A 144,179-nucleotide genomic window follows, 5' to 3' on the forward strand; every position below is an offset into this window, starting at 1 on the left:
ATCCAGTACCATGAAACTAGCTATTAGATTTAACTATGAAAACAAATTATACTTCAATCCTTTCATATCAAATATGGATGAAATTTGTAAGTAATACATTTTATAGGAACTTGTACATATTTAGTAAAGGATAAATTTGTGTGGTGCATGGATGTCTATAGATGAAATTGTAGGTACAATTTAGTTTCAAGTAGTTTCCTATTCACAAAGAAAAAGCATTAAAATCTAACGAGTAAAAAGATAATTCTAGGCTTCCATATACAATTACCAAGCACAATACATGGGTGTTTTTTAACATTATGACTCTAATATAGAAAATATCTGAACAATCTTCTAACACCCTTGTCATTTATCTTTCACAAATTAATATTAATTCAAGGTTTTCTTATCAATTTATCATTGTATTATATCATTAAATTATCTATAGTGTGTTCTATCTCCCTTGTATATTTGGGTGAATCCAAACATTTCAAATCCTTCTATTTATCATATTGGTGTTTGACCCTTTTTTTTGTCTAATGCTTGGATTTGGAACTTATTAATTCCATATAACGGTTTTTTAAGTAATTATTCTCGAGTTGAATTTTATGAAAATTACATTTATGAAAAGAAGAACCATGCTCAATTTTATTATAACTCTCATATATCTTCTAGGTTTTAGGAGCTTGTTTATTCTAATGTATATTTCATGTAGATCTTCCTATTCAAAATTTTCATATTCTATCATTTATTAATAATTATTGTATCATTTATTAATAATTATTCTAAGACAGGGTATATTATTTTCATAAGTAAATTTAAGGTCTTTAGTTAGTATAGGAGTTTAGATCCTTTTAGAAAACTAGTCTAGTAGAAACTAATGATTATGAGTCCTATAAATTGGTCATGGATTAAAAAATGATTAGAGTAAGAATGGTACATGGGACTTGGTTCAGTTTTCTAAAAGACAAGAACTCATTAGCTATAAATGGGTGTTCAAAAAGAAGTTAGGTTCTTATGATAATATTGAGAAGTATAAAGTAGAATTATTACTAGAGGTTATTCTCAAGTTGACAAAATATATTTTAGTGATATTTTTTTTCCTTGTTGTAAATATATATATCAAAATACTAATTTATTTGCTACTACTTAGAAGTCTTAAGGTTGATAAAATGTATATTGAGATAGATTTCTTGCATAGCGATTTAAATGAGATCTATAAATTGATAAACTTAAAGAAAAAAAAATTGATTGAAGGAATCCCTTTATGGTTTAAACTAGTCTCCTAGAATGTGGTATAAAAATTTATTCGCATGTTTTAGAGTTAGGGTTTATTAGTTATAAATAAATTCATTATTTTTACTATAAGCATAATTGTGGTTATTTTACCATTATCAATTTTCATATTGACGCTATTTTGTCATTTGTTAGTGATAAGGAAATAATTATGAACTCGAAATATAAACTTTTATACATTTTAAAATTGACTTAAGGTCTTTTAAGTGCATCCTTGGGATGGGAAGTAGACTTGATAGGGACAACAAAGACTTTGGATTTAGTTAAGGAACTACGTTGAGTCTATTTTTTAGCATTTAAATATGACCAATAGTACCAACAACAATTCTTATTTTTATAGTAACTAAAATTTTATTTGAGTAGTGTCCTAAGATAACTACAAGGATGGAGCAGATGATTTTAGTACCATTTGGTGTATACTTGGGAGTGTCATGTATGATATGGTATGAAATGAACTAGATGTTGTCCAAGTAGTGGGAGTCTTGAGTGATTACACAACTAATCCTATATGGGAACATTAAGTTACAATAAGGGTATTTAAGTATTCATGGATATTCTCAAGTATTCTATTTTTTATCACAAAGGTTTTTAGAGGACCAACATCTAGTGGATATACAAGGTTATGTGGGTTCAGATTAGGTGGGGGATGTCAACAACAAAAGGCTACTAGTTGCTACATGTTTAGCTTATGCAATGGTGCAATGAGTTGTATAAGTGAGTGATAAGTTGTGGTTGCTTTACCTGTGATAGAAACAAAGTACATGATAGATACTCATGCATACTGAGAATCTATTTGGCTTTTGATTATGTTTAGTATTGGTCTATATTAGGGAGTAGTCAAAGTTTCATCACTTGGAAAAGATTCAACCTTACACGTAGATGAATCACATTGGTGTACTATATCATTTTGTTATGACATTATGGAATATAGGAATGTATATATAGAAAAATATGATACTTAAGAAAATGATGTGTATGATTTAACAAAGTCAATTAGCATTGAGAAGTTCACATGATACAATATGGGACTTGTGACACCTACTAGATAGATTATAGGGTTGGTATTCCTTTTTCTCTTGTGATGTGTTCATCAAGTGAAATAATCTAAGGAAAAGGTGTCTCAACCATGCATTATAATCTTTACATGTGTTTTCTAGACTATGGAGGTAATTTTGGTCCAAATTTTACTAAAATAGGCTTTACATAGAATAATTCATAATGATGTGGAGAGCTTTGAGCTTCAATTTGAAAAAAATGAGGCTCAATCAAGTTCCTAGATCAAAAAATGGGCCTTTGACACTAGGGATGTATGAGTATACATAACACTTAAGATATTTTTGAAAGAGAGTTACACATGCTGACCAAGAGCAAAAAATACACTAAAAATCTAGTGGACTATACCTGTCAAGTGATTTATGCTATCTTAAAGACATGCTCACACATTTATCATTGGAGATTCTACTACATCTACATTTTGGTCTTCTTTAAAATTTGTTCTAGATGTGCTTACGTCCTCTCCATACACTCTATCATGTTCAGTTATTTATTAATTAGGATCTACACACCTTATTTCTCTAATTTATGTTCAAAATGCACCCTATCTCTCCTTTATATTTGGTTGTTCTTCTCTACATAAACCGAGTTCTCTACATCTAACATCCATTAAATAGAGAATATTTAACATTACTAGACTCTAAAACTTGTAGACTTTCATAGTCTCACCATACTTAATGAAAATGCACCTTTTAGCCTTCAATTGTAACTTAGACTATTCATTAAAGCACGCGAACAAATGCCTCACAACCAAATATTCACAACTATTATGAAATGCTTCTTATTCATCCATGTCTCTATAGTGTCTTTTCTTCAAGAATGTGAATGGGAGCCCTATTTTCCAAGTAACAAGAAATATTAATTGTCTAATCCCAAAACTCATGTCTTAGATTAGCACTACTTAACAATGTTTTGGCTCAATACAACAATATTATATTTAACCTTTCAACCTATCCATTTTGTTATGGTGTGTGTGATGCCCTTTTCGTAAAATTACCAATGTATAAAATTTCCCACCATTTATTGACCTTAACACTTTGATCTTCTTACTAGCATGATTTTCTACAAGTACCTTAAACTCCTTAAACTTGTGAAACCCTTCAGACTTCTTCCTAAGAATATATCCTAGCATATCTATAATAATCAAAAGTTAAGAGACAAGTACCATTAGTTACTGATTAAGTATACACTCATAAGACCAAAGACATCACTATGAATCACTTCTAGTATCTCCATTGTTCTAGTACCCTCTAAAGAAAACCTTACTCTATTTTCTACCATATTTTTACTTACCAAGATTTTATGCATTTTTCTCTTATGTGAGTTGACTAATAGTGCTAAAACAAACTTGATTTAGGGGTAATAATATTGATTAAATTGCACAATGTTGATAGAACTAGCCTACATAGTCTTGTTCCTCACACCTTTATCCAACACCAAATTGACTCCAGCTGACCTATACCCAATTTGGTCAAAGGTAACATGCACTCCAAATTCAATCATATTAGAGAAAAAAAAAAGGTTTCTAACTAAAATTGGTATTAACTATTCAAAGAAAGGCACTTTTACCTTTCCTTGACTAACTATTCAAAGAGAGTTATTAACAAGAAGGAAAATATGTCACGTATCACATCCTTGTAATCAAAATATAACTCTTTATGAAAACTCATTACGTATGATGCACCTAACTCAATCAACCAAGAATTATCAACAATAATATTTAAAAATACAATAGAACCACAAGCTTAATTATTAGTTTCAAAGAATATATTAAAAAGAATAACACTCATTTATGTCACCTCTCTTACCATTATTCTAGCACTTTGATTTATTTTTACCAGAACACATAGACATGTCCTTGGACTTATTACCTTCACCACCCTTCTTCTTACCACTTATATCCTTTGACCTACCCCTTATAATGCGACATCACTAGAGGAATCATCCATGTGCTTTCTCTTGAGGTTTCACTAAAGAAGACACAACTATCCATTAATCTCTTTCCACCTAGAGGTCTTCTACCTTCAACTTCTATAGCGTAAACACCTAACCATTAAACACTCATTATTAAGCCTAGATGTTCTTCCCATGAATATAACAACCCATGTACTCTATATATTCATAATATCTTTCAAGGTCCCTCATTGAAACCAATTATTACACATATTATAACACAACTTCACACCATGGAGCAGGAACCTGACATGGAGAGCGTGGAAGGTGTGCAAGGACCAAGAAAGAGGACCAGAGGCAAGAAGAGGGATAAAAAAGCCAAACAAGGAAATCGAAGAACTCAAAGTTGCTTCAGCAAATTATGACCTGTTGGTCATCAAGGCTACTGAACTTCTTAAGTCTCTGTAGGTGTTGCTAGCTGTCTAGGTCTTTATTTCTGGTTTTTTCTGCTTTGTTGTTCCTAGTCTTTTGATGTCTGTTCGGGTTGCTGGCTTTCTTGCCAGTCTTTTGTATGTTGTCTTTATGCTGGTCTAGTTGATCTTTGCTGAACTATCTTTTGATCTTTTTGTAAAAGGTTTCGGGTCCTTAAAACCTGTTTTTCTAATTAATCAGAACACAACTTCACACCATTTTTCAAAACTTCAATATCTTAATGGTTTCACCACTCACATGTATAATTATTGTTATCAACGAAGTATGCATCCTAGCTAAGCTATCAACTCATCTACTTGTTGGAACATTGGATCACTTTCAAGTTGTGGGTTACCTATAATGAAAGCGAACCTCTAGAGAAGTTTGGTTCCTTTAGAGCTATCGCCTAAAGCTAAATTCTAAATAGGTGATGGACCGGATGTTATATAAGACTAGACAAACGATCTACTCCAATCTTAATTACTTTTCTCAAGTCATTAGAATTTTTAGAAGAATGGTTGGAAACGAGTCCTCTTGAATAAAAGAAAAGGAAAATTCTTAGGAAAATGAATATAACTACCATGGCAAAAGCCTAATATGATAACAAAATCCCCTTCCCAAGGACCTATTATTTTAGATAAATACACCAAGGATTTTCATAATAAAGATCATTTTAAAGCTTTTGAGAGCATTAGGAAATTATTCAAAAAGAGATGTAGAATAGAAGAACTAAAAGAAGTATGTCCTAAGTAACAACAAAAAATATTGTGAAGAACAACTCTTGTAATGAACCATACATAGAAGAAATAACCTAAGAAGATGATTTCCCACTAGTAGAAGAATTCTACACACCATGCCACCACCAACAATATACCCAAAACTAGAATAGATTGAAACATTGATAAATGTGAGGTACATAAAATTTAATTGATAAATGAGGTACATACAATTTATCTCTGTAAAACTAAATAAAAATATTATAAAGCATAGATTGATATACAAGCACCTTTGTTTTATGTAAGGGGTTTTTTTTATAAGATTGGGAAATTATGACAATAGAAATGTATGTAAGAGTGTAGATGTGCATTGCAATTTATTTGTATCTAATAAAAACAAGCACCAAGAAGCTATGACAATAGAAGGGAACGGGTTTAAATATAGGGAAAAGGTTTAAATATGACATTTTTTAGATGAATAAAGCAATTGTAGATAAGCTATAAGGCAATTTCATTTAGTCTAAATGTTGGCTCTCTTAAGAATGTGTTGTCTACCATAGAAAGAGAAAAAGTAAAAGGTCCACTAACTGATCATTTTCTCTGAGACCCAACAACCTATGAGTAGTATATAGTAAAAAATTGTTTACTTGATCAAAAAAAAGAAATATGTTACGATGACCTACAAAAATTATGATGCAAAAGTATGGTAGAAATGGAGATAAAAGTGAAAAAGGTAAAACTATGAAAATTACGAAGGATTTTCCCCTCACGTCTAAAGAATACATTTCATATTTCCTTCATTTAGCTCTTGTATGTTGACAACTATTATATAATTTTAATCATTGCTTTATGAATTAAGGCCACTTGGATTAAAGGCATAATAGTGAACCATTTCAAATTTTGGAATTATTAATTAGCATATAAACCATTTTATAAGATAATTTGATGTCTAGGATTTTGGATTGAAATGCAAAGGTTGTGAACTTATACTAGATAAAGAGTGAACCATTGAGAGAAACTTAGAAATGGCATCAAACAAATAGTGGAAGGTACAAGCTTTTACTTTATGATAGTTAATTTGTCTGGCATGAACAAGGAAGGATTAACTAATTAGGAGATTATTAATTATGGGTGTATTAACTTGAAGACATGAGTCCTAATTATATACACAATGATAGGAATGGGCCACTTAAGTGCAAGCCTTTGAGGTTGACTAGATAAAATAGAAAATATGAACAATTGATTATTAACAAGAAAAGTGAATGTTGAGTTCCATACTGTACATACCTTTGGGAATTGCTTAAGATATTTCTTTTACATGTCTCAAATGCATGGTCATGCCTACCAAAATACAATCAACTCTTTCTATTGCAATTTTCCAAGATACAATCAACACTTTCATCAATATTTTGTGTGTTGAAAAACACTATAATTTTCAACACAAAATTATGTAAACCATTGAGATTCGAACCATTGACCTATATTTCATTAGCACGCACATAAACCATGTTGTGTGGTCAATGATGCTTCCAATTGTAGTGACTCACATTTATGAGACTCGCCATTCTATAATTAATGGGACCCATCGTTGTTAATTCATGATGGTTGGCATGTTTAATATGAAACAATTATTTTAATGGTATATTAGAAGCATGCACACATGTGTGTCTAATAGAGAGTTTGGCTTTCACCAATAAGAAAGAATCCACTAGCAACATTGTTATGGACACTAAGTGATGGCTATATAAAATTTAGACATAAGACCAAATAAATGTGAAAGGAACCACTTGTCAAATTATGGGCCAAAGTTAATAGAGTCAAATATCTTTAATATGTTTTTAGTTGTATTACAAAGACACTTGTCTTGATGACATAACTTAGTAGGTTAACCTTCATCAAAATTCAAGAGGTAAATGCAAAGGCTAGAGGAAATATAGGCAAAAATATTTGATTCTATATATGATAAGTTTTTCATTGAGATTAAATGTTTAAGCATATAACTCCTAAAGATTGCAACAACACCAATAGGTCATAAGTGCTTAGGATATGGAGGTTGGGTCATAGGTGCTAAGGATATGGAGGTTAGAATTGTATCAAATGACTCATTTTCAATTGCACGTTTTTAGAATCTTAAAATGTCACCAAAAAAAGTTAGGTAGGTCACTTCATCAATAGTTTTAATTGCAACATGCATGATATCAGTCAAACATTGAAAAATTCATCTAGAGTGGCATAGACTCCAAACACATGTCAATTTTTTTTAGCTTAGTTTTTGAATAAGGGAAAACAGGTTTTAAGTGGACCAGAAACCCCATTCAACGGGTTTTGAAGGGACCCGAAACCCAATAGATTTTACCGGGATCTAGCACCCAACAAAGCAAGTTGTGCAAAGATATTAACAATGAAAACCACAGCCAAAAAGCCAGCACACCTAACTCTACAGCTTCCAACAAAAGCAAAACGAAGTTGCAAAAAAGAATAGACAAAGAAAACCAACAAGCCTACCAGATAACGAAAGGGTAGAAACCCCAAAGAGACAAGTTGCCTGAGAAACTACAGGCAACCCAAAACAAATAGAGCACAACTGCCCACAAGGGTTAAGACAACCCCCACACTTAGGATTTCCCTTTGGGACCCTTCATGTGGGATCGAAGGGTCATGTCAAAAGAAGGCAAGGACCTCTTAGACCGTTTACCTTTAACCGTTATCCAGCCATCTTCAACTTTAGCAGCCTCATCTTGCCACTCCAACGAATTTAACGCAAGAAAATCAGCAATTGAAGGATAGCCAACAAACAACGAAGCTCCAGCAGGCATAGCAGGACTTGGGTCAAAAACACCCCTAGAAACAACAGCAGGCATAGGGACCGCCCCAGCAACCTCCCTAGACACATGAACAACACCCTCAGACCTGTCAAAACCAGCAACAGGGGCAGATCCAGCAGCATTTGACAACTCTGAACCGTCGTTTGGCTCCGAACGAACCATCTCACCACTCGCATTAGTGGCAGGAGGAGCAACTTCAACAACATTTTCAGGAGAAATATCAGGCCCCGTACCCATCTGAGAAGAGCCCTTTAACACCATGTAATGGTGGGAGGAAGCCCCAATCCACCAAGACGGAAGCTTCTTTGCTTTAACTTTGTGTAATTCACATTTAGCCGCTACATGACCTATCTTGAAGCACCTTCTGCATCTGAAGGAAATGCCTTCATGATCCAAAGGTTGTATCCAGAAACCCTTAGTTATTAACAAATATTTAGATATTAAATGTTAGTTATCAAATATTTTTTTTGAGCTTAGTTATTAAATGTTAGATAATTAATTAAAACCATTTTTTTTTAATTAGGAAGTGTAAATGTTAATAACAAATATTTACAAGTTATGCTAGTAACAATTATTATAAATAACATTCTCATAGAGAAACCTTCTTTATGCAACAATACATGATGTATGCTCTTTCATCTGTCCTTTCCACCCAACGGAATTTGAACAATATTTTTGTTATGCCCCCCTCCTCCATTGCATCGATGGGTTGTGTTGTCCCCCTACAACTCATCTTCTTGTTGTGGGGGTCGAAGATGGTGCCCATCCTCTGCATTGCCCTCAACCTATGCATGTCAGTGTTGTGGTTGCTTTTCCCGATGACACTACTGCTACTCCTACTGATGATGGTGACCTTGTTAGGTTTAATGTGGGTGCTAAGGTTCCTCCCATACCTTCTTCTACTGATAGTGGGTGAAGTTTTGCTCGTGGGGCTAGATCTGTTGCTCATCCTACCAAGGGGAAATATTGTCCTCTTCCTTGTGCCAAGACCTCCCTTATGGTGGTTTGCGGCCAAGATGTGGTAGAAAAAGTTGGTTTCTACGAACACTATGGGTTGGTGTGCAAATTTGTTAGGTTCTACCCTTCTCTCCCTTACCTTCATCATTGGGTGAATGATTCTTGGAAGCCTTTGGTTGCTGGTAACATTGAATTTTATCCTTGTGCTAAAGGTTTTTTCATTGCTTCCTTTGCTTCTTCTGATGATCGTGACTTGGTGCTAGGCAAGTTGTGGATCTAGGGAGTTAACTCTCTCTCAATCAAACCCTAGACAGCTTCTTTTAACCCTCTTACCGAACCACTCAATGTGCATCCGATATGGATTCGCATTCCCAATCTTCCCCTTCATTTTTGGGAGCATTCTTGTTATGAGGTCACTGGTAACTCTATTGGCTTATTCTTGAAGGTTGATGATTTTGCGTCCTCCATGGGTCATTCTACCTTTGCTCACTTTTAATTGATTTTGACATCTCTATGCCTCTCCCTAGGGATGTGGTTCTTATGGTTGGGGATAGGTCATGGACTCAATTGTTGGATTATGAGGGTCACCCCTTTTGTTGTCGAAGATGCTTCTCAACAGGTCATTTAGCTTCGGATTGTTCTATTTCACACCATAAAGGTGCTACTAATTGGTGGAAAGACACTACTACTAATCATTTGACAGTCAAGGCTTCTGATTTTGATGATTATGATGACTCTTCACAGGTGGATGATGACTCCTCCCGAGATGAGATTGTGCCTCTTACTGTTGTTGAAGCCCCTGCTAGCCCTCTGGTTGCTACTGGAGTGACCCCTTTTGGCCTTGAAGCTTCTACCCCTATTGCTCATTTTTTGCAGCAATGCTCTGCTCCTGGTGAGTCTATTCCTGATGTTGTTTTGTGACAACAGTCTACTCCAATTGCAGACGAAAACCCTATGGGGAACTCCCTGCTTGATCCTTCCTATGATGTTCCTAATAATAGTATTGCCTGGACTGTTGTTTGTTGCAAGCAGAAAGGTAAGTCTTGTTAGCTTTGCGGTCACACCAATTCTTGTTAGCTTCCATTAGCTTACTCATGGAAGCATCTCATGGGTTCTATATCTCAATTTATTGCAACTACAACATTTTGGTGAAAGATAACAAACCACCAATTCCGTTATATGTTTTCAACATAATGCACATTACAAAAGCATTTCGGAACTGAAAGGGCCATCTTTTTATATATTGAAAAGAACGCCAACCCTTCATTATTGGCACTATCTAAATAAAATAATGTTATCTGACTCTTCAAAAAGAGACCTGCATTTATGACCTAGTTTAACTATATCATTAAAAGAGCATGCTTTATGTTTCAAGTCTAACCAAAAGCCAAAATAGAAAGATGATCCTACTAAGCATCAGCTTAATTGTTTAAAGGCAGCATTAAAAATACATTAACTAAAAAGACCATTTGCTGTAAAGTATTAAAACCTATTTTACTTTTACAAAATGTCGGATCTTTTACAAGTCAGATTCATTGAAAAAAACCATGAAGTCCTAATACAGCTTCACAGTCCAAATCCATTTATTGCTTTCTGAAGGGTATCAAAATTAAAATGGGCCTTATTATTTCCACCTGAAAGCCAATTTACTTTGACTTTCTTTTTTCATTTGGTGGTTCATGGTTGTAAGCTTTCGCAATGAACTGTGGATGACCAAAACTGAAGAAACAAAAACAAATTTCAGATATTAAATATGTTTGCAACAAAAAAATCAATGACAACTACAATGGAAATACCAATATGGTATCAATTAACATCTGCAAGTCACTAAAACAAAATAGTCAAGCTTTACCTGTCAAACTGAAGATACCTGCCCAACAAAGGGCTAATGCTATGTTACAATAAATCATTATGGCCGTTGTGGCTGCATGCACAAATTTGGTTCCCAAAGGTTATTACACTTTGACATCATTAAAAACTCAATATACCTATCACATGGTGAGGTAAAAACTCTAGTTTGTATATTTCCATTCTCATTTTCGTCACATCTATTACATAAAATTAAATACTATTTTAAATGCACAGTAGAATAATATTAGGTACAACCTAAGGAATATGTAAATGCTTTGTTTTACCTGAATTACAGTTAAAAAATTTAAACATCAATTAGAAAGTGCAAATATATTTGAAGATTGTCCGTGTTCAATTTATTATGTATATTCTTAACTAATAGCCAACATAAATGAACCTCTTTCTTTGAAAGGTGCGGAATAATGGATTCATGAATTTTCATCAATAGTCAACACTGGGATATATATGGCAGAATTACAAGTTCTGTGATATAACACCACTGAGCAAAAATAGAGAACACACAGTAATGCAAAAGAAAATAAGGAAATGGAGATCGTCATCATAATTGATGTCTAGTCTTAATATTTTTGGGGGGCTAAAATGAGGGATCTATTTTGGGCCCTCACCTATAAACAAGAAAAAAAAAAAAAAAAAAACTAGTATGGTCCTGATACAAGCAACAATGCAAGTTATGCACAACAAATCCCTCAAGGACAGAAAAGCTCATAAACTACCTACACAAAGGAAACAGACCAACATAAGGCCATACCAGAGAGCTAAGAAGGATATGTACAAAGCATCCAAAATGGCCAAATATTGCAGAGAGCACCAGCTGACCACCCATCAAAAGAGAGCTAAACAAACAACTGACCTTTCCTAGCACTGCCACTTGCAGACACAGCAGCAAACACACCCACTCTGTACAGTACAGTCCCCACTACCAAGTTGCTTTTTAGTCTATGCTGAACTCGATCCTGCCACATTACCATGTTGGTCAACAACTTTGACTCGAGGAACAAAATGCATTTCTATCCCTGGCTCTACCATGAGCCTTTTCAGACCTCCTCGAAATGCTTACTTCAACAGTATTGGAAGAGTGACTGGTCTTGTAACCCCTTTTAACACCCCTCCAATGGACAACCCTCAAACCTTCCACATACTCTGGAAAATATCTACAAAACTGCTCCAAGTCCACCACCTTGTTTTGCAGTCGAAGCCTCTCCTTATCAGGACCTGCAGGATATATGCTTTTTCTTCCCTCAAATCATCCTTCTACAAGGCACCAATTCTGCAACTCCATTTCCTCATTATCGTCCTCAGAAGAGGAAACTGCCTCTTCCCTCAGATAGGTCTTAAGAAGTGATTCATACATCATCCCATCTCACATAAAAGCCTCCAGCTTCACTTGGAAATCCCTAGCAACAGAGGCTCCTGTCCTTCATTTGCCAGTATTTCACACACCTGCTCCCAGCACTTTCCACAGCATTTTGAGGGTAGGAGAATCAATGATAAATATATTCTTCAGCCTCTGATCAAAGATAATGCCACTATAAGGGTTCTTAACTTCTTACAAGTCAAAAAAATTCCTCTTCCATGTCATCTCATCTGCTCTAGAAATCCGCAATCAGCCAGCTATGACAACAACAAAGAACAAGGAATGTGGCTATCTGCTCACTTCAAAGACACCTTGCTATGAGACCTCCTAAAGCATGGTTAGCACTTTCCATAGTCTGTAGAATTTACAAGATTACTTCTGGAATCAACTGTGTATGGTTTTTTATCATTGATGACATTTAGATCACACTCAGCAATATATCATCACGAAGAGGAGTGTGAAGAATGGGATTGCAGACATAGTCTTAAAAAGGGGCAAGGGAGAAGACATGAGGACTGAAGAAAGAGGGACAAAGGAGAGGAAGAAGGGGTAAAGAAAGATAAGCAAATTAAGGAAAAGAAATGATATAAAACAACAAGAATAAAAGAGAGTAATTAAGAACTTAATAAAATAAAACCAATGAATAAATATGTGAGAATAATTGAGTGAGGAAATATAAGCCATAAACAGTTGATTCCAGAACAATCTTTCAAACTCCTGAAGCATGCCAACTCATTAACGCTAGTTAAACTCAACAAAAGACAATTAAAAGTTCTCCATGATTATTCCACCTGCAGACCTTCTCTACCACACACTCGAGCAAGAAAAAATATTATTTTCTAATAATTAAAGTTTCAGGAAATCACCGAAACTTCAAAGGCAATCCCTCGAAGTGTGGAGCTCCTTCAGCCTTAGCCACAAGGACAAATCTATGTTGATCCCCACTAAAAAGGGGAACTGCTCAATGCCCACATTGGCCAGACAAATTGCTGTAGGATTGGCTTCCCTACAGCAATGATTAAAATTTGTTTTCTGGAAAGACTCCTTCAGCACAATGGCTTCTTTGATTAAGCAATAGTCTCGAGTTTTCTAGGGATCTATCCACATACCTCAAATAACCATCATGTAATCTCCTTCCACCACCAAGTGTTGGATCTGCACTTTCTTGGCTGACCTAAGGTCCTTGAGCAAAACCAAGCTTCAGCTTCGTTATTGGACCCCTTGGGTAAAAGAAAAGATTCCCCCAACACCAGGGGTCCCTGAACATCTCTTATCACACATCCATCACCAGCACAGCCCAAATTCCATCTAGAGGCCCCATCAAAATTACAATTAGAGTTTTTTCTTGCCTCATTAACAGAGGTGGTATATATAATCTTTATTAGGTAGGTAAATAGATTTACAAGCACTAGCTGGATAAGGCCAAACACATGTAAACTGCTCCAAAGCTGGGCATGCAAATATACCTCAGTTAGTCTAGCTTGCAGTTGAGAATATCATGGTGCAATAGGCCATGTGTATAATGAGGTACCTATTGCTTCCTTCCGTTGGAAAAAAAAGTCATCCAATAGTATTAGTGGTATTTGGAATCCCATGATGAACCTAATTGGGAAACCTTTGTCAAAATTTTGCTAGTTCAATTTAGCCCTAGGCCCTATGAGGATTTTACTAGCGCACTCACCAAACTCTGTCAAACAAGAACAATTTAAAAATACCACATAAAACTTGAAAAACTAACTAATCATACTCAAGGCTTATCTAACACCTTTTTCATGAGTTATTTCATTAATGGCCTTAAGCATCCAATCTGTCTTGGGTTAAAATGTTCAAACATACTGACATGATGGAAGCTTTGGGATGGGCCAAACCAGTGAAAGATAAGCTCACTAAACATCAATTTTTAAATTTTGTTCCATTCAAGAATACCACCCACAACGCAATCTTCTAACCCCACCTCCAAAAACAACCCCCAATAAATGCCTTACAAAGGTCAAAATGCAAGCTTGACAAAAAAGGGGCTCTGTCATAACTATGACAAAAAATTAACACGAGGACATAAATGTGTGGAAAAAAAAGTTGTATCTACTAGACATTGAGTCACCTCATAATGAAGAGGATTGGGATGATGCTCAAGAAACCCAATAGGAGTCAAAGTCAACCCCAAGAAAATTCATGCCATGTAAAATTGGCCAAAGCCCAAGACACTCTAAGCCTCCATGGATTCTTCGGTCTTACTAGCTATTATTGGGAATTTGTCATGGACTATGCACAAATTGCTGCCCCATTGACTACCATGCTTACAAAAGATAATTTCTCATGGTTAGATGCATCAAATGCCTTTGGTATCTTAAAACAAGCTATGTGTATTAAACCTGTTTTATCCATGCTGGATTTATACAAGCCATTTGTCATTGAAAGTGATGTTTGAGGCAATGGAATCAATGTTATTCCCATGCAAAGTCACCCCATTGTTTTCACCAGCAAGGCCCTCTTTGAGCGCAATTTGGTATGCTCCACCTACAAAAAAGAAATGATGGCATGCAAACAAGTGGCAACCATACTTGGTGGGTGAAATTTTAATATCGACACAAATCACCGCAATCTCAAATACTTGCTAGAACAAAGGTATCCTCTACAACTCAGCAAACTCGTCGGATATGACTATGAGATCACTTATAAGAAGCAAAAAAATATGTGATCATTAATGCTCTCTCCTCCCAATCACATGACCATGTTTTCCTATGTGCAATATACATGCCACTACCCAAATGGATGCATTAATTGCAACAAGAATGACAACATGACCAAACCATGCAACATCTTGTTCACCCACTCTCTCCAAGTCTTGCCTCATCACTTGAGCACTCTAGGGAAGAACTTAGAAGGAAGACAACGTGTTTCCTATGCAGGGAACCATGGACTCCAGGACAAAGAGCCTTTGAAAAGGGAAGATACATTATATTGAGGTGGTTTTTGATGAGGAGGAAGAGACTATAATACCTGTACATTTGGGAAAGAATTGTAATGTCCCATTTTGGGAGGACACTAAATCTTGCCCAATATACTTGTAGAATTATTGCAGGCCATGTATTTTCAATCTGCTGTGGTAATTTAAATAGATTCAATTCAATGTTGTTTCCCTATTTAGAAGCATAGGTCTGCTGTTTATATCAATCTGATCTGCTGCCTATACTCAGATATCTATATATATATATATATATATATATCTGTGTGTGTGTGTGTGTGTCTGAGAATCCTTTCTATTCATCAGGTCTGATTCTGTGGTTATTGATTTAATGTTTCCTCTTCTTTTCCTTCGATGCCTGCTTTTTATTGTTTGCAGATTTGCATTTGTGTTCTGATCTCTTTGATAAATGTTCATATCATTCTTCTCGATTTTCTTATGATTCTGATTTAGGTCTAATCCTAGATCTGCTTCTAATGCTTCAGATATTTTTGTTATATTCCATGGATCCTTCCTTCTCAAATGAAAACTTCTCCACTTTAAATCCTCCTATGTGAGGGAGAGTCGCACCCTTTAACCATGTCTGCCCCTTTGCAAGTGTCACAACCTTTCATAATTAACATTCTTTGAAAGAGTCACAACCCTTTATCATTTCTTCTTATTGAAGGAACCAATTTCTTATTTTCTTCTCATTCCTCTTACATATCTTCTATTCTTTCTTTTTTACTCCATCCTTCTCTCCCTTTCAAATGAAGTTGTCTTCTCCCATTTATATCTCATGTTTGAGGGAGTCACAACTTTTCATCTCATGCCTTTTGACCATTCATTAAACTTAACTAAACTTTAGTTATGGATATGTTTAATTTGATTCTTTTATATATATAATTTAAATTTCATATTTTTTTATTCTTTTCCATTTTAATTTTATCATTATTGTTTATTATTAAATCCAATTTCAAAAAGGGGACATTATAGTCCACCCTTCCCAAAATTGCTTGTCCTCAAGCAATGATCATGGAGTTTTCAAAATGATTCTCATTATGAAATGGCTTTGGAAATACACATGGAATAAACATGCTGAAAATACATCAGACATGAAACAAACATAGAGAATACACATAAAACATGGAGCAAACATATGCAAACACGGAGCATACACGCGGAAACACATATTGTTAGGTCCTTGACACTCACTAATAGTATCCTCTACATTCACTTAAGAATGTCCTTAGCACTCACTAAGAATGCTCACGGCACTTGCTAAGAATGCTCCAGACATTCACTAAGAATGTTTCTAGCACTCACTAAGAATACTCCTAGCACTTGCTAAGAGTGCCCCCAAACATTCACTAAGAATGTTCCTAACACTCACTAAGGGTGCGGTCTCATGAGGGGCTTAAGCTTCTATTTTCATGGAGCGGGAGGTCCCATGAAACAAAAAAAATTATGCTACAGGTTTATTTAAAATCTTTTCCTAAAAAAATGCAGCCCCTACTTTTTAGGACTGCATATTTCAGCGGGTGAACTTGGGGTGGGGCTAGAAATTGCCCCACTAGCTTAGGGATAATATTTGCCACTTGTCACATATTTAAGTTTAGATTGCTGTTAAAAAATAACTTTGGAGGGAAAATAAGTTTTTTAGCTTGTTTTTCTCATTAAAGAAAGAATAGAAGACAAAGCTATGTATCCATGAGACCACCAACTTCCTTAAATTTCGGAGCTTAAATTTTTAAGCAGAACTGTGCTACAAATTTCACGGAACCGCCCGCTTTAAAAAAATTCCTAAAAGTCCTCTGCAGAACCTGCTCCCTTTTTTAGGAAGCCCCCCTCCATGGGACCCCAGCCTAAGAATGCTCCTGGCATTCACTAAGAATGCTCCTGGCACTTGCTAAGAGTGCCCCCAAACATTCACTGAGAATGTTCCCAGCACTCACTAAGAATGCCCCTAGCACTCACTAAGAATGCCCCTAGCACTCACTAAGAATGCTCCTGGCACTTGCTAAGAGTGCCCCCAAATGTTCACTGAGAATGTTCCTAGCACTCACTAAGAATGCTCCTAGCATTCACTAAGAATGCCTTGATTTCTTACTGGATGTTTCTCCATCACAGCCTTCTTCTATCATATGTATTTGTCCTCTTTTGCATTGATGGTTATAGCTCCATGGTTCTTTACATTTGAAACATAGACTCTTCTTCTTTAATCCAAGCTGGCAGCCTTTTTCCCCAGGAGGGCAGGAACATGCTCTGATACCACTTGTAATGTCCCATTTTGGGAGGACACTAAATCTTGCCCAATATACTTGTAGAATTATTGCAGGCTATGTATTTTCAGTCTGCTGTGGTAATTTGGATAGATTCAATTCAATGTTGTTTCCCTCTTTAAATGCACAGGTCTGCTGTTTATATCAATCTGATCTGCTGCCTATACTCAGATATATATATGTGTATGAGAATCCTTTCTATTCATCAGGTCTGATTCTGTGGTTATTGATTTAATGTTTCCTCTTTTTTTCCATCGATGCCTGCTTTTTATTGTTTGCAGATTTGTATTTGTGTTCTGATCTCTTTGATAAATGTTCATATCATTCTTCCAGATTTTCTTATGATTCTGATTTAGGTCTGCTCCTAGATCTGCTTCTAATGCTTCAGATATTTTTGTTCTATTACATGGATACTTCCTTCTCAAATAAAAACTTCTCCACTTTATATCCTCCTATGTGAGGGAGAGTCACACCCTTTCACCATGTCTGCCCCTTTGCAAGGGTCACAACCTTTCATAATTAACACTCTTTGAAAGAGTCACAACCCTTTATCATTTCTGCTTATTGAAGGAACCAATTTCTTATTTTCTTCTCATTCCTCTTACACATCTTCCATTCTTTCTTTTTTACTCCATCCTTCTCTCCCTTTCAAATGAAGTTGTCTTCTCCCATTTATATCTCATGTTTGAGGGAGACAACTTTTCATCTCATGCCTTTTGACCATTCATTAAACTTAGCTAAATTTTAGTTATGGATATGTTTAATTTGATTCTTTTATATTTATAATTTAAATTTCATATTTTTTTATTCTTTTACATTTTAATTTTATCATTATTGTTTATTATTAAATCCAATTTCAAAAAGGGGACATTACAAGAATCTCAAGGATAAGAGTACCAAGGGAGGTACACTTGCTTCTCTCTAATACACTAAGGTATAATCCCTTTAGGTTCCAAGGAGTTTTGTGTGGACATCATAGTACTTCTTGTTGGTGGTGCCACTCATAATTACATTGATGAGGGTTTAGTAGTGAAAAGGGGTCTACATGCAAACGAAATTGAAGGCTTTAATGTGGTAGTAGCTGATGGGTATACTATCCCTTGTAAGAAGACCAATAATCTCAACATCCTCATTGGTGAGCACACAATTTGTGATGACTTCTATGTTATCAGTTTAGGTGGGACTGACATAATACTTGAGAGTTCAATGGTTATATTCACTTGGTGAAATTTCTCAAAATTATCAGATCATGGAGTTCAGCTTTCAGCATGAGGGGAGGAGGTGACATTGAAGGGCATTCCTCACACTACCTCATCAAATGATAGCTAGAAGAATCGAAGCTATCAGCAACAATGTTCCCATCTTAACTTTGGGCAAGCAAGTAAATTTCACAAGAGGTGAATTTGCTAAGTGTGTTAGTAGATTATCTTCAAAACAAATATTGGACAACAGACTTCCACACGATGATTGCCACTAGTCAGAGACTCTAAAGAGGAAATCAGAAATTATTTATGTGAGCTTGTCAAATTTTATCAAAGTGGCGCAGCGGAAACAAGGAAGAGCAAAGCCTATTTTTAGGGATTTCGTTGCTTACTTGCAGAAGATTGCTGCAATTTGAGTGAGAGGTTCGAAGGAGGTTCCAATTACAAGTGTGATGGAGCATTGAATATTCCATAAGAAGATTCACGAACCTCCTAGGCTTATTTGGGATTATAGAATCTCGGGGAGTCACTTCAGGATTAGATAGTGACGGAGTGGAGCTTGCTTGATGACAAACAATCTTTGGAAAGCGAGGACTGTAATGTCTCCCTTTTCAGCCTCGGAGAGTAGGAAGGAGATAATTAATTAAATAATTTGTCCTGAGTTGACATTTTTTAGGCAACTTGCATTTAATTAATTAATTATAAAATCACTTGGGTGGTAGAATAAGAATTATAAAGTGATTTCAAAATATAATTTTGTGAATGACTTTATTATTTAAGGTTTACAAAAAAGAAAACATCTGGAAAAAATAGCGATTATACCCGATTAATCGGGAGTCGGGGAGCTTGCCGATTTTTTCCCCAAAAAATCGGATTTAATCGGTCAACCCTGGGTAAACGGTTTTTCCTAAAAAATCAACAAAAAAAAATGAAAATTATGCGATTTAAATGTGAACAAAACACAAAAAAAATGCGGAAAAAAACACGTTACCCTAAATGGTGCGAATACAGAGCAGACATGAGTCGAGGGCAAAGAGAATTTTTTTGTGCAAGTCGAGGGCATAGGCAGGGTCATAGGGTTTGCCGAATGGAGCAGGACGAAACAAATTTAACTCAATCGAAAAATTTCACCGTTAAGAGTTTCTTTCATTTCTATAAATAATATTTTTTTGCAATTAATGATTGTGTATTTTATGAAAAAACATCATTGGAAATTCATCTTAGAAAAAGTGTGAAGACTCTTTTGCCAATAAAGAAATAAAATAAACCATTATATTTGCATCAAATGTAGGTCCATACAATGCATGTAAGAGAGACAAAATTTTCTTTTACAAGGATTTAATAATAATATATTATTGGGGTTGATATCGAGGTCGTAGGTTTTTCGTATGTCAAATTAAAAGATTAAAAAATATTCTTAAAACAAACATACGAAAAGTTAGGTGGTGGGACTTTTCAAAGTTGTTAATCTAGAAGAGGGGCCATAGCTTTCTACTTTATTTAAAAAAAAAATTAATACCTTTAGATATATGTTTTTTAAAACAATGTCAATTCATTTTTTAATTTTATTTTTTAAAAATATTTAAATTAAATATTTTAAAATATTAAATTAGTTCTTTAATTATAATATATTTAGTATTTGATATATGAACTTTAATTTCATGTATTTATTATTTATTATTAATAATACTTAAATTAAATTTTTAAATATACTTATAAATAATGTATTCAATTGTTATATTTTTATGGATTTTTTATGTATTAAATTTAGTAGTTTAAAATATTTAAATTAGAATTTTACGTATAAAACATTTATTAGTTAACATATTAAATTTAATATATTTATTATATATCAAAGTTCCTAGACTCGGACTCGGCTCGGACTCGGCAAGGCCGACTCGACTCGTGACTCGGCTATGACTCGGCAACGACTCGACAATGACTCCGCAAAATTAAAAAAACCCTTGAAATTAAGAGATTTTTAACAATTTAAAACTTGTTTCATGCACCCATTATTGAATAAAGCCCAATTATAATGTGTGCTAGCTTGTTATGCCATGAAAGGCATGCTGGTAGAGTATCTACTTGTTTGGGGCTTCTGTTTAGTATTTTCTTTGGCCAAATTGAAATTTTGGGAGCACCAACATGAGACATCATGAACATCTTCACTTGGAAACTGTAAGGAATGCTTGTGTATGGTAGCATTAAATAGTGTGCTTTTTGAACTTAGGTTTTACCTTGGGACTATAGTTGACCTTGGTCTTTCTTGGACCTCTTAGTTTTTAGGCTATATATATGTTGGATGGAAGGGGGAATTGTGAGGCCAGAAGGGTTTGAAAATATGCTCCTCAAAGACATGTCCCTTGCCAAAAATAACCTTGTGCCCCATGGGGGGATTTTTTGGGATGTGGGGACAAGTAGGAAATGTCCCCAACTCACCCCCTTTTTTCAAAATTTTAAGAAACATCCCCGTTGTGAGGTACTCACACATCGCCCCATTGCAAATGAAGACCCCCACTTTTTGCTTTCTAGGGTTAGCTCTTTTAGTTTTGTTGTTGGTCGTTTTAGTGTCTTAGCCTTTGCATTGAAGGGATTGAGTTTCTCAAAGGTCATCAAATCAGGTGGATCTTCTCAAGGTGAAGTGAAGGAGGTTAGGTCATTTGAGTGATTAGGGGTTATTTAGATCATTCCTAGGGTTTTTTGTGTACTATCTGGTCACGCTTCAAGTTGCTAAATCAAACCTTGGTTGAATGCAGTGTTCTCCTAGGTCCTATCCCTTACATCAAGGTCAGAGTGAACTCACCGTAAAAGTTTGGAATGTCATCCTGATCCTGAAATGGCCTGAAATTTGACTGTCTGGAAATTTGAAGGATCCTCCAAATACTAGATTTTGCATTATAACTCATGGAGGTCCGAAACCACTCTCAAACATCCTGACAATATATATGGAATATAACTTAAAGTATAAGACACATGAATCCTGACGGAGAGACTAACTTGTCAAACAAGTCAAAACATTGACCTGTCGTGGCCGAGTCTTGGAGCTTGGACTCAGCGAGTTTTGCCATAACAAGTCAGGCGAGTTATGGTCAAAACTCACCGAGCTTGGCTCGACTCGCCAACTCGGCGAACTCGCCTGACTCGCGGTGAGTTTGAGTAAGGCAAGTTATGGCAAAACTCGCCGAGCTTGGCTCGACTCGCCAACTCGGCGAACTCGCCTGACTCGCGGTGAGTTTGGGAACTCTGTTATATATATTAATAATATTTATATTAGTTTTTTAAATATATTTATATTAAAAAAAAGTTAATTTATCATAATATATTCAAATTTTATAAAAAAAAATTTATTACTTATATTTAAATAAAAATTTAATTTATATAGGTGAATTTTTTTTCCGAATTTTTTGCCTTGCCAAATTTTATCCGAATCTTGTTGTTGTTGAACACGAATTCTAATTCAAACCTTGTGACGGGGGCTGTTGGCATTCGGCTGGTTGCAAGTTGAGGGCACCTACTTATCTTTTCACCAAATAACACAGAAGCATTATTCAGGTTTTTATATTTTTCACCAGTTGCTACATGCTTCTAATCTGAACTATATTGTAATCGACATTTTGACATCTATCACCATTTATATATTATTTATGTTGTGGTATGTTTTGTGCAATGCAATCAATGATATGAATATAAACAACGAAAATCTATTTTCTACAATTCATGTGTTGAAGTGTCCATTTTATTTGCCTACAATATCTCTACACTATGGAAATGCTCTTAAATATTAAAAATGTTGCGTTTTGATCAGATTATAATAGGCAGGTAATTTTAAAATTTATCCATGTTTTGACCACAATCTGATACTGATAGAATATATATAATCTTCAATCTGACTTATATATATGTTTGATCTGCTGTATATGATCTGCCACAACCGAATTCAACTCCCACAAGGAATTTGCTTTGTCACGAATGAAGATTAATCTACAGATAATTATCTACACCTGATGCACTATCCCTCTGCAATACTGATTTACAATAAGGTATATTCGATCTGATTCAGTAATACGATCTGATCTTATGATATTCGAATAGATAGAATATCAAAGAACCACGAACTATAGTTTACACCCGATCTGATTCGCCTTGAATACAATGATTGATCTGCACTAGAATAAATCCAATCTGCTATACTTGGTTTACTGTTGTCTATCACCAATCTGATAACCACGGTCTACAATTTTTCTTTCTGAACTGTTTGATTCGGTCTGACACAGATTTGTTTTTCCCGATATATTGTATGCTTGTCGATACTATCTGTTAACCATTCGTATGATCCCCATGTATATTATCTGAGTGTGATATCGATCTGCCTTTTGGTCTGCACGTAGATCTATGTAATCTGAAAAATTTTATTATATCTATATATGACCCTCCAAGAGGAAGACGCATCATACATATATACCAAACCCGTTGGAAGTCGTGACTCTTCATAAGTCAGCTTCCAATAACACAATCGGTTATGAACCGATTCATAATAATTTAAACACAATTGGTTATATCTGAACCGATAATAATATGATTTGTTTATTAGCAAATCGGTTAACACATACCAACTCAATATAGTTGATTGCACACTAACTAATTCGTAGATTGAATAAGAAATTAATCAGAGCATTAATTAAGTCGAATTTAACAAATGTCTAAGGCCGATAGGCCAATTAGACATTTGGGTTTGCTATGTCGACCAAAAGGAATCCGACCATAGCTATATTATCATCAACACTCCCTCTTAGCTAGGGAGGAATCCTTGTTATTCTCTACAAGTCACATCATCTCATCGTGATGACTAACACAATGACCACACTCATGTGTATGAAGAAGCTTATCACCTCATTGTGATAGCATATCACCTCATCCATAGATATCACTTCACGTGATATCAACCATTATGGCATATCCATAGATATCACCTCACATGATATCCACCATTATGGTTTATTCATAGATATCACCTCATGTGATATCAACCATTATTGTGAGATCATCAACTCACAATGATGGTAAGATGCACAAGTGTTCATCATTGTGAGATTGTCACCTCACAATGATATTCACCATGGCTCATCCAGAGGGTAAACACACAAGTACAAGAAAATCATCATGGACTCTCCCACGTAATGTTGTCATAGCGTCACACACATGACTTCCACCATGAATCATATCAAAGGGTGGAGATAAGGGCTTTCACCTTAAGTCTCTCTCAAAGAGAAATGCATTAACAAGACTTTACACCTTAAACATCTTATAAAGAGAAGAATACATTAGTATAAAAATATAAACAGATCAATGATGTTGAGACTCAATCTCAGCTAGGGCTTAATTCTCCACCATACCAAGCTTACCTCGAAAGTACACAACTTTATTTTGGAGAGAGGTTTGGTGAGAGTGTCTACCGTTTTCTCATCAATGCTAATGTATCTTAACTGAATAGCATTCCTTTCCATCATGTCTCTAACATAGTGATACTTGATCTCCACATGCTTTGACCTATCATGAAATACAAGGTTGGAGTCTGCATCACTCTTGGTGTATTCCAAGCTTACCAAGTATCCATCTATCCAGGAATATCATGACCTAGGAGTCAGCATAAAGGCCTTCCAGCCTACATACATGGGACTCCATCCCATGAATCATAGTCCTTTGACTAATCACTAGAGAAACCATCTAGACATGGTCCACTCCCTCTGAACCAATATGACCAAGATTCTCGGATATCAATCGAAGTACATCTTCTTAGTCGCTCCCTCTGTCATGGAAGCATACCCTGCTCACATGGTCCCAATCATGGATAGCAAATAGTTTGTCATCTTGATGTGGTTAAGTTGTTGTTTCAGTGCGAGAGCTCGACTCGTGTTGTTGATCTCATACATCTCCTCTAATGTATGTCACATGCCTTCGTCAACTTGGAGATAATTGGCACAATGTGATCTTTCACAGAATCAACCAACATTTTCATTGCTTTGTTGTTCTTTCTCTTCCATTGAAGCTTCTCATCCTCTTCTTTTGGTTACGGTACCACTTCCTTCACAGATTCGTCTAATTTGTTTTCCCCCAAGGCAAGCATAACTCTAAACTTCCAAGAGACGAAGTTTGATGCACCATCAAGTCTGTCTTCAACTCTAAGTCCGTTCACCATCTTGATGTTGATAGATGTAATCAAACTTGAAGGCAATAATGGAGGATAACCCTGCTTCTATGAATCTGATCTGATCTTTCCTTAATTCTGCTCTGATACCATGTTGAGTTTTGATCAGATTATAATAGGCAGGTAATTTTAAATTTTATTTATGTTTTGACCACAATCTGATACTGATAGAATATATATAATCTTCAATCTGACTTATATATATGTTTGATCTGCTGTATATGATCTGCCACAACCGAATTCAACTCCCACAAGGAATTTGCTTTGTCACGAATGAAGATTAATCTGCAGTTAATGATCTACACCTGATGCACTATCGCTCTGCAATATTGATTTACAATAAGGTATATTCGATCTGATTCAGTAATACGATCTGATCTTATGATATTCGAATAGATAGAATATCAAAGAACCACGAACTATAGTTTACACCCGATCTGATTCGCCTTGAATACAATGATCGATCTGCACTAGAATAAATCCGATCTGCTATACTTGGTTTACTGTTGTCTATCACCAATCTGATATCCACAGTCTACAATTTTTCTTTCTGAACTGTTTGATTCGGTCTGACACAGATTTGTTTTTCCCAATATATTGTATGCTTGTCTATACTATCTGTTAACCATTCGTATGATCCCCGTGTATATTATCTGAATGTGATATCGATCTGCCTTTTGGTCTGCAGGTAGATCTATGTAATCTGAAATCTTTTAGTATATCTATATATGACCCTCCAAGAGGAAGACGCAGCATACATATATGCCAAACCCGATGGAAGTCGTGACTCTTCATAAGTCGGCTTCCAATAACACAATCGGTTATGAACCGATTCATAATAATTTAAACACAATCGGTTATATCTGAACCGATAATAATATGATTTGTTTATTAGCAAATCGGTTAACACATACCGATTCAATATAGTTGATTGCACACTAACTAATTTGAAGATTGAATACAAAATTAATAAGAGCATTAATTAAGTCGAATTTACAATGGGTTCGACTCTCTCTCCCAGAGTTATTCTGCCACGAACGCTTGGGGGCGGTGCTGATGGCACCGTGGCCGCAGGGATTAGTCTCGCCCCCAGCTCGCCCCTTGCCTGAACCAAGGTAAGGTTGGGGCGCTGGGCTGGGGCCGCGGGGATACCCTGACGACAAAAAAAAAAATTAAGTTGAATTTACAAATGTCTAAGGCCGATAGGCCAATTAGACATTTGGGTTTGCTATGTCGGCCAGAAGGAATCCGACCATAGCTATATTATCATCAACAAAAAAAAGTATTTTTTGATTGTTTTTCTGCAATTTTTTACATTTTCTTGTAAATCTGATTTTTTCCCGATTTTTTGCCGATTTTTTCTCGATTTTTTCAAAAAATCTTATACTTTTGTTTTGCCAATTAATTCCCCAAACGATTAATGCTTCTTTAGAACTTTATATTATAAAGTCACTTTATAATCTGTGCTTTATTAATTTAATTTTAAGGTGGGAATTTAAAAAGTACTTTTCGGAAGCTTATGTAATGTCTCCTATTAGGACTTAGCTTAATTTTCCCTAGAATTCCTAAGTGAAGTATGGGTTAACACCTTGATTTAGAGCCACAATATTCGAGATATAATTATAGATATAGATAGATATATATATGTGTATATATGTATATGTATATATGTATATATATGTATATATATATATATATATATATATATATATATAGATAGATCGAATGCTTATCCTTGTCTTTGATGCTGTTCGCTTGATTGGATTTATTGATCCTTCTTGGATATCCCTCAAGTCTGCATATTCTACTTTCCAAATATGTTCAGCAGTGTATTCATGTCTGTGGCTGTCATAATACTTTAGTCTGATTGTAATTGACCTGCTATAATTCATATGGTGTTCCTTGTTTGCAGATTTAAATTCTCATTTTTATTCTGTTTTCCTCCTTCTAAGGTGGTGTCTCTTTCTTTTGGTGACTGCTGCCTTAAACTGTTGATTATTATTAACTTCATTAAATCCTTCCCTTCACATATGTTTCTACTTTAAACCTGCTCCTTATCTACTTTCAGACTGCCCTTTTTGTCTGCTCTGAATATACTTATATTCCAATCTGTTCTGAACTTGATCTGATTTCCTTCGATTTACTTCTGATCTGCTCTTCTTTCTCCTTTCTCAATCGAACTTCCCCTTTATATACCCTTCACGGCTGGGGGTGATGCCTCTTCATTTGGAGGGTGCATCCTTTTACTAAGTCGGCCCAATTATGATAATTATCTATGTAATTAATTCGTGTTTTAATTCCTAGGTCAGCCCTCAATTTATGGTCCTTTATTTGAATCAGCCCTATATAAATTCCATTGAATAAAGCTGTGATTTGCCTTGGGTTGGCCCTATTATGTGGCAACATTCTTATTGGGGTGTATATATATTCTATTTATATTTGTTTTATTCATTCCATATTCATTTATTCGCCCTTACCTGACGACATAAAGCAGCGACTAGGATTTTGATGCTGCATCTAGGGTTTGTGACTTGGGATTTTGAATGCTGCGACTAGGGTTTTAATCCAGGGCATGACAGCTTATTATTAGAAGTGAATTCAAATTATATCTTTCTAGAAAGTTCGTGTGAAGATTATAAAAGGAGGATGAAAGGAGTCATTTGGCATTCTAGATATTTGATAGTCTCTAAAAACCACAGTTGTGGAGATTGAACGGGTTTGTTCAAGTACAGCCCTACGGCAAAGATAGGGTTTGCTGGTGAAAGATCCTCCCTAGCCGATACTATGAAATCCATTAAAGGTTTCAATTTGCACAAAAAAGATTTGCAGGTGGAATCATACAAGTTTCAAACAGGTGCATAATTGGAAGGATATTAAATAAATTGTGAAGTCTTGTAGGCAAGACAAATTATTGATAATTTGAAATATTTGGAAAGATTATTGTTTTGAATACATTTCATGGTGAATGTAAGGAAAGAAAGTTTGGATGCCATGAATTGAAGGTTTATTGCTGGTCTGAATAATATACTTGGATGGGCATTGATAATTCATAATACCTCTGGTTGAGCATGGAAATTGCCAGAAGTAAGGCACAATACTTGATTGAGGATGGGTGTGAGGAATACTTACAGCTGGGTGTCCAAAATCAGCATCTAGGAGTGAGGTTTTATCTTGATTACTGCAAATTAATGACAAAAATTGTTCGGCGATCAGATGCATGGTGTTAGGCATCACATTTGGGAGCAGATTTAATTGATTTCAATGAAATATGCTGGTTGCTGGGTGCAAGAACTCAGAAATTGAGAGCAGCAAGTGAATAATAGTCATTGGAGAATTGTAAGAACCTTGGACAATTTCCTTTGCTAGTGCAGGCCTGAACCAAGTTCCAGACAAGCTGAAGGAGGACATTAAGAATTGAAAGCTCATATTGATGGTGTGGAATTGGGAGATTCAGACCAGCAATCATTGAAAGTTAAAGATTGCTATGATTGAGATCAGAACTGTGTTATTTCTGTATTTTACAAATTGTAATCAGTCATTGTTGAACCTTCATTGGTATTTATTAGACCACAGAGTGTATGGCAAGTATTTATTGAAATGCTATCAAGTTTAATGAATGATGATTATAATGTACTATTTGCAAAGTACATATGCATATGTTATTACATCTACATAAGCACATTCAAAACAAACACTTTCAGAAATTGTAATTTGTGAGCCCCATGACAAGGGTTTGACAGAATGCCAGTGATCAGAAATTTTAAGCAAAACCAGACTCAGGTTCTTACACCTTTTTTGTAGCAGTTTCTCACCTAAATCCTTCTCTACATTATGTATGCCCACTGACAAGAGTTCTGAGTACAAGAAGCTTGATCTTGAAACTCACAAAACTTCATCTTATCTTAACAATCTCAACAAATTGTAGACATGTCGACTTCAAAAATGTTTCAAAGATCATAGAGAACACTTTGCAGCAACAGAGGGATGATATGGAGCAACACTATGCACAAGAAAGTGTCAAGACCATTGATCACTTCATGCAACTTTGCAGCATGTTCAATCCTCTTCAAACACGTTGACTTCATCAACAAACAAACAATTTGGAGGCCAAATACCATACCATGTACAAGTCAATTGGGTATCCCTATTTTTTAAGGTAAAATAAATGTTGATGCTTTAAATAACTGGATTAATCTCATTTGTTCCTATTAAGCAATCAATCAATTTCTAATGAAGAAATGATCACTTTGTTACTTCTAAGTATTTCCTTGTTTGTTAAAGAAGGGTAGAATATTTCTTACAATACTCATGAGAATGACATTACATCTATAGACACCTCAACTGGTTTTGATGAAGCTTTGAAAGAAACATTTTACCCTATGGTGACTAGTATATCAATTATTCATAACTTCATCAAGGTTAAGAACAATCTGTTAAAAAGTATTAACAGTATACCTTAACTTGTAAGCTGAACATAAAAGATTCCAAACAAAATTTAATTTTGAAGAATTGTTCGGGCTTGAGACCAATATGGACTTCATAATTATTCCTTATGAGAGATACAAGTATGCTAGTAATTTGACAGCATATCTGCCACAAAGTAGTGCTTCCCTGGACTCAAATAATTTAAAAGTTAACTCTTGTTGTAAAAGCAACCACCTACTTAATCTTCTTTGAATTAGTATCTTATTCACTAGTTAAGTCAAGGTTTAGTAATCCGAATATAAGACTTGCTCTAAGTAGCAACTACTTCTAGAGGACAAGCTCGGCAGACTTCCACCAAAGAATCAATTTCCTTTGGAGGATAGAATTTATACGGAATAATGACTTCCTCTAGATGAATAACTTCATTCTTAGCACATTTGTCCTCAAAGCATGGCATGGCCCATTAGTCATTTGTCAAGTTTATCATTTCACATTCCTAACTAGGTTTATATTTGAAGCTTTGATGGCATTTCTATTAGGAAATGAAGGAACCTACTGCACATATGCTCATATTATCCCCACAACCATATACAAAATTTGATGGCATATCCACTGTTTAGTCCTAAATGTATGGTTGGTGAAGAAACAAATAACACAGTCTTTCCCACACGTACCATATATTCATATAACAGAACAATCGCACATCACAGCATAAATGACAATGATACTAATTAGACCAGAAGAATTATATCTTTATTCCAGTGTCCAAAAATGTCCATACATAATTCCCCCTACCGAGGTTCCAACCAAACAATATAAAGACCCGACGGTTGGTCAAGTTGCCAACCGTCACCAACTCCCAACTACCCAGGAACCTCTCGGCGACAACATAAACATAAACATAACATAACACACTTACCAATATTATTCTTACTAACATACGTTATCTACCCCTAACATTAGCCCCCCCAAAAACGTAGTCGTCTTCCAGACGACTCAGACAAGAAAAACTAAATTATATAAGACATAGCTAAGACCGAGAAGAGGGAGGAGGCGTCCCTGTAGTGGCCGCAGGAGGAGGTTGCTGTCCGGCGTGAAATTTCAGGTTCTTTTCTGCCAGCAGCTGTCATTCCCATGCTTTCTTTACCATGTGAGCAGCTTCCAGTAGCTTTTTATCTTTTTGTTCTAGCTGTAAGGTAAGCTCTGCCACCTGGGCTGCTAATGCCTGTGCCTCCTCCTCCTGTATGCTGCAACGGGCCTCATAGGTGGTCATCTTCATTTCCATCTCCTTCCTCAAGTTCCTCTCCACTGTAGCTAACTGTGCCTGCTTCTCGCCTTCCTTCTCTAGTGTTGTTATGTACATCTGCTGAGCCTCTTGCTCCACCTGGTGCTGCCGCATCTATAAGGACACCTCCCGGAAGGCCTTCTCCATGTTGCGGAAGGTGGTGCCCAGGGTGCCTGTGCCTCCTACCAGGTGCCTGTGGGTCCAGTTCTGAATCATCTCAGGCGTACTATGGTCCGGCCACCCTTGCTGCTCAAAGTGGCGCGTGAACTCATTCGTACACCCCACAGTAATGAAGTGACACAGCTGTGTAGCGTCGGCTGAATTGTCGGCCTCCATCTGTCCAGTAAGCTGAGCCATGTTGCGTGCAACATCGGAGAGCCCCTGTAGCTCCCCCAGCAATCGTCCGAGTGAGCCTGCTGGATCACTCGGATCAGGTGGTGTAATGTGGAGCCCTGCAAGTGCTCCCTCCAGTCCACTGCTCTGCTTGTCACTTCCTAGGTTCTGATGCTCTTGATCAACGGATCTCTCTCTGTCCAAGTCTGGGATAGTATTATCTCTATCTGGAGTCATGCCCGCCCCAATGGCCATGTTATGCGGTGCAGGGGAGGGGGGAAGGTGCAGGGCAAGTGCGCACTGCCCTAGTCATCCATCCAGTGAGGCGTCTATATCTTCATCTGTAAGAGTGTCCAATGCTACTGCTGCCTCCAAGTCACCCTCAGTCCCCTGTATATTCCCTGGCTCCTTCCCTGTTGGGGCCGTACTAGTACCTGCTGGAGTCGTACCAATATCTACTGGAACCGTACCAGTATCTGATGCACCCGTACCGGTTTATGTTGGTACTTGTACCGGTTTCTGTTGGTACCGTACCGGTTCCTGTCGTACCCACGTCTGTCATACCAATTACTGTCGTACCCTCTGTAGGTTCTGCCGTAAGTACGGCCAAGCTGATCTGTGGTAGGGATACCCGTCACTATGCTGGTGGTTCCCCTTCGCTGATTTTTTGGAACAGCACCCCTACTGGTCGTACATCTCCCACGGGGCTAGCTACTGCAAGCGCTTCCTAAGGTACCAAGTGTGCCGAGGACAGTGTCGAGGGTGTGAATTTTACCCTCGTACTTTTCCATTGGGCTCGTAACCCTCCCTGTTGTTCCTCCTCTTCCTGCTGCCACGACTTTGTTTCCTCTTCCTGCTGCCACGACTCTGTTTCCTCTTCCTGCTGCCACGGCTCTGTTTCCTCTTCCTCCTCCACACTTGTGTGTCCTGTCAGATGGAACCCCTCATCACCACTTTCCTACTCTTCAGTCTATTCCACCTCCTCCCCCGAATCTTCTGCGTTGCTAACATCTTCAATCTCCATGGATGTGTCCAGTTTCCTCCTCTTTCTGGTCGACTGCGCGGTGTCGCCTAGGGTGTCCAGATGGATATAGTAGTACATGGTGGGTTTATTCGGTTCTACCCATCCGCGTGGTTCAAATGTTCCCCATACTTCTGGTGGTACCTGCAGGCGTACGACATCAAGGAACAAGTTGATAGCATGATGGCACATGTAGAACGTCTTGTGTTCTAGTCTCAGGAAATCATGGATTTGTTCTGCTAGGAGTTGCCCCCAATTGTACACCTTCCCGCATCTGATCCCATTCATTAATCCTATCATCCATATAGCTATGTCGGATGCCCGGCTAGCTCCCGTAAGGCAGCTTTTGACCAGGTCCATTAACATCCTCCATTCTCCTGGTGCGATAAACGCACGCTTCATTCCTCTGTTGTTGGCCCAAACACTTTTCCATTGCTCCTCCGTGAGATCATCTCTGCACACCAGATCCATCAACCATTTCTTCTTTTCCCTGGTGAGTTTTTTGGTTGGTTTGGCCGCAGATGCCCCTTTCTTGGGTATACCAAATACCCACCAGAAATCCTCTAATTTGAATGAAACTCGCACTGTGCACCCTTGGAACTGAATGACTGAAGCTCGTTAATGTGGATTATAGCCCAATACCATGGTTCACAAAACTGGCTCGAACTCCTTAATGTTGAATGTGGGCATTTGGATGGCGTGGTTGACCTGTGCCCTCCTGAGAGATTCCTTCGTCACATGGTCTGGAGGGGTTTCTTCCCACCAGGTATGACATTCATTGCCAGTCACTCTCAAATGCTACAATCACCGCCGTGAGTCCCTCTGAGTCCTTTGGTGCCTTTGGTCTGCTCCTGGTTTTCTTGCTATTGGCGGACTCTGTGGCAATCATGGTTGTACTGCAACTGCCTTTTTCTATTCTTCTTCCCTTGCCCCGTCCTTGGTCGTCATTATAACTGTCGGAAAGATTGTCTCTCCAGTTTGTACGGCCCATTGTACCACTCACAGTTCCCTTGTCGTACAGCTTCCTTAACGTGTTCTGCCAGACGACCCCCTTGCTTCTTATATCTGCCTGCTGCCTGCTTGAATGGACTGCTGCGTACTGGTTTTGGTACCATACTTATTTTCCTGCTTCTTCCTCCTTAGCTGGTCATACGATATGTGCAAGGCTCCGTACAGAATAGGGTGCCAAGGTAGCCTGTCATACGTAGCACTCTATCGATCTTGGTACCTACTGTACGGACAAGGAGTTGTCGTCGTACATCGTACACTTCTCCTCTGGCTGCTTTCCTTATACCGTACGTCGTACAGTCTCTTCCACAGGCGAATTCTCCTTACTGTGTCCGTACATGTAGACCATACACCGCACGGCAAAAGCCTGTCTCCACTCCTCGTGCGTCGTACGTCATACGTGGTAGGCCGACTTCCGTCCTCTGGCGCGTCCGTACGCGAAGACCGTACACGTATGGTGAAACCTGTTGGCACCCTTGCGTCCTTGTCTGTGCAATCTGTACGCTGTACGTGTTAGTCCACCTTTCGTCCTCTAGTGCGTCTGTACGCGAAGCCCGTACGTCGTACAATAAAACCTTTTGGCGCCCATGCTTCCCTGTCTGTGCAATTCGTACGCCGTATGGGCTTGTCAATTCTTCCATGTTTGCCTTTGCGTTCGTACGGTTGGTCCGTACGGTGTATTGGTGGTTGTCCCTTCCTCTTCTTTGTTGAACAGTTGCTTGCTTCCCTCGGGTTCACCTTGTTGTCTTCCCTGCGCTGTGCCTAATGGGACCTTGTGGAGGCTTTTATAATCACTTCTCCTTGCCAGGGTTAGGGTTAGGTGTAAATGTTTTATTAGCTTGACATAAAATAAATGCCTTTTTAGCAGTCTTAATTTTCCCCTAGTGCTTTTGCTGATACTTGCCTGACATTTCAATTTTTTAATACTCGCCAACTTGGACTTAGTTGCTTTTTCCCTGTATTTCTCCTCCTTACCCTTTAAGACCCCTTTCTTTAACAGTCACTTTACTTCCTTTATCTGACAAGGCTTTTTCGATTTTAGCCTCCTTTCCTTTAATTTACCCAGGTATCCCTTGGTCTAATTGTGCCTTCTAGTTGGTCTTTTGGAAGCCATTGGCCAGTTTATTGTGTCCGTCCTTATTGCTGAAGGATTTTCCTGCCTCCTTTGTTTCCTCCTTGCTGGCCCCATACCTTGCTTCTTTTTCAACTTCTTCACTATTCCTTTGTTCCTCATCCTGTCTTCCTTCCATTTCTTGTTTGGTTCCTGTTCGGAGTCTTCATCCCCATTGTTGTTCCTCCACCCCTGAGGCATTGTTTGGCGTCTTCATTCTTATTTCCGAGTCGTGTAACCACATACATAAGTGTGGTAATCTTCTGTAGCATTCTTGGGCACAACACGTCCTTACGTACTCCAGATCCCATATCTTGTCCACCAATGGGGCGGGTCCCACACCCTTGTAGCGGCCATCAATGTAGCGATCCCCGTACTATTGGTACAATTTTACTATCTCCGTCAACCTCCGGTGGCCCAGCTGGGTTAGGAATCACCCAGTACAATGAATTAGGTTCGGCTTCTACCTCGCCTGCCTCGGAAGCGATGACAAATAGGTCTTTTGTTTTCAGCACCATTTTTAAACAGGGACCTAGGGTTGCCCCATATACCTCCAAGTCAAGCTCTTCCTCCAAGTCCACCAGCTCCTCTTTATTTATGTTCTCATCTCTCCTCTCGGCTTCCGCTTCTTCATCAATGTCATATGCTACGTATCCCTCCCGAGGTCCTTCGTACGGGGCCCGCTTCCTCCAATGTCCTGAAACTCACACCCACAGAGCTGGGTCCCCGAAATACGCATTCATGAGGTGCTTGTGGATCCTGGGAACCGCCACACTGTTGTGCAAATCGCACACCCATCCCCGTCTTGGACAGGGACCCCCCAGTTCGTGCCTTTCTGTCCTGCCCTGAAATTTGGCTGAGTCTGGAATTTCCTGATCCTGAAATTTGGCTAACTCTGAAAAACTGAAGAAACCTCCAAAAACTAGAATTTGCAATATAACTCCTGGAGGTCTGAAACCACTCTCAAACATCCTGAAAGTATATATAGAATATAACTTAAAGTATAAGTGATATTTCCTTTATATCCTTTTGCCCAAGTGCCCAAGCTCGCACTTATTGAGAAAACGTTTAAAATCGCCCAAAGTGCCCAATTTCGGACCCTGGGGCTAAAAAGTGAAAAAGTTGATAAAACTGGCAGGAGGTCCGAAAAAGTGAAATGTTGCAAAAGTGCCTTCAGGACCGAATTTCACTTAAAGCACCAATTTCGGACCCTAGGGCCGAAATTCGAAGTTTCTTCAAAATTTATAGAAACGTTGAAAGGTCCGAAATTCGTAGAGTTTGCAAGAAACGGTAAAGGGTCCGAAGTTTTGTTGCAAAAGTGTTGGATGGTCCTAAAAGCGCCTTAGTAAACAAAAACGTTAAACCTCCGAATTTACAAAAAAGTTAAAACCTCCGAATTTGCAAAAGACCCCTGTGGTCCGAAAACACTTAAACACCCAATTTCGGACCCTACCTCCGAATTTGGCATTAAAATCGCAAATTTTCCAAACGCGTTTTTAGGTCCGAAATTCTTCTAAAATTGCGAAATATGCCTTATGGTCCGAAATCTGGGTAAATTCGCCAAAAGGCGTTGAGCGTCCGAAGTTTGCCTTAGACACCCATTTTCGGACCCCGGCCCCGAAATTTTAAAACCCATCAAAATTGCAAAAGGTGGTTTAGCTCCGAAAATGATAGAGTTCGCCAAGAAAACGCGTTTAGCTCCGAAAAACACTTTGGATGCTCATTTTCGGACCTTGGGGAGAAAACTGTAAAACGTGAAGAGTTGCAAAGTGGCGTTTAGGTCCGAAGTTGCCTTTAAAATTTGCGAAATATGTGTAAGCTCCGAAATTTGCCAAACATGTCATAAGGTCCGAAATTTGCCTTAAGTCCTCATTTTCGGACCCTGGGGCGAAATGTGAAATATGTGAAAAGCGTCGAAAGTTGCAAAACTCCCCATGTTCCGAAAATATCTCCAGTTCAAAATGTCTAAGTTCTCCGAAATTTACCAGAAAAGCATGAGAGTTAGAGTTTTAAAATCTGCAGAAGTTCTTCAAACCTCCAAAATCGCGCTATAAGAATCATTCAAACGCCATAAGAAGATTTCAAAACGTCCAAGACTCGAAAGGTAAAATCACGCAGAAGTAAAAAGACCAAGGATCAGATTTCACAATCAAAGAGAAAGAAGCATTTTCAAGATACATCTCACAAAGAGCTTCTCAAGCCAGACGTCGTAATTAAATTTAATGTTTGTTAAATTAAATTATTTAATTTTTCAAATTGATTTAATGAAATAAAGTGAAATTGGTTGATCGCAGGACGTCATCGAAGAGCCAGGAGAAAGACCTAAAACGCAAATCGAAGAAGGATCACAATTCAGGGCCAGGCGCTGAAGACTGAAAAAAGAAAAGATGCAGGAGCGCAAGAGCAACCAAACATTGGGAACCATGCCACTGAACAAAGATGAAGTCCACCACCGGGACTAAAGACCAAAGAACACTCTGAATGCTGCAAGTTTATGCATTATCAAGAAAGTGCACAGATGGATTTAATTCCAAGAATTCAATTCCTAAAAGCTGAAATTGCTTTATTGTAAACTGCCTATGAGTCCCGTGCAAGATATTTTTGTGGATAACTATTCCCAACCACCAAGAAGATTGGATAGACCTGAATTTAAGCCAAATAGTGGCAGGTAGTTGAGATAGTTGCTGGTTGGATAACTGAGAATTAATTCGGCATGGGTCAAGGCTGTCAGCTTCTGGATGACAGATCAGGACCCTTGGATGCAGTCCATCCTGGCCTTCAGTTCAAAATTGTAATATTTATAAAAGGCAGAGGCCTTTCTTTTGTAAAGGTTAGAAAAGGGTTAGAGATTGTTAGATGATTAGATAGTTAGATTCTAGAGTTAGAATAGGTTAGATCTTAGCAATAGCATAGAGATGCTACAGAAATTGTTGTAATAGGCAGATGAGATCAATATATAAACATTGATTTGGTGTTTATTGTCTTGTTTTCGTCCTGTTTGCATGGTTTCTTTCAGCATTTTAGATAGATCTTTATGTTTTGGGTGTGCAGGTATTTGATAGATTCGGGCTCATACCACTGAGGATATGCTGATTGTGTATCCTTTTGTGTGGTTAACCTGAGCCTTCGATTGTGCTTAGTTCAATTGCAGGTGTCCGTCTGAGCTGGGCCAGAATTGGGTGCTTAGTCGTGCGTCTCCAGTCTGAAAATCTTCCAAGTCCCTTTGAAGATTGCATCGTTCCTGCAAGGTTGTGAGCTATCCTGGCCAAGCAGGAATTGGTTATGTGGAATCCGTCTACCCGCATACCCGTGTTGTTAGTTTTAGATCTCCTAAACCTTTCCTTTTGCTCTTTATTGCGTAATTCGAGAATCGCAGCAGACTAGCTTGTTGCCAATTACACGTAAGTCCCCTTGTGTTTCCAGCAAAAACACATCGAGCCACTGAGAGATCCCGCAGTCAAGACCTGACAAAAGAAACCTTGAGGTTGTCTCCTTTGATCGAACTTAGAAAACAGCATTAGAGACTTCCTTATCTCAAGAGAGAGTAGGATAATCAGTCGGCTATTCTATTCTGCGTTGGCCGTATGGAGTTTGCAGCAATGCGATTTCATCCACGTCAACACACACCTTCCACCCTTTTCGGTACAAGTCGTTCTTCCATGGCTGCCAAAGGCTTCGCCCAGTCATCATCCCTCCGATAGGGTTCTCCTTTCACCACCGGGTCTTCTTCGACCTCCTCGCTTCGACCAATGGTCCAATGTCCTCTTGTGGCGTATCCTAGCATGTTAATCTCAATCACAGGTTTATTTCGTTCCTTGTAGAGTTTCAATTTGGAATCGTTCACCGAGTCTCTGATCGGATTGTTGTCCAGAGTCGAGAGCTTTACTGCCCCGTTCCTACCGACCTCTCTGATCTTATAGGGTCCGAGCCAACGGACCTTGAACTTCCCTGGTCGAAGTTCGTTCCAGCCGTTATATTGCAAAACTAACTGCCCCAGCCGAAAGTTGGCCTTTCGTAGATGTTGGTCGTGCCAATGCTTCTGTCCCTCCGTTGCCCATTGTGCCATCAGTCTTTGTTCATCCAGTTTTATCAAACCACCAAGCCTTGCATTCAAGCTTTCTTGGTCCCCGAGTCTGTTCTCCACCGCCACCCAAAGGCTCGGTACAGTGTACTCAGCTGGCACCACTGCCTCCTGCCCATACATGAGCTGAAACGGGGTATGCCCTGTAGTGACTTTGTATGTTGTACGGTACGCCCATAGCACGGCTGGTAGTCTTTCCTCCCAGTCTTCCTGTTCCACCCCACATGATTTGTAGATTATTGATACCAACACCTTGTTGGTGGCTTACGCCTGTCCATTAGCGCGAGGATAGTACGGACTGGATAGGTTATGGAATATTTTAAATTCTACGGTCATGGTACGAATTACTTGATTGACAAAGTGCACTCCTCTATCACTGGTGATTTGAAGTGGTATCCCGTACCTTGTGACAATCTGTTCGTACAAGAACCGTGTCTTACTCAGAGCCGTGTTATTTGGCAAGGCCCTAGCTTCTCCCCACTTGGTGAGGTATTCCATGGCAACTACAATATATTTGCATCGGTGCATGTTACTTGGCTTCAAAGGTCCCACAAAGTCTAAACCCCACCGTTTGAATAACTCCTGTGGCTGCGAAGGAAAGAGAGGCATGAAGTCCCTCTTGAGTGGTTTTCCGGCTCGTTGGCAAGTGTCACACCCGATCACCCACTCTTGAGCATCGGTGTGTAGAGTTGGCCACCATAGACCAGCCAGGAGCACTTTCCTGGCGGTTGCATCTGGTCCCATATGTCCGCCTGCTAACCCATCGTGTGCCTCCTTTAATACACTGTGAATTTCCTCCTCCATGACACACCTCCTCAAGATTTGGTCGAGACCCATTTTATATAAAAGCCCATTAATTAGTTGGAAGGTCTTGCTCTTCAGTGCCAGCTTCCTCTGTTCCCCTGAAGACATCTCGCTTGGAAATGTGGAGGTAGATAGGTACTGGCCTATCTTTTCATACCAGGTTGGTAGTATTGCAATTTGGAACAAGTGTGCATCTGGAAAGTCTTCATTCACTCCCTCGACTGGTTCCCCTGATCTGATCCTTGATAGTTGGTCGGCTATTACATGGGACTTCCTTGGCTGTACGACAATGGTGAAGGTGAATTCCTGTAAGAGTAGTAGCCACTTACTTACCCTCCCCTGGATGATTGGTTTATTCACCAAGTACATCAGTGCTTGATGGTCCACATAAAATGTGAACGGTTTAGCCAACAAGTAGTGCCGGAAATTCTGTACTGCGTACACCATCCCTAGTGCCTCTCTCTCCGTTGTGTTGTAGTTCCGTTCGGCCTTTGACAGGAGTCGGCTTGCAAAAAAGACGGAATGGTCTAGTCCTTGCGCCCCTACTTGGGCGAGGGTAGCACCAATTGCAAAGTTGGAGGCATCGACGTGTACGTGAAATTCTTTGTTCCAGTCCAGGTATACCAATATCGGTGCACTCACCAGCCGGTCTTTCAATTCTTTGAAGGCTTCTTCCTGCTCCGTACCCCACACGAACAGCTCTCCCTTCCTTGTCAACTTATCTAAGGGCCAGGACACTTGCGCAAAGCCTTTGATGAATCTCCGATAGTAGCCGACATGGCCGAAGAATGATTTCAGCCCTGTCACGTTTGTTGGGCTCTCCATGTTGACAATTACTCCTATCTTGTCCGGGTCTGTCTTCAAACCTTCCTTACAAACTATGTGGCCCAGGAGTTTCCCTTGTGGTACCATAAACCTGCACTCCTTGGGTTCAAGGCTAACCTAGCCTTCCGACATCTTTCCATACACTCCCCCAGAGCCTTCAAATGGGTCTCCCAATTGCTAAAAATCGGCCAATCATCCAGAAATGCCCTTAAGTTTTCTACGGACAGCTTGTCAAAAATGTGCAAAATTATTCTCTAGAAGGTTGCAGGCGCATTGCACAGTCCGAAGGGCATGCAATTATAGGCATACACCCCTTCCTCCACCACGAATGTGGTCTTCAGCTTGTCTTCTTCCGCAATACTTATCTGATTGTACCCGAAGAATCCATCCAGGAATGTGCATATCTCGTGCCCGGCGACCTCTTCGAGGATGCTGTCAGTGAATGGAATCGGGAATGGGTCCTTGATGGTTACTGCATTCAGGTACCTGAAATCTACGCATATCCTTATCTAATTAGCTTCCTTTTAAAGAGAGATGACTATTGGGGAAACCCAATCACTAGTTTCCACTTTGAATATGATTCCTGCTTCTAACATTTTATTGATCTCCTCATTTACTTTGGCTGCGTAGTTTTTGTTCATCCTGTACGGCCTCCTTCGTACCGGTTGGGCTCCTGGTACGAGGGTTATGCGATGTACGCATAGCTCCGGCGGTACCCCCTTCAAGTCCTTGTAAGTCCAGGCAAAGATGTCTTTATATTCCAGGAATATCTTGAAGGCATTGCCTTCAGCACGAGGTTCCAGTCATCCCCTACAAGTATCACCTGTGGTTCTTCCTCATTGCCAAGATTAACCTTCTCCACACCTCATTCCTCGTACTTGATGGGTTTATCCCGTTCAAACTGGTGGGCTGGCGTGTCGTCCATTCGTGCCATTCCCTCTTGGTATCTACCATACTCTGGGGGAAAGGATTGTTCTTCCATCCCGCCGCTTGATTCTCCTATCTCACATATTTGAAGCATGTGACACTCCAGGTGGAAGACCTCGTAGTCCTCCATTTGCCAATGAAAAAGTTCGGCCAGTGAACTAGTTCCATCCTCGGAACATCCTTCCAGTTCCAACACTCCTTCCTCGTCGGGCTCTTTCCCTCCTCTATCTCCTTCAGAACCCCAATCCCATCTATTTGAATCTTCTAAGTCGGAGTCCGATGACGCGAGCTCTTCATTAATGGACTGGTTCCTTAGATCGATTACATACTTATGACCGTCACTCTCGATTGAGAGCGTATTCTTTTTCCTGTTATGATTAGCTCTGGCCATGATTAGCCACCCCCTTCCCAGAAGGGTGTCATACGCTTTTCTTTCCAGTGGGATGACTACAAAATCCAGAAGGAATTGTTGCGTCTCGATTACCACCTTTTGTGCCATGAGGGTACCGAGGGGTTTGATACCATGTTGATCCGCACCGACCAAGTGGAAGGTTGGTGGCCAGAGTGTAGGCTTGCCGAGGCTTTGCCAAGTTTCCTCCGGTAGTACGTTGACTCCGGACCCACCATCAACAATGGTGTTTGTGAGCTTTTGTCCCATTATATCCATCTCCACTACTGTTTGTTTTCGTCCAACGCCTACCGCGAGTAGCATAGGGTTCATGGCATCCGTACCAGGTCCCTTCACCGGGTTCGTACTATATGGTTCCGTCATCGTTTGGTGTTCCTGACCGAGGGCAGTGTCCCCGGTTACATTTGTCAGAGCCATCCTCAACTATGGCATGGTCTGCAGAAGGTCGGACACCCGTACAGGTATTGTAGTTTGTAACATCTGCTTAATGATAGTTTTCTCTGGTCCTGACCATAGTGGTGTACCAGCAGCCAGGTGCGAGGCCCTCTGCTCTTCTGCCATCGCCCGCTCGATATCCGCCCTTGCCTCCTGAAGCCTTTCTTTTTCTGTTCGAGGGTCAAGATACATGGCTTTCTTGTTTTGCAACGTTGTGATTGCCAATACGTCTTCTCCTGATCCTTCCACGTCCAGCATATTCACCCCTTTTTGCTTTGGGCAATCTATGTCCTCGTTATTTCCAGGACCGCACCATCTGCACAGCAAACTTCCTGCATCACCCCCGTTTTGGCATTCCCGGGCAAAGTGACCCCATTCGTTGCACTTCCTGCATTGAATCTTGGGTCGCCCCTTCGCGTCGTATTGAATTCTACTCCTTGGTGTGTTATTATTGGATCTATTGTTACCCCGCCAATTGTTTCTGTACCCTCCAGGGGAGGCGTCAGAGTTTGTTGTTGGCTTCGGAGGTGTCGCCGACGGTGTGGCTTGGTCGGGTTGGGCGTAGAGCACTTGTGTGCTCTGTGCTTTCAAGTTGTACAGGCATTCCTTAGTGGAATGTCCCATTACTTGGCAGATGTCACAGAAAAGTTTGCGGGGACAACTTCCTTTAGTGTGTCCTTCAGTCTTGCAGTCAGTGCACCATAGTTCTTTTCCTTCCCTGCCACTTTCCTTGTCACCTTTTAATTCCTTCATCATCCTCATCATATCCTTCCAGAGTGCTTGCACGGTTTTGGACCCCCCATCGCTATTTTCATCCGTGTTGTCACCGTCGCTCACCCGTCGCTTCCCTCGGGATGTCCTGTTTTCACTTTCAATATCCATCGCGCAGTTGTATGCTTCATCATACGATGGCGGAGGGACCACTTTCATTGTCTTTCTCAGAAAGTACCAATCCCTCTACAAACCACCGCTTCTTGAGGCCATCCGTCGGCTGGTTCTTCATTTTGCTAAGTAGTTCCCTGAGCCTTCTGTTATGTGCGCGCACACTTTCATTTTTTCCTTGTTTGGTGTTGTAAATCTCTAACACAATTTCGTTGTCATCCCGTAGGAGTTTGAATTCTTCCTCGAAGGCCTTCTTCAGATTGTTCCAGGACGTTTTATGCTAGGCATCGAGGTCCGTATACCAGTCAATAGCTATTCCTCGCAGAGTGGTCGGGAATGCCTTCAACCAGTAGTCCCGGTCCTCCTAGCCATTTGCTTCCCAGATGGTGACGCATGTCTTGCAATGCCGTACGGGGTCCTCTGACCCATCGCCCATGAATTTTGGGAGTTTCTGCTTCTCCGAGGTGTGTGCCATCGTTCTTTTCTGTATGGTTTTATGCAGTGCCTGGAAATGGCTATATGTCGGGAAGGTATTATGTGTCCGGGAGGTATCGCACGCTCCTGGTCTGGTTGGGCCCCTGCCAGCCGGGCTTTGGTCACCTTCGCTTCTATAGTCCCTCCTTGCCGAGGTTTCCGGATCTGACCCTCCTTTTTTGATGCCCTCTGACAAGGACAAATTTTTAATGCCAGATAACATTGCTTCAAAAGTAGTGGCGATTTCCTCGTGCAGGTCTCGTACCGCCTCCTCTCCTTGTTCAGAATATTCCGACCGGGTGCTTTGCGACTTGGCTCCGGAGTCCTCTTCACTTGACGTCGAGTGTGGGGCTTGGTCCGCAAGATCTTCCTTCGCTACGTCTGGAAGTGGCAGGTTCCTAGCGACCTCAGCCAACTCCTTCCACGTACACGATTTTTGCCTCTCCCAACTACAACTCCGACTCACACTCTGATTTCTGCTGTGTTTCTCCGAACTCTTTGAGTCAGCAACCTCCCTTAGTCGCCGTCTCCTTTCGGCCTGTTCTTTTATGCGGAGAGATCTCCGTACAGTTCCCTTGTTTACTCCTTCGGTGGTAGTGATACGTTTGTCTTTGTTTGGCCGTAGGGGCATCAAGTGCCAAAGGTACGGCGTCGACTAGCCTCCCTCTCCTCTTCCTCCCTACGACTCCGCTCCTCGTACTGTCGGAGGACTTGCTGCCGCCAAAGTTCCTTTGCCGTCTCCTCCCTTCGGTCTTGGAGTGCAATCAGATTTCTGGCGAGTAACCTTGGAATACTTCCAAGCAGGTCAAAGATGGGGGTGCTGACCGTGAGTTCACCACGTACCGTGCCTTCCGAGACGGCTCTCTCCTGAGTCTCTCACTGCACATACTGCGTGACCGACACGTCCCACAACTCCACCAAGTCTGCCGTCAACTGATCCTCTCGGTCTTCTTCCGCGGTACTCTCTTCGTGCATGTCGCTGTCCACAATAGTTAATTGTTGGTTAAATGGCCGGCCCATTAATTGCTTCCGCCTGCCGCCATAGTTATCTCCAGGTTCGTTCAGGCAACGGCGCTAAAATGTTTAGTCCTAAATGTATGGTTGGTGAAGAAATAGATAACACAGTATTTCCCACACGTACCAAATATTCATATAACAGAACAATCGCACATCACAGCATAAATGACAATGATACTAATTAGACCAGAAGAATTATATCCTTATTCCAGTGTCCAGAAATGTCCATACATAATTCCCCCTTCCGAGGTTCCAACCAAACAATATAAAGACCCGACGGTTGGTCAAGTTGCCAACCGTCACCAACTCCCAACTACCCAGGAACCTCTCGGCGACAACATAAACATAAACATAACATAACACACTTACCAATATTATTCTTACTAACATACGTTATCTACCCCTAACATCCACTAACATTTTATCAAAATGTATGGCTTGATCATCCCTAACTTCACAACTAAACCCTGAGCAACATGCACAACCTTTGACCTTCCTATTGATGGACTTCACATCTCATCAATATTTGGGCTAACTTTTATGTATTGCAACATTTGGCAATTGGATGTTAAAAACAACATAATATTATAACAGCATCATAAATGTGAATTTACAGCACACGAAATGCATATTTGACTTACCAAAATAATAAAATTAAGAGTTCATTAAAGGTATTGAGGGAAAAACACAGAGAAAACAAGATTAAAGAAGAATTAGAAGGCTATAAAAGAATTGCCTTTGAGATGATAAGTTCACTAGGCAAGAAGTAAGAGCACATTCTGCTCATTGACAAACAAGCAACCAAGAAGAATATGTTTCTTAATTTATAGTATCCATTTTGCAAAACAAACTTAAATGCTATTCCAGTTTTGAAATAGATCCAACAAACACAGGAAACCAGAGAAAAACCCATGTTCTTGGATTAAGGTTGTGTAGATTGTTCAACAAACTTGTAGATTATATCAACAAATAAACCATACTGGTAGATTTTGCACTTCTGTTATATAAAAAGATGGTGATGATAAAACTACCATTCACTCATAGTCAAATGAAGAAGGGAAGGTAGTACGAAAAAGTGATGGAGCAAACTTACCTAATTTTGCAATGAGAACAAGCATCTGGTGAAAGAAAGGATATTTCTGAAGACCCCACTTATTGCTGCATATCCTCAGCATGTCCCAAAGTGCAAACACTGAAATCAAACCCAGCAACGCCACTGGCATCTTGTACCTGATTAAAAATAGAAACAAGTTTCTGTTGGATTTTCAAAGTGCAAAGAGCATTCAAATGTCTAATACACTTTGAAAGTAGAACCATATATAGGCAAGGAAAGACTTTAGTGGAAAGGAAGCACATATTCAGCATTTTTTAATTTTACAGTGGAACTTGGAGTTCAAGTGCCATTTACACTTTGATGAGAGTGTAAAGCATTTCCCCCTTCATTTGAAAGATTAAAAATGTAATTTTAACTTGCACTTTGAAAATTTTACTAACCACAAGGAATAAGAAAAGAAATACAAATATAACTTTCTAAAGACTCAAGAAATTATTCCATGTGTCATCTCTCTTGGTATAAAGATATGCCACAAAAGAAAAGTTTGATTCCTTCAACAATATATCAATAGAACTCTAGTATCACACCTTAACAAATTCTATTTATGTCTAATCCTCAATGATGGGACTGTTAACAAAATTTAATGTAATGAAAAATGGTTCCCTCCATATCATAGTGGAATTTGAATATTGATGGATCCCCTAGAAGCAATCCAGGACCTACTGAAGCAGGAAGAATCTGTAAGGATCACAATGATAATGTTTCATTTTTGTTTGAGAAAGGCATGGGAACACAGTCAAACAACTTGATCGAGATGACTAGCATGATAGCTCTTTGTCTAGCCATCACAAAGGAATTGACTCAATCCTCAATGAGACAAACTCCTAAAACCTGGCTTTTAAACTCAAACAGACCTTTCAAAACCTTCTCATGAACTGAAGGCTTTAACATGTAGTTGTAGAGAGGTGGGATATTCTGAAATAATACATAAACTCAAGAGTCTTGCATAGTCCTACAAAATTTGTGAAACTTGGTACATGATGTTGGCATAGTAGCATTACACTCGAGAAACCCGAGATTAATCTCAAATAATCACAACCATACTTGAACTACTCGCCAAAAGCAAAAACTTGCCAAGGCCCAAAAAAAACTCTGTGAAAACTTGGCAAAAACTCGGCAACTTGAAAAATTGCTTAAATTTAATAGAAATGCATTTTTTTTGCAAAATTCAATGAGGAGATGCATCCAATGAATCAATAAATGAGTACACAAAAGAAACAAGCTGATTCTAGATATGTTTGATTGATTTAAATGCAAATTGGGTACAAAATGGCATCCTCTTGTGGAATGCTGATGGCTGATAGACTGAAACAAAATGAAATAGCAAATTGTTCTTGTAAAACTAAAAGTAAATACTACATCAAAACATTTTACATCTTCCTCTTCCTAGCTCTATTAGAAACCGGAGGAGAGATAGAACTAGAGGGTCTAGTCCTAGTAGTCCAATGTGGCTTATCCACCTCACCAAAATTAGGTTGAGGGTAGCACCCCTCGCGGGGATTTGAGGGTGAGAGAGGGGTAGATAAATAGGTCTAGGTCTTGGGGAAGAGAGGAGAGAGTGGTAGAGAGAGGCAATAGAGGAAGAGTGATAGGGAGATAGATAAGTCTAAAATTTGGGTCAGATAAAGTGAGTGAGATAGAGAGAGCGAGAGAACGCTCATAGTTGCCTACTGATTACTGAAATTTGACTGTCTGAAAATTTAAAAGATCTTCTAAAACCTAAAATTTGCATTATAGCTCCTAGAGATCTGAAAGCACTCTCAAACATCCTGCAAATATATACATGAAATATAACTTAAAGTATACTTATACTTAAATGTTATATTTCATGTATATATTCTAATGAAGAGAATGAGACTGGCTTGAAAAAAAAATAATTAGATAATTTTTTTAAGTGTTTGGGCCTCATTTTTTATGCAGCCGAATTTTTGCCAAAAACTCTATGAGTTATCTCGGCGAGTCAATGGAATAATTACTCGCCGAGTTTTCTGCAAGTAGTGCATCTATGATCACAACCCAAAACATTTGTCATGCCATTTCCCAAATTTTTCAAAATAGGTGGTTTTGATTTTTTTAAGTATATCATTTTTGGCTCATGTTTACAAATAGACAAAAAAATACAAAGAAAATGCAGACCAAACATTTTTGGTGTCTACTTCTCGAAATTTTCCCAAGTTCTTCAAAAACTAGACTTGATTTTTCATGTATCCTTTTTGGCTCCTCATTACATTTAGAGACAGAAATATTTAGAACAAAGGTAGACTGAACATTTTTTTTAGGGTTAGCATTTAAATTATTTTAAATTTTCTTAAGTTTTACTTTGAATAAATTTCTTTTAAAATTTCAATTTTAAACCAAAAAGAGGGTTTTTCTTTTAATCTCTAGAGTAATGAGGGTTTAGGTAAAAACCATATGGTTGTTCCCAAAATATTAGGCCATGCTTCATGAAGGAACAACCTACTATTTAAGGGCCATCCATTTGTCTTTTATATAAATCCTTATTAGGTAAAAATTAAAAAAATTAAAATTTAAGTTCTATGCAAGAAAAATTGTTAGTAAGTTTATAATGCTTAAAATCTATTTTTATCTATATAAACCATAGTTGACATGAAATGACCAAATTTGTTTAATCCCTATGTTCCACAAGGACGCATCCCCATCCCACATCAAGGTTCTGAAATGGCAGGACAGCAGGGGGACATCCACTAGCTATCTCAATTTTTTCCAAAAATCTAAAACATCCTATAAATGACTCAAAATGGAAGGGAACGTCTACAATACAGTATGGGACATCTAAACATCTAGGCATCTTGGAGGAAAAAGGACAAATTTGCATGTTTCAAAGAAAATACTTCAATTTATGAAGCAATAAAAGTTTTAAAAGAAAATGGGGGTCCCAGAATCTCCCACATGCCCCATATCAAACCCTAAAATGCTTGAAAAGCAAAAAATAAACATTTGTATTCTTTTGTGTCAGCCACCAGTGAGGTTTCAACTTTCTGTTGTCTCACTCTCAGCAGATTGAACTTGAGAACATTCACACATTCATATTTTCTGATTTCAGCAGCAATCTCATGGTGTTTTCAAAGAGTATTGAAGGGACTAGAAATTGCAAAACATTTCCAGCCATTGAGGTAGGCTCTAAACTACCGCATTCAGTTTTGTTTTTTTTTAACACTAGGGAGTTTGTTTATGTTTTCTTTTTTCAGTTTCCTCTCGTACAAAACCACAGTTCTACAGCACTAGCAGCCTATGAAACATTTATATGATTTTTCATCTTTGAGAGTAAGGATATGCAATGGTGATGTCAATGAAATGGATACTTAAGAAGTAAACCCAAGGGATGTTGAAGGGAGTTTTGAGGATTCCCATGTTGCAAGGTGTGTGCCCTTGGTCTCCTTGTGTTGTACAGCACAGCGCTTGGGTTTGTGACATGGCTTACCCACCTCCTGTGGATTCTATAAGTCTAGTGGTTGTATCGGGCATTAACAGGTCGATCTTTTGGTGCAACGGCAACCGCACTTGTAACAAGTGGTATCAGAGCTTGGTCACAGGTTCAAACCCCTCGCTTGCGCTTGGGGGGGATTGTTGCAAGGTGTGTGCCCTTGGTCTCCTTGTGCTGTGCAGCGCAGCGCTTAGGTTTGTGACATGGCTTAGCCACCTCCTGTGGATTCTATAAGTCTAGTGGTTGTATCGGGCATTAACAGGTCGATCTTTTGGTGCAACGGCAACCGCACTTGTAACATCCCATTCTTCTAAAAATCCAAGCAAATGTTGCTGAAACACCAACAAACCATTTTGCGTGTCCTTCACCCTTTCTTTAGAAATTTCAAATTTGTATAAGACCCTGTCAACTCCAAAAAGCCCTTGCTGCAATTTTCCACCACTTTGAGCAGTAATAAGGTTAAAAATATAGGGAGAAACAAGCATTGGTTGTGCCAAATTTGTAAAACTAATTTTCATGGGAGCTATAGCAGGGTTGGACACCATTTATTAGGTGAGAGTGGACATGGAGTTGAGTTTGTGAGGATATCGCATTGGAACAAAGGATTGAAAAGGCAAAGTTGGTTGGGGAGAGTGAGGAATAAACTACTAGTACTAGTAAGAAACATGCATCTGCACCGTTGCCATCTATTGACCAGTATTTAAATATATCAGCCATAGAGAATTATGATAGACAAGAGAAGAAGGTCATTTCTATTGCAAGTGGGAAAAATACAATGGTAGAATTGTTAAATTTGCAATGTTGGGCAAGCAATGATTCAATGGCCAAAAAATTTTATGTCCATGCCATCCACTTTCATGTGGCAAGGTCTCCTTAATTCAAAGAGATGTTGAGAATTTAAACTTACAATTGGAGCCTTTTTTGTAGCCCTTGGAGAAAAAAAAATGCATTCCTCCCTCCTTAACAAACAATATTCAATGGTGAACATATTGATGGAGAAAATAAGACAAACGGGGGTTAGAGGTAGTTGTTCCATTGTCATGGATTAGTGGACTAAAATTCGATATTGGCCACTCATTGATGTTAATGTTATATGTTTGGTTGATTCATACTTTCTTAGAGTTGTTGATTTCTCTAAGAAACACAAGGACGTTGATTACCAATTTGGCCTTTCAAAGGAAGCCATAGAGGAGGTTGGGCCTTCTAATATTCTACAAGTTGAGATAGATTCAATCCATTTGTAATTCAGCTAATTTGATGGTTGAAAGCACTTACAAACACATTCTTTGAACTCCAAGTTGTGTAAATGCTTTGAACAATGTTTTGAAAGACATATAAAAAACAGATTGCGTGAAGACAATAATGGTCGATGCTAGAGACATACAAATGTTTGTATATAAACGATATACATCATTTGCATTATTTTGATTTTTTTCGATAAAATAATTCTTCAAACTAGTTGAGACTAGATATCCTAGCTATTTTCTTTTGCTAGAGAGGATGTTAAATGTGTGTGATGCTCTACAATCCATGGTGGTTTGTGAAGAGTGAAAGATGTGATGTGAATCAAAGATAGAAGAAAGGACGAAAGTGAGACAACATGTGATTGATGACACTTGATGGTCTACTATCAAGTAAGAAAAATTTATTTAATATGTTTGTACTTTGCTTTTAATTATATTTTTATTTTTATTTTAAAATTGATACTGTGAATATTTTTTAATTTTCTAAATGTTGCTTGTAGATATATTTGCTCTATCATAGCCCCTATTGTGGGGGTAATAAGGTATGTCAAATACAACCTCTCCTAACCTTGAAGAGAAGCATAAGACTTTTGATAGAATGCTTGATCAAATGAGGAAAACATTTCATAGCAAGGATCTTGGATTATAATTCTATGAGAAGCATACCAAGGCTCTTTTCATAGAAAGGTGGAACACGACAATTATGTCTAGTCCTATGGCTGCATATGCTCTCAATCCCAAGTGGTATACAGCTGGACCTAGCCAAGTTCCTCCTCCTAAAGATATGAGGTAATGGAGAGGCTTAATAAGGTGCTTCATAAGATGTATAGCATTGAGGATACAACCATTTGGGAGTAGTGACTTCAGTTTTTCAATCATCAAAGTCCAACATTCAGCAAACCAATGGCTAGGATTGATAGAGTTGCTATTGCACCAAAAAGCCCTACTGGATGTTAAAGCAACTTGCCAATCATCAATTCTCAGCCAAGAAGTCACCTCTAGTCTTAATATTATTCCATGTATATAATCCATTCCTTGTATATAAATAAGATTTAAATCTGTGAAAATCAGATTCACTGGTAAAATATCTTGTTCATATTAACTGGTAAAGATTACAATTTATAGAAATACAAAACACTGTAGAAATTAATGATATTACCTACCTCTATCTACCAAATACTGTAGATACATTAATGAAATCTAACAACCTAAGTTGACCATTAACAATATAAGAAATTATTATTCTAACACCCTCCCTTAATGGTCAATCTATCAAAAACACCAAATTGCCCCCTGAATTTTACAAATTTATCCGGACTCGGAGATTTGGTGAGAATATCTGCAGTCTGATCCGTTGTCGGAACACACTACAACTGAACTGATCTGTCTTCTACCAATTTGCGGATGTAGTGACAATGAAGTTCGACATGCTTGGTACGTTCATGGAAGACTGGCTTTTTGGCCGGTTTGAGCACCCCTTGATTATCGGTATACAAGGGAGAAGGACCTGTCTGTGGCATCTGCATGTCAGAGAGCATCCTTTGAAGCCAAACTGCCTCACATGCAGCCTTGATTGTTCCCCGGTATTCAGCTTTGGTCGAGGAAAGAGCCGCAGCCTATTGCTTCTTGCTACTCCAAGTGACGGCACCAGTACCCAAACCGAATACGTACCCAAAAGTGGATTTTTTGTGATCCACCAATCCTGCCCAATTTGAGTCAGTATAACCAATCAGCTTTGGATCGTTGCACCTGGTATACAGAATGCCATAGTCTGAAGTGCATTTCACATATCGTAACACTCGCTTCGCTGCAATCCAATGATCAACTTTTGGAGCTGTCATGAAGCGAGAGATGTAGCTGACAACGAAACTGATGTCAGGTCTAGTGGCAGTGAGATACATGAGGCTGCCTACTAGCTGTCTGAATTTTGTTTCATCTACTGCAAGTGAATCAGACTTGACTAATAACTTCAACCCTTTCTCCATAGGTGTGGAAGCAGGTTTACAATCCTGCATTCGAAACTTATCCAGCAAACTGTGGGCATACTTGGACTGTGAAATAAAGATACTATCATCAGTCTGCCACACTTCAACACCTAAGCAATAATGGAGAAGCCCCAAATATGCCATGTCAAAAGCTTGGCACAAGTCCTGTTTGATTGCGGCAATCAAATGTGCTGAATTTCCAGTAATGATCAAGTCATCCACGTAGACAACAAGAAAAAGGATATCATCACCAGAGAGTTTGACATACAAATTAGTGTCAAAGGGACTGCGTTGAAAACCATGTTCAACCAAATACTGATCAATCTTGAAGTACCAAGCCCGAGGGGCTTGCTTCAAGCCATAGAGGGCTTTTACCAGTCTACAAACCTGATGTTCCTTACCAGGAACCTTGAAGCCAGGAGGTTGAGTCATATAAACTTCTTCTTGCAAGTCACCATTGAGGAATGCACTCTTAACATCCATCTGATGAAGTTTCCATCCAAATTGAGCTGCAATGGCGAGAAGAAGACAAATTGTACTCATCTTGGCAGTAGGAGCAAAAGTCTCCTCGTAGTCAATGCCCTCCCGCTGTGTAAAGCCCCGAGCAACCAATCTGGCCTTGTACTTATCTACAGTACCATCTGCATGATACTTGACTTTGTAAACCTATTTACAGCTGATAGGTTTCTTCCCAGGAGGCAAATCAGAAAGAACCCAAGTGTTATTCTTCAGAAGACTATGGTATTCTGTCTCCATAGCCTTTTCCCACTCAAGAATGCCTTTAGCCTCGGAATATGTTTGGGGCTCATAGATGTTGTGGATGTTGGCCATAAGTACAAAGTTGAATGTATTCTGCTGCTTTCTCTTTCTGTGAGCGGATCTTCCCTCAATAAGCTCATCATCATGAAGATCTCCGATAGTCTTGGTCACCATTTAGGCCTGAGGGTAGAAGTACCAACATCTGGCATTGGAGGAAGAACATCCCTTGGAGTTGTTGGAACAAAGTCATCTGGTGCTGGATCGGTAGATTCCTCATCTTCAGAGTCAAAATGCTCTGAAGCCCTCCCATCATGGGATTAAAGAGGAAGACGAACACCAACATCAGAAGTCTTCAAAGATTGAGCCGCAGGACTAGAAGTAGTAGAAGGCATAAATGGACCAATAGTCTCATCAACCACAACATCACGATTGAAAATGAGATGATCTGTATCTACATCAATCAACCTGTAGGCCTTGTGGTTGTCGTTGTAACCAGTAAACATAAGTGTTTGGCTCTTTGAATCCATCTTAGCACGCTTAGCGTTTGGAATCCATACATGAGCCGTAGAACTGAAGACTTTCAAATGGCCCACTTTAGGCTTGCATCCTGACCAAGCTTCTTCACGAGTCATCTTCTTGACGGCATGTGTAGGTGACCGATTCAGAAGGTAGACTGCAATGTAAACTGCTTCAGCCTAGTATTTCTTAGGAACGTTTCGATGCTCTATCATAGAACTAGCCATTTCAGGTAATGGTGCAATTCCTATGTTCAACGACACCATTCTGCTGAGGGGTGTATGGTGTGGTGAGTTGGTGTTTAATGCCATGTGTAACACAAAATGTAGAGAAGTCATTGGAACAAAACTCCCCCCCATTATCTGACCTTAGAGTGACAATCTGAGAACCAGATTCTTTCTCTACTAAGGCCTTAAACTGCTGAAATGTACTGAACACATCTGATTTATTTTTCAGAAAATACACCCACATTTTACGACTAAAATCATCAACAAATAACAAGAAGTACCTGCAACCAGTAACAGATGGAGTATTCACTGGCCCACATACATCAGCGTGAACCAACTGAAGGACCTTGGAGGCTCGCCAAGAATCACCATCTGAGAATGGTGTCCAAGGCTGCTTCCCAACTTGACAGGCTGCACAAACTCCATGATTTTGAGGTTGGATCTCAGGTAGACCAGCAACCAAACCCTCCCGATATAACTAAGAGAGATAGTGCACATTTAAGTGCCCATAACGCTGATGCCAAAGTGTTCTAATGGATGTACTCCTAGCAACCAAAGCATGCTCTTGAGAATCATCGGAATCAGCAAGTCTATACAAACCATGATCTTCAAGTCCCATAGTGATTGTAGTACAAGTCTCCCTATCAATGATGTTGCAGATGGACGAACTGAAGACAACATCTAATTGACAAGAATGCCTCATGATCTGACTGACGGAGAGGAGATTATGTTCCATGCCTGGAACATAGTAGACATCAAGAAAAATTAAATTTCTACCTCCTGAGTGAATCTGGACAGTGCCCTTACCAGTAACTGTGTACTCTTCTCCTCCTCCGAAGATTACTGAATCCAAAAATGGTTCAAATTTTGTGAACCAATCACGACAATGAGTAAAATGTCGCGAAGCTCCTGAATCAATATACCAAGCAGAAGAGTGTACTGGATTTGTTGTTCTCTTGGCCATAAAAGCATAGAAAGCAGATTCTTTCTACTCAGAGTGTTCGGCGACATTTGCTTTCTGTTGAGACCCTCCCTGCTTCTTTTGTTCAGAAGCCAATCGAATTCGACACTCGGCCTTCATGTGACCAAACATATGACAATAATTGCACTGAACGTTCTTCTTCTTGCTGTCCTGAGAAGAACCAGAGCCTTTTGGTTGAGAAGATTGAGTCTTCCCTTTGTTCTTAAAAGAAGATTCGGCAAAGAACACTTGCTCGGTGGAGGTGGAAATGGTATTGCTTCCAAATTGTTGGCGCCACTGATCTTGCTGTAAAAGCTTGTTACAAAGATCGGAAAACTTCAAATCGACATCAATGGAAGTGATAGTCAATGTTTCGATGAAATGCTCATAAGATTTGGGCAAACTCTTCAGTGTGATGACGACCATGTCCTCTTCCTCCATTGTGCAACTAATCGCCTCAAGTTGGTCATGGATGTCCTTGATCTTGGTCAAGTGATCCTACAGAAGTGTCCTTTCGTCCATCATAATCGAAAAGAGCATGTTCTTCAGAAAGAATGCTCTGCTCTTGTCAGAGGTTTCATGGAGACTCTTCAAATGATCCCATATCTCCTTCGCAGTTTTGTCGGACAGTACCGGAGGTCGCTGCTCATCAATGACAGAGAGTTTGATGAGCATGAGTACTTCGCGGTTGCGCTCATCCCATTTGTGCTGATCTTTCCCGGCAGTGGTTGGACGTTGAGACGTGCCCAAAACAACTGCATCAAGACATCGGTACTCAAAAATTGTTAACATACGTTGTTTCTAGGTGTTGTAGTTGCGCTCGTTGAACTTATGGTTGCTTTTGAGCATTATATTCGTCAGAGATGCCATCACGTACGTCGAGGTCAAACTAGTGAAGGCACGAATGCACGAAAACCAGAAGATGAAAACAGAGGGTTTTTAGAAATTCTACAAGTCAAATTCTCAGACAAGAACTGAAACCCTCGCACAATTTTTGAGGGGGCCAGAAAAATCTGATGACAACCCAATTCAGTTCTCGAAAAACCCACAAAAATTTTGTAGATAAATTTTTTTCCTGACTTGAAATGAAGGAGATAATCTCAAAACCCTAGCATAGTTTTCAAGGTAAAATTTTTTACTGACCCAAAAAAATCCGATGAAGACCCAAAATTCCTTGTGAAAAAACCTAGAAAGAATCTGCAATCGGAATAATTTTTCTGAAAATGCAAGGTAAAATCCGCGGGCTCAAAAAACGAGGCACGAAAAAACAATGCACCTAGAAAAATCCGATGGCAACCCAATTGAGCTCACGAAAAACCCACAACGATTCTGCAACTGGAAAAAAAAATTGCTTTGAAACAGAGGGTCAAAACCCTAGGCGAAGTTGCAGAAACCCTAGGCGAAAAAAATCTGCAGACCCAGAAAAATCTAATGGTGACCCAGTTGAGGTTTCAAAAAACCCACCAAGAATCTGCGATCGAAAAAAAAATTTGCCTTGAAACAAAGGGTCAAAACCCTAGGCGAAGTTGCAGAAACCCTAGGTCGTTAAAAAACGTGCAGATTTTCTAAGAAAAACAGGGTCCATGCCCTAGCTCTGATACCATGTGCAAATCAGATTCACTGGTCAAATATCTTGTTCATATTAACTAGTAAAGATTACAATTTATAGAAATACAAAACACTGTAGAAATTAATGATATTACCTACCTCTATCTACCTAATACTATAGATACATTAATGAAATCTAACAACCTAAGTTGACCATTAACGATATAAGAAACTATTATTCTAACAAAATTCTATACTAATTAGGAGTTGGAATTACCGCCCCTTGATATTACCTGAAATCTAATTATCAGATTGAAAACACCACCCAAAGAACCATTTTTCTTCCACAAATGTAATCCTAAAATCCTTTGTGGTTCCCAATAATATGTTCTGCCAAATAAAGAGGTTCAATCAGATACATTTATCAGCACAAAATTGTCCTCATCCATTGAAGCAATGAAGACTCTAAATTTATAGGGTACAAATCAGGCTGTGATTGTAGAGTCTTGACAAATACCTGAAACTGTTTGGGGATTACAAAATCTGAACAAACCTACTGAGGCTCCAATTGAGTTTGTTACTACAAAATTGCTATTTTTCATATCTTATCTTGAAAACCATATCCTCTTTTGATACCTGTAGTATCAACATGTCTGGTCCATTGCCCAAATCAACTACCACTTAAACAGACACTCATTACTGGGGATATAGAGACCTCTAATAATCCATGTTAAGATTTTCATGATGATAAGAGAGTTTGCCTCTTCCAAAAGGTTTATCTCTCCCTACCGCTCCTTGTTGTCTTTAGTCTTTTCCCTTGGAATTTTACTTGTTCACAGGGCCATTTCTTTGTTATCTTTGCTAGAACTTGTGTTTGGACTTCTCTCCCTTCTTACATTTCTCCCAACAGAATTCAGTATGTATCAATTTGTTTCTGAATTTCCATTCCTATGTTCTCCCATGCTTCCTGATTCCTGGTTTCTTCTTTAGGGAACCTCCCCTGGCCTTCTCTTTTTTGTGTTTGGTGGTTTAAATTTCAAACTCTTACTTGCTTATCTTCTCTAGGTCTGCCTCTTTTATCACTCCTATCCCATTTATGCTTCTCATTCCATCTCATATTCCTCTTTCTCCTCATCTCCTTTGTCCCATTTTTCTCCTCCTTTCTGTGTCTGTTTCAGTGACCCTTGTTTAACTGATATGGGTCTTCATATGATTCATTTTCCATATTCATCTTACCAGTCTCAGGTATTAAATTAATCTCTACATCATCCAAGCCTCAGCCTTGAGGATCAGGAGATCCATCATTCTCCTCGTTATGCATAACAATCTCTGGGGTGAATTCCTCTCTTAATTCTTCTTCCAAAACTTATTTTCATCATTCCCTCCTGATTCAGGAATCCATACATGGACTAAGAAATGGACAAATTTTGCAGGGGTTATCCCACAATTTAAGGAAGGTAAAATCGGGGACAACATTCCAAAAAGACTTATTCATTTTTATTAAAGAAATTGTTTTTAATTATATTAAAAGGGATGACAAGGGTTGGGTCCCTACCTTTAAAAAAGCCCAAAGGTAGAGACAAAACAGATTCCAGAGAAGGAATCAACACACAAAGCCTAATCAAAAAACTAGACTAAAGAAGACAAACAGCAAAAAGACAGCACTATAAGAAGCAAAGCAGAGAGTTCAAACATAGAAGCAGCTACCAAATAGGAAAGCATGCCAATCGTTTAAGACTTGACACAGCATCCCACTCTTCCAAGATCAAGTGAAACTTTGCATTCACTGAATCAGTTTCTCCACTGAAATCTTCCACTACAGATTGCCCTTTTTTGGGTCTAATTCTGCTTTTATCTTTCTGAAGGATCTTCAAACTTGTAGCAGTGCAATTTAGGCTTTCTCTATTCAAACTGATCATATTGCTAACTGAGTTATCCATCTCTCTGAATTTTCATTTCATTGATAGCATACTTTGTTGAAGGACAGACATCTTCTTTTCATTTATATAACATGAAGTGCAGGAAGTTCCATACTTCTTATTCACTTCCTTCACCTCCTCCTTTTCAGCTTGGTCATTTTTCACAGGGATCTTAACATATTAAAGAAATTGTTGTTCTATGGGAAGAGAGTTTTAATTCCGAGTATAAATCTGATTGGTAAAGGACCTGCTCATGAGAATTGGTGAATGGCCTATGTTTTCTTAATTATGTGTCTCTTGTTTATCATTTCAAATATGATTTGAATGGTTAATTATGATTTGTTGGGACTGTTGCAGTTTGTTTACTGTCATAATAATTAATTTTGTTGTTATTATCATTCTGATTTAATTTCTGAGAGTGTTATAGTTTGGTGTGTTAAGTTTAAAGTGATTTTTTCCTTGTTGATTTGAAAGTAGAATTAGTCCTTCCTCTGATTTTATTGTTTTCTATCAAGATTATCTAAGATCTTCAAATTAGATCAGATTTGCATTTCATATAGGACAGCCAGATTGAATTAGGACTTGCAGTCTTGCATAAACTTTGCAGACATCTAGTCAAAAACTAACATCTTGGATCAGAACAATATTGAGTGTGCTCAAAAATTACAAGAGGATTGCCCTTCATTATCAACCACTGTGATCAGGGATCAAATGTGTCCTCAATTGTGACCCCATTATGGCACACAATCTAGAAATAACCTTGATTGTTATTTCTTGAATTGTTGGAAGACCAAGCATCAAACATGTGTTATCCTGATTTAACACCCAGAGGGCCAGAGCAACTTATACCTCATGGCATCTATGGAGATATTAAGTCTCCCCAATTTAAGAGAATTTCAATTGAAATGCCTTTCTCAATGGGAATATATCCCCTTAACTATGAAGTTCTTTTGATTTTTCACTTTTACATTTTATTTTAAGTATCTTATAAGTTGAAAATAATTTTTTGGATGGGCTTGGAATAAATTTGAAACTTAAACACAGTAGCTTTATCAATTAGGCGATGGAATCTCACTGAATTTTTATCCAAGGACATAATAAATAAGAGTGGGAAACAAAAGATTAAGATAAATTGCAAAGAGCACTAAACATTAATTCCATATAATGAAATTCGCAGCAAGGATGGAAAACAAATTGATAAAACATTTGCAAACTTTGAGACAATATAAGACTTCATTAATATCAAAGCCCTATGAAAAGGGAATTTTGATTACAACAAAACTGTCAATAGACACCAAGTTTATGATTCAGGCATCTTTAGCCAAATTTATTCAGAAAATACAAGCTTGAATGGAAAAGCTCTGTAATCCTAAAGAATACATATAAAAAAGGTGAAGAAGGGAGTGGTAAATAAGGAGGATTATGAAAAGCATTCAGATTGAGAAAGGATTTAAATAAAAATGGGCAAAACAATAAGGGGACAGAAAACTGGGATAACAACAAGAAAAGGAACCAAGAGAAATAAGTGCCAAATTGAAACTGAGAGATGGAGCTCTAAGTCAGAGGTCTGGGAGACATGTCTACGTTAGCTTTGTGGGTAGCTAAGTTTGGCACCTGCATGATGCTAGTGTGCTGCATGTCCTTGATTTTCTTAAGTTTTCTATAAAGAAACAAGTGTTTAATACATAGCTTTAATTAGTTCTTCTGAAACTTAAGTTCTTATTAAAAAAAGATTGTATAAAATAAGCTTTTATGTTGAAAATAATTTGAGCCACTCAATCTGATTTTCAAATATAGGTGGGAAAAATTTCTCAGAATAATAAAGGGGAAAAGTATCAATGATGGCTATTGGTTGCCCTTGCAGTCCGATGGTAGATAATTTTTGGCAGGTTGTAGTTGGCATAAAACGCATATTGTTATGTTTGATAATATTTGTTATCTACCTAAGTATTAATTATTTTTGTTAAGTGAGTTGTCACTCTCGGGTAGTTAGGTGTCAGTTGGTTGATGGTTGTGTACCTCTTGGCAACCGTCAGGTTCTTTAAATATATTGTGTACCGCCAAAGAAGGTAGTACGGTATAGTCGGATCTATTGTAATCCTTGGCCGACAATCTCTGGTCTTCTCCTCTGTAATAATTGCATGTGCGAATAAAGATATATTTTACTGCCGTGTCTGGTATGCATTCTCATGTACATTATTATTTTCTATATTTAATTTACCAATTGTAGTGGTAAACATTTTGGCGTCATTGCCTTAAAAGAAGTTGGGTCAGCCTTGAGTGATTCATGTCCGTAGATCTCATTAAAGGTGAGAAGAGGCCACAGGGTGGTCAAGACCAAGCGATTAGGTAATCTGCCGACCCTCGGCCGGAGGAAGCACAGAGACGAGTCGGAGCCTGGATGTAATCGGAGTGTTGGGAGGAGGTGGACGTGTACAGGACACACGCATGTCTGAGAGTGCAAGGAAAGCACCGGAACGTAGCGGTCGGAACAGTCCACCCAGGTTTGACACACCTGGAAGTACTCGGAGTGTTGGGGACGCTAAAGGTGGACGTGTAGAGGACGCCTGCGTGGCCGAGAGTGCAAGCAAAGCACCAAAACATAGCGGTTGAAACAGTCCACCCAGGTCCGACACATAAGGCGAATACACACGTACCTTTCAAGTGAAAACAATGTTGAACACACAGAAGAAGCAGAAACTACCGAAGTTTACCGGGGATGGATCAGAGGACTCCATACGGCATTGTAAGACATGTATAACAATATGGGAGGCGAATGGCCAAGATGACAAGGACTATTGGCTAAAGGCATTTCCTGCCACCCTTCAGGGGATCGCCATTGATTGGTACACAGACCTCGACGCCCAACACAAGACAAGATGGAGTGATGTGAAGAAAGCGTTCCAAGAGGAATTCAAAATCCTGAAGGATGATAATGAGATCATGGCCGAAATCTATAATACTAAGCAAGGGAAAAATGAGAGTGTACGCGCTTACAACCGTAGGCTAAAAGAATTGTTGAACAAGATGGAGAACCAGCCAGCCAACGAGTTGAAGAGGAGGTGGTTCACAGAGGGATTGATACCCTCACTGCGCAAGAAGATGAAAATAGTGCCTTCGTCCTCGTATGCCGATGCTTACAATCGGGCAATGGACATCGAGAATGAAAACAAAACCTCCTCCCGAGAGAAGAGGAAGACCGACGATGATGAGAGTACCAAAGGTAGCAGTGACGAAGAATCCAAAACCGTACGAGCCCTTCAACGGGATATGTTGAGAATGATGAAAGAATTGAAGGCTGAGAAAGGAACCAGCAAAGAAGGTAATGAACTATGGTGTACTGAGTGCAAAAGGGAGGGGCACACGAAAGGTAATTGTCCTAGGAATATGTTTTGTGAAATTTGCCAAGTGCTGGGGCATTCAATCAAGGAGTGTCTGTACAATTTGAAGATGAGAAGTACACAAGTACTCTTCACATAGGGAGAGTCCAGCCCATCGAAATCATACAATGTATCGCCAAGTGGTTATGGAAATCAACGAGGGCGAAACCAAATACAGTACGACTCCAGAGGATGTCCTATCATGCAATGCCGACAATGTAGTGAATGGCGACACTTTGCAAGAGATTGCTAGAACAAGATAGACAACGTACTATTATTGTGCAAATGGGTGTGGACCAGGTGACCATGAGGACATTGATTGCCCAAAACAGAAAGGGGTGAATATGTTGGACATCAAGGAGCTAGACGAGGAGGTACTGCCAATTACAAGATTGTAGAGCAAAAAGGTTGTGTACCCTGATCCCTGTACAGAGAAAGAAAGGCTCCAGGAGGCAAAGGCTGATGTTGAACAGGCGATGGCAGAGGAACAACAGGCATCACACAGTACTCCACTTCAATTAGGGTCCGAAAAAACCATAATCAAACAGATGTTGCAAGCCACCGTACCTGTACGAGTATCTGATCTTCTGCAAACAATGCCACAATTGAGGATGGCTCTTACAAATGTGGTTGGTGACAACACCGTCGACCAAGAACAGCGTCAGATGGCAACAAAACCATCTGGCACAGACCTCATGACAAAACCACTTGGCATGTCTACCACAAACCCCATGTTGCTCACAGTGAGTATCGGTCGGAAGCCGACCGTGGTGGAATTGGAGATAATGGGACAGAAGTTGATGAACACAATCGTGGACGGCAGCTCCGGGGTGAACGTACTACCAAAGGAGACATGGAGGGGCCTGGGCAAACCAACCCTCTGGTCACCAACATTCCACCTTGTGGGTGCGGACCAGCATGGCATCAAGCCCCTTGGAACGCTCATGGCAAAAAAGGTTGTGGTAGGCACACAACATTTCCTTCTTGACTTCGTGGTCATCCCATTGGAGAGAAAAGCTTACGACACTCTCCTCGGAAGGGGTTGGTTGATTATGGCCAAGGCAAATCACAACTGGAAAAGAAATACACTCTCCATCGAGAACGAAGGCCGCAAATATGTGATTGACTTCAGGAACCAGGCGATGAATGAAGAACTGGCATCCTCCGACTCAGAGTCTGAGGGTAGAGAGTTTGGTCTGGACGAAGGGAGGAAAGGCATGGAACCCAACAATGAAGGGGTGCTCGAATTGGAAGATTGCTTTGAAGCTGAGACAAGTTCTTTGAATGGATTATTTCACTAGCAAATGGAGGATTACGAAGTCTTCCACCTCAACTGTAACATGCTACAGATTGGCGAAACTGAGGAAGTGCAAAGTTCATACACAAGCCAAGTCCGAACATTATGTACAGGAACAGGCTTGAGGGAATTGTATGGGTTTAGGTCGTATGAGAAGGAGAAGAGAAGTTGGAGGCCAAAAACTGTAGAAGGTGTTTGCAAGAATGAGGAAGGGACCGAAGGAATCCGTACCACAAATTTGTACAGAGGCAACGTTGAGGAAAGCCACATAGTGGAACCATACGATGACAGAATCGAAGTAAGCCTTACAAAGAGAATAATGCTCAAATTGTATGAAGGAATCCGTATGGAAAGAGACACGAGGACAGGAGGAGACCAAAATCCGTACATGGGGAATATTTTGTACACCAGCAACCAAGATAGCAACCACGCTATCATTGTACGAACAAAAGATGTTTCGTACACTAGCAGCCCAGACGTCAACACACCAAACTACCAAGGGGATATTTCGTACGGAAATAGCAGCCACCAAGGAGCCATTATATGGACACCAAACTGCTAGGGGGGAATTTCTTATGGAAACATCAGTTGACAAGACACCCCCATAGAATTTATGTACAATCATCACTCAAGCAAGTTAGTTGAAGGAAAAATCCCGTACGGACAAGTTCAAAGGGATTCACTAGCCGAAGGAAAAATTTCGTACAAAGAAAATCGAAGGGATTGCTTGGTGGATTGCTCGATGGAAATCAATCCGCACTATTGAAGGGATTGCCTAGTAGAAAGAGAAAATCCGTACCATTGAAGGGAGTGCCTGGCAGAAAGGGGAATATCATACGAATCCGTACAGAAAGAGCATGACATTGGCAGAGGGTCGTTGTCGTATGAATCCGTACGGAAAGAGCATGACATTGGCAAAGGGACGTTGTCATACAAATCCGTACAGTGGAAGCCCAACGCAAGCAAGGCAAAGTTGGCATACGAGTCCGTACGGGAGGTGAGAGACACTGGTCGGGAGTCACCGTACGGAAGCAGAACATAGGGAGGGCACAGTCGTCGTATGAATTCGTACGGAGGAGGCAGATAGTAGACAAGGAGTTGTCATATGGATCCGTACTAAATCGTCAGACAGAAATTCGTACTAAAGAAGAGGTAGTTCGTACGAAAGCAACAAAAATCCATACGGTGGCAGGAGAAATCCATACGAACAGTGAAGACATCTGTACGAAGTTTGGAGCTAACCGTACAATGTTGACAGAGAAGTTTGAAGAGATCCGTACGGAATTGCCAGGAATCTGTACGGAGTTGGAGGGTAAATTTGGAGGAATCCATACAGAATTGGCAGTTGAGGAGATCTCATACGGTGACAGTTGGAGGCATTTGTACGGGCAAGCAAACGGTTGCTCCAACCTTTTGGCGGAGGGAAGTGTACATCTGGCAGGAGAGTTGTTGCAAGTGGTCGATGAGACATGGGTAGCGAAAAGAGTAGGTGAAAACGGAGTTTCTCAAGCAGTTCCTGAGATGATACCCGACATTGCTCCACCTGTCGACGGAAGTAAGGAAACTCCCGGTAGTCACGAGAGCTATGTTGATCAGATGGAGGAGATGCCACTATCAAGGGAAGAGGGGATGTAGGATGTTCTAGAATGAGTCATTGTGGATGTAGTTGACGTAGAGGAATCGTTGCCATCCAGACAGCACCCAGGACACAAGTCACCTTGACGCGGTTCAGCCCCACAAGAGGTATGGATGGGCAGGAAGAAACAATTGATTCATGGCTACTGAAGACATTGGGTGTTCGGATGGAGAACATTCCAAAGCTACCAGCACCTGGCGGACATGGCGGAGTTGGTAGTCTTGGCAGACATGGCGGAGTTGGCAGTCTTGGCGGACATGGCGATCCTGGCAGACATGGCAGAGTTGGCAGTCCCGGCGGACATGGTGGAGTTGGTGGTCTTGTGTTGGGATCCAAGAACACTAAGAGGGGGGGTGAATCAATGTTCTGCCGGTAACAAAAGATTTTATCCTTTTATACCATACACATAAACCGGTAAACAAATAAACATATAACATGAAGCAAATAAACCATCCACATAAATGAACACCATAACACACAGGATTTGTACGTGAAAAACCTCAAAGAGGAAAAACCATAGTGGGATTTGTGACCCACAATATCAGTTCACTGGCCATATGAAAGGATATTACATATAATGGCGGTCTGCACATGCAGGAAGGCACACTGCCTAGAGCATACTGCTCATCACTAAAGAGTCTCACTGACTACAAGCTTCTACTGAATTAAAACAATAAAATTGAACTCAAAAATGCATCTGCTATGCCAAATAGAGTTCCGGTTTTAGCTCTGCTCTGTACCGGTTCATAAACCCTGAACACTACTACCGGTATCTCTTCTCCTCAAAAAATGCTTTCCAAACTATCTACAGATCATTGCATGATATAACATTCGCATACAAATGATCTACATACATATACTTCGCATTATACAGTTCTGCTATATTCTCCTATGTCGCATCCTATATTTTATTTCATATTCAAAATGAGCTAGCAAACTGACCTATATACCCATTACAAACAATATGCCTTATATCGGCTTACAATGTATTACAAAAGTTATTCAAAGTCGGCCTCGACAATAATTACAAGATGATTTACTAAATAAATCTTCCTTGATGTCGGCTTCCTTCAAGTACTAATGTCAGTGTCGATGCCGGTGTAATCCTGGATACTCCAATGCCGATGTCTGTCGGTATATGACTTCCATCTAATCTTGTTGCCATCAATGACAACAAAATGAATCCGATGAGTGTCAATTGCCAACAATCTCCCCCTTTGGCATTGATGGCAACACTCATGTGAAAAATGGATTCCCTGCCGATTCAACTGAAATATGCTCCCCCTGAGCAATACACTCCTTCTGATATCCTGATATCCTTCCCATGTGATCCTGTCTGATTTTTCTAATATTTTTCACATATATACATACTCCCCCTTTGGCATCAATGCCAAAGAGCGGTGAAAAGAATTGAAAGAATTCAGAACAAAAGAATAAATGAATACTGTTAATTTCAATGGAGCTTGACCAACTTCAAAATTTCGAGGTAAGCCTTATTCAACAACTGAAGATATGTATCCCAGCCGGTTTTGAAAGTTTCAGAAATGGATGCTAGTCCACTTAGTAAGTGGGCAAGTGTTTCCTTCTCTTTGACATCTGTCGGTGTAGGTTTGGCAATCATGTCCATGCACTCTCTCTTATGAACACCCAATGAATCTAATCTAGGACTCACCAGTCCTCTAAGACTTCTTGCTCTCCTAATGACTTTATCTCTCTCCTTCTCAAAAGCAAAAATTTGGTTCTCCAAGGACAAAATTTGTCCATCAACAAATGTGGTCAGTGCGGTTAATCCATCAAAAGAGTTTGCAATGCTAGCTACTTTATCATGTAACTCCTTTAATCTGCTATCTACGTTTGTTGTAAGAATTCCTATGTTACAACAGACCCTGTAGATATTTGTACCTTGTTTCAAACAATTCTCAATAAGAATGAGTTTGGCCTCAATTTTCTTTTTCTCTGTTTCTATGATCTGGTCAAAGGCTACTCTTTTAGTTGTAGTGAATCTTTCTAAAGCCTGTCGGTCTGCAATCTGCCTCAGAGATTGAAAATTGTTAGAAATATGCTCTGTTAGAGTCTTGCGCTTGCCGAAAGGGCTTGCTCCATCTTCAATCTAACAATCAAGCAACAATCTGTGCAATACTATAACTGATTGATCAATTATTCCCTTGTCTACAGTACCCTCCTTCAATAATTTCTGAGCCGCCATCATCATCAACTCAGTTGGACTCATCTCAATGATGGATTTCTTCTCAACTTGAGAAGTGTCAATTGCCAAAACCTTTGCCGGGGAATCAGTTTTAACTGCCGGTATAGACTCAGTTTCCTTTACCTTATCCTCTACAACCTCTTTTGCACCGGTGGCTTCGCCACTTGGTGCAATGTCAATTACTGCTGGTGGAGTATTATCCACAGTATTTACAGTATCTTGTATATTTCCTTGCTCAAAAATAGTTTCAGTCGGTATGGACTGTACACTCTCCTTTACTGCCAGTTGTGTCTGTATGTCTATAGTTACTGTCGGTTTAGTCAAAATTGGAGTTGAACTACCCAAAATACCTTTCCCTTTTGATTTATTTGGAATGGTGGAAGATGTAGCCTTTGCAAATTCTTCTTGAGATGTAAGAAAATCTGGATTCTTCTGGAAGAATTTGGTCCAACCCTTACTGGTCTCATTTATTACCTCATTTAATCTGCCCATCATAAAACTTATCTGTTGGGGTTTACTACTGAAAACTGTCCTATTTGCAACATCTATGCATCTTTTCATTTCCTCATTGTTTACAGAACCACACATTTCCAAAAGTGCTACTTCCTTAATCTCCCTATCCCTCTTGACAGTGTCAAGTCTTCTAGCATCAAGTTTATTATACAAAGATAGAGGTATTTCCTTCAAAATTTCTACTAAGGCTTTCTTACATATATCCATGTACAACAAAATTGCCTCTTCAATCTCATTTTGCTCATCATCCTCTAAATCTTCATAATACTTAGATACATTTTTCAACATTCCATCCTTTGTAATTTCATCAATTAATTCAGCACAGGTCTTTTTAGTCTTACCGGTTTCAGTATCATCACTCTTCTTCTTTTTGCTTGTGGTTGTCGGTGTAGATGTGACTAGTTTCCTCTTTTGTATAGGCTTCCTTGCTGGAGGTGGCAGTGCAGTAGGTTTAGTTGCCTTTCTGACAAGTCTCCTCCTAGGCTCTGCCTTCTTCTGCTCTACCGGTGGTTGATCCACTTTCTTCCTTTGTACCCTTCTGAAAGCTAGAGGTTCATTGTCCTCAGGGTCAAAATCAGAAGTGATGGTATAAATGTAAGCTTCAGGCTTCTTCACCTCTGCAGTACTAGCCACTGCCAGTTCTGCTGCCGATTTGGATCCAGAACCCAGTTGAGTGTCTATCTTATGAATTACATCCTGTACATATGCAGACATCTTTTCTATTTTCTCTCTCTTCTCTTCCTGTTGAAGCCAGTTTTGACTTCAAGGGCCTTCTCTTCTGCTGTACCAAAATGCTCTGTTTTGTCATCCAATGGAGCTTCTAGCAGCATTTTTGCATAGAGTTCAAGAATGCTATCATCCACTTCATATCCAAGCTCAGTAACCCAAATTGTCCTAGGTTCAACTGCCTCCATAAGGGTTTCATCGATTTTCACCATAAAACAGATATCAGTGGAGTACTTCTCCACAATTTTCTTTGATATTCTCTCCCTCTGCCTCATGTTTTCTTGGAATGTTTTGAAATACCCCCAAAGTTTCTCATCTCGATCGGTACCAAGACAAAGTTTCTCATCTCTGTCAATACCAAGACCGGTGATTGCTTCCTTGATCCGCATACCTACCGGTATGTCATGAGCCCAACGCTTCTTGCCAAGACCAGGTAGCTCATTCAGGAAGTAAAGCATTAAACAAACAATCAAATTTTTGTATCTGAAAGTTCCTTTCTTAACTCCCTTGATCTTCCCAAGGTTCAAAATCAATTCACTCTTCATCCATTCACATAAATCATATTTTGCATTATTCCTTAGCATCTGATATGCAGCATGAATGCATGAACTAGCAACAGAATTTAATCGGTTGGATTGAGTTACCTTATAACCTATTATCATGCCTACAAATTTCACGTCAGTGTCGGTGATTGTGCTGATCCTCATTGATCTGTTATCAGGAGTTGCATTGGTGAGTTTCTCGACCTCAGTGTTGGAAATTTTCTTGTCGGGTTCTTGTCCGACTTTGGGTAAGCCGGTGACTGCTTGAATAGCCTCCTTCGTGATCATGTAAGGCTGATCCAGCCAAATAAACTCATTGTGAACCCTGCTCAGAACGTATCTGATAACTTCATCCCTGAATTCCGATATGTACAGAATATCGATTAACCCTAAATCCTCAATTGCTTTGTATTCCGGTTTGATGGTTCCGGAGTCTCCTAGTATCATGGATTGATACATGCTTTTGATGTCCTTTGTGCCTAGATCCTCCAGGGTGCAGTGAATGTATGCCCTCACGTCTTCAACATACATCACGCTGTTAGGAACCCTAGAAAATGCTCCTGCAGAGTCTTCCTTCTTAGCAATTTCGAGAACCTCCTTGAATACGGGCCTTAACCTATCCTTGACTTCGAAAATGGTGGGATTTGCAATGAAAGTAGGAGCTGAAGATCCAGATGCCATTTTCGAAGAATACTTGAAAGTGAACGCCGGTGGAAGATTTAATTTTGCTCGAAATCCTTTCACAATGCCTCTGCTTGCTCTTAATTCGCCTGAAAATTCGCCTTTTCTTTGCTCTGAATGCTTGAATGCTCAGTGAGTGAAAATGAATTCACTTACCCCTTTTATCAACGAATAAAACCCTAATCTTTCTCTGTAATAAATGCTTCGCGAACAACCCTGCCGAGTGTCGATTTCACAGTCTTGTGTCGGGTGAACCTTTATTTATGATGAACACAACTCTCCAAATCTCTTCCAAATCTCCTTAGATCTCCTTTGGGGTAATATGCAGGGTTTTGCAATGACTTTGCCAACACCTAAGGCTTATGCCTCAGTTACCATTGGAATTTCCTGTCGATGGAGGAATACCATGTTCTACCGATGGAGTTACCGGTGTAGATCCATCTCCACTTGGTTCTTTAGATTTTCTAACCCATCTCTTGGTGTGATCTTGTTGTATTTAATCTACCTTTTGCTTTCCTTTCTCATTATCTTTATCAGTCTTGCTTCTGCAGTATTTAGCAATATGACCTATTTTGTTGCATGCATAACATGTAACATTGTTCTTCTGAATTGCTTTGACAAATCCAATGTCATTCCTTGACCTACAGTGATTAGCAAAATGTCCAAAATTTCCACATGCATGACATTTAACATTCATTCTGCAATCTTCTGATCTATTACCATATTTCTTGCAATTTGTGCATTGACCGAGAACAGAATTGTAGTTTTGATTTGCTTTATTTCTACATTGTTTAGCCATATGCCCAAATTTATTGCAAACAAAACATCTACCATTGAATTTATAAGCATTAGATTGCCTTACCGGTTTCCTCTATTCTGATGAGTTCTGCATATCGGTTGTCTGATCTTCATTTGCAATACAAGAGCTTTCACCTTGTACAAATCCAAGTCCTCTATTATCATCAATCTGCCTTTGTCTTTTCAATAAGTCATCCAACTGTGCAGCACTAATCCTAAATTTTTCTTTATACTCACTTGCAGTAGTTAGATCATCTCTCAGAGTAGTTATTTGTCTTTCAAGTTCTTGTTCATTGTTCTGGGAGTGTGCCAAATCAGTTCTCAACAGATTATTCTCATGAGTCAATCTGCCACATTCATCAAATTTATTCTTCAGAGATATAACAAGATTATCTTCCTTCTTCTTTCTATCCTCAATATCTTTCGATAACCTCATAGTCAGATCTTGCATTTCATTCTTCATGAGCATGTTTGTTTGACTTAGTTTCTGACATTGTTCCTTAAGTACATTTTTCTCCTCATCATCCGGGTTTTGCAAAAGTTCTTTTCTCTTGGCTTGAGCTGATGATAACCTTTCTTGCAGGATAAGAATGAACTCATTAGCAGAATTCAATTCATCTTGCAATTTCAAGTTTTTTATCCTTTCAGCATCATAATCCTCAAGAGCCATCTAAAGTTGCTTCTCCATAGGCATGTTCAAAGATTCTGGTTTCAGGATCTTCCTCAAGCTGTTAAACTTCTTCCGAGGTACCAGGCTCTGATACCAATTGTGGGGATCCAAGAACACTGAGAGGGGGGGTGAACCAATGTTCTACCGGTAACACAAGATTTTATCCTTTTATACCATACACATATAAACCAGTAAACAAATAAACATATAACATGAAGCAAATAAACCATCCACATAAATGAACACCATAACACACAGGATTTGTACATGGAAAACCTCAAAGAGGAAAAACCACGGTGGGATTTGTGACCCACAATATCAGTTCACTGGCCATATGAAAGGATATTACATATAATGGGGGCCTGCACATGCAGGAAGGCACATTGCCTAGAGCATACTACTCATCACTAAAGAGTCTCACTGACTACAAGCTTCTGCTGAATTAAAACAATAAAATTGAACTCAAAAATGCATCTACTGTGCCAAATAGAGTTCTGGTTCTAGCTCTGCTCTGTACCGGTTCATAAACCCTGAACTTCTACCGATATCTCTTCTCCTCCAAAAATGCTTTCCAAACTATCTACAAATCATTGCATGATATAACATTCACATGCAAATGATCTACATACATATACTTCACATTATACAGTTCTGCTATATTCTCCTATGTCGCATCTTATATCTTATTTCATATTCAAAATGACCTAGCAAATTGACCTAGATACCCATTACAAACAATATGCCTTATGTCGGCTTACAATGTATTACAAAAGTTATTCAATGTCGGCCTCGACAATAATTACAAAATGATTTACTAAATAAATCTTCCTTGATGTCGACTTCCTTCAAGTATTGATGTCGGTATCGGTGCTGGTGTAATCCTGGATACTCCAATGCCGGTGTCTGCCGGTATATGACTTCCATCTAATCTTGTTGCCATCAATGACAACAAAATGAATCCAATGAGTGTCAATTGCCAACATCCTGGACATGGCAGAGTGGACCTGCCATCTGGCAGTCGTAGCAGAGTTGGCAGTCCTAGACATGGCAAAGTGGACCTACCATCTGGCAGTCGTGGTGGAGTTGGCGGAATGGAACTGCCATCTGGTGGTCCTGGCGGAGTTGGCGGAATGGAACTATTTGGCGGTCCTGGCGGAGTTGAACTTTCGTCTAGTGATGCGGAGCCCTATGGCGGGATGGAAATTACATCTGGCAGACAAAACTCAGGAAGGGCATTGTAGGTACATCACGAGCAAGGGGCACTGCCCCTTGACCCCATTGGGGGCGTTGCCCCCAAACCCCCTTTTGACTTGACAGGTACACTACATGTTGGGGTTGTCCAATACAAGTCTTGGCCTACACTCTTGTCATTAGTCTTTCCAGATATTACTTGATGTTTACTTGTCATCTGGAAGACAAATTTTTCTTTTGGGGGGATAATGTAGTTGGCATAAAACGCATATTGTTATGTTTGATAATATTTGTTATCTATCGAACTATTAATTATTTTTATTGAGTTGTCACTCTCGGGTAGTTAGGTGTCAGTTGGTTGACGGTTGTGTACCTCTTGGCAACCATCGAGTTCTTTAAATATATTGTGTACCACCAAGGAAGGTAGTACGGTATAGTCGGATCTATTGTAATCCTTGGCCAACCATCTCTGGTCTTCTTCTCTATAATAATTGCATGTGCGAATAAAGATATATTTTACTGCCATGTCTGGTATGCATTGTCATGTATATTATTATTTTCTATATTTAATTTTCCAGTTGTAGTCGTAAACACAAGTTCAAACTTTCTCAAACTTGGTTATTAGAGCTTGGCTAGGGAACATCGATTTAAGTTATTAAGGGATAGTTCAGATTCCATCTTAAGTCTATTAGGAAAGCTTCTAGTGTCAGCTTTGGAAAGGTGAGTTATATTATTAATCATAGGATTTATCTTTGTCCTAAAAATGAAAAAAGTTTTTGAGGGAGTAAAACGCAAGGGTGGAGGGAAGGTGAACACAGGTTGTAGATTGATCTTTTGATCAAACGGTCAACAGGGTTGGGTTAAAACATTAGAACTTGTGCACCAAGAACTATCAAATGTTAGGGAGATTTGATCGTCAAAAAGCTTTGTGTTGGAAAGAAGAAAAGACACTTGCCATGCTGAAAGTTTTGTATTCACGGATGAATAATGGCCCTTGATCAAATTTAATTCAGTCATTGGAGCCATTGTTTTTTGACATTTTAGGATGCTTGAACTTAAGTGGCACATTTGTCATTAGATTTTAACTACATGAAGATTGGCAGTCAGCATAGCTCTTAATGTATAAAGAATTAATATTCAATGGTATAGAATGGTGATGAAGAGTTATCCTTGGTATGATTAAATCGTCAAAGCAAGATTGAATCCTAGTTGCCTATTTTTAGAAAGATCAGATAATCAGAGCTACTGCTTTAAAGTTAAACCTTTGGAGTTTTGTGTTAGTGAGAAAGTGCCAGCTACTACTGATTTTTCTAATCAACGCATGTGATTAGATTGTGGTTCTAGAATTTGCAAAAAACACCATTTTTAAGAAAATTTTCAAATGCTTATTTAAAAAATCACAAGCATTGCCTCTCAGTCCCACAAGAGACATTCTCCCTTGACCATAGTTCAAAAAAATAGGCAAGTACTCCCCTACCCTAAAAATATTCATGAATTGAAAGTCAAGGCAAGTATCTCGCCTAGAAACTCACAAATGAATTGAGGCAAGTTGCAAACTTTAACTTGCCATAAATACTCAACATATTTGAGCCTGCAATTCATCATTTGCATCTGCAACGTGGGACACACCAGGAATGCACATTTTTTCTTTTTACGGTGCGTCCACCCTCACTTCTCACACATATGGCAATTTATCACCTTTAAGCCCTTCTTGTGGCAATTTTAGGCAATTCTGGAAGCAAGATTTCAGCAATTTTCAAAGATCTTTTAGGTATTTACAAGAATTTGATCATCAATGAAGAATTAAGTGGATCGCCAACATTTGCCACTTTAATTCATCATGCACACACTCTTGGGGATTGACAGCTCTGTCCAAGTCATTCCACATATACCTAGTACCATTGCCTTTGTGCCTAGTTGCAGGTTAGTCTCTATAGACAATATTACAATATAATCACAGACAATCCATTAGGTAAACATCAAAAACAATTCCAATCATCTCAATTTAACTTAGGGAAGCAAATAAGTGAGTGACATCTCCTATAATTACACTACCAAACAAAGTGTGTGGGTTTATTATTCCTTCTAACCACCCTCACTATGGATGTCCAATTCCATGGGGGTAATGTGGACAAGGTGCAAGTGAACTCTAATGTTGTTGAAGACTCTACAAATGCTCTAATAAACAATAGATTGAAAGCCTTCATTATGCACGTTTATGAGCACCAACCTAACTCTTAACTCAATATAGACTCTATGCTAATGTTATAAAACTAAACACACGCAAACTATTATGGTCACAAGAACAAATCAAGATAATAAAAAATGAATGCAATATCAAGATTTACTTTCTCACACAATAGGGCCAAGGTAAGTTAAATCTAGGAAAAAATGGTCTTCTAACCTACCCACCCAGCCTCCACTCAGAAGGCCACCTTAGCACCCACCACAATACTAGACCTCCAATCTCCAAAGTGGTTGTGGCCTCCACCTATTCAACTAAGGCCTCATAGCTATAAGTCAATTTTGCATTTTCCCCTATGCTACATAGGATCTCACGGTACTGATTTTTGGAATCCTCGTTTCTAGCTTGTATTCCTACATATTTCACAATATTAAATGATAGATCATAGGGTTCCCCTATGCCACACATTGCTCTAGGATACTAGTTATACAGCTTCAAAATATCATACATAGAATGTCACCAAACATCATAAAAATTCATCAAAGGCAATAAGGTTTTTAAAATTAAGTGCTTAACTCTTTGGTTGGTTGACATGCAAAAAGACAAGATTTAAACTCAATGGAACTTAACAAGCTAATCAACATTAGCTTCTCTAACAGCTTCCTTCTTGCACCTTCTTCCACGCTTCCCTTATTTTGCTTGCTCTACACTTCCTCTTCAACGAGATTTACTACAATCACCACGCTTGTAATGTCCCCAATTTGGAGCTAAGGCAAAATTTAATAAGGAATGAATGAATAATTAAAATAAGGCCAAAAAGCTTAAGTATTGTGAATAAATATTTTAATTATTCGTTATGACTTAATTTAGGGCCATTTTTAAGTTACAAAGTTGTCTCTCCTAGGCGACTTTACTTGGGGGTCATTTAATAATTAAAACAACTTATATTATTTGCCTAAGTTGCAAATGAGGAATCTTCTAGAGGCATCGAAGCTTTTTGGGAGTGGCTGGGTTATTATTTAAAGGGTTCGATTGAGGAATTGGATTCATTCTATTGATCATTTATTTCTAAGTTTTCTCTCTGCAAGAAGGCGTGTTTATGCTTTTTCCTAAAGACGAAACCCCTGAGCCTGGAACTTGGACGCAACCCCAAGGTTCTAGTTCGAATCTTTTTCAGTTTGACATACCCTTGCCAGCTGCAACTACAGTCTCATCTCAGAGGAAGGAAGAGCCAGCAATCATAATTCATACACCAAGATTGAAGGGTTTCAAAGTGCAAATCAGGCATATTTCTCAGATTAGAATCGCACCTCACAAATCAGCATCCCAACTTATTCAGAAATCTCAGGGAATCGCAGCATATCAAGGGACTGGGAATGTTAAAAAGGCAGATTGAAACCTACAGCAAGTTTGGTCTGATAACAGCCTATAATTTGACCCATGTATGTAAAAACTCTGTTTTTTTGTCAATAAGAGCTCAGTAGTGTTGACCCTTTAGAAATCACCTTGTTTCTATAATCTTCTCGATTGCATGCACAATTTTATTTATGTTGATAATTAAATCTGAGTTTAAAATTAGTCAAATCCATACTTTCTATCAAAAAACAGTAGTTAGAATATCTCAGTGCTATTGTAATGTCCCCAATTTGGAGCTAAGGCAAAATTTAATAAGGAATGAGTGAATGTTAAAATAAGGCCAAAAAGCTTAAGTATTGTGCATAAATGTTTAATTATTCGTTATGACTTGAGTTGGGGCCATTTTTTAGTTATAAAGTTATCTCTCCTAGGCGACTTTACTTGGGGGTCATTTAATAATTAAAACAACTTCGACTATTTGCCCAAGTTGCTAATGAGGAATCTTCTAGAGGCATCGAAGCTTTTTGGGAGTGGCTGGGTTATTATTTAAAGGGTTGGATTGAGGAATTGGATTCATTCTATTGATCATTTATTTTTGAGTTTTCTCTCTGCAAGAAGGCGTGTTTATGCTTTTTCCACAGGACAAAACCCCTAAGCCTGGAACTTGGACGCAACCCCAAGGTTCTAGTTCGAATCTATTTCAGTTTGTCATACCTTTGCCATTTGCAACTACAGTCTCATCTCAGAGGAAGGAAGAGCCAGAAATCATAATTCATACACCAAGATTGAAGGGTTTCAAAGTGCAAATCAGGTGTATTTCTCAAATCAGAATCGCACCTCACAACTCAGCATCCTAGCTCATTCAGAAATCTCAGGGCATCACAGCATATAAAGGGATTGGGAATGTTAAAAAGGCAGATTGAAACCTAGAGCAAGTTTGGTCTGATAACAGCCCATAGGTTGACCCATGTATGTAAAAACTCTTCTTTTTTGTCAATAAGAGCTCAGTAATGTTGAACCTTTAGAAATCACCTTGTTTCAATTATCTTCTCAATTGCATGCACAATTTTATATATGTTGAGAATTAAATCTGAGTTTAAAATCAGTCAAATCCATACTTTCTATCAAACTTTAGTAGTTAGGATATCTCAGTGGTATCAGAGCTAGTGATCTTGCCAGACTATTGGGGTTTCAGCGTCACATTTCAATTTGGTGAATACCCAGATTAATGCATGTCAGTTTGGTGAACTTGCATGTTCGTTTGGAAACTACTCAGATCTTGCATGTTAGTTTAGTGAACTTGCATGTCAGATTTGGCAACTACCTAGATCTTGCATGTCAGTTTGGCAAACACCAAGATAGTTGAATGTTAAATCTGAGCAGTTCTGGTTAGAGGATTTGTGTTGCATGTCAGTTTGTATCAATCTTATGCACTCTAGAGGAGCAGGTCCGCATAGATATTTCACTAGAAATAGATCGGGTCGACAAGAAGAGGAAGCACTTGACGTGTACGATCCATTAATTGAAGGAATGGTTGAGCAACGAAATGATGGTAATGGGCAAGCCAATATTCAAGACATGTTGGCTCAAATTGCACAACAACAACAGCAGATGATGCAAACCTTTGTGCAATCACAACAGCAGCTCCTGGCTGCCATTGGGAACCTGCAAGTGCAACAACCGCGGGCGCATAATCAGAATGGAAATGGAAGTGATGATGGACATGAAACACAAGGTGCATCTAATGTTGTTCAAACAACATTAACACGGTCTGATTGCCCCATGTGACGTGTATTCCTTCCAAGGCCTGCAGAAGAAGAGGCGGCACCACAGGTGGAAGAGGATGTTAGCAACATCACTGATGATGTTATGGTTGCATATGATGAATATAGAATGCTTCCGGCTGATGGAAGGCAGCTAATGAACATAAATCAGTTCATGAACCAGCGGAAGGATAAATTGAGATACCACCTATAAAGACAAGAACGGAGACCCAGAGGTCAAGCCAGGCCTAAAGAATTTAAAGATGCAATCAATAAGATCTCTCTGCCAACCTTTGATGGAAGTGGAAAGATTAGTGCCCGGTCATGGATTCACAAGCTTGACACATTTTTGTCTTTGAAACCAATGGAAGAGGAGAAGGCGATCCAGTTTGCTACCATGCATCTTGAAGGCATGGCCTATGGCTGGTGGCACCACGGACTAGTTTCACAAGACCATGGATTTATACACTCGTACAAGGAGTTTGTGAGTAAATTGATAGCCCGATTTGATAGAAAAGATGTGGAAGTCTACTATAGAGACTTAGCACAGCTGAAGCAGTTGGGACATGTGGAATCCTATATCAATGAGTTCCATAAGATAGCGGTAATGCTTCCAGATATGTCAGAGAAACGAGTCGCCATGCTATTTGTTGAAGGCCTAAGTGACAATCTAAGGGGTTTGGTCAAGGCGCATAATCCTAATACCTTGCATGATGCCATTGGGTTGGCTCTTGATCTTGAGACCTCATCTTCTTTTCAGCCACACAAGAAGAACTTTAGGAATAAGAAATCGAATGATGAATCAGATGAGAAGGCTCCCATTCAGCCCAAGAGCACATCTCCTAAGGTATAAAAAGAGTCAATAAATGAGTTAAGAAGAAAGAACCTTTGCTTTAATTGCAAAGTACATTGGGAACCAGGGCATAGATGTCTTGGTAAGGGCAAGGTTCATCTTATTGAGGTGATATCTGATGTGGACAGCGATGAGGATAATGAGTATGATGACGGAACACGTGGTACTTTTGCTTCCCTATCTGGTGGATCTAGAGATCATCTTTTCATGTTAAATGGGATTGTCAAAGGACAAAAAGTTATGTGTATGGTAGACAGTGGTGCTACACATAACTTTATTGATGAGGAATTTGTAGTCAGGGAAGGGCAACAAGTAGAAGACTTTTCCGGGTTCAACGTCATGTTGGCAAATGGATCCAAAATCAATTGCATAAGAAGAATACCAAGGTTGAGCATTCAATTAGATAATTATACTTTTGAAGATAAATACTATGTTGCTTGAATTGATGGGTCTGAAATAGTTTTGGGTGTACCGTGGTTGAAATCTCTTGGAAGGCACATCCAAGATTTCAATAACATGGAGCTTGAATTTACTTTTGAAGGTAAACAAATTGTGTTGAAAGCTACCCGAAGTGATAACCCAAAAGTTGGGGCAGCCAAGTGTTTGCAAGCTTACATGGATGATGAAAATACCATTGAGAGGTATGGGAATAAATCAGAGTATCCTGTTGATGACAGCAGCAGCATATCTCCTTCTATTCATGTCATGACAGCCTTGGTACACGGAGATATAATATCTTCATGTGATGATACTTCATGCTTCACAATGGCACTGGACAAAGGTATACACTCAGAAAATTCCTCGGTAGCAAAAGAATTACATCATCATTTTACAACCTTAGTGGATTCATCTCTTGAATTTGGTGTAACCAGTATGCATGACGACATTACTACTCCAGATTCATCTGACTATATGGATACATATGTGGGATCATATATGACCAATGTTCTTCAAGGAGAAGGGTCTGTAAATGTTGATATTGGCTTGCGGTTGAGTAATGATACTTGGAATGATGATTTGTTTTTACGGACAGCAAATGTTTGGTCAAATTTGAGTGCACTTCAACAGTGGGATTATGGCAGTATGCTTCATAGTTTTGGGCATCATCATGTTTACCCCGGTTTAGAGCAGTGGAGATTTGAAGTGGAAGCACTGAGACTTGTTTGGGATCCAGGTATTGCTTGGTGTTCCTGATCTGAATCAAATTTGGTTCTTATGATTGCTTGGGCAAGCAATCTTGGGGTGGGAAGAATTGTAAATGTCCCCAATTTGGAGCTAAGGCAAAATTTAATAAGGAATGAGTGAATAATTAAAATAAGGCCAAAAAGCTTAAGTATTGTGCATAAATATTTTAATTATTCGTTAGGAATTAAGTTGGGGCCATTTTTAAGTTATAAAGTTATCTCTCTTAGGCGACTTTACTTGGGGGTCATTTAATAATTAAAACAACTTATATTATTTGCCCAAGTTGCTAATGAGGAATCTTCTAGAGGCATTGAAGCTTTTTGGGAGTGGCTGGGTTATTATTTAAAGGGTTCGATTGAGGAATTGAATTCATTCTATTGATCATTTATTTCTGAGTTTTCTCTCTGCAAGAAGGCGTGTTTATGCTTTTTCCTCAGGATGAAACCCCTGAGCCTGGAACTTGGATGCAACCCCAAGGTTCTAGTTCAAATCTATTTCAGTTTGTCATACCTTTGCCAGATGCAACTACAATCTCATCTCAAAGGAAGAGCTAGAAATCATAATTCATACACCAAGATTGAAGGGTTTCAAAGTGTAAATCAGGCGTATTTTTCAGATCAGAATCGCACCTCACAAATCAGCATCCCAGCTCATTCAGAAATCTTAGGGAATCACAGCATATCAAGGGACTAAGAATGTTAAAAAGGCAGATTGAAACCTACAGAAAGTTTGGTCTGATAACAGCCCATAAATTGACCCATGTATGTAAAAACTCTGTTTTTTTGTCAATAAGAGCTCAGTAGTGTTGAACCTTTAGAAATCACCTTGTTTCTCTAATCTTCTCAATTGCATGCACAATTTTATTTATGCTGAGAATTAAATCTGAGTTTAAAATCAGTCAAATCCATACTTTCTATCAAAAATCAGTAGTTAGGATATCCCAACACCTCTTCAACTTCTCCTGCCCTTTTGTGTTCACTTAATGTTGTGAGGTATTCACACATCGCCCCATCGCAAATGGGGACCCCCACTTTTTCGCTTTCTAGGTTAGTCGTCTTAGCTTAGTTGTTAGTTGATGTCGGGTCTTAGCTATTAGCCTTTGCATTAGAGAGATCTAGGTCATCAAGAAGTCAAGAGTCAGATGTGTAGTCTTGCATGAGTGTGAAGAAAGTAAGTTTGCAAGGTCTAGATATCAAGAGTTCAACCATGAGTAAGGAAGGTTTGCCAATTTGAAGGTCACTTCAAGTGCTCCTCTTAAAGGAAAGAACTTCACTTCATGAACATTCAATGTGTAGTGAATTTCTTACACTTCTCCCACAGAGCGAAGACTCTCTCTAAGTTCTCATGTTGAGCAAGTTATCGGGTATTGAAGTTGAGAGCGTAAGTGAAAATGAGCAAAGGGAAGTTTGGTCTTGGTTTGAAATCCACTTCATGAGCTTAACCTCAGGAGCAAACTTCATCTTCAAAGCATCAGGAGTGAATTTCACCTTCAAAACTTCATGAACTCAGGGTTTGGAGCGAACTTCATGCTTGAGAGGATTGGAGCACAAAACGAACTTCATGACTTGCTGCCCTGGAGCGAACTTCATGACTTCACTTCTTGGAGCGAACTTCATGAGTGAGACTTTTGGAGCGAACTTCATGTTTGAAGGATTTGGAGCGAACTTCATGAATGAGGAGATTGGAGCGAATTTCACTTTCAACTTTCATAAACAAGGTTGGCAATAGAGGAATGAAGTGAAGAATTTGAGAGCACTTACTTCATGAGTTCACCTTTTGGAGCGAAGTTCTAACTTCATGAGTTGATGATCTCAAGCGAACTTCGTGAGTTGAGGTTTTGGAGCAAATTTCACCTTCAAGGCTTCATGAGCGAAATGGAAAGATAAAGAGATGAAGGAACCACTTACTTCATGTTTAAACATTCACAAGCGAACTTCATGACTTGCTGCCTTGGAGCGAACTTCATGACTTGCTACCTTGGAGCGAAATTCATGACTTCACCTCTTGGAGCGAACTTCATGAGTTGCCACCTTGGAGCAAAATTCATACTTCATGAGTCAACAAGAGCGAAATTCCAGCTTCATGAGTTGCCTTCTTGGAGCGAACTTGAACTTCCTGACTTGCCTTCTTAGAGCGAACTTCATGACTTGCCTTCTTAGAGCGAACTTCACGACTTGCCTCCTTGGAGCGAATTTCATCAATCAGCATACACAAGCAAGCCTACATGAGCGAAGTTGAATGAGAAATGAAGAATGATCGCCTTGAATGGATTCAATGCCAAGTGAACTTCATAACTTCATGTCTTGGAGCGAACTTCATGACTTCACCTTTTGGAGCGAACATGAACTTCATGAGTTGCAAGTTTGGAGCGAACTTCATGACTTTGCATTTTGGAGCGAATTTCATGCTTCATAAGTTGGGTTTTTGGAGCGAACTTCAGGTTTGAGAGATTTGGAGTGAATTTCATGTTTGGAAGAGACAAGCAAGCTTAGCAAGCAAGGCAATGGAAATAAGACTTCATGTGCACACCCCTTAGAGCGAAATTTACAACTTCATGAGTTGCCTTCTCAGAGCAAAATTTTCCAACTTCATGAGTTGCCTCCTTGGAGCGAATTTTACAACTTCATGAGTTGCCACCTTGGAGCGAATTTACAACTTCATGAGTTGCCATCTTGGAGCGAACTTCAGGAGTTGAGGATTTGGAGCGAATTTCTACAAAGGTGAACTTCATGACTTAGAAGATTGGAGCGAATTTCATGAATAAGCAAGGTGATTGAAACAAGTTTCACATGCACACCATCTAGAGCAATCTTCATCTTCAAACCTATGCAAGCAAATCTCAACTTCATGAATTAGCATGCATGAGCGAATTTCATATTGAATTTCACAAACTCAACATGCAAGAGTGAACTTCATGATTTGACCTACATGATCAAACTTCACAATTTGAAGGGTATGAGCGAAGTTCAAGAAAATGAAGAAGAGTAAGACAAGGACAACTTCATGAAAATCAAGGGTGGAGTAACCTTCAAGAGCTCCTCCCCAAAGAGCGCTAAGACAACTTCAAGTGTTGCTTCATGAGGGTGAATTCTCTTTATATGCTTTTATTAAACCTATATATCAAGTGTATTTGATACTTGCTTGTTTCTTTTGCAAGAGATGGAGAAAGAAATAAGGGGATCACACAAGAAGCATTCACTTGATCTACGACATCAACGATGTGAAAGGAGTCACAAGAGAAGGAATTCCAAAAGGAGAGGGGCCGTGGTGACATCAGAAGTACATCAATACTTCAAAACCAAGACCTACATCGAGCACGATTGAAGAAGCAGATAGTTTCAGAAGAGTTAATCAAAGTTTGCTTCTCATCATCATCATCACATTGAGCGACTGAATAATGTTGAGTATCAAGAGATATCTCTCAACATCCCTTCATGATGATGAATCAAATCAAGTTTACAAGTGCAAGATTGAGGTGGCAGCCCAGTCATCCCTTCCACCAATCCGAGGGGTCCGCATCAACACGTCCAAGTTCAATGAATCAAGCTCATATATGAAGGCACAAACTCCAACGTAACTACCCTCAATATCTATTGGTCCACACTCTCTGAATGTAATTCTCTCATTGGCTAAGAAGAGTTTGTTATAACAAACCCTAATTAGGGTTTATTGTGAAATCTTGGCCATTGATGGAGATTCAATCTTGGCCATTCATTGTAAATGAGCTCTCTATAAAAGCTCAGACTCTTCATTTGTAAAGGTTAATAGTTAGTTAATAGCTAATAGTGAATAGAGAAATAGATAGTTAGTGAATAGAATAGCATAGAATAGAAATTAGATTAGGAGAAGGCAAAGATTGTTGCTAAACCTTGTTGTAGAGAACAATTGATTTCATTGAAGTTATGGTGAATTTGATTTGTTGCTTCAACAACTCGCATGGTCTTTACTTCTCAATTTACTTTCATGTTGATTAGTTTGAATGGAGGAAATTGTTGAATGTATTCATGAGGAATCTGCCTAGTCCATACCACTAGCCTCTTACTGATTGTAAGCGTGCCTTGTGTGGTCAACTGAAACGATATGAGCTTAACTTCGAATCATTCTACATTCATTGCTTATGCATTAACTTGAATGGTGATCAATGTTTGATGGTATTGATTCGAATATCTTTGAAATATCCTCAGAAGATTGCACTGAGCTTGAGTCAAATTGTTCAAGTTGATGGTGAGACCTCACTCAGTAGGATTCCATCTAATCATTCACTCATCTTCCAACATTCTTAGGATTAGAATAGACTCTCTCAACCCCTCATCTTTTGTCATTTTTTAAAACTCCAGCTAGTTTAAGATCAAAAGCATCACCATATTGTAACATCAAATGATCTAAGTTCCAGCTAATCAAGCATCCACGCATTCTAATGTAAGTCCCCTTGTGATTCCAGCATAATCACATCAACCAACTGAGCTTATCCACACGTAGTGACCCTACATTCATGAACCTTGGAGTCTTCTCAAGTGATCCTTAAGCTAACCTTCAGCATTTGAGAGATTTTGTTCAAGAGAGGATAAGATACTTTTGGGTATTTTATTCTGTGATCGCATGTGCCTAAAAAACACATCAACACTTAAGTCTACACATTTAGGGATTTTTCTAAATGTTTTACTACGAAAGTAATGCAGAAAATATGATATTGTCAAACAGCTTGCTTCTATTCTCTTTTCATTATATTTCCCTTGTCATTCATTCTTCCCACGTAGATTCTTCCTCTACATCCTATTAGTCAAATTATCATGCACATTAACTCCTCTAACAACTTCTACAACACTCACAATTTCCTTGAACTTCTACAATCTTGTAAAATGGTTGACTTAGCGTGATTGTTTGCTTTTACAACCACCATTTTCTAGTTGGCATCCTACCTTTTGCTTTTCCATCTTCTACATGCCACATCAGCTTGCCACTTATACCTGCCAATATGTTATTTTCTTGTCACCTAAGGATTTTTTCACATGTAATTTCTTTAACTAGTGCAAACCATTTAATCCTAACACCCTTTTGACAAGTTGCCTTGTCATCTGCCAACTTTGCTTGCTTCCAACATGTTGCTACACTACCATTTCAAGTACCAAACAGTTAACCTCATGGAAAGAGATATCCCCTTCTACTTTGTTTGGCTTTCCATTTCACCTGCAACATATGCACATTCAAACCAACACATCATGGCATTGCATGGGATAAAATAATCCCTCGCCAACTGAATAAACTCCTAACATAAATTTGTCTAAGATGTATCATGTAATCATGTTTGCAACATCCAAATACTAACTTAATGATAAAAGTCAAGCATCCATAATCTAATCATTCACATATTAATTTCACAATCTAAGTCTAGCATTGTCTTTAATCACAATACAACGCATAAACAATTTAAGTCAAGGTCCATAGTTTAAGCTATTGCTAAGCTAAATTATAACTAAGCTACTTTGGGGAGAAGTGAGGGGTTTTTGGGCCATGACAGGTTTGCAGCAATCAAATTTGTTCCTTTTTCCAATGTCGGGGTTTGCACTTTGTATCCAATGGCATTAACAAGTGGAAGGGGAAGCCAAAGCATTGGCAACAAGAATGTTGCTTAGTAGCATGACATGCCAAGGCTAATGACAAGCCAAGGCTAATGACAAGATCAATCATTTGCAACTATAACATATTGAAGATAAGTGGAGGTACCAATCGCCTCAAATACTACCTTGCATAAATTATTGGTCACGACATCAAATCGTAGCCAATGTGAGCCAAAGGTTGCACAGGAGATGAATACGACCCTCATTTTGATAGAGCAAAAAGAAAAATTGAGAGGATAAGAAAATTTGCACACATTGCAGTAGTAATGAATCAAAACGTGGCACAAAAAATCAACGATAGAAACAAGGACGTCAATTGTGGGGTCTTCTCATGGCCCACAAATTCATGGCACATCAAACTTCATCCAACTCCAACCAAATGCAGTCAGAGAGATTTTCTGTTCCACAAAACACGCCAAGTTTGAAGTCTTTGCTTAAAGGTATAGGTTAGAACAAGGAGAGGCATGATGAAGCAAGCATGTGTGTTCAATTTTTTGGTACCACAACAACCTTCTATCCAACATGGCAAGAAGCCTCTATTGGAAGAATTCAGTCATAGTCTTTACCATTGCAAGAAAAGGATACAAGGCACCTAGTCCACATGAATTACATGAGGTCGTTGCTCCAAAAAGCAATTGCAAATGCAAAGACAATTGTGGAAAAGAAAAAGAAGTAAGTGTGCATGTATGGATGCAGCATATTATCATATGGGTGGATCGACGGAAGGAATCACACATTCATCAGCCTTCTAGTAGCTTCAAATGGTAAGATGATTTTCTTCAGGTCCATAGGCACCTCAAGCGAAGTCAAGAATATTGAGAAGTTGAGTCTAAGATTGGAGTTTGTATTAGAGGTTGGTTAAGAAAATGTGGTCCAAGTAGTGATAGATGCAGCAGCATATGTGGCAGCAATAAGATTACTTGAGAAGAGGCACCCAACATGTTTTTGAATCCCTTGCACTACCCATTGAGTTGATCTTCTATTGAAAGACATCATCAAACTTAACTTGGGATGAAATCCATGGTGAAAGATACCAAAAAAACATCACCAAATACATCTAGAATCACCTTTGAGTGCTTAGCTTGATAAGAGAGCACTCCAAGAGTAAGTAGCTTGTGCAAGCAAGTGCCACGTGGTTTACAGCTAACTTCATCACCTTGCAAAGCATATATGGTTTGTTGACATCTTTGAGATAGATATTTTTAATCCAACAATGGGTAGATTCTTATTCAAAGAAAACAAAAGCAGAGAGTATCATAAAGACATTTTTATTATGTCTTTGTTGGGATTTTGCAGTGGCATGGGCACAACAGCATTAGACACTCTAACCAATAGCTCCAATACCCAAGCAACCCTAGAAAAGGTCAATTCCTACCTACTCCAACATTTATTTTATGAGGTCTCTACTACTTTTTCCATCAACATGCTACATGCTCCATACTCCATGGGATATTTTAATAGAAAAGGAAGAGTTTATTTAAATCTAAGTGTAATGGAATGTTCACTACAGTCTTCGTGAAGAGTATTATTAACATGATCTAGGAAAATTCAAACTTTTGTTTAAATTTTGAATAGTATCCTTTAAACACACTTTTTCTAACTTTTAATACCTAGATATTGTTCAATTTAAACAATAATAAAATAAAATAATTGAAATTTTAATATGCTTGTAAATGTTTGAACCTTTAGTCAAGGTTTTCAACTTGGTGGTTGAGGAGCAAAACTAAATTGCATTACTTGTATGATGCCATGAACAAGGCCAAAGAGGCCATCAAAAACTATTACAAAGTAGATAGGAGAAAACTAAACTCATTTGAAATATTATTAATTAAAGGTAAACAATCAACTCCACCAACCTATTCATGCAACATTTACTACCTCAAGCCCAAACTTTTTTTTGCAAATAATTCAAGTATGCTAATGTGGAGGTTATGAAGAGTCTCTCAACATGCATTAAGAAGGTGTCACTTGAAATTAAGGTTTCTGACATAATTATTGAAGAGTTGTACAAATACAAGCATGTCGAATGGAGGATATTCTCTTTGCCACTAACTATACAAGGGAGAAGCACCAATTAAAAAAATAAATAAAATAAATTTTCATTTCACTTCACTACAAAACTATTATGTGCGCAATTATTGCTTCCTTACAAACTTGTGAATGCCTTCTTTGCAATTGATTTGTGGAAACATTGGAGTGGAAAAAACTCAAATCTTCAAAAGCTAGCCCTCTAAATTTTGTCCCAACTTTTAAGGCTTCTAGATATGCGTGCAATTGGAACTTATTTGTTGTCATTCACATAAAGAAGCACGACAAATTTATACAAACGAACCTCAATGCCCTCATCTTCATACAATGCAACCTTTTCCTTTGCTCAAAAAAGGTAGAGGCCCAAATAGTCATGAGGCAATTGACTTGGACGAATCGATTTGTTTAATGATTGGACTGCCAAAATGAGGACCCTATGCTTACAAAAGACAAGATTGTTACTTTTAAGAGACAAGCAGAGGAGGTTTTAGAAAAAGCTAAAGCAAAAGCACTAGATTGGATAACATAATAAGTAATGATGGTGGTGATCATGAGTCATCACCTTCTAGATAAAAGCGAAGTACCCAATCGATATCCATCATTGGGTTATATACAGGGAAAAGAAAATTATAAATTATTGTCACTTTATTGAATTGTAATATTTTATGTTTACTTTCAATTATTATGAGATTCAAATCATATTATCGGCTGTACCATTCATATGTTGATGAGACGCTGTGCTCTTTGTTATTCAAATTGAATAGAAAACACTTCCCCAATGTTCTATAGACTCATTTCATTTGTGCATGAAAAATTTTGTTTTTGGGGAAATTTACGTATTTTTTTAATTTGCCGAGTTTTTGACAAGTGGGAATCAAATTGGGGTTTGCATCATGAGTTTTCAAAACTATGCACTCGAACATGCTGGAGCTGTCCCTCAATCCTGCTTCTTGGCCCTGCTGTGGGTGACTGAGATTTTATTGCTATGATATGGAGTGAACCGAATTCATCTTCTTCCTGGAAATCACCAAGTATAAAACAATGCATCCACTAGATTTCTTACTTGCTTTGGAGACAGTCTTACAGGAAAACTGTGGTATACACTAGAGACAATATGGTGTTAAGAGTATGTTGTGGCCTATTTTATCCTTAAGCCCCTGGTCCATATATTGTTTACGTAGGCAGATACTTTATTACAGGATTATGTCATAATGTAATGTGTTTATTTTACCCTCTCAAGTGTATATTGAGAGAAAACACTAAGCTATGTATCTTTTACAAATCTTGCAATATATAAAACACAGGGAATTCATCTCTTAGACCTCTTATATATTTTCAGCTAAATTTGCAAGTGTAAAACGATTTTGGGTGTGCAGGTGCCCCTACCATCTAAGTTATTGTATTTCTTTAATTTAGGTTTTGCAGATTGTTTTTGCCTGTCCTCTTAAGGAACACTGCATTTTCCATATTCTTAAGTAATTTCCACACTTTGTGGATATTCCAAATATAACCAATCGGATGGCACACTAAGATAAGACAGTAAAGATACTTACAAGAAAGAAGCGAGGATGCAAAGGGATAGATAAATGTAATTGCGCACATATTTCTTGACATTCTCCTGCATTCGCAGCTTCAATTGCATTAAACTGGTGGGCCGCGAATAAGACTGAGGTGCACCCCAGAACTCTGCAGTCCATGGCACTGCATCCCTGCTAAAATCTTCAGCCGTCAATTTCCCAAAAGGGTTTATTAAACTTATCTTCCACGAATTACTACCAGTTCCACTATCCACAACTTCCCCTTCATCAATTCTTTCCAGGTATCCGCTTTCTCGAACCCACGCTTCAAAAGCTCCCTCGGGAAGGCTTAACGATAGAGGATTGGCCGAGAACGCCATCTTTTTTATAATTTCATGGCAATTGAATCCCTCCCCTCAACCTTCGTGCTTTGCAAAACTATGCATTTCGTGTGGAAATATTTCCAAGTTTAATTAATTGTAATGGTATCCTGCACTTTCACGGCAGTATTTCACTTCTTCAGTTTTTTTACTCTTGGGTTCCATAGGTATTGTAGACGTATCCAATTTGATTTACCTTGCATAATAATTATTATTATATAAATGGTATTTCTTTTCTTTTTTTAAACTAAAAAAATTATATAGAATTTTATACATTTTGATTTTTTATATTTTAAGGATTAGATTCGATTTATAATTAATTGTTTCATGTTCTAGTTTCATCGTGCGGCTTGAAAGTATGTTACATTTTAAATTGTAATTCTAAAATTGAACTTGCATAGTACCCTTCCAATTAGCTATTATCTATTGACTTCAGCGTGAGATATTTCAAATTGTGTTTGAAGTTGTTGTAAAAAAGAACAAATACTAATTTGTTATAATCATCTAGAACATCTATTTGTGGTGAGCTAAGTTATACATTATATTATTACTAAAGCATTGCATTACCACTTAGAATAAGCATTTGCATACTTACTAAAAGATAGGCATATTATATGGTTTCTTGTTGTCTTAGATATTGGCTCATGAGTCATTGAATAATGGGAAGTGAAGCATACTGGTTTTGAATTTTGGGAAGTGAAGCATACTAGTCTTCATGAGTCATCTTGAAAGATTGTCTTATTAAAATAATGAGAGAAAATATTTTTGTTGTGTATGTTATTAATTTGTATCGCTATGCTTATATTGGTTCATATATTAATACTCGCACTACTACATGCCTTCATTGGTGACTATTGTTTAACTTTTGTGAAATGGTTATATATTTCTTTTCTTTTTTTTTAATAAGTAGCTGCTAAGGGGTAGCACCCATTGTATTAAGATTTTAATAAAGTTTACAAACTATTTAGTCTAGACCCATGCCTTCAAAGTACGATATCTATCATCTATACCACTAACAACCATTCGCCCTATAGTCTACCCTATATAGATATAATATCAACATTATATTACTGTCCATTACAAGTTAACAAAAATAGGACTTCATGTCTAAATAAAGAGCAAAATTTAAACATTGAAACAAGCCAAAAATCCACCATGCATGTCCTTGACAATTTTTTCTTCATTCTTCTTCAACATTGTCCTCCTCCTTTGTTGCTTCAACAACCCTCATCTTGCACACCTCAATTGCTCTAGCAATCACTGGGCAATCAACTCCATAGTCGACATGGCTAGGGCTATCAACAACCTCCTCTACATCTCTTGAGTCATCAAGTATCCATTCCTCCCCTAGGCCCAAACCCCAATCTTCATTTTCCTCAAGCCTCGGGTCTTCGGCCCCCTGCTCACCATTCTCTGTGAGCTCCAGCAGTCCTTCATCCTCTAGGTATCTCTTGACCCATCTCTTTGCCAGTGCCATGTCCACTTTTGTCTCTCGTAGGAGAAATGCGATGCTCCACTCCTCCTCCGTCTAGCTCCTCTCCAAGTTTTTTAGCTCCAAAGTTTGGACCATGAGGTATTTTCTCACCTCCCTATTGGCAATTGACACTCATCTAGATTCTAGGTGTTGTCATTGATGGCAACACACTTCATGGTAGATCTAGCTATCATGGTAACTGACATTCAGGGAATCGACAGACATGTAACAGGCAAACTTGGAACCGGTATTCTAAGGCTGACATAGGAGATTGATCTGGCAAGCATGGAAGCGGCAACAGTCATATAGTTTTATGTTCATATTTTGTTTGGGCTGACATGTGTCTTATCTTTTGAAATATGATTGTAAGTTGACATAAGGAACTTGTGTTTATTCATGTAAATGGGTATATAAGTCAGTCTGGGTTAGGTCGATATGACATATACAGAGATATGATAGGTTATGTGATGTTATGTGAGCGAGATCTTGATCGATAAAATGCAAATGTAAAGATATGTAATCGGTCTTGATTATTTGTCTAGAGGTTTGGGAAGCGATCTAAGTTACCGGTAAGGGAGGTTACTGTATAAACCGATACAGACAGTGCTTAAACCGAAACTCGTCCAGCATAGCAGATGCACATTCTGAGTTCAGTTTTTGTTAGTAATCCAGTACTTTGGATCTATAGTCAATGAGGCTCCTTTTGTGACGAGCAGTGTGCTCTAGGCAGTGTGTATTCCTGCATGTGAAGGCCCCTCTTGTAATATTTATTTAGTTGGCCAGTGGATAGATATTGTGGGTCTCTAATGCCACCGTGGTTTTTCCTCTTTGAGGTTTTCCACGTATAAATATTTTTGTTATGGTGTTGATTCATGTGGTTGCATTAATATTACTTGTTGTTGCTTTCTTTTATGCATATCGGTTAATAAGTGGATTTGTTAATAAGGCTAAAAATATTATAACTGGCAGAACACTGATTAAACACCCCCCCCCCCTCTCAATGTTCTTGGATCCCAACTATTGGTATCAGAGCTTGGTGACTCGAAATAAGTCTAACAGCTTGAGGAAGATCTTGTATCCAGAATCCATGGAGATGAGTCTACAGAAGGAACTTGAAGACTATGATGCTGAAAGGTTGAAGAACTTGAAGATGCAAGATGAGTTTAATTATGCAAAGTAATTCATCCTTACCCTGCAGGAGAGGTTATCATCTGCTCAAGCTAAAAGGAAGGAACTCTTACAAAGTCTGGATGATGAAGAGAAGAATGCCCTTAAGGAATTATGTCAGAAGTTGAGTCAGGAGAATAATGTCATGAAGAATGAAATGCAAGTCATGACCATGAGGATGTCGAAGGAGATTGAAGACCGGAAGAAGAATGAAGAAAATCTTACTATATCTCTTAAAGACAGATCTGAGGAATGCATTAGGTTAGCGCATGAGAATGATGTGTTGAGAACTGAATTGGTGCAATCACGGAACAATGAGCAAGAGTTGGAAAGAATGGTGATAGTCCTAAGAAGTGATCTAGATGTTGCAAATGAATACAAAGAAAAGTTCAGGGTTAGTTCTACAAAGCTTGATGAATTGCTGAAGGATCAAAGAGACACTAGAGACACTAGAGGTCTTGGATTTGAGCATGGAGAAAGCTCTGGTACTGCAAATCAGAGGAATCCACCAGACAACCGGAATCAGAAATCACCGGTAAGGCAACCCAATGCACATAAATTTAATGGTAGATGCTTTGTTTGCAATAAGTTTGGTCATAGAGCAAGTCAATGTAGGAATAGAGCAAATCAAAATAATAATGCAGTTCTCGGTCAGTGTTCAAATTGTAAAAAGTATGGTCATAAGATAGAAGATTGTAGAATGAATGTGAGATGTCATGCATGTGGAAATTTTGGACATATGGATAATCAATGTAGGTCAAGGAAAGATCAATGACTCAACAAGGCAATTTAGAAGAATAATGTTTCTTGCTATGCATGCAACAAAATAGGACACATTGCCAATATATTGCAGAAGCAAGAATACACCGGAAGGGAATGACACATCCAATAAGAAGGGAAAGCAAAAGGTTGATGAAATCCAACAAGCTCATGCTAAACAGCCGGTTAGGAAGTTTGAAGATCAATCAGCAGAGGTCAATTCTCCGATTACTCAACCAGCAGAGCAGAATGTTCCTGCACCGGCAGGAAACACATCCAATAACTAAGGCATTAGCCTTAAGGGGAGGCAAATTAATGACAGATTCTACATTACCCCCAGTAGTGGTCTGAAAGCTTGTTTCAGATCTTGGAGAAGTCAGTTTGGAGGATAACTGACGCTGAGATAATGGATTTTGAATTTGCTATGATATGTCGGCATGTATTAATGTCAATAAGAAATTAGGATTTCGCAGATTAAAAGGGAAAAGTTGCTTCATTTTGATCACACAACACTCAGAGCGAAGCAGAGTGAGTTTAAGGTGATCAAAGGCGATTAAGAGCATTTTCCAGCGATTTCCAGTATTTTCTGAGTGGATTTTCAAAGGTTTTCACCACCTTAGGTTGAGAGGTATTTTCTTTGTTTTTACTTTTCTGAAATCAAAATGGCTTCTGGATCTACTCCCGCTCCAGCAGATGTGGCTACCCCTATTGTGGTGGACATTAAGGATCGTCCACATCCAGAATTCAAGCAATGCCCACAAATTGCAAAGGTCGCTGACTCCATCGACGCATTTTCTAGGGTTCCTGACGGAGTTCTCTATGTGGAAGATGTGAGAGCATATATTCCCTGTACTCTGGAGGATTTGGGATCATCAGAGATTAAGTCAATGTACTTGTCCACTTTGCTGAATAAGGGTGGGTTGATCAAACTGGAATTTCAAATTCTGAAGGATCAGGGTTTCATCGATATTCTAGAGATGCCTGAGTTCGAGGACGAGATGATTCGGTACATGCTGAGCCAAGTCCATGGTGAGTTCATGTGGTTTGACCGGCCCTAAAAAATCACCAAGGAGACGATTTGTGTTATCACCGACTTACCCCAAGTCGGGCAGACACCGGGCAAGAGGAAGATTCTGAACAATGAAGTGAACAAACTAAGCGGTGCCACCTTTGACAACCGGTCAATGCGGATTAGCACCATCAGAGACAAAGATGTTCAATGTGCAAGCATGGTAATCAGATACAAGGTAACTCAATCCAACTGGCTGAACTCTGTTTCTAGTTCCTGTATCTTCTATGCACACAAGATGGTAAAGGAAAATGAGAAATATGATCTATGTCAGTGGATGTGCGATGAGTTGATTTCGAATTTGGGAAAGATTAAGGGAGAAAAGAAAGATACATTTCGGTATGGAAATCTCATTGTCTGTTTAATGCTTTTCTTTTTAAATGAGATATCGAGATCTGGTAAGAGGCAATGGGCCTTCGATATACCGGTGGGAAAACAGATTAAGGATACCTTGAGGAATTTGGGACCAGACAGAGACTCCATTATGTGGGGTTATTTCAAAACATTTCAGAAAGTAATGAATAAGAGGGAAAGGATACCTAAGCATATAGTTGACAAATACTCTACCGACATATGCTTCATGGTCAAAAAGGATGAAACCTTAATGGAGGTAGTGTAGCCTAGAACAACCTGGGTTACTGAAATGGGCTATAAGGTTGATGCACAAATCTTGGACCTTTTATGCCAAGATGCTTATAGATGCCCCGGTTGATGAGAAGGAGAAAACTTTTGGAACTGCAAAGCAAAAGGAATCTGAAGTGAAGATAGGTTTCAGCAAGAAGAAAAGGGGACAAATAAAGAAGGTTGGACTGGTTGTCCAGAAGATGTCCTCTGAGATTAAACAAATCATTGGTTTAGCAAAGACATCTCCTCCAGCAGTTGTACAGGCTTCTCTGGAAGACGGAATTGGCAAAGGTGTAATGAAGAGGAAGAAACCGGAGACATTCATTGCCCCTGTTGAATCTGGTTCTGAGACTGAGGATGAACCCCCGAAGATTCCTAAGATCTATATGAGAATTCAGAGGAAGAAGCCCAAGGAGGGGAAGCTGCAGAAAACCAAAGTCACTCCTCCGACAACTCAGAAGAAAATTTTGAAGGAGAGGAAGGCTACTAAGAAAAGAAAACCGGTCAAGGAGTCTGCTCCCACCCCCTGTAAGAAGAATAAATCAAATCTAGATAAAATTCTTGAATCTGGCAAAAGTATTAAGGTTATTGGTCCTCTTTCTATTGCTGAATTAATTGATCAAATTACAAAGGATGGTATTTTGAGTAATATACAACATTATTATGTCGGTATGGATGATAAAGAGAAAAAGGAGATAGAAGAACCAGTCTTGTTATACTTAGACATATATAAGAAAGCCTTACTTGAGATTGAGAAGCAAATATCAACAAATTTGTATAATAAGTTATATGCTAGGCGGTTATCTGCTATTGAGAAAGATAAACATATAAAAGGTTCAAGAATTGTTGACTGTTTGTGGTGCTATAACTGAAGATGAGATGTAGCAGTGTCTAGGTTTTTCTAACAAAATAATTTTCCACAGTAGACACTGGCATATAAGTCTTCTGGTGGGCAGAGTAAATGAAATTGTCAAGGAAACTCATGAGGCTTGGGTTAAATTATTTGTTGATAAACCAGGTTTCTTTACATCACCGGATACTCCTCCTAAGTCTGACATTCCAGACATCCCGGTTGATGCTAAGGGTAAAGGTATACTAGGTGAAGATCCACAAGTTTTGGAACAGAAAATAATTGAGGACATTCCTCTGACAGTAACACATGTACAGGATGTTGAGATCAATAAACTGGTAGATAATATTGAAGATAATTTTCCTCCGATAATTGATGTTGAAACAATTGAAATTCATGAGGTAGAGGAAGCAGAAATAACTGCACCAAGTGGCGAAGCCACCGATGTTGAGGAGAAGGTAAAAGATGTAGTTGAATAGAAGGCAAAGGAGAAAGGTCAAGTTGAACAGGCTGGAGTCAGGGTACCAACACCTTCACCAGTTGTTGGTCCCTCATTGTTGGCACTCGACTCATCCAGTCAAGAAGATTTTGTTTGTTTTGAGAATAAGAATATTGAGCAACTGAGCAGTTTTGAATTGATGTTTGTTGCAGCTCAGAAATTGAAGAAGGAAGGATCAGAGGATAAGTAGGTTATTGAGCAGGCAATTTCCAATTTTGCAGTAGCTTGCACTGAAATGCAAGATAGATCAGGTTGCACGTCCATCGGGTAAGTTGAAAGGTTTGACTGAGCACATTGCAAAAGAGTACGAAACTCTTCAACAAGTGTCAAGCCAATAGTTGGTAGAAAGTTATAATGTAGCTAGGAAGGTCACCTGTGATAATATGATCACATTCGACAAAGCTAAGTTGACAGAAGAGATGACAAGGATTGATGAAGCTCTTCATCGATGTAGTTGCATTTACTAGTCTTGCACTAACACAATAAAACTAACAACAGACCTGGATAATAAAATTAAGTCAAATAAGAACAAGTTGGAACAACTTGTAGTCAGTTTTGATGGTACTGAGTCTTTGACCAGCTCTGTTGATGGTCAAATTTTGCTTTTAGAGTCTAAAATTTCAGCCCTGTAGAAGGAAAAGGACAAGTTAATCCAACGAGCTAGACAATTGAGAGGTTTGGTAAGTCCTTGGCTTAATACTTTGTTACTTCATAAGCGAGAATGTATGGATCAGATGAATATGCCCAAACCGGCAACCCTAACAGAAGAAGAATTGCACGCTTACATTCTGAACGGGTTTGTATCAATTTTAGGAACTTTAAAGACCGACTGGGATACTTATTTGGCATTTTTGAAGGGTGCTTATCCGAATATTTTCAAGTACATCTAGATCCGGTATTCACAATGTTGATTTGTACATAATTTCATTGATTTCTTTTTTTTTTACCCCTACCTTTGGCATTACTATCAAAGGGGGAGATGTTGGATGTGAAAAATGTTAAGGGACATAAGAAGTAATGTATAGCTCAAGGGGAGGAACCTTCTGAGACCAGCTTTGGGAGATCAGATTTTGGACAGAAACCAGTACACCGGTACAACACTTCATCAATCTATTTTTCACATGAGTGTTGCCATCAATGCCAAAGGGGGAGATTGTTGGCAATTGACACTCATCCAGGTTCTAGGTGTTGTCATTTATGGCAACATGCTTCATGGTAGATCTAACAATCATGGTAACCGGCATTCACTTCACCGACATTCAGGGAACCGGTATTCTAAGGCCGACATAGGAGATTGATCCAGCAAGCGTGCAAGCGGCAATGGTCATATAGTCTTATGTTTATATTTTGTTTGGGCGAACATGTGTCTTATCTTTTGAAATATGATTGTAAGCCGACATAAGGCATTTTTGTTTATTTGTGTAAATGGGTATATAAGTCAGTTTGGGTTAGGTCATTTTGGAGATATGACATATACAGAGATGTGATAGGTTATGTGATGTTATGTGAGCAATATCTTGATCGATAGAATGCGAATGTAAAGATCTGTAATCGGTCTTGATTATTTATCTAGAGGTTTGGGAAGCGATCTAAGTTACCGGTAAGGGAGGTTATAGTATAAACCGGTACAGACAGTGCTTAAATTGGAACTCATCCAGCATAGCAGAAGCACATTCTGAGTTCAATTTGTTAGCACATATTTTTACAAAGCATTTTGTGCTATATGTAGGCCTTATTCCTATTATATGAGCATTTATTGCGGGTTGGCATGTGCAGGAACCTTACTAGCACGGGCAAAGTTCTTTAAGGATTAGTTGTTTTAGGAGTGTCAAGGTATCACTTGGGCACACTAAGGGCATGTACTAAGTATAAATTGCACAAGGAATCCAATATGGGAGCATTTATTAGTGGATAAATCATTATGGTATAATCTAAGGTTGTTTTTCAGTATGTATTAGACCCTATGCGATAGCTAGGATCACTATTATTCATGCTGCAAATTTTCTCAAAGCTGCAAATTTTTAATTATCGACATGACATATACCGATAAATCAGAAGGCAGATTCATTGGAGCACTTAAATAATACTCAGCATGGTGCACGCTCTTGGAAAAGACATACCATCGGGATAGCTTGTTCCGATGAGGCAGAAGGAGGATGTTTTTTGTCAACATGTATCGGCTTATCGAAAAAAGTAAAAATTTCCATACTGATAACCTATGAGGCCATCGGTGTAACCTGTAACGATGAAAAGGCAATGCAGATCATGGACTTATAACATTAAGAGATAAAAAATAATAATAAAAACTCTATCCCGATACCCGATGACTGAAGGGAAATGAAGGCGGGTCCATCAGAGAAAAAGACCATATCATGATAGTGCGAAATAGTTAGGCTGATTCCCGATGACAAAGAAAAATTAGAAGGTAGAACCATCAGTATTACCTATACCGATAAAGCATACTTGGAGGTGTAAAGAATAACAGTGCATCGGAGTGACATCGAGAGGAATAGGAAAAGGCTATTCTGACCCCCGATGAAGATAAAAGCACCTATGGGGATATCGATGTGAATTATACCGATAAACTAACATGAAGTGAAGACTCATCGGGACATCGAGAGGGGAAGTTTTATGCTATGCTGAATCCCAATAGGACTGTTACGGCGGATGGTGCATTGCAAGGAGTTCTTCGGGGTGAGTTATGTTGATAACGAATGAAGCTTAGTCAGAATGTGGATCGAAATGTTGAGGTCATCAAGGCATCGAAGGGACATAAAACGAACTATGCCAATATCCGATGGGTTAAGTAAAAGAAAAACCGAAGGCAGGTGTATTGGGGAGGGTTATACCGATGGATCGTGAAAATAGAAGCAAAGTTGAAACTGAAGGAGTATCCATCAAGATGAAATGAACCATCGGGATAGGAGAAAAATTTCTATCTCGAGACCTGATAAGTCGGTCGAGATAGCTTGTGCCGATCAGAAGGTAAGAAACAGTAAAGTCATAACAAACAGCACCAGACAATTGAATCATCAGGAAAAGTCTCGCCGATTAGCCATTGAAGGTCTTGATGCGAAAAACTAACAAGATGGCTTCCATTAAATGCATCCATTAGTTAGGTCCGATGCCACACGAAGCAGATCCATCAAGATTGTAGTAATTAAGTGCAAGACTAGACTCCTTGGGGATATATAGCTGGTGTTGCACAATGACATTTCACATAAAGTTGTTGCAGAAGTTATCAGGTATTCATTGAGAAATATTTTGAGTTGTTGAGCATAGAGAAAAGAATTTGTAGAGATGGAAGGGTCAAGCTCAAAAGGGAAGTGGAAGGTCGTTGAAATATCCAATAGCACATCAAGAAAATCGAAGGGTGAAGTCAGTGAGGCTCAAAGGAAATTAAATCAAGACATGATAGATCAGATGGGCTCTCCAGGAGCTAGGTCACATAAAGCTAAGGTGGATTTTCCTATTTGCGAGCAGCTGGAAGATAGATACAAAGAAATTGGAGATGTATGGACAACAGTGTGAGGGCACGAGCTGTTTCTTTTCCATTACTTCCACAAGGATGAGCCCATGCTGAATTTGAACCCATGGATGACTGGTTTAGGTAAACTCGTGGTACCTAATGTCTTTGTGAATATTGATTTATTGAAGCTCCTGGTAAGACATTATGATACAAACAAGTGGTGCATTTTGTTGCCCGACGGGACCATTTTAGTTCACTTTGCAGTAGCCACAATTCAGGAGGTCTTTGCAGTGGATCTTGAGGCGAATGTGCCCATATCTTTTATGGATTTGGAAGAGGAATACAGAAAAATGGATACTACATACCAGGGTTGGAACCTCGCTATCCACAAAACAGAGAGGGGGAGGCTAAAAGAGGAGGATGGTCCTCCTTATGATATAACCATTTTCAAGAAATATTTACAGTATACATATATGACATGTGGTCAGGTTGGAGGAGTTGAAGCTCCTGATGTAGCAAGCATGGGACCGCTAGTTTTAGCAGCAGATATTTAGAGACATGAGCCTAGGGCTTTTGATTTTGCTTCATACTTGGTGGATAGACTTCATGAAGGCTTCCTGAACTTAAAAGAAAATCCAAACAAGCACTTCAAGCATTATTTGTTGTTAATGCATGTTGTTTTATTTTATGGGAGATTGAGAGGGTTATGGCCAGGGGGTTTGAATGTAAATACAGTTGGGAAGGATGGACAAGATCAACCAGTTCAGTTATGGGTTTCTCTCTGGGATTACAGATATGTAAATTCCCATTATATCAAATTTGAAGAATTCTTTGTTAAGCCAATTTTCTTGCTCTTTGGTGAGCCTCTGCAGGGATCATTTTTTGAGGATGTAAAGAGGTTTCTTAGGCCTCAAGAGCACAAAAATCCGAAGGTTAATCACAATTGGGGTGATTGGTACTCATACCAAAATTTCACCTTTGTTCAGTGCTATGGATTTGAAGGTTACCCCTATGTGCTACCGAAGCCTGCACCGGACATGATTGCTTTTTTGGAAATTGTAAGGCAATTAAGTGTCTCTAATGCCAAACACTTCAGAGGTGCACACAAGCAAGCCTTTCTCCCTAGCACAATTCATTTCCTAGATTTCAAAATTGTATCTACTAAAGTATACGAGGCTATTGACAGGAAGTTAAAGGATGAGTATAACCTGTTCCAGCACACATCCATAACGAATTATGATCCCGAGGGCTACATCCACATATGCAGGAAGAGACAAGAGTTGGGAGATTACCTTCATCAGGAGGATGAATTTGAGGCCATGTGCAAAAATAAGGAAGTGGAGGAGCTTGCAGAGGTAATGGAGACCTTGGAGAAGAAACTGGAGGAGAGAAGACAGAGACTAGAAAACATTGAGGGAGAGCCAGCTCAAAGTGATTCAGGGGAGAACGAAGTAGTTTCCAAGCTCTATGCACCTGACAAAGAGAAATAACCAAAAGCACAGGATAAGCTCCTCATTGTGCTAAATGCAGAAATAGATGAAAGGATGACAAAGCACACTTTATTTTTTTCAGATGATCAATTCTTCAAGTCTAAAGAGTTTAAGTCTTTCTTATACCACTACAAAGGGAAGAAGCTGAGGGAAGCAATGCCTAATATCACACCAGAGAATGATGAGGAAATGTTGCAGAAGCTTAAGGCTAATATTGATGCAGAAGTGGAGACAATGACCCCATAGAGAGGGAGGCAGTTGCTAGTGGAAGCAGGTATTATTCTTTTCCCAGGGTAGGATTTGAGTGCATCATTTATTTTTGATAGTTTATTACATGCAGACAATAAGGACTTCAAGTTGGATGTCCAAGGGTTTAGTGATATATTCATTGGATCAAGATATGATCCAGATGAATAGGCAATGTTGTTATGGGCATTGTACCACCCGAATACAAGGCCAAAAATCATAGATGTGGATAAAGCATTTGGTCATATGATGACCCTAAAAGTTGGAGAGGTAGATCCTATGGTCACTACTGACATAGGTATTGATATCTCAAAATTCAATAAGGCTCAGATGAAACATGAGATAGCAGAGAAAAATAAATATAAGGCCTTATATGAGGAAACCCTTAAGAGGAGTGGGCATCCAATCCCTCAGATTACTGATTCAGGAAGCCACTGGAAGAAGAAGTTTGAAAAATTAGCTTATGAGAACACTAAGTTGAAGAAGGAGATGAGGAGCATCAGGGTTGATACTGCTTGTGTATCAATGAGTAAGAGATACGATAACATGGAGAAGGCATTGGACGAATTATGGGATGTATATCAGATGAACATGGACAATATGGTTTCTAACACCAGAATTCGAGATAGACTCAACCTGTTGTTACAAGATGCATCGACTAGGGAAAAGGTAAAGAAGAAGGTTCAGGGTTTGCTTGTCACACATGATGAATTTAAAAAGGAGTTGAAATCTGAATTTGATGAGTGCCAACAAATTGTTCAGCATGGGGTTCCCAGTTTGGTGGACGATGCAGGTGTAATTAAGGATAAGACCGTATGGATTTCTGAGTGTAAGTCTTTACTTAGTGCAGCCCAAGTCGTTGCCAAGACAGATATTCTTGATATGAATGACACAGCCGATCAGTTCGAGAACTTCTACGTGATCAAGAACATAGTCAGGGATGCAATATTCAATGCTACAACTTACAAAGATGCGGGCTATTTGCAGCACATTCAAAAGTACAGACAGCGGCTGGACCGAAAGTCTTAGTTTATTGTTTAGTTCTATGTTTGTAATGTAATTAATGTTTTAGTTAGGTTGTTTAATTGTTGTTCAGTTAGTTGTCTAGGATAATGAAAGGGTGTGTCATTTCATTCATGTCCCTTGGCATATGTATTTGTATTGAGTCATTTTGTATCAAAAAGGGGATGATCACAATTGTCTACAGTTTTTTTTAAAAAGGGCCAAGGGACTGTTAGTCTTATGTTACAGAAGGGTAAATGAGAATGAAAAGTTTTTGAGAAATTATGTAATCTCTGTGAGTGCAGCTTATGTCTTCGGTATTGTTTTTTTAGGATCAATATATAAAACTTGTTGCTTCTAATTCCTTGATCATTGTGTTATTTTTTCATGTTGATGTTTGTTTGAGTCCCCTAGATAAATCTTATAAGGGTTTGTTGTAATGTGACATCACAAGCTGTTGTGATTGAATATAAAATTAAGTTTTTACTATTCTCACAGCACTTAATGAAACCATTTCAGTGATAGTTTTAAAACTGTCTCTAGGGTTTGATCAAGATTTATGTCCATAAGTAATACACTAATTGTCAGATGAGGGCATTGGTCTAGTGTTGATTTCTGGAACAATTTTGATATATGTTTAAGGTCCTTAACTGAGAAGCATCTTTGAATTATTGTGATCTCTACCCTATTCATAATTACTAATTAGTCCTGAAGTGGTTTACTTTTTCAGTAGATATTTTTCTTAGCATTTTGTTTATAAGTATTCAGTAATAAGCATTCTTAAAGCACATAAGTTTCAATAAAAGTTTTAGGGAAATTGTTGTTCTTGTTAAACATTTGTCCTCAAGTTTAAATTCACTATAAAGAAGCAATCTCTGCGTGCTTGGAGATTGGGGTACACCCGCCCAGGTTTAGTGAAGCCTAGAGCGCAAGGGAATTTGGTCTTCAACCATTCCTATTCGTTGGCCAAGGCTGATTGTGGAAATAGAAAGAGGACTGGAAGCCTCTTGTTTTCCCAATCTGTAATTTTGGGCACCAACAGATTGGCGACTCTGATGGGGAGTTGTTATACAAAGTTTTCAAAATTTCTAGTAGTTTGTTTTAGACTCTGTTGGAGGGAGGATCCTAGAAGATCAGTTAAGTTGGTAATATTTTCCTGTTAGGAGGTGGTGACTCTACATTTCAATACATGAATAATAATTGGTATTTTGAGAAAATAAGAGAAACCCCTAGACATCTATCAATAAAATTGATGCAAGGGAGGAGGTCTCTGCACAAAGGACAAGAAGATCTTGTTTAATTGAGTCCCAAGAAAAGGAACAAAGAGAAGAAATCAAACATGGCATTTGAAGGATATAAGAGATTTCCTAGTAGGGAGGAAGATTCTTCATCTGCTGGCAAATCTGAGAATAGAGAGGAAAATCCTTTTTACAAAATAAATGCAAAAGATAATAGACATAGCCATGATGAGATCATGACTGCTGAGGAACAGGAAGCAAAATAGTGGGATGAGCTTATTCTTAGAATGGCTAATATGAATGTAGATGATGCCAAGATGGCAAGGACACTTAAAAGGCAACTAGATTGGGTGTTGCAAAAACTCGGAATAGAGAGAAATAATATTTCAAGCCCCAAGACAAACAAGGTAGAAGAAGAGAGGGATGAAACAAGTAGATAAGTAGTTCCAAAGTATAGCCCCCCTCATATGAGAAGAATAGACCAGCCTTTTGTAACTTATGATAACCCGTTGGTAAATGAAAGTAGAAGATGGAGGGATGTGCATAGGGATCAAAGTGAAGAAAGGAAGGAGGATGGAAGAAGCAATGGAGATAGGAGAAATGATGGGAATCAGAATAACACAAATAGGGGTAACCATGTAGTAAATAATGGGAACAATGGTAATTATGGTGACAATCAAAATAATGGACATAATAGAGGTAACAATGACAATTATGGAAGTGGCAATGGTGGAGGTAGGAATAATAATAATGGTAATAATAATGGCAATAACAGTAGCGGTGGAAACAATGGGAACAATGGTAATTATGGCAACAATGATGGCTTCAATAGAGGAAGTATGAACAATCAAAACAATCATCATGTTGGTAGACAACCTCTGATCATTGAAAGATACAGACAGTTGGATTTCATTGGCATTGTTGGTTATCCAAATCAGATCACTAATGATTTAAGATTAGCAATTCCCAAGTTCTCGGGAAATGGAATTGATTTGACAGAACAACATGTAGTTAATGTAAAAAATATCATTGAAGAATTTGAGGTTCCTCATGAAGATGTATTCATGAAATTGTTTGTTCAATCTTTGACAGAGGATGCAGGAGAATGGTATAGAAGCCTTCCTGATAGATGTATTTGCAGCTGGCAGGAATTTGTAACGTTGTTCTTGGAAGAATTTGGAGATCACAATGATCCTTCATTTGCCTCTCATGAATTAACAAGTACAAGGAAGAATCAAAATGAATCAGTTGTTGAATTTAATAAAAGATTTAACAAAGTATTAAATAGAATACCCAGATATGTCAGACCAGTTGATTCATTTTTTATTAACTTTTATTTGAGTGCTTTTGACAACAAAACCCATTATGAGATTTTGTATCATAGATCTGATACCTTACAACAAGCATTCAAGACAACTGCTACTATTGAAAATAATAGGAAGGTGGTTGGGAAGGTTTCTAAGAGAGATGATCCAAAGTTGTACAGCTCCAGGGTTCCCAAGAAAGATGATCTTACTCAGATCATGGACATGGTTAAAGACTTAAAGGGTAAGCAAAATCCTAATGAAAGGTCACCATACATAAACAATAAGCAAATAAATTACAATAGGCCAAGGTTGCATGACATGCCATATAACACAAATTGGAAGGATGGAAAGCCAGTAAAACCTAACATAAACAAAGAGACTCCCGATCCATTAAAGAAAACCACAAACTTTGTAGATGAGTATCCATGGTGTGATGTATGTAATTTGCCTCATGTTGCAAAACAGTGTATGATTGCTCAAGGCTTGATAGAAGAGGAAGATAAAAATGAGGATTACGAACCAACTGTGAATGCCCTTTCGTCTGATCCATAATGGGGAAGAAATGAGGATTTATCTAAAGAAGAAGAATATTCTGATGTGCATCAAAGAAGAGAGAATTTGCAATATAGCATACAATAGGTTTTTTTTGATGATGATGAAGATATCCCAGCTTTGAGAAAATTGTCTCAGGAGGAAGCAGTGCCTTCTTTGAGAAACCTGACTGAAGAAGAAAAGAAATCTTTCACTATTGCAGCTGTAGAACAAGTGAAAAGCAATTATCAACTGAGGAATAGGAATGTCGACAATGAGCAGGGTAAGTCAGCAGGTATTTTTGCCAAAGTCACAAAATCTTGTGGGACAAAAAATAACGTAGCTAAGGGAAAGGATGTAGGTGCGAAGAAAGGGACAGAGCCAGAAAAGACTAAACAAATTTAAATGTCAAAGCTTGTCAAGCCAGTGGAGAAAAAACAAATCAGTAAGCCTTCTTCAAACTGTGGAACTTTTATGTCTCAAGCATTGTCTCAGTTAAAAATTTCTATGCCCTTGCTTGAAGTGATGAAATTTCCAGAATATAAGGATGAGACCTTGAAAATTATATCAAATGTTGGTGATCTAAGTAAGGATGCTTCTAAGTTAAAAGAGGATCCTCTAGTGATTTACTTAGGCACATCTATCACAAAAAACCTCACACAAGTTGATCCATTCTATTTGATATTGTTAATTAACAATAAAATGGTTAAGAACTATATGATAGATTCAGGGGCAACAGTGAACTTCATGCCTAAAGATGTCATGAGAGAGCTTGGGATGCGTGTTGACACATCTTATGGTAAGTGTTATGCCATGGACAACAGGTTTGTACCTGTGGTGGGTATCATGAAAGACGTAGAGTTCAGGTTTCCAGCTTGCCCAGATACCACATATAAGACAGATATCACAGTGGTGCAAGTTCCTACAAACTATAGAATGTTGCTATCCAGGAAATGGTCAAATTTTGTGCTTGGTCACGTTCAACTTGATCTATCCTATGCTACTATTCCAGTAGAAGGGACAATGATGAGGATAAACAAAGAACCAAGGTCTCCATACCTCATAGGAGAAGTTGACCCCGATGAAGTGACTTGTTTTTGCCATTTTGATATGGACAACTTTCAGGTAAGTATTTCTAAACCTTTAGAAATCAATAAAGTTACACAAATAGTTAAACAAAATGAAAATTTAATTTGGAAATTATACTTTGATGGTGCCTGTAATCAGGAAGGAAATAGAGCAGGAGTTGTACTTATTTCACCTAATGAAAAAAAATTAAAATACTCTTTCTTGTTAACTTTTGAGTGTACTAATAATGTTGTTGAATATGAGGCCCTCTTATTAGGACTTAAACTAGCAAATAAACATGGCATTAAGTTACTAATGGTTTATGGTGATTCAAAATCAATCATTTCACAAGTTAGAGGCAAATTTGCTGCAAAAAATGAAAAATTAAGAAACTACAAGAACGAAGTTTGGGATTGCATTGAACTATTCGATGCTTTCTCCATCAATTGGACTAAAAGATCCAATAATATTTGGGAAAAATTCATGGCTAACTTGGCTATCAAGCATAATGACATTCCTTTGGATGATATTACCCAAGTAGAAATCAAGACCAGACCGTCAGTGCCTGACAATGTAAAAAGTTGGCAAGTTTTTGATGATGATAGGGATTTGCTGAAATTCTTATTTTGTGAAGAATCAGTATGAGCACCAGCGGATTGATTGGAATGGACTTGTGGAGGACAAGGATGGCAAAGCAACTACTTGGGCAAGAGGTATTGCAGCTAAAAAAAAATAAAATTCCAAAAGGATTGATAGAGCTTGAAATAATGTTTGATGATAAAGATGTAGTGAATTTTAGACCTAATTCAAGAGGATGTGAGGATGTTAAAAAAATAAACTTGGGAAGTGAAAGCAACCCGAGAGAAGTATATATTGGAAAAAAGCTCACACCAAAAATCAGAACAGAACTGATTAATCTGTTGAGGAAGTATAGGCACGTCTTCGCTTGGTCGTATGATGACCTTAAAGCATACAGGGAAGATTTTTTCTAGCATGAGATACCTTTGAAGCCTAATGCAAAACCTTTCAGACCAAAACAATGGCCAATAAACCCTACTTTGGCTCCTAAAATGAAGGAGGAGTTGATGAAAATGAGGAATGCTGGTATTATTGAGCCTATAAGGCACTCAACATGGGTATCCAATTTGGTCCTAGTCAAAAAAAAGAATGGTGACATCAAACTGTGTGTGGATTTCAGAAATTTAAACATTTCATCCTTGAAAGATAACTATGCTTTACCTAACATGGAGGCTCTTTTGCAAAAAGTCACAGGGAATGAATTGTTATCTATGATGGATGGCTTCTCAGGATATAATCAAGTCAAGGTTAGGGAAGCAGAAAAATTCAAAACTGCTTTCACTACACCTTAGGGTACCTATGTCTATGCTAGGATGCCTTTTGGACTGACAAATGCAGGAGCTACATTCCAGAGGGCTATGGACGTAGCCTTTGAGAGTATGATTGATTATATCTTGGCAATGTACCATGATGATATGACTGCTTATTCTAAAAAGGCGAAAAATCATTGTGATGATCTAGGAAAGATTTTTATTAGAGCACTAGAATATGGCATATCTTTGAATCCTAAAAAATGTCATTTTTGGGTTACTAAAGGAAAATTGTTAGGTCATATTGTCTCAAAAGATGGTGTGAGAATTGATCCAGAAAGGATTGCTGCTATTGATAAAATTCAAATCCCAAAAAATATTAAAGCAATTCAATCTTTTTTGGGTCAAATCAACTTTGTAAGAAGATTTGTTTCAAATTTCTCTGAAATCATAGAGCCTATTGCTAAAATGTTGAAAAAGGGTGCTGAAATAAAATGGACTAATGAAGCTCTTGAATCCTTTGTAAATATCAAACGGGCCATCAAGGAAGCCCCTGTATTAAAATCACCTGATTTCTCTAAACCTTTTCAAGTCTTTTCATTTGCCTCATTCCATATTATTGTTGTCATGTTACAAAAGAATGATGAGGGTCATGAACAACCAGTGGCATTTTTTAGCAAAACATTGCAAGCATCTGAATTGAATTATGATTTAAATGAAAAACAAGCCTATGCTCTAGTGAAAGCTATGAAATCTTTTAGACCCTATCTAGTTGGTGCCACCGTTATTGCCTATGTATCAAATGATGTTGTTAAAGACATCTTCAAACAATCAAAAACTACTAGAAGGAGATGTAGATGGATAAACCAGATACAAGAATTCAATATTGATCTACAAATCACAAAGTTGGTAAGAGGTCAGGGTCTGGCAAAATTGATGGCAGAATCCAATCTTGAAGTAGCACAAGTGACTAGGTAGAGTTGGAAGATGTAGAAATTAGCATTGAGAGGTGTCCCTGGTATACAAATATTATATATTATTTGAAATATATGAAATGTCCAGATAACTTAAATGATAGTCAGAAGAGAACTTTAAAGCTTCAAACATCTAGGTATGTATTACTTAATGGAGACCTATACTGGAAAAATAGAGATGGTGTTCTTTTATTGTGTCTAGATGAGTGTCAAGCGTCTGTTGTTTTAAAAGATTTACATGAAGGTGTATGTGGAGGCCACTTCTCAGCTAAAACCACTGCTCATAAAATTCTTAATACCGGTTATTATTGGCCTCAAGTTTTCAAGGATTGTCATACTTATATCAGAAAATGTGAGGCTTGTCAAAAGTTTTTAGGGAAGCTCAAGTATAATGGAGCCATTCCTCTCAGACCCATGCATACAGAGGAACCATTCCAGATGTGGGGTATTGACTTCATAGGAGAAATAACAAACAAAACTAGTGGTGGGAATAAATGGATTTTGGTGGCTACTGATTACTTTACTAAGTGGGTTGAAGCCATTCCCACAAGACAGGCTACCAGCAAAGTTGTGATAAAGTTTCTTTTAGAAAACATTTTGACTAGATTTGGGGTACCTCAAAAAATTGTGGTAGATAATGGGATGTGTTTCAAGTCCAATGAGCTCTTTGATTTCTGTAAAAATTATGGCATCACTTTGTCCTATTCATCACCCTATCATCCCCAAGGAAATGGACAAGCAAAATCCAACAATAAAAACTTGTTGAAAATTATCAAAAGGATGTTGGGTAATAATAAGAAGGCTTGGGATTCAAAATTGGTCTTAGTAGTATGGGCTGACAGAGTGACAGTTAAGAAGTCCATAGGATTTGCTCCATATGATCTTGTATATGGAAAAGAAGCACGATTACCTTTGAATAATTTTCTCCCAGTTTATAAATTTGTTACAGAGGAATTTTCAGAAGAAGTAAACTTTATGGGGGACAAATTGATGGCATTGGCTGAGTTGGATGAATGTAGAAAAGAAGCTCAAGAAAGAAATCTACAAAGAAAACAAAAAGTAAAGGCTTTACATGATAAGAAAGCATGTGACAGGTCATTTGAGCAAGGAGAATGGGTGTTAAAGTGGAATGCCAAGGATCAGGATAAAGGGAAGCATGGCAAGTTCGACGCGCTTTGGCTAGGACCTTTTATCATTTCAAAAAAAAGTGGAGAAAACTCTTATTACTTGAAGGATATTGATGGTCAGGTGTAGGAGTTCCTGGTTCATGCTTAGTATCTTAAGCATTTTTTCTCTTGATGAGAAGGGAGTATTTTTGTATCATAATAGTTTAAGTTTCTTTTTGCTTTCTATTTTCAATTTTCATTTTGGTCTGCTTTCCAGAGATAACTAGGATCTTGCTATGTCCTTAAAGAGAACATACATCCTCAGAAAGAGCCACTGTTAGCACATATTTTTACAAAACATTTTGTGCTATATGTAGGCCTTATTCCTATTATATGAGCATTTACTATGGGTTTGCATGTGCAGGAACCTTACTAGCACGGGAAAAGTTCTCTAAGGATCAGTTGTTTCAGGAGTGTCAAGGTATCACTTGGGCACACTAAGGGCATTCTTTAAGTATAGACTGCACAAGGAATCTAGTATGGGAGCATTTATCAGTGGAGAAATCATTATGGTATAATCTAAGGTTGTTTTTCAGTATGTATTAGACCCTGTGGGATAGCTGGGATCACTATTATTCATGGTGGATGGCTCATTTTGTCAAAGCTGCAATTTTTCAATTATCGACATAAGTAATTTCGATGAAACAACATTGGCAAGCAAAAGAAGGATTATCGGCATGACATATACCGATAAATCAGAAGGTAGATTCATTGGAGCACCTAAATAATACTCAGCATGGTGCGCGCTCTTGGAAAAGTCATACCATCGGGATAGCTTGTTCTGATGAGGCAGGAGGAGGGTATTTTTTATCGGCATGTATCGGCTTATCAGAAAAAAGTAAAACTTTCTATACCGATAACCTATGAGGCCATCGTTGTAACTTGTAATGATGAAAAGGCAGCACAGATCAAGGACTTATAGCATCGAGAGATCAGAAATAAATAAATAAACTCTATCCCGATACCCAATGACTGAAGGGAACTGAAGGCGGGTCCATTGGAGAAAAAGACCATATCGGGATAGTGCGAAAATAGTTAGGCTGATTCTCGATGACAAGGAAAAATCGGAAGGTGGAACCATCGGTATTACCTATACCGATAAAGAAGACTTGGAGGTGTAAAGCATAAAAGTGCATCAGAGTGACATCGGGATTTCGGGAGGAATAGAAAAAGGCTATTCCGACCCTCGATGAAGATAAAAGCGCCTACGGGGATATTAGTGTGAATTATACCGATAAAGTAACATGAAGTAAAGACTACTCGGGACATTGGGAGGGGAAGTTTTATGCTATGCCAAATCCCAATAGGATATTGTTATGGTGGATGGTGAGTTGCAAGGAGTTCTTCGGGGTGAATTATGCCAATAACGTAGGAAGCTTAGTCAGAATGCGGATCGAAATGTTGAGGTCATGGAGGCATCGAAGGGACATAAAATGAACTATGTCAATACCCGATGGGTTAAGTAAACAAAAAACAGAAGGCGGGTGTATCGGGGAGAGTTATACCGATGGATCGTGAAAAAAGAAGCAAAGTCAAAACTGAAGGAGTATCCATCGGGATACGAGAAAAATTGCTATCTTGAGACCCGATGAGTCGGTTGGGATAGCTTGTGCTGATCAGAAGGTAAGAAGCAGTAAAGTCTTAACAAACAATGCCAAACAATTGAATCATCGAGAAAAGTCTCATCAATTACCCGTTGAAGGTCTTGATGCGAAAAACTAACAAGATGGCTTCCATTAAATGCATCCATTGGTTAGGTCTAATGCCACATGAAGCAGATCCATCAAGATTGTAGTAATTAAGCACAAGATTAGACTCCTTGGGGATATATAGCTGGTGTTGCACAATGATATTTCACACAAAGTTGTTGCAGAAGTTATTAGGTATTCATTGAGAAATATTTTGAGTTGTTGAGCATAGAGAAAATAATTTGCAGAGATGGCTCAAGCTCAAAAGGGAAGTGGAAGGTCATTGAAATATCTAGTAGCACGTCAAAAAAATCGAAGGGTGAAGTCAGTGAGGCTTGAAGGAAATTAAATCAAGACATGATAGATTAGATGGGCTCTCCAGGAGCTAGGTCACACAGAGCTAAGGTGGATTTTCCTATTCGTGACTAGCTGGAAGACAGATACAAAGAAACTGGAGATGTATGGACAACAATGCGAGGGCACGAGCTGTTTCTTTTCCACTACTTCCACAGTGATGAGCCCATGCCGATTTCGAACCCGTGGAGGACTAGTTTAGGTAAACTCATGGTACCTAATGTCTTTGTGAATATTGATTTATTGAAAAATCCTAGTAAGACATTATGATACAAACAAGCGGTGCATTCTATTGCTCGACGGGAATGTTTTAGTTCACTTTGCACTAGCCACAATTCAGGAGGTCTTTGCAGTGGATCTTGAGGCGAATGTGCCCTTATCTTTTATGGATTTGGAAGAGGAATACAGAAAAATGGATACTGCATACCAAGTTTGGAACCTTGCTATCCACAAAGCAGAGAGGGGGAGGCTAACAAAGGAGGATGGTCCTCCTTATGATATAACCATTTTCAAGAAATATTTACAGTTTACATATCTGGCATGTGGTCAGGTTGGAGGAGTTGAAGCTCCTGATGTAGCAAGCATGGGACCGCTGGTTTTAGTAGAAGATATTCAAAGACATGAGCCTAGGGCTTTTGATTTTGCTTCATACCTGGTGGATAGACTTCATGAAGGCTTCCTGAACTTAAAAGAAAACCCAGACAAGCACTTCAAGCATTATTCGTTGTTAATGCACATTGTTTTATTTTATGGGAGATTGAGAGGGTTATGGCCGGGGGGTTTGAATGTAAATATAGTTGGGAAGAATGGACAAGATCAACCAGTTCAGTTATGGGTTTCTTTCTGGGATTACAAATATGTAAATTCCCATTATATCAAATTTAAAGAATTCTTTGTTAAGCCAATTTTCTTGCTCTTTGGTGAGCCTCTACAGGGATCATTTTCTGAGGATGTAAAGAGGTTTCTTAGGCCTCATAAGCACAAAAATCTGAAGGTTAATCACAATTGGGGTGATTGGTGCTCATGCCAAAATTTCACCTTTGTTCGGTGCTATGGATTTGAAGGTTACCCCTATGTGCTACCGAAGCCTGCATCGGACATGATTGCTTTTTTGGAAATTGTAAGGCAATTAAGTGTCTCTAATGCCAAACACTTCAGAGGTGCACACAAGCAAGCCTTTCTTCTTGGCACACTTCATTTCCTGGATTTCAAAATTGTATCTACTAGAGCATACGAGGTTATTGACAAGAAGCTGGTGGATGAGTACAACCTATTCCAGCACACATCTAGAACTAATTATGATCCCAAGGGCTACATCCACATATGCAGGAAGAGATAAGGGTTGGGAGATTACCTTCATCATAAGGATGAATTTGAGGCCATGTGTAAAAATAAGGAAGTGGAGGAGCTTGCAGAGGTAATGGAGACCTTGGAGAAGAAACTGGAGGAGAGAAGACAGAGACTAGAAAACATTGAGGGAGAGCCAACTCAAAGTGATTTAGGGGAGAATGAAGTAGTTTCTAAGCTCTATGCACCTGAGAAAGAGAAATAACCAAAAGCACAGGATAAGATCCTCATTGCACTAAATGCAGAAACAAATGAAAGGATGACAAAGCACACTTCATTTGTTTCAGATGATCAATTCATCAAGTCTAAAGAGTTTAAGTCTTTCTTATACCACTACAAAGGGAAGAAGCTAAGGGAAGCAATGCCTAATATCACACTAGAGAATGATGAGGAAATGGTGTAGAAGCTTGAGGCTAATATTGATGCAGAAGTGGAGACAATGACCCCATAGAGAGGGAGACAGTTGCTAGTGGAAGCAGGTATTATTCTTTTCCCAGGGTGGGATTTGAGTGCATCATTTATTTTTGATAGTTTATTACATGCAGACAATAAGGACTTCAAGTTGGATGTCCAAGGGGTTAGTGATATATTCATTGGATCAAGATATGATCCAGATGAACAGGCAATGTTGTTATGGGCATTGTACCCCCCGAATAAAAGGCCAAAATTCATAGATGTGGATAAAGCCTTTGGTCATATGATGACCCTGAAAGTTGGAGAGGTAGATCCTATGGTCACTGTTGACATAGGTATTGATATCTCAAAATTTAATAAGGCTGAGATGAAACACGAGATAGCAGAGAAAAATAAATATAAGGCCTTATATGAGGAAACCCTTAAGAGGAGTGGGCATCCAATCCCTCAGATTACTGATTCAGGAAGCCATTGGAAGAAGAAGTTTGAAAAATTAGCTTATGAGAACACTAAGTTAAAGAAGCAGATGAAGAGCATCAGGCTGATACTTCTTGTGTATTGATGAGTAAGAGATACGATAACATGGAGAAGGCATTGGACGAATTATGGGATGTATATCAGATGAACATGGACAATATGGTTTCTAACACCAGAATTCAAGATAAACTCAACCTGTTGTTACAAGATGCATCGACTAGGCAAAAGGTAAAGAAGAAGGTTCAGGGTTTGCTTGTCACACATGATGAATTTACAAAGGAGTTGAAATCTGAATTTGATGAGTGCCAACAAATTGTTCAGCATGGGGTTCCCAGTTTGGTGGACGATGCAGGTGTAATTAAGGATAAGACCATATGGATTTCTGAGTGTAAGTCTTTACTTAGTGCAGCCCAAGCCATTGCCAAGATGGATATTCTTGATATGAATGACACAGCTCACCAGTTCAAGAACTTCTACGTGATCAAGAACGCAGCCAGGGATGCAATATTCAATGCTACAACTTACAAAGATATGAGCTATTTGCAGCACATTTAGAAGTGCAGATAGTGACTGGACCCAAAGTCTTAGTTTATTGTTTAGTTCTATGTTTGTAATGTAATTAATGTTTTAGTTAGGTTGTTTAGTTGTTGTTCAGTTAGTTGTCTAGTATAATGAAAGGGTGTGTCCTTTCATTCGTGTCCCTTGGCATATGTATTTATATTGAGTCATTTTGTTTCAAAAAGGGGATGATCACAATTGTCTATAGTTTTTAAAAAAAAGGGCCAAGGGACTGTTAGTCTTATGTTACAGAAGGGTAAATGAGAATGAAAAGTTTTTGAGAAATCATGTAATCTCTGAGTGCAACTTATGTCTTCAGTATTGTTTTTTCAGGATCAATTTATAAAACTTGTTGCTTCTAATTCCTTGATCATTGTGTTATTTTTTCATGTTGATGTTTGTTTGAGTCCCTTAGATAAATCTTATAAGGGTTTGTTGTAATGTGACATCACAAGCTGTTGTGATTGAATATAAAATTAAGTTTTTACTATTCTCACAGCACTTAATGAAACCATTTCAGTGATAGTTTTAAAACTGTCTCTAGGGTCTGATCAAGATTTATGTCCATAAGTAATACGCTAATTGTTGGATGAGGGCATTGGTCTAGTGTTGATTTCTGGAACAATTTTGATATATGTTTAAGGTCCTTAACTGAGAAGCATCTTTGAATTCTTGTGATCTCTGCCCTATTCATAATTACCAATCAGCCCTGAATTTGTTTCCTTTTTCAGTATACATTTTTTTCAGCATTTTATTTACAAGCATTCAGTAATAAGCATTCTTAAATTACATAAGCTTCAATAAAAGTTTCAGGGAAATTTCTGTTCCTGTTAAACATTTGTCCTCAATTTTAAATTCACTATAAAGAAGCAATCTCTTCATGCTTGGAGATTGGGGTACGCCCGCTCAGGTTTAGTGAAGCCTAGAGCGCAGGGGAATTTTGTCTTCGACCATTCTTGTTCGTTGGCCAAGGTCGATTGTGGAAATAGAAAGAGGACTGGCAACCTCTTGTTTTCCCAATCTGTGGTTTTGGGCACCAACATAGTTTTTGTTAGTAGTCTAGTACTTTTGATCTGTAATCAGTGAGGCTCCTTTTGTGATGAGCAATGTTCTCTAGGTAGTGTGCCTTCATGCATGTGCATGCCCCTCTTGTAATATTTATTTAGTTGGCCAGTACATAGATATTATGGGTCTCCAATCCCACTGTGGTTTTTCCTCTTTGAGGTTTTGCACGTATAAATATATGTGTTATGGTGTTGATTCATGTGGTTGCATTAATATTACTTATTGTTACTTTCTTTTATGCATATCGATTAATAAGTGGATTTGTTAATAAGGCTTAAAATATTATAACCGATAGAACACTGATTCACCCCCCCCTCTCAGTGTTCTTGGATCCCAACACTCCCCACTCTTTCCATGAGACATATAGTAGTTCTGTGGTAGGTGAATTAAGAGGTTCTCATCGATATTATCTAGAGTCACATCAATTTCTCCAAGGAATGCATGCATAAAGAGCATCTGACACACTTTTTTAGCCCTAGCTTTGGTGATTCCCATATAGACCAGCATTGCTAGAAACATCCCAATGATATTGGTGTTAACTCTATATATGTGATACACCTGCAATAACTCCTCTCCCAACACCATTTTCATTGCATGCAGCACTAGCGAATGACTTGTCGCCATGGTAGCAACCAGGCACTTCTCCGAGACTTCTCTAAGAAATGATATTTGTCATTCGGTTGCTTCTAAAAGTATCAGTGTGTCCATATTTTAGCAAACCACTTAGCTTCAAAGAGAAACAAGGGCAACGAGCATTGTGACTCTCTCAAACCACACCACCTTCTATTTAAAACCATTTGCCACCTATTGTCATGATGATGACAATTGACACTCAATTGGTTGGTTTCACTATGTTGTCATTGATGGCAACATGGTATCTTGTTTCGGCTTCATGTTTTGGTTTAGTTGTGTACCAACAAGTACTTCATAGACACTTCATCGACACTAGCAGGTTGGAAGGATTTCTTTGGTTACGGGCAATGCAAGCCGACATGGTTTATAATCAGGTTATCGGTATCAAAGGCCGACATCTTTTGGATCCGACATCAACAATTATTTTTTATATTCATGTATTTATGTTATCTAGCCGACATGTATATTGATATTGTTATTATCTTTGTAAGCCGTCATAAGACATGATAAATTGTATAAGGTATATAGGTCAGTTGGATTAGATCATTTTGATATATGTGGATGATGATAAGGATGTGAATATGGATGGATAGCAGATGCGAAATATATGAGAGAGATTATGTATGAGAGGATAATTTTGTAAAGGGGTATTCCGGTAAAGGGTTTAGGGCTTTAGATCGAAATAGATAGAGCTTAACCGAAATTGTATTCAGGCATAGAAGATACTATCTTAGCAGTTCATTCATTTCTTTGGATTGTAGTCTGGATTTATATGTAGTCAGTGAGGCTCCTTTTGTGATTGAGCAGTGTGCTCTAGGCTGTAAGCCTTCCTGCAAGTGCAAGTCCCTATATTTTGTAATATCTCTTCATATGGCCAGTGAATTGATATTGTGGGTCACAAATCCCACTGTGGTTTTTTCTCTTTGAGGTTTTTGATGTATAATTATGTGTGTTATGGTATTCATTTATGTGATTGTCTTATTGGCTGCTTTACTTCTTTCAATTCTATATGTATCGGTATACCGGTTGGTGTATGCATGTTTTATTAAGGTTAAATTTGATCATATCGGTAGAACACTGATTCACCCCCCCTCTCAGTGTTCTTGGATTCCAACAATTGGTATCAGAGCTTTGTACCTCATAGGAAGTTTAACAGCTTGAGGGAGATTCTGAATCGGGAATCCATGGATATGGGTTTGGAAAAGCAACTTGAGATGGCACTTGAAGATTGTGATGCTGAAAGAATGAAGAACTTGAAGTTACAAAATGAATTGAATTCCTCTCAGAAATTCATTCTTGTCCTACAGAAGAGGTTGTCATCTGTTCAAACTAGGAGGAAGGAACTTTTGCAAAATCAGGATGATGAAGAGAAAGATGCACTTAAGGAACAATGTCGGAAGCTGAGTCAAGAGAACATGGTTATGAAAAATGAAATGCAAGCTATAACTATGAGAATGTCTAAAGAGATTGAGGACCAGAAGAAAAAGGAAGAAAATCTTATTGTATCTCTGAAGAACAAATTTGAAGAATGTGGTAGGTTGGTTCATGAGAATGATATGTTGAGAACTGATTTAGTACAATCCTACAATCCTAGAGTAATGAACAAGAGCTTGAGTGACAAATTATAATTCTAAGAGATGATCTGACTATTGCAAGTGAGTATAAATAAAAATTCAAGATTAGTTCAGCACAACTAGATGAGTTATTGGAGAGACAAAGACAATGGAGATTCCAGTGGACTTGGATTTGAACAAGGATAGAGTTCCGATATGACTAATGAATATCAAAACCATAAGGTACCGGTAAGGGAGCTCAATGGTTATAAATTTAATGTTAGATGTTTTGTTTGCAACAAATTTGGTCACATGGATAGGCAATGTAGAAATAGAGCAAATCAGAACAACAATTCTGCTCCCGGTCAATGTTCTAAATGTAATAAGTATGGTCATAAAATAGAAGATTGGAGAATGAATGTTAAGTGTTATGCATGTGGAAAATTTGGACATATGGCTAATCAGTGCAGGTCAAGAAATTATACCAGTTTTAGCAAAGCAATTCAAAAGAACTATGTTACATGTTATGCATGTAATGAGGTTGGACATATAACTAAATTCTATAGAAGTGGAAATTTACCGGTTGGTAATGGATGATCAAATGAGAAAGGGAAAGAAAAGGTTAATGAAATTCGACAAGATCATACCCAGAGATGGGCCAGGAAGACTGAAGAACAATTAGCATATAGGAATGCACCAGTTACTTATCTGGCAGAGGAGGTTGCTCCTGCATCGGCAAGTAGCTCATCCGGTAACTGAGGCAGATGCCTTAGGGGTGGGCAAAATTCATGAAGATGTTGCATATGCCTTGGGAAGAGGTTCTAGAAGATGTTCCAGACATTGGAGATGCTTATTCGACATGGATATGTTTTGTTCAGGATCCGGTATCTTTCACCGGAAGTCATTGATGTCAATGAAAGAGCTGGGTTTTTCTTGAAGGATAAAAGGTCAAATCTACTTCATTTTTATCACCTTGCATTCAGTGTGATTAAGAGTGATTCAGAGTGATTAAAGGCGAGTCAGTGCGATTAGATATCTTCTTGAGTGATTTAACCGACGATTGGAAGAGGTCTTTAGGGTTTTTCACCGAAAGCAATTCATATGTTTTTATCTTTAATCATGGAAGTGGTATCATCATCTATACCTATGTTTGTTGCAAAGCCAACTGTAGTTGAGGTCAAGGACCATCCCAGTCCGACTTTCAAGCGATATTTGCATGTGGCTGTAATACCCTAAAATTGGTCATCTAAACCATGGGCCCCTAATCTCGACAACATCACCAAGGTCCTAACCAAAGGCAATAAAATCAATCTTGAGCACATTATTAATTCTTTAATTATCAAAAATCACATGGCGAATCAACCACTCAATATTAATTAAATATTTATTTAATTAATTGAATTATTTCAAGAATAATCATTTTGATCAATTATCCCATTTTAATTTATTAAATATCTTTGCATATTTAATTAATTAATAAATTTGCCATTCAATCATGCGAAAGAATTAATTTATTACAAAAGATGAATTAATTTATTACAAAGAGTTGAATTGAAACAAAACAAAAGTCAAAAAAAAAAAAAAGGAATTGAATTGAGAGAGAAATCAAACTTGAGATATTATTTCTTTTTCTAAATTTAGAACTTGAAATCAGAAAAGCAATTTAATTATTGAATTATTCTCTAAAATTGGAACTCAAAGCTTTTCAAAAAAAGAAGTTCAGTTGCATTAAGAAAACTCTTTTCTTGATTAAATTGAAGAATTATCTATTTTTATCAGATGTGCATGGAATTAATTTATTATTATTTTCCAATGCAACTTGGACTTCTAATTTGAATGCTTTTCAATTAAACTATAATTGGAATCTATCTCAAGGTTAACTCAACCTGATTTCTTAATTATTTTCAATTAATCCTAAATTGAGCTTTTTGTAATTCTCTATAAATTCAGTCTTCAGCTCTCATTCCAATTCACCCCAGAGATTTTTGAGAACACGCTTGGAAATTATTATCACGCTAATTTCGCTCTGGAGTCATTGAAATCATTGTGCTTTTTTTAGATTACTTGCATCCATTTTACATTCATTATTGCTTGCATGCATTGTTGCTTGAATTTGCTTGAATTACTCATCCATCTTGCATCCATATAGCTTAATATCATATAGATTAAATCCTTTGTCTTGGTGTAGTCTAGTCACTGGTATTGCTTATAAAAATCTGAGAGCAATCTTATACTCGCATCTTTTAGAAGCCAATTAGTTGCTTTGCTATGGTTTATTTCTTATTGATTATTGATTACTAACCATGCATATAATGACTTAATTGAAGTGTTGTGCTTGCAGCTACAGGTTCACTTTTTCACACACACATTTCTGGTGCCCACCGTGGGGCCCGAAGACTACCTTTTTTTCGGCCTCCAAGACTGACTGCTTTATTTTTTCTTATTTTCCAGGTTTCAGATTTTTTGGTTTTTCATCCGTACATCTCATGCGACAATTCCCACAGGCTGAAATGACAAATTGCTGGTGTCGCACGAATTACAAACATATTATCGTACGAGCATATCCTTAGTCGTACGAGCATATCCTTTGTCGTACGAGTAGTAATTATTTGTCGTACGAGTCAACATCATCAGCATTCTGATCTCGTAGTGTACTGTATCCTATCTCGTACGAGTCGAGACTCTGTCGTACGATTTTGTATTTTCTGGTAAAAGAGGCAAAATTTCATATTTTTCATTTCTGACGACTGACCTTGACTGTTTATCTGTCTGTCTTAGAGTTTTTCACAGCCTAACTAGTTTTTGCAGAACTCTTGTCGAAGAATATTGCTTGTCGCACAAAGACAATATGACTACTGATTCGTTGTCTTTGTAGGTTGCCTAAGGAGAATCGACTAAACATTGTGTATTCTTTAAATTCATTTTTTAGGAACCTAACTTGCTATCTAGTTAAAGAACAAATCTGTCTTTTGTACTTTTAGAAGATTTTGAGAGCTAGGAGAGTATGCTCTTGTCTTTTTCTAGACAATCAGAAATCCAGACCCTTGAAGCTTTTTCTTTGTTTGAGATTTGTACATCTTTAGCAGGCCTGCCCTTCCGAGGGGTTGAAAAACTCTTAAAGCCGTTATGACTGGTGTGAGGGGAACGACCTAAGTGGGAATGGCTAGACGCCAAGTACTCCAACCCACTATAAAATAAATGTGATTTGATGAAAATCAAGTCAACGACAGTGCTTGGGAATAGCTCTCCTCTGTACCTTCGGGTATATTAAACCTTGGTTTTCAAGGCTGGGAGACCTCTTAATTGAGTTTATACCTCGACACGTCGAACGGATCCCTGACTAAATCCAATTTAAAATTAGAAGCTACCCAGTTCATCTCCGAAAGGGGGATAATCTTTGTGCAAGAGAGATAGTAACTCTCCCAAGATACTTGTCATTTCGTGCCCCCATTAGTGTTTGGAGTCGGATAATACGACGTTGAGAATCCATTGCGTGAGACTCAGCGGCTGTATTCTGATTAGCTATTGGGTGTGTACCTGAGTCTACAAGCAAAGGTTTTCTTTCCTCACCAAATTCCTTAGGGTTTGCATGCTGTGATTGAAGTCACTGTAAATACTACTTGTTTTCTGTGTTTTTCATCCCTGAAACAAAACAACTGAAATACCAAAAATCAGTGAAGACCAGAAACTAGTCCATCCTAAGTCAAAACTCTGTCTGTGTCAGAAACTAGTCCATCCTAAGTCAAAACTCTGTCCATGTCAGAAACTAGTCCATCCTAAGTCAAAACTCTGTTCGTGTCAGAAACTAGTCCATCCTAAGTCAAAACTCTGTCTGTGTCAATCCCAGTCAAAAATCAGTCCATCTCAGAATTTGTCATACTCAGTTGGTCATACTCAGCAGTCAGAAAACTCAGAATTTTTAGTCTCTGCCCTGTGAACAGTCGTACGAGTCTGCTAATTTATCATTCTGCACCAGTCCTGTGTCATATGAATATACTCAATTGTCGTTCTAAAGCAGATTCTCTGTCGTACGAGTCTAAATCAGTCATCATCCTGCACTGTATTATGTCTCGTACGAGACAGAATCGACCTCAGTCTTTTGTCGTCCTGCACATGCCCATCAGTCATATGGTATAAGACAGAACTCGTACAAACTAGAAATTATGTCATCCTGTAACTGATAAATTATCGTCCGGTTCAGAAAACCCAGTCGTACGAGTCTCTGGTTTTGTCAGACAGAACATTCAAAATTGCCAAAAACATAGTCTACAGTGAGCATAATATTGGTTATCATTTTCCTGAGCATAAAACAGATCAAGGTAGTATACCTCTGCCATTTTTTGTTGCACGATTTGGTCGATCACCCTTCAGCTAGTTCAATCAAAACTACCTATCAAACTCAAGTCACTTAGATAACGTCTTACATAGGATATATCATTCTTGAATTAGACTGAATCTTAGTTACAATTTTAGAATCAACCCAGGAAAACGTCTTAGACAGGATAGATCGTTCCTGAAATCAGACAAAATCTCAGTTGTTTCTCTCAAAACAATACGCTAAACAGAACAAACTAGCTCTAAAATTGATCTTGACCTCTGCATCACAAAACAACTCTAGGTCACACTAATCCATAAAAATGCCTATTCAAACCAGGAGTTCCCATAAGACAAAAGCCAAAGATAAAGAACAAACTTTCACTTATCAAGATAATCCATTCTACGTGAAGGATCCCCTTACTGACATACCATCGTCATCAGGCGGACCGATTTTCGATGAACCGAAATCTCCCACTATACATAAGACAGAATACAATGATGGAAACAAAAACGACCGTAATATTCCTGAAAATCATAATGACTCCTCATCATCAAGTGAGACTGACGAAGCTACTGAACCTCCAGAAAAAGAAATCCTTGACCGTCAGAAAGACAAAAACTTTAGAAAAATGATGAAAACTATCATGATCCGAGAAAAGGAAGACTGTTTCTTAGAACTAGCAAATCAAGGTGCTAAACTTCCTGTTGGATATGATGTTCAGACACTTGTTACTAAGAGGAAAGACTCACCTATACTCATGGTACACAAACAGTTAATAGCTTTGCGAACAGAGCTCACAGAGCTGAAGAATAAGGACAATTCCCCGAACCAATATTCTCTGGAAGCAATATGTCCCTTCCCATTTGACAAGAATTTACACATGCCTCCATTCCCTTCACGAGTGGAAATCCCAAAATTTGATAAATATGATGGTACCTCAGATCCTCAAGATCATGTCAGGGAATTTAGTGCTGCTTGTATGGAATTCATGCACGATCAAACGTACCTTATGCGTCTCTTCCCAAGGAGTTTAGGGGGTCAAGCAATGGAATGGTTCTCAAGTCTACCCAAAGGAATAAAAACATTCAAAGAACTAATCCAATTGTTCTTACAACAATACTCATACAACATTCGACATCCTGTGACTATGATCGATCTTTGCAATACTCAACAGAAAACAGGGGAACCTCTTCTTACTTTTCTCCAACGCTGGAGAAGGATGTTCTTTAGGTACCCACGACCTATCCCAGACTCTGAGAAAATGGATATATTTGTCAATAACTTGGTCCCCGAACTAAAATATAGCGTACAAATGCAAGTACACCCATCATTTAACAAGCTGGTAGATAATGCCATTCGAATGGAAGACGTGCTCATAAAAAAGGGAGATATCACACCTTGGAAAGAAACACAAACAGGATCTAGTTCTAAAGAGAAGAACAAGTATTGGAAATTTGCCAAAGACAACAACAAGAATGTTGTTAATGATGGAGTAGTAGACACTGTCAAAACCAACTCAAAATCAACAATATTCAATCTGGCTAGTGGTACACAAGCGCTTAAAGCCGCTGAAATTGCAGCAAAAAATCAGCCAAAGAAAACAAAGGAATGGTTCAAAGAAAAGCCTTGGCTTTCCAGACCTAAGCGTGATTTTACTCCTCTTGAAGAATCATATGAGTCAGCTTTCAAAACTCTATTGGCAAACAACTCGATAACACTACCAGATAACTCCAGACCATATGATCCAGATGTCAAACCAAGATGGTGGAGAGAAAATGAATACTGTGACTTCCATCGGAATAAGGGTCTTAACATAAACAATTGCATGAAGCTAAAACATGAGATTCAGGATCTCATAGACACTGGTAAAGTTGTTGTTCAGAATCACCCAACCAATGCTGATCATAAAGCATTTAAAGACCCTTTGCCTGCTTATGAACAAGGTGATTCCTCAAAGACCAAAGGAGGTGCCAAGGTAAATTATACTTATGCCAGCTAGGACAACATTATCAACATGATTGAACCTTCACACTCAGAATATTGCAATGTGATTATAGTTCAAGATAAACCAAATGAATCATGATATGCAAAAGCTCTGACCAGATCTCAAAAGAAAGTCACCCTCCAAGGAGCTAGCTCTTCCAAACCGGCTCAAGAAACATCAAATCCGACAGCTGTGCCAAATAAACAAAAGGAATCAACCTTGGACAAATTTAAAAGATTAACCTCCTCCTCATCCTCTGGATACAGCATGGTTGAACAGTTGAAAAGGACAAATGCTCAAATTTCAATTTTTGAATTGCTACAGCTCTCATCTGCTCACAAGGAAAGTCTACACCAAGCATTGCTCACTACCAACGTTCCAAAAGATTTAGACATTGATTGGTTTCAATCTATGGTGGGTCATCTGACTTCACCTCACTATTTGACCTTCTCTGAGGAAGATGACAACTCATTAAATCATCCACATAACCAGCCATTGCATATTGAAGCCATGATCCACAAACACAGAGTTAAACGTGTTTTGATAGATGGAGGCGCGAGGTTGAATATCTGTACTTATCATCTGCTTACACAACTAGGATTCTTTGAAAATGTAATTGATCCAGGCAAGAAAATAACAATTAAAGCCTATGATGAGGAAGAGAGGACCTCCAAAGGTTTGGTATCATTACCAATCAGAGTGGGACCGGTAGAGAGAGATGTCCTTTTCCAAGTTCTCGATATTCCATTGTCATACAATATATTGCTAGGCAGGCCATGGATTCATGAAATGAAGGCAGTACCCTCAACATATCACCAATGCTTAAAGTTTCCTTATAATGGAGCTGAAGTCAATATTCCGGCTGATACAAATGTCATCTGTAATGCATTGACAAAGGGTGCAGATACTTTTGTGCCTCGTAATAGGGCAGCCTCTCCAAATGAAGATCCAGAAACATTGATAAAAGACTTAGAAAAGAGATTGAAGATTACAGATACCGGCCTGGATAGCTACAAGATAGAACCAGTATTATCATTAGTTTCTCTTCCTCCATGGCCAAAACAGCTAGGCAAGCCATCAGAGGCTATGAGAACACAAACTCCAGCTCTGAATATTATATACGATGGTCTCTTTATACAGTCTTCTACCTCCTTGGCAGATGAAATAGAAGAGGATGCTATGCTTAACTGGCTCTATAAGGAAGATAGTCCAAATGAGGAGGTACGACATTGTGAGATTTCCTCAAACCAGTATGGTCGTGGTTACAAAATGATTCAACGCATGGGGTACTCAGGTACTAGTCCTTTGGGCAAACAAAAAGAAGGTATTACTAAACCAATTTAGCTACAAACCAAATCCACACATGATAAAGCTGGACTGAGATACAATCCTAAAAAGACATCAGAACAAAAACATGTTTCTAAGTCTCAAGGCTTGAAAAAGATATCGCCTTTAATATTACATGAAGCAAACGCTAAACAGACGAAAGAAGAGTGTAGAAAAGAGAGAGGAATCAACAGTCAAGAAAGAAGAAATAGTCAGTGCTCAAGCTTCAACGGTATCAGCTACGATAATACAAGAAGTTGAGGTTCCTGAAGATATAAGAGATGAATTTGTAAGAATCAGAGAATTGTTTGCACCATTAAAAGTTCCAGTCACATATACTGGCAGGCAACAAGTAGATGATTTAGAGACTGATTCAAATGAGTATGAATAGGGTCCTGACTATCTTTCAGACACATCTGCTACAGAAACTCCAGAAGAATCTAGTGGTGTCATAGATGATACTCAAGAGTTGATGCGCCTAAAACTAGAGAAGGAAATACAAGAAATTAGACAAAAGAGGCAAGCAAATTATGAACAAGCACTGAAAGAAGGAACAATACCAGAAACCTTCTCATCTATGTGTCCTTATCCTGAAACATAACAAATCAGTTATAGTACTACACAGGAAGAGTTAGAAGCTGCAGAACAAGAACCAGTTGTCAGTCCAGAAGAAGCTGAATGGAGTAGACGACAGAAAGCCGCAGAAACAATGAGACCATGTCAACAGGTGTGTCAGATACAAATGACAAATGAACTACAATATGAAAGAATTTGTAGGATTAAAGATGTTAGTATTGATACCATACATATGCTTACTAAATCACCTGAAAAAGACTTGGAAACTTCATCAGACAACTCTGATGATTCTGATGACTCTAATGACAATCCTGTTCATGATGATACCCACTCATCCTCAAATTCTAAATCATCTGATACAAACAATGAAAAATTGTCTACTAGTCTTATTGTTGTTAAACCATGACATGACGTCCAGTCCGACTTAGTCAATGATGTTATAAGTATGCCTATTGGATTAGATTGATTAAATATTAATGTGAACTTTAATAATCATGATCTGACTCTTCCTGCTCTCAAGACACTTACGCAAGGTATCATTCTGGAACTCGACTTTTCAATCCACAGCTGTGATAACAATACCGTGAATGCTCTTGAACCTATCCAAAATTTGTCCTTAATACATCCCGAATTGATTGACTGTACTTTACAGAATCAACCCATGGATATACCTATTTTTGCCAATGACTATACATTATCCTATTATCTCAATGCAGTCGAACCTATTAACTCTTCCACCAGTGAATGGAGTGAAAATATGACTGAAGAGGATATCAAGTATCTTAGTCGCAAAAACAGGAAAAATAAAAGATCTGATGGCGAAAACCACATTGTGGCGGTGTCAGAATCTAAAAAAGAGAAAATAAAGGACTTACCTAAAGGTGAAAACCTCTGTGAGGCACCTGAAGGTGAGATACTTGGTATACTGCCCAGTCATTTTCAGGAGCGGTCTTCCATATTGATTGAGCCAACTCAGCCAGTGAATATTGGGAATCAAGACAAACCACAAATTATTCACGTAGCTCAATCACTATCAGCAGAGGAATTGAAGGATTTCACCCAGCTATTCCTAGAGAAGAAAATAAATTTTGCATGGACATACTCTGATATGCCAGGCTTAGATCCCAATCTCATTATGCACCATCTCTCAATCACACCAGGAGTAAAACCAGTTAAACAAAAACTTCGTAAGATGCACTCGCATGTCGCACTATTGGTCAAAGCTGAACTAGAAAAACTACTCAAAGCTGGATTTATCAGAGCAATAGATTATGCTGAATGGATTTCCAACATAGTACCTGTGTCAAAGGCAGATAAATCTATCAGAGTTTGTATAGATTTTAGAGATCTCAATAAAGCATGTCCAAAAGATGACTTTCCATTGCCAAATATTGATATGATAGTCGACATGACAGCTGGGTATGAGATGTACTCACTAATGGACGGATTCTCCGGCTACAATCAGATTAAAATCGCTCCTAGAGATCTAGAAAAGATAGCTTTCACCTGTGCATGGGGAACCTTTTGCTGGAACGTTATGCCATTTGGGTTAAAGAACGCAGGAGCGACCTACCAAAGAGCAGTTACAACTATCTTTCATGAAATGATGGATAAGAATATGGAAGATTATGTTGATGACACCTTAGTGAAGACTATTAAAAGATCAACGCATATTTAAGAGTTAGGTCCTATACTTGACATAATGGAAAAGTTCAAGCTCCGATTAAATCCAAAGAAGTGTGCATTCAGAGTGACATCTGGTAAACTACTTGGCTACATCATTTCAAAGAAGGGCATCGAGGTTGATCCTGAGAAGGTCCAGGCTATAATGGAAATGTCGCCTCCAAAGAACATCAATCAAATGAGAAGTCTTCAGGGACGTCTCCAATCCATTAGAAGATTTATTTCTCAACTAGTAGACAAAGCTCAACCTTTTACAAAGGTACTAAGGAAAGGCGTCTTATACAATTGGGATCAAGAATGTGAACAACATCTTCAGAAAATCAAAGAGTATCTGTCAAATCCACCGATATTGATGCCACCTATTCAAGGTAAACCATTAATCTTATACATATCAGCAACTGATTCATCATTGGGGGCACTTCTGGCGCAACAGGATGACAACAAAAAGGAAAGAGCTATTTATTACATCAGCAGGACATTGGTGTCTTATGAAATGAGCTACAGTATAATAGAAAAAGCATGCTTGGCATTAGTCTTCGCATCACAGAAACTGAGGCACTATATGCTCGCACATTCAGTCAAGCTGGTGGCCAAAATTGATCCACTCAAGTATCTTCTTAATAAAGCAACACTCACCGGACGATTGGCAAAGTGGGTAATGATCCTTACAGAGTTTGACATTGAATATGTAGAACGTAAAGCCATAAAAGGATAGGTAATTGTTGATCAACTTGTTGAAGCTCCACTTGAGGATACTCAACCACTACACATTGAGTTCCCAAATGAATCAATAATGCATCTTACTCAACAACCCTGAAAGATGTTCTTTGATGGGTCCTTTACTCAAAATGGTTCAGGTGCTGGCATACTATTCATTACTCCTCAGAAGTACTCAATTTCAAAGTCTTATAAGATTCTATTCCCTTGCACAAACAACATTGCAGAATATGAAGCACTGGTAAATGGAATAAAACTAGCCATTGAATGGAAGGTTGTTGAATTACATATTTATGGAGATTCTCAGCTGTTCATCAATCAAATCAACGATACATATTAGACTCGGGATGAGAAATTGATGCCTTACAAGAGGATGGTAGATGATTTCAAGAAGTATTTTGCTTTTGTATCATTCCAACAAATTCCTAGATCAGCGAATAGAGCAACAGATGCTATGGCTACCTTGGCATCTATACTTGAGCTACAGGAGTGCAATTTTCACTTTGATTTCCTGGTGGAAGAGTTATATTACCTTGCTTATGATTCTCCTGAGACCCAAATAGTCTGTTCTATTATTGGACATGATTCATCCTGATACAGCCACATCTATTCCTATCTTTGTAACCAAATTATCCCTGAAAACCTTACTCGTAACGAGAAAAGAAACCTAACTCGAAACGCCTCGCGATATGTTATCATAGCTAATGATTTATTTAGATGAGGTTTCGACGGTACTTTGCTTAGATGTCTAGAAACTGAAGAATCAAAATGTGCATTATCGGAAGTCCATGAAGGTATTTATGGATCTCATTCGAATGGTTTTACTTTAGCTCAAAAACTATTACGGGCTGGCTACTACTGGCTAAATATGGAAAAAGGTGCCATAAAATTTGCTAAGACTTGTGAGAAATGTCAGCTTCATGGAAATCTCATACATGCCCCGGTGAGGGATCTCATACCATTCATTACACACTGGCCTTTTCAACAATGGGCCTTTGATCTCATTGGTCAGATATATCTTGCTTCATCCAACGGACATACATTCATCATAACGGCCACTGAGTATTTCACCAAGTGGGTAGAGGCGATTCCGCTCATCAAAGCAACTGGTAAACAAGTCGCCTTATTCATCCTAAACTATATAATTTGCAGGTATGGGATACCTTCTTCCAACGCGACTGATAATGGAGGATAGTTCAAGAATAAAGACTTGGATGAACTTTGTGAGAAATTCAAAATAAAGCAACACTGGTCATCAGTATATTACCCTCAAGGTAATGGACAAGCCGAGGCATCTAACAAAAACCTACTGACTATCTTGCACAGAACAGTCAACAAATCCGGGAAAGATTGACATCTGCAGCTCAATCCGGCACTATGGACTTACAGAACAAGTATCAGAACACCTACTGGGGCTACACCTTTCTCTTTGGTGTATGGGTCCGAAGCAGTATTACCTATTGAAGTAGAAATACCATCTCTAAGAGTTTCGTTGCAAGGTCTTGTTACTGATGAAGATCGTAGAATATCTAGATTGCAAGAACTCAAATTGCTGGATGAGTGTCGACAAGTGGCGTTTGATCATCTCAGAGTGTATCAGAAGAGAATGTCCAGAGGGTATAACAAGAAAGTTCAACAAAGAGAATTTCAAGTTGGTGACCTAGTTCTGAGAGAAAATCCAAAAAATCAACAGTTTCGAGACAACAAAGGGAAGTTTGAACCCAACTGGTTGGGTCCTTATATTGTTATTGCAGTCTTCAGCTCTGGTGCCTATCAGCTCTCAACATCGGAAGGAGAAAAGCTCCGAGAACCGATTAACACCATCCACCTGAAAAGATTCTTTACTTAGCATTCTCTGCTCCAGCAAACTATACAGCTGAAAAAGGTCTTGAAAAAAATCCTAAAAAAATGGAAAAATCATAAAATACAAAAAAAAAACAAGAAAAAGAGAAAAAAAAAATGTAAAAGAGAAAATGCCTTGGTGAAAACCTGGTAAATAGGCACCTTGGTAAAAAAAAAAATGATGATGACTCTCTGCCAAACAGATGAAAACTTGGCAAACAGGCGCCTCTTGTATTCAAGCGCTCCATCTATCAACGCAACGTTGGCATTTCCTGCTTTCAAGTATCTTTTGCTTTCGCTTGTACATATTTTCAGTCACTTTTGTGACATCCTGGTTCGTTGGAACCCTCATGACTTGAAATAGATCAATGTCCTAGTCTTAGGTTACTTGACAAAGCACATTACATATCCTAAGCAGTGTCAACCAAGTCATTATTCCGTCAGTGAAACCTGGTCAGCCACTCCGAGTCAGTCACCTGTCTCCTGACTACTACAGAGTTTTTATCACTGAGTTCACAAGCAAAACAACATAATAAAGAACAATTACTAAATAGTTTGAGCTATGAATGGAAAATTTTCTTTGTATGCTGTCTTTTATATTGGTTTTTGATTATTATCCCCCTGAGTAACTCAAGGAAGTCTGTATTGACTAAGAGGTGCAAGGATTGGGGGCATAATATTTTCTTTGTTTTCTGCTTGTAGGAATGATCCCGATGATCTGGAAACATATAAATTAGCTGGGTGTCTGTAATAAGAGCCTTCACATTAAGGTGAAATCGCCTCTCATACGTTGACTCCGCTTATTCGTATGCTACAGGGAGGTCCATGTCATTTCTTTGTCTATTTTGAGGGAATTTCTTTATGATGCAATTCGAGTCCCTGCGAAATCTGTCCAAGGATATGAACAAAAAAAGGGTCATTGCGGACAAGATAATTAATATTTCACATTGAAAAAGAAAGGAACTCTACCTTGCCTATTGTGTTCATTATGCTCAGTGATGAATCTTAAGTATTTTAAATCCAGTGACTAGATTTAGGTTGCATTTTGCACATCATTTTGCATTTCATTTTGCATTTTAGTGAATCTAGGGTGATTTTGGTGTGATAATAACAATCTCTTTATCTTCAGAATGAGAGCTGAAAGCATCATCATTTCTTACGCTAAGTAGTCTATTTATCATTATTTCTCTGATCGAGTACTTGTGTTTTGAGATGTTTAGCTGCATACATAACGTTTCATATAGATTCATTCATTTTATTATTAATCATTTGTATTCATCTTATTACATAAAAAAAACAAAAAAAATAATTTTGCACTACTCATTTTCATTCATTTATTTGCATATGAAAAGAAACAAAAACATAGACATCCATTATCATTTGTAATACATACATTCATGCTGAAAAAGAAATGCATACATATAGAATAAAGCATATAGAAACATCTCATAATCGAATTGACACAAGTACAATGAAGTCAAATCGGATCTCGTATATATATATATATCATCTCAAGTTTAAGAGTACAAAATGATGTCCAATGACATGTACAAACTCCCATCGGAGCAAGAATTGTATAGGCTACAAAAAAATGGGTGTGTCTACAAAAAAAATATCCGAGCTACAAAAAGAATCATCTAGCTAGCACCCTCTCCCTCATCGCCTGGTGGAGGAGGAGGAGCTTGATGCCCAGGATTCTATCGAGGTGCTCGCGCTCCCTCCGATCTGGCCATATACTCCAAATAAGGTTGCACCTGCTGTGCAACAGGAACTAAAACACTATACGCGGCTACATAATAAGATGCCCTACTGCTTTGGAGAAGGACCTCTTGTCGTAGAGACTCTATCTCTGCTCTCAAAGCCGCAATCTGGCAATCACGCTCAGTCCTCACCTCGGCCAGCTATCGGTCTCACTCTGCCAGCTGAGTCTACGCCACTAACAACTGTGACTGTAGCTCTGCAAGACATGCTCTCATCGACCGACCCGTGTCAGCCCCCTGCTCTCTTGCAGGCTCTCCGCCGCCATCTCCACCACCGTCTCCACCTGTGGCTCCGCCCTGCTCCTCTCACCGCTATCGAACCTACCTTGGAGCTGCTCGCTCCTCCTCTCCCCCACCCAACCTCACGCCTACTCTCCCAAGGGATCCACCCTCACCCCTCTGCTGTCCAATGTCAGCTCGCACTCCGCTGCTGCTGGCACTAGGATCACCACCAGTTCGTCGTGGAGCATCTGGTCTTTGGCCCTGTCCTTGCCTATGACCCTGTCTCTGTGCCTGTCCCTGTGCCGGTGTGGGGGCATCATCCTCCACATCCTCGATATGAGGAGCATGCTCTCCAAGATCTGTAAATCGAGGGAACGGATGCTGCTGCAAATAATCCCTGTACTGGGGCAATACCCTCGCATCTGCTATATCCTCCAGGTAATCCCACCTCAGGCGGTGTAAACCTGTCAGCTCCTACATAGCCAAGGCATAAGATAGCCTAGGAGCCCAACCCTGCCTCTCCTCGTCAGCATACCTAGCATATGCTGTAAACTCCTGTGAGATCCCTTGAGGCCAGCCATACTACCTCATCACTTGTGAAACGACGAATCGCTCCACAACAGTCTGCGATCTCCCAATCAGTGGGCGTGTAACAAATAGATCTCTGCGCACTGCCCGCCAGTCATCCCATGGCTCTAACCCTCTATATGGTCGCCATACGACAACTATCAAGTCATCGAGCTGTCGTCTCCAGAAGTTTGTCTTGCCCAGATGGGGCTGCGTAATATATCCAGCATATCTAAATATGACCGACTGTCCTGGCTCCTTGCTGTCTGTCACTATTGACCGACATACGGGAAGGTGCTCCCAAGCCCACACCTGCAAAACGTACACCCTAGCAGCCATGCTCCACCCCTCTCTATAAATGATCTCATGCATCTCTCAATACATGTGGGCCAGTAAGCAAGAACCTCAACCAAGTCTCTGAGGGGACTCTATCAATCGCTCGAGCATCCGGCTCCATCCGCTCTAGAATCCCTGCTGCCCTCGATCTGGCATCAAAAAGCACCCAATAAACCCTGCTAAGACACATGCCAGCGGATACTCCTCACTGTACCTGCTCATCAGTATATCCTAACTCATAGAACGAGTCAAGATATCTGGATCCCTGAATACATTCCTCAGTGCCTGCAGTCCAGGTAACAATGCAGTATCATAGTCCACCTTATCCCCAGCAAAAGGGATACGAAGGATCCTGTACATATCTTCAGGAGTGATGGTCAACTCCCCAACTGGCAAATGAAAGGTATTATGCTCCGAATGAAATCGTTCTACCAATGCCGTGAGAATCCCATGGTTCACATGGATATCAGGTAACCTCATCAAATGAGTCAAGCCGCATAAATCAACATGAGCTTGCTCAACCTCAGACAAATCCTGAACTAAAGCCATCGTGGGTGGATATACACATCTGAAGAGCACATGAGGTAAACAAACCTGCAAAACCCAACAACGAACATCAGAAAACATTCCAAATTAGCCTACAAGAGAAGTTAAACATCACGCAAATCCAAATAAGTTAAATACAAAATGAAAATTTCATGTTTACACTTTAAAAAATTGTTACTGTTTTTCGAATGACAAAACATAGTTAAACAACATCTCATACGAGTCAGGAATGGCTTTCGTACGAGAAAACAACCCCAAACGACAAAGTTTTATACATCGCACGACAAAATGGTCTTTTCATTGACATGTCGTACGACACAAGGGTTGCTCTCGTACGACAATTCTAATGGGTTTAAACGATAAAACAAAATTTTCCAGTTTCTCATATGAGACAGGATCCTGTCTCGCATGATAAACCGAGAAACCCGACTTAAAACCTGTCAAAAACGTGAAAAATACACAAAAAAATTCAAAATTGGAAACATACAGAGGCTAAAGATCGATCACTTACCGTTGGCTCGTAGTTTTGGGGATGATTATGTCTTCTTTGGCGCTCAAATCGATGCTAATGAGTAGGGACCACCATTTTTCTTCGTAGAAGGCTTTTTGAATTTTCAAACTTGGAGGGTTAAAATGAATTGAAAATGACACTTTTGTCCTATATATAGCCTAAAACCTAATTTTTCAACTTGCTCCGATGGACACAAAAATTGTACCCTTGGCTAATGTGCCTGCTTTGATTCCATTTTCGGGATCGAAATCAAAATTCGAGATTGTCTTGCTAGTCAATTTTATAATTTTGACCACTTAGCGCTTTTTTCATTAATGCTCATTCTTTCTTCAAATTGCGCTCAATTTCAACGCTGAATCTTAATTCAATTTCAATTCTACACATCCACATTTCAAATCTACCAATCAACTCTACGCTCAATTTCTCATCAATCATTGCCAAATCTTCAGAAAAATCCTTAAAATCGATTTGTGCTCAAATAACTTATTTTCGCCAAACAATTGCCTATAATCAACTACCCTTGCTATCTTTCAATTTCGCTCCCGAGGGGGCATACTCATGACCTTATGACTTCACATCTCACAAGTCGAGAATTTTTTTCAAATCTTCATTAAAAGTCGAGCAAAATCATTCCAATTAAAGAAAAAAAAAATCCTTATTGCTAAGGGGCATCTCAACTTCATCGCTTCACATCAAGTTGAAATCTCTCGATCATCTGAATCAATCAATCGCTAGGGGCATATCAGTTTCATCGCTTCAAATCAAGCTGATATTTGTCTTTCATCTGAATTAATCTCTTAACATTAATCGGTTTCATTGCTTCAAATCAAATTGATTATTTGTTTAAACTCAATCAAAAGTTTAAAGAGTTTCTTTGGTCATTCTAAATCTAAGCAGGTGTTTAGTATTCGTTTCTTGATCAAGCTGGACGGTTTATTCTTTGCTCATCATGTCTTGATCAATCAAGTTCAAGATCGATTTTTATCATCATTCACTGTATCTAAGATCAATCAAGTTCTAGATCAGTAAGATCCGCTTCTTGATCAATCAAGTTCAAGTTCGGTATCTTTGTTTTCTATCGTTCCTCAGTTCAATCAAGTTCGGGATCGGTATCACTTTAATTAGACCTCATTTAGCTTTGTCGCTTTGAATCAAGCTAACACCTCGCTTTTTATCTAGTTCGTGATCAATCAAGTTCAGAACTGGCATCTCCTAGACATCACACATTCTTTGAATCAAAGCGCTGCTCGCACATTAATTCAAAGAGGGGCAAATGTAATACCCTAAAATTGGTCATCTAAACCATGGGCCCCTAATCTCAACAACATCACCAAGGTCCTAACCAAAGGCAATCAAATCAATCTTGAGCACATTATTAATTCTTTAATTATCAAAAATCACATGGCGAATCAACCACTCAATATTAATTAAATATTTATTTAATTAATTGAATTATTTCAAGAATAATCATTTTGATCAATTATCCCATTTTAATTTATTAAATATCTTTGCATATTTAATTAATTAATAAATTTGCCATTCAATCATGCGAAAGGATTAATTTATTACAAAAGATGAATTAATTTATTACAAAGAGTTGAATTGAAACAAAACAAAAGTCAAAAAAAAAAAAAGGAATTGAATTGAGAGAGAAATCAAACTTGAGATATTATTTCTTTTTCTAAATTTAGAACTTGAAATCAGAAAAGCAATTTAATTATTGAATTATTCTCTAAAATTGGAACTCAAAGCTTTTCAGAAAAAGAAGTTCAGTTGCATTAAGAAAACTCTTTTCTTGATTAAATTGAAGAATTATCTATTTTTATCAGATGTGCATGGAATTAATTTATTATTATTTTCCAATGCAACTTGGACTTCTAATTTGAATGCTTTTCAATTAAACTATAATTGGAATCTATCTCAAGGTTAACTCAACCTGATTTCTCAATTATTTTCAATTAATCCTAAATTGAGCTTTTTGTAATTCTCTATAAATTCAGTCTTCAGCTCTCATTCCAATTCACCCCAGAGATTTTTGAGAACACGCTTGGAAATTATTATCACGCTAATTTCGCTCTGGAGTCATTGAAATCATTGTGCTTTTTTTAGATTACTTGCATCCATTTTACATTCATTATTGCTTGCATGCATTGTTGCTTGAATTTTCTTGAATTACTCATCCATCTTGCATCCATATAGCTTAATATCATATAGATTAAATCCTTCGTCTTGGTGTAGTCTAGTCACTGGTATTGCTTATAAAAATCTGAGAGCAATCTTATACTCGCATCTTTTAGAAGCCAATTAGTCGCTTTGCTATGGTTTATTTCTTATTGATTATTGATTACTAACCATGCATATAATGACTTAATTGAAGTGTTGTGCTTGCAGCTACAGGTTCACTTTTTCACACACACAGTGGCTACCCTGGAAGATTTGGTTGGCACTTTTTCCCGTGTCTCGGAAGGAGTTGTGTATGTTGAAGATGTAAGAGCTTACATCCATTGTCACATATCAAGAGCATGTACATGAATGAGCTAATGGGAGATTTTGGAAAGATTAAGCCTAAGTACAAGCACATTGAGGATTTAGGGTTTACCGACATTTTGGACATTCCAGAATTCAAAGATGAAATTGTTGGTATGTTTTGAGCAGAGTGCATGGAGAGTTTATTTGGTTAGGTAGATCATATAAGATTACAAAGGAGGCCATCAGGGCAATCACCAGTTTACCATAGGTTGGGCAGCGTCCGGATAAGAAGGTTTCTAATGATCATGTCAACAAGATTACCAACACAACTTTGGATAGGTGATCTATGAGAATAAGTATTATCACCAAAACAAACATCAGATTCGGTAGCATGGTCATCGGTTACAAGGTAACACAATCAAATTGACAGAATTATATTTCTAGCTCCTGCATTTTCGCAGCTTATAAGATGATGAGAGAAAATGAGAAATTGGATCAATGTGGTTTGATGTTAGATGAACTATTGCTAAACCTAGGAAAGGTTAAAGGAGAAAAGAAAGGGACTTTCCAGTATGGTAACCTAATTGTTTGCTTAATGCTATTTTTCATGAATGAGACTCTCAGTTTTGGGAAGAGACAATGGCCATTTGATATCCCGATAGGGAGGCAATTAAAACAGTCTATTGCTACACTAGGTAGTCAGAGAGATGACAAAGTATGGGGTTATTTTAAGGCATTCCAAAAGGCTATGAAATCTAGAGCAAGGATTCCTAAGCACATTGGTGAGAAATACTCAACTGACATATGCTTCATGGTGAAGAAAGATGAAACACTCATGGAAGTGGTCAAACCCCGGAAGATCTAGATTAAGGAGATGGGCTATGAAGTTGATACATAGATTTTAGATGCTTATGCAAAAATGTTGATTGATGCACCTATTGATGAAGTTGAGAAACCATGTGGTACTGCTAAATAGAAGACACAAGGGGTTGAAACTGAGTTCAACCAGAAGAAGAGAGAGAAGCAGGAAGGAAAGACAAGTAAATTTGTTGAAAAAGTTTCATTGTTAATCAAAGCATTTATTGATGTTGTCCCGGAGAAACGAAGGAAGAGAAAAGAACCAAAAGTATTCATTGATCCTATTGCAGCTGAATCTACATCTGAGGAAGACACACCCCTGGAATTCAAAAGGGTTATAAGGAAGAAAATAGAAGAAACCAAGGTAGAGGCTAAAAAGCAACCGGTTAGGAAAGTTACATTCAAGTTACCGGCACAGAACAAAATCACCAAAAGAAATACCTTCAACCCCATCCGGTATTGGTAGAAGGAAGAAGAAGGGAGACATTTATCTGGCAATTGAATCTGGTAATGTAACTATCATTCCACCAGAAACTTGTGCAGAGTTAGTTAATGAGATTACTAAGGATGGTATGTTAAAGATTGTACAATTTTATTATGAACATTTAGAGGATGATGAACAAAGAGAAATAAAGGAAACAATATTGTTATATTTGGATATTTATAAGAAAGCCTTGATAGAAATTGAAGACCCAATACTGGCAGAATTGTATGATATGTTAGATGCTAGGAAACTATCCATAATGCAAGAGGACAAACATATTAAGATACAAGAGTTGTTATCTGTTTGTGTTTCTATTGCTCCAGAGGAGATGGACAGGACACTTGAGGTGGTAGATAGGAAAATCTTTAACAACAAACATAGAATAACCAGTCTTATGTTAGGAAGAGTAAATGAGATAATCAAGGAGACCAACAAGGCATGGGTTAAGTTCTTTGAAGAGAACCGTGGGTTTTATACTTCACCAAAAACTAAGTCAGATACTACAAACATCTTGGTTGAAGGAAAAGGAAAGGGAATTATGGGTACTTCACCCTCAATTTTGAAAAAACATTAAGATAGTGGAAATTAAACCCACGGTAGATACAAATGTACAGACAAATGTTGAGATACCAACAAATACAGAGAGTGTAAAGGTTGATAATGTACAAGATACTAATGTTGAGGACAACAGTCCTCGGAATACAGACGTACAAGATGAGGTTACAGTTCCTAGGGAGGAACCGACAGTTACTGAGACTGCACCAAGTGGCGAAGTCACCGATGCAAGTGAGGAAGCTATAAAGGATAAAACATCAAAGGAGAAGAAAGGGGAATTTGGTAGGGAACCGATAGTGAGTCCATCATTGTTGTCAATCGACACCTCGCAGGTTGAAAAGAAAAAACATAACCGAGATGAGTCCTATTGAACTCATGATGATGGCTGCACGAAAATTGATGAAGGATGGATCTATGGATAAAGGGATTATTGATCAGTCTATCACTATTTTGCATAGACTAGTCCCAGATTGCAAGTTTGACAAAGAAGTGAGCCCATATAGCAAGCTTAAGACAATTACAAAGCACATTTCAAAGGATTTTCAATCCTTGTAGAATATATCAAACCGACAAGCACTGGAGAGGTTCACACAGGCAAAAAGAGCTACATTTGATCAAGTGATCAAGTCTGAGAGGAAGAAGATTGATGAAAATTTGAAATTGATAGACAATTCTTTAAAGTAGTGTACAAATATTTACAGAGTATGTTGTAACACAGATGTACTTACAGTTAACTTGGATAAGAGGATTAAGAAATCTCAAGAGAAAATTGCAAGTATAGAGAATTCTTTTGATGGATTGAATTCATTGACTACATCCATTGATGGTCAGATTTTGGTTTTGGAAGCCCAAATTTATGTTCTTGAGAAAGAAAAAGAAAAAACATAAGAAGAGCCAGAAGTATTAGAGGTTTGGTGAGTCCCCAATTGGATTCACTCATTGTACATAAGAAAGAGTGTATGGATATGGTTGGTAAGCCCACATCGACAGAGTTAAATGAGAAAGAGTCATTTGCCCATATGCTAAATGGTCTTGTATCTATTTCCAACACTTTCAAATTTGGTTGGGATACTTATCTTGAGCTATTGGAGAAGGCTTATCCAAAAAATTTCAAATATGTTAAGCTCCGGTAAGGTATTTTTGGGATATTCATTGTATAGTCTTTTCATTCTGTTGGGTTTCAAATCAACAGATTGGATAGGTTCTAAGGAAATGCCAACTCCTATGCTCAAACCTTCCAATTGACTTGGCCAACTTATAGAGTGAACCTATTTGGTTACCAACTCTCTCACTTTAGGCTCTGCAGGACCTAGGCGGGTATACCTACTCACTAGTTGTTCCTTCAACTAATGCTTTTTATAGCAAATTTAGTGTCTTGATCTGACTTCCTCCTATCTCAGAATGGCATAAGCTCCTAGGATGGAGATATAGCAAATGAGTTCAAGATTGTTGTTGTAGAAGCTATTTGATCTTTGTGCTTGAAATATATATATACTATTGCTAATTTATTCTAGAATTCCTACTCAACTACTTCTATTACTTTTAATGTGAAAGTATGAATTGATGAGTTGTATTTTATAGATGACCAATGCCTTTCTTTGTTGTTTGGGCTATAGAGTCTTTATATCTCTTTGTGACTTATTGTGTAAACTTATGAGATAGTTTTTAAATGCACCCCCTCTCGATGAGTCTGTCAGTTACTGTTTCTTATGAGCTCTACTTCAATGTCTATATTGTAAACCACCTGAATGAATTTAACTCTAACCTTAAGAGACCATCCAAGGAACAATTACAATTTACAAGTAAATCTTTTTGATCCAAATCTACAATATGAAACACATAATTTTACTGGAAGAACACAAATAACCTTATCTCCTTTAGATAATATCATAAGCAACTACGTGCAGAAAAATGCAGTAATCCGCAACACATATGCAAAGGAAAAACAACTGATTATATTATATATATTTGCCAAAATAGTACAGTGGTAAGCCTGAGGCTATAATCTACTCCTTTCTCTAATAATTCTCCATATTACAAAAGCTCCCTCCTTTATATGAGAGTATACATTATCACCAAACATTGTGGCTTTTCAACATATAACCGTTAACTAATAGTTTTGTTTTGAACATTACTTCAACCAGGTATTTTCTCCCTTCATCGAAATGCTGCATTTGGTCATTATGGTTGTCTCCTCACCGATAACTATCTGATATCCATCGGGTTTTTATGTCGAAGAAACCTTGGGCTTCGATGAACTCCTTTATTTTTCCACCGGAATACCTCTTCCATCGATATCACTATGCCCCGTCGATGAATGGATCTATTGTCTCACCGAAGCCTTTCTTTATCCTCTCTTGTCGTCTTCCACTAATAAAGTTGTATCGGTGAAACAATGCATATCGAAGACATGCCTTTTAGCCTCCTCGAAACCTATTTCCTCATCGATATATATCTGATGTTCATCAGGTTTCATGTCGAAGAAACCTTGGGCTTCGGTAACTTCCTTTATCCTTCCATCGAAACACTTTTTCTATCAACATCACTACACTCCTTCGATGAATGGGTCTATTGTTTCATCGAGGCCATCCTTCTTTTGATGATTTGCTTCCACTATCATCTTTCATCGATGAGATCATTAGTAATCTTCCTTGATAAAGTTGCATCGGTAAAACCACACATATCAATAACATTCCTTTTAGCCTCCTCGAAACTCATATCCTTATCGATATCTTTTTATCAATGTAGCTTCCTTCTGTTTGATCAATATCATTCTTTCGATAAGAACACTTCTTTCGGTGAGTCCCTTTGCACCGATGGTATTATCTCCTCGAAGACCTTTTCTCGTTGATGAAAACCATCTCCACTTTCCTCGATATCTTTTGTCGATGGAATTACTGTCTTCGATGAGTCCTTTTTGAAGTTCATCGGCGTTTCCTTTCTTTGATGGCCCTTCTATATCGATGAGACATCGTTGGGTCTCATCGATAACATTTGAATCCGGATATCTTTATAGGACGCTATTATACTCGCTTGATGACTTGTGGGCTATCATGGTATTAATGAAAATGATGATTTCTTCTAACAATAGGGGGCTTTTATGATTTAATTCCACAAATAAACATTCAAATTTGATGCTCAACACATTCTTCGTCCCGGTTTTGGATTTTTGGTATTCTTTTTGGAATTTTGATGGCATTGATGTCAAAGGGGGAGTGATATGATATAGATGTGAAAAAGAAAAAGGGATTTGTATACATTAGGGGGAGACATGGAGATATGAAGATATGGAGTATTTTGTATTGATGAATATTCAGCTCAGGGGGAGCAGGTACAGGATGAAACCGATAGATGAAACCATGATCATTTTTCACATGAGTGTTGCCATCAATGCCAAAGGGGGAGATTGTTGGCAATTGACACTCAATTGGTTTGTTTCACTATGTTTCATTGATGGCAACATGGTATCTTGTTCCAACTTCATGTTTTGGTTCAGTTGTGTACTGACAAACACTTCACAAACACTTCACCGACACCGGCACCGATAGGTTGGAAGGATTTCTTTGGTTACCGGCAATGTAAGCCGACATGGTTTAGAATCAGGTTATCGATATTGGAGGCCAACATCTTTTGGATCTGGCATCAGCAATTGTTTTTTATATTCATGTATTTATGTTATCTAGCCGACATGTATATTGATATTGTAATTATCTTTGTAAGACAACATAAGGCATGATAAATTGTATAAGGTATATAGGTCAGTTGGATTAGATCATTTTGATATATGTGGATGATGATAAGGATGCGAATATGGATGGATAGCAGATGCAAAATATATGAGAGAGATTATGTATGAGAGGATAATTTTGTAAAGGGGTATTCCGATAAAGGGTTTAGGGTTTTAGATCAAAACAGACAAAGCTTAACCGAAACTGTATTCAGGCATAGAAGATACTATCTTAGTAGTTCATTCATTTCTCTGGATTGTAGTATGGATTTATATGTAGTCAGTGAGGCTCCTTTTGTGATTGAGCAGTGTGCTCTAGGCTGTAAGCCTTCCTACAAGTGCAAGCCCCTATATTTTGTAATATCTCTTCATATGGCCAGTGAATTGATATTATGGGTCATAAATCCCACCGTGGTTTTTTCTCTTTGAGGTTTTCCACGTATAATTATATGTGTTATGGTATTCATTTATTTGATTGTATTGGTTGCTTTACTTCTTTCAATTCTATATGTACCGGTATACTGGTTGGTGTATGCATGTTTTATTAAGGTTAAAATTGATCATACCAGTAGAACCCTCATTCATTTCCCCCTCTCAGTGTTCTTGGATTCCAATAGATGAGGCCCCTAGGGATAAAAAAATGTCATCCTTCCTCGATTGCTTTCAACTCTTTCCACACATCTTGCAAGAGATTACACACACATTTTATTTCTTTCCAAATCAAATGTCATTAATACTCTTCATTAAATTTAATTAATCTTCATCCTTCACATACGTCCCGTGCAACCATCGTATCATCTGCCCAAAATCTTCTGCCACCTATGGACACTGTGCTACTGATCATTTGGTGATGCCTTATAAAATATCACGTGCTTCCCTTATCATATGATAATGCTCTCAAAAGGCGATCCTACAACTTTCTAGATCACACATGCCTATCCCTAGGCCATCCTAACGAGGCACCTGCAAAATCATGATCATTAATGTCTTAAGTTCGACATGGGAGTTTGTACCTGTTAGTGAATGCTATTACACATTTTTGCTATCAAATCCTTGTGCCATTGAGCTCAGCCTCATCGTCATATAATTGCAAAATGCCTTCCCCCTGTCTTATTGTACTGTATCCTTGCTAGTGGATTCGCCTCATAGGCTATGTGCTCTATCTGCCACCTCTTTGGCCAACTTGTTTACCACCTCATTTCCCTCCTTGTTATAACCCAATTTCTTCCCTAACTTAATATTTTATATTTTACTTAATTCCTATTTTATGATTAATTTTAATTAAATATCAAATTATTTAGAAAGAAAAATGTTATGTTTTAATTAAAATAAGATGCATTTTTAGATCATTTCAAGAATAGGAAACTAAAATAGGAAAAATGTTGTAATTTTGATCTAATAATTAAAAATAAATAAATAAAAAGAAAGATGAAATTCAATTAAAATGACAAAGCATGAAAGGGAGTTCTATTATTATTTTATTTAAAATACATGTAAATATTTTTATAAAACATGTATTAATTTATAAACTAAATTTTTATATATATTTTAATAATAAACTAAATCTAACATATCACAATTTAAAAGTAAAATTAAATTCAACTTATTATCATGTATATGTATTATATTAAAAAAATAAATTATTTAAAGTACTTTTTGAAAAAGTAAAAATAAAACTAATATAATCTAATTTTACAACTCATGTTTTAAGTTTTCAAAGTTTTTTAAATAAAAAAAGAAAAGTTTTAAGAAAAAGCCCACGTGAACTAAAAAAAGACAGTTTATATCAGAAAATAAATAAGTCTACTTTATTTTTAAGTAAATTCTAGGCTTACTAGACCCATTCATGGGCCTTGTCGAGTTAATCTGGTTGAGCATTAGAGATCTAGTGTGAAATGGATTGCTCTTCAACAAGGGTGGTATAAAGAAAATTTTGTTGGAGCTTCTAAAGGAAACTCAAGAATATCGGGGGCAAGGTTTGTAATAAGAGATTGGCTGGGTAATATTTTGGTGACGGGAGCAAAAAAATTGCCGGTAGGAATGAACAATGTGGCAGAGGCACAAGTGGTCATGTTGGCAATACAATGGGGAGAAAAATTGGGTATTCAAAATTTAAATTTAGAAGGTGATTCTTTAATAATAATTAATGCAATTATGAAAGGTGGGGCTCAAGCATGGCATCTCAACAAATACATTTTTTCCACTTTAAATAAAATTAAAAATTATATTTAATAATTACTGCATCACCCATGTACGAAGGGAAGGGAATGTGGTGGCGAATTTCCGTTCAAAGTGGGTGTTATCCTTTGATGATGAGAACGAAGTGCATGTTGAATATTATTGAGATCCAGCAAATGATGATGTGGAAGGGGGAGTACAATGCTGCAAGTAATGACAATCATGTGTCAACAGGGTTGAATGTGTAGGAAAAGGTATAATTTTTCATTATTTGAAGGTGACAGGGTATGTTTTCAGATTGTTTCAAGGCTGTTGGTGGCAAGGTGTGTGTGCAAATGGAGGCCACCTTCACACTCTACACTTCAAGGCAACAACTGGCATTTATGGGGGATATTTCTGTGAACAGGATGAAATTTGTTTTCAAAAATGGGGATGAGGCCTTCTTGTAGATAATGGAGACCATGATGGGAGATTGTTTTTTGAGGAAAATGCACAAATATAGAACCAATGTGGACATTGTCACAATGGTTTTGGCATGGGGACTCAAATTGGGGGAGAAAGAGGATGTCATTGTGTGGGTTCTAAGGGGATACGTGGAAGGCAGTTGGTTATAAGGTTTGGATGGGATCCTAGAATTGGTGATGCCAGGTGCAGGGTTTGATGTGGGTGAGGGCCTAGATATTGATGGGGTGCATGAGCTCTGGGAGTTGGTTCCCTTTATATATGGTTTGGATGGGATCCTGGAATTGGTGATGCCAGGTGTGGGGTTTGATGTGGGCGAGGGCCTAGATATTGATGGGGTGCATGAGATCTGGGAGTTGGTTCCCTTTATACGATGGTC

General features: G+C 38.4%; 1 protein-coding gene across 1 annotated transcript; it reads right to left on the reverse strand.

Moving 5' to 3' along the window:
• Positions 1–10,585: 10,585 nt before the first annotated feature.
• On the reverse strand, positions 10,586–88,440 carry LOC131045356 (PRA1 family protein H). The gene is made up of 4 exons (XM_057978946.2): positions 87,986–88,440; positions 45,180–45,316; positions 11,043–11,114; positions 10,586–10,909 (listed from the first exon to the last, which is right to left on the reverse strand). Exons 1-4 carry the CDS (start codon positions 88,327–88,329, stop codon positions 10,815–10,817), a joined length of 648 nt encoding a protein of 215 aa, XP_057834929.1. The 5' UTR covers positions 88,330–88,440; the 3' UTR covers positions 10,586–10,814.
• Positions 88,441–144,179: the final 55,739 nt, after the last annotated feature.

Source organism: Cryptomeria japonica, chromosome 8 (genome assembly GCF_030272615.1).
Source record: "Cryptomeria japonica chromosome 8, Sugi_1.0, whole genome shotgun sequence".
Taxonomy (NCBI): domain Eukaryota; kingdom Viridiplantae; phylum Streptophyta; class Pinopsida; order Cupressales; family Cupressaceae; genus Cryptomeria; species Cryptomeria japonica.

Coding starts and splice junctions, on each gene's coding strand:
- LOC131045356 (XM_057978946.2), bottom strand. CDS start 88,329: ATGGCGTTCTCGGCCAATCCTCTATCGTTAAGCCTTCCCGAGGGAGCT. Junction 45,317..87,985: donor TGCATCCTCGCTTCTTTCTT/GTAAGTATCTTT, acceptor ATTTTTAATCAG/GTACAAGATGCCAGTGGCGT. Junction 11,115..45,179: donor TGTTCTCATTGCAAAATTAG/GTAAGTTTGCTC, acceptor TTGTGCATGCAG/CCACAACGGCCATAATGATT.